We start from the raw sequence: 144179 nt of genomic DNA on the forward strand, positions 1-144179 counted from the left end.
ACAGATATCACTGGATTTAATAAAAGGAGACATGAAATCAGATATAAGCCAATAATCTATACCTGATTTTTTAAGAGATCTGCACTAAACCAAGAATATGAACAAGCATCATAAATCTGTAAGCGTCCAATAGGCATCCAACAAAAATCATTAATAATGGTGTTACCGCTGCGTGATTCTTGTTTTGAAGGAAATCTATACATAAGTCAGGAGCTTCTTTAAAATCTCCTCCGACTATTACTGCAGCAGAGGGATATTTACTTTTTAAATCAAAGATTTTAGAAGAAAGGTCATGAAAAAAACTGCTGTTTTGCTTATGATTGTTAAAACCATAAACATTGGCCAAGATAAACAAGAAATCTCCCAAAAGAATAACAACAATAATCCATCTGCCCTCAGAAGAAGAAAAGGACTGAAGAATAGAGGATCAAACTAAATCAGATCTCCAGCGGAGAGGTTAGTACATGACAGAATAAAATATCACCTCCCCATTGATTGCACCAAAAAGATTCATCTTTGAAAGAAGAATGCGTTTCTCGAAGAAAATAAATCTCTCTTTTCTGTGACATACAAAATAAAAATAAAGCTTTGCGTTTAGATAAATCACGAATCCCCCGTACATTGAGAGAAAAACAAGAAAGTTTAACTGACATACGAACAATACGAGAAAAACTTTTAACCGCTACAGTAATAAAGAATATATCAAATCTAATACAATAAAGTGCAAAACTTAAAACTTATCCAAACCCCTCTTTAACAGCGTAAACTTAATTTAAACCGTCTCCGCTTAACATATTACAACAATACTGCGTATTTATCAGCTGCTTGTCAACTTCCATACTTTGCCAGTTAACAGTTCCGCAGTGAAAATGGCAATAACCATAACTGGCATAAGAGCACCTAACCTCTAATGTCCATTAGAAGTCAGATATGGTCCGCACAAATCCTCTTTCCATCAACAATAGCAAATTACCCTTGAAACCAGCACGAAGACCCTCTTTTCGGGCTTTCTCCACCAACGGCCACAGTTTATTCCGGGCTTCCTTCGTTCTCTGCGTCAGGTCCTCTGTTACGTTGGTATATCATAGAATATAACAAAAAGTAGTAAAAATGTCTGGCTAAAGAAAAGGAAAGTTATTATAGAATATGAATACTCCAAATAGTTTTGTGTGCACTTCATATATAAAACATGTTTTTCAGTTTCAGATCACAATTAATCAACCTTACACACAAAATACAGATGAATCAGCAGATGTCAAGGTCTTTTTGCTTTTGCTTTCAGACAAAGTATTAATAACTGATCCTTTTGTAGTCAAGATGTTTTTAGTTAATTCGTGATTTTGAACACTTTTTCCGCTCTACCCATGCGAACCTTTCAAATTAGCCATGTGCTTTTGCTTCTGGTTGTATGGTTCCTCACTGATTTTAACCCTCGGGCCTGACATGAATTCATAAATCAAATATTCACAGATTATGCACACTAACTCCTATATTGTGTCTGTGAGAGCGCAGGAGGTTATATACAGCAGGTATTAAAGCCAGCCCATCATAGCTGTCACAGAAATTCACTCATTTTATTTTGTACGACACAAAACATCAACAGAATATCAATCACATTTACAATTAAAAACTATAACTCAGAAGAGCCAGAGCCCCGGCCCCCATCATGTGCACCTTCTACAGAGGCACCATCGAGAGCATCCTGACTAGCTGCATCACTGTGTGGTATGGCGCTTGCCACTTCATCCTGCCGCAAGTCACTTCAGCGCATAGTGAGAGCAGCTGAGAAGATCGTTGGTGTCTCTCTCCCCTCCCTCCAGGACATCTACAGCACCCGTCTCACCCGCAAAGCCCTCCGCATTGCAGGCGATCCCACCCACCCGACACACAGCTTCTTCAGTCTGCTGCCATCAGGGAGGAGACTGCGGAGTCTCCAGGCGAGGACCAGCAGACTGAAGGACAGCTTCATACATCAGGCTGTCAGGAAGCTGAACTCCCTCCCGTCCTTGCCCCCCCTCCCCTCTTTCACCCCCATTTAACACAGCAACACACTAGGAACTCTGACTCTGTGACACCCCCCCCAACTGTGACCGGCACCTGTCACTTGTGCAGCATTGGCTGATCACTACCCATCCAACATTGACTGCAAATTACCTCTTCGGATAGTCTGACAAAAACTATCCGAACAGTCACTTCGACTTGTCACTTTAACAGACTGATAAGCTCTTCTTGCACTACACTCATAACAAAACAAAACATCTGCACAGTTTTGTTTTTGTTTTTGTACATTCAACTGGTTTGCACTCCATCTATTCTGCCATGTGCCTTATGCACTTTATCTATCTCTCTTGTTTTTATTTTCTACAATGTCCTCAGACTGATAAGCTCTTTTGCACTACAAATATATCTACACAGTGTTGTTTATTTAACTGGTTTTGCACTCTATCTGCCAGGCGCCTTATGCCACTTATCGATCTAATTATTTTTTTCTACAATATCCTCATTTGTATAATTGTTTAGTTGTATGTACATATGTTTAAACTGTATTTATCTGTATCTGAACGTGTTTAATGTTAACTGTATGCACCAAGGGTCTGAGAGTAATGCAATTTCAATTCTCTGTATGTATGTACTGTACATGTGGAAGAATTGACAATAAAGCTGACTTGAACTTGAACTTGAATAATAAATATAAAAATAATTTCATCAGGTAAACATGGATACAGTGTCACATGCAAGTGAGGACAACATGATATTAAATAGACTAAAACAGACAAACCTGTGCCTTGATGAAAACAAAACAAACACATTGGGGCGCTCTGCATGCAGCCTCTGGTCTATAGTGAGCAGCATGTGTGGATCACTGCAACCATCTACTGGACAATTCATCAAAATGTTTATTTCCCCCAGAATAAAATTACATAAAATGTGTGTTTATTTAAAATTACAAAAGAAGTGCAGAAGTTGTTAATTACTTTAGGTAATTTTCCTGTTCCTCTTTACATATGTTTTCCTGGGGGAGCTCAGAAGTCTCCAATATTGTCAATGTACAATTTTACTCCATTTAATAAATCATAAACATAAAGTCTTTTGTTCAAATACTTGCTGAATGGAAAATTGGTCAAAAATATTAGTAAAAAAAAAGCTTTGTTTGTCATCTTCAGAAAATTCAGTTAATAATCAGGTCTTGATCACTTGATTTATTATTTCAACTTCACATAGTTCCCCTAAAGATCACCGGCGCTGTTGCACCCAATTCTATAACCAAATCTATACCTTTTCCTGGATATCTACTTTACTGCAAAGCTCTCCAACCCTGATGAAACCAGAGGTGGACAAAGTACACAACTCCATTACTCGAGTAAAAGTATAGATACTGCTGGACAAATATTACTCCATTGCTCCATACTTTTAAGTAAAAGTACAAACTTGCTTTTAAAACTACTTGTAAGAACCAAAAGTAAATTTCCTTTTTTGTGTCAACTTTATTGGTGTTGTAATGTATATAATATTTGCAAAGCCTTATGCCTCTGAAGCAACTCATAATACATGACACTTACTGAATACACTGACTAGCTTGTAGTAGGCTATCTTTGGAGTATAGAGCTTTTAGGATGTTAAAAACATATCCACCTTGTTTTTCAATGCGGAATTAAGGCGTTTTCTGTGACCATGTGGGACTTCCGGTTCATTAGCCGCTGTAGAGAAATAACGAGAAGAATAACAACATGCAATAAACGGTAAAATTGTTTGCACTACAAACCAGTGTGTTAATAGTTAAAGGGGTCATTGGATGTTTTGCATGTTGTTTGAACATAAATGTATGTTAGCAGTGTATGAACACAATCACATTGAATAAAATGAAAACTAAAAGACTAAAATTTCAAATCACATGAGCCAATATTTATTCACAATAGAACATAAATAACATAACAAATGTTTAAACCGAGAAATTTTACAATTGTATACACAAAATGAGCTCATTTCAAATTTGATGCCTGCTACAGGTCTCAAGATAGTTGGGACGGCGGCATGTTTACCATGGTGTAGCATCTCCTCTTCTTTTCAAACCAGTTTGAAGACGTCTGGGCATCGAGGTTATAAGTTTCTGGAGTTTTGGTGTTGGAATTTGGTCCCATTCTCGCCTGATATAGATTTCCAGCTGCTGAAGAGTTCGTGGTCATCTTTGATGTATTTTTATGTTTAATGATGCACCAAAAGTTCTCTATAGGTGAAAGATCTGGACTGCAGGCAAGCCAATTCAGCACCCGGACTCTTCTACTACGAAGCCATGCTGTTGTAGTAGCTGCAGTATGTGGTTTTGCATTGTCCTGCTGAAATACACAAGGCCTTCCCTGAAATAGACATCGTCTGGAGGGGTGCATATGTTGCTCTAAAACCTTTATATACCTTTCAGCATTCATAGTGCCTCCCAAAACATGCAAGCTGCCCGTATGCACTTATGGACCCTCATGCCATCAGAGATGCTGGTTTTTGAACTGAACGCTGATAACACGCTGGAAGGTCTCCCTCCTCTTTAGCCGGGAGGACACAGCGTCTGTGATTTCCAACATGAATGTCAAATTTGGACTCGTCTGACCATAGAACACTTTTCCACTTTGAAACAGTCCATTTTAAATGAGCCTTGGCCAACAGGACACGACAGCGCTTCTGGACCATGTTCACATATGGCTTCCTTTTTGCATGATAGAGCTTTAGTTGGCATCTGCAGATGGCACAGCGGATTGTGTTTACCGCCAGTGGTTTCTGGAAGTATTCCTGGGCCCATTTATTAATGTCAATGACAGAATCATGCTGATGAGTGATGCAGTGTCATCTGAGGGCCTGAAGACCACAGGCATTCAACAAAGGTCTTCGGCCTTGTCCCTTACGCACAGAGATTTCTCCAGTTTCTCTGAACCTTTGATGATGTCATGCACTGTAGATGATGAGATTTACAAAGCCTTTGCAATTTGACATTGAGGAACATTGTTTTTAAAGGATTCCACAATCTTTTTACACACTCTTTCACAGATTGGAGAGCCTCTGTCCATCTTTACTTCTGGGAGACTCTGCCTCTCTAAGACATCCCTTTTATAGCTAATACTGTTACAGACCTGATGTCAATTAAATTAATTAGTTGCTAGATGTTCTCCCAGCTGAATCTTTTCAAAATTTCTTTGTTGTCCCTGTGCCAACTTTTTTGAGACCTGTAGCAGGCATCAAATTTGAAATGTGCTTTCCTGTAGCTCAAATAGTAGAGCATGGCGCTAGCAACGCCAAGATCACGGGTTCGATTCCCAGGGAAAGCAAGAGCTGATAAAAATGTAAAAACTGTAACTTGAATGCAATGTAAGTCGCTTTGGATAAAAGCGTCTGCTAAATGCAAATGCAAAAATGAGCTCACTTAGTGGATAAAATTGTAAAATTTCTCTGTTTAAACATTTGTTATGTTCTCCATGTTCTATTGTGAATAAAATATTGGCTCGTGTGATTTGAAAGTCTTAGTTTTCATTTCATTCAAATTTAATATTATAGGATTTTCATTAAGACCCTAATGAAAACTTGTGGAAAATGGGTTTTAACTATTTAGAGGAACAGGAAGAAATAATTAAAAACACTTACATTCTAACATACAGCTCTTAGACTGCACAGAATAGAGAAACATTGCCGATTTTGCAAAAGTTATGAGTAATGAAAGTCATTTTTCTTACAATATCTGACAGCAACAGAAGATAAGATGATATAGTTTAGTCCACAATCCATCTTATCAGTTACTCCTAAACTCCTTATAAGAAAGAAGGGGTTTCTGGTCTAGGTAGAACCAATGGGATACATGTGCTCACATATGATTTTGCTAATTTTTGTAGCCACATGTACCAGAACTGCTGCTCAAAATCCTGTCGGCTGACTGGTTTTCTCATTGCATTACAGACAACATGAGGATGTGCTCCAGATACTTTAGCAAGGACTGTATACTGTAGTTATAAGTAGGTGCTGCATTGAGAGACTATTGAGACTGTATTAAAAATGGTACTGTATTAAAATAAACTTGTTTCTGGTAATTCATTTGGATTGTGTTGTAGTTCAGTGTAAAGTCTGTGTTTTATTGTAAACAGTGTTAGTAGCAGATGGGAATCTGTAAAGAGTAACCAGCAGCCTTTTTACTACACTTAAATCCTGCTTTTTGATAGATTTGATTTATATAACTCTTTGAAAAATTTATGTTTTTATTAACTTATAACCAGATTATTATTGCTTTTATTGCTCCTCACATTACTAAAGAAAATATCTGCATTCTTGACACTGTTAAAATATTCCACTCATATCCTGAAGAGGGAGCAAGAGATGAGGAAGCTGACAGAGAAAGTGAAACTATTACAACTGGATCTGTTTTGTTATATGAGGAAGTGAAGTGCATTGAGAGAGAAAAACAGTGAGTATCACGATTTCACAATTATCTTTGATAGTCAAAATCAATCCAGACTGATTTAAAGTGAAGTACAGCAGCAGGATCAGATATTCTGAAAGTAGTTCAAATGACATTAGGAGATAAAACACAGAGTCTGTAAATCGTCTGATTCCAGCTTTACTTTCATTTTAACACAGTGCTCGTCTGAACTTGTTCTGCAGTTTGTGAATAATGTGATTCTGTTTAAATAATATCCGGATGAAATACGATACGATTCACCTCTATTAAGCCGGGCTGTGCTATTTTCGTCCAGTTTTGAGCCGAATTCTGGCTCGTGCGACTCTTTTTTTTTTTTTTTTGTCGGGCCCTATTTCAGCTTTGTCGTGTGTCGTTTATCGTGCAGTGTTTGCTCGGTGTACAGGGGGAAATGATCGATTAGCCTCTCCCGACAGGCAATCGGATGGTCGGGTGAATTTCTGACATATCACCCCTCGTGAGGGTATCGCACAGCTGAAGCAGAGCTACGAACCACTGTCCTAAACTGCTTTTTCCCTCACTGCGCCTGCGCGGAAATAGAGCCATTTAATCTTTAATGCGGTAAGAAAGAAAACGAAAAAAAAGGAAGATCTTTTGATAAAATTATGTTATTATCACGGGAAATGTGAATCATTGCCCACAGTGGCGTAACTTTGCTTTGAAAAGTGGTGGGGACACCGCACAAAACGTTTTGCTATTTGTTTATTTAATAACCGAATTTACTTGGGGACTGAGTTCAGAGTTGGAAATGCACTTAATTTCCACATGCATCACATTCACAAATATGTCTATAAACATCCAAATAAGCAAAACGTAACATTCACAATGTGAATGTTACGTTTTGCTTATCACAACACATCCAGGGTAGCTAATATCAATCAAAATACGCAAGATAAATATGGTGAACTTACCATTTCATGGTCAGCTCAGCTGCAGCGCATTCATTAATTGCACTATTGTGTGTGTATTACGATTCATTCTACTTTGAATTACTTGCATATGTTCTGACAAATTACTTGCATATGTTCTGGCATAAGCCGGACAACTTGCTAAAAGTAGGTGTGATCAATGCACGCGCTGAACGAAGAATCAACATTACGTCAAGAGTCAAGACAAGCCCACAAAATGTTTCCTCATCCAATCAAATAATTTAACCAATCCTGAACTACGCAAAACCTTGTGTAAAACATGAATGAGAGTTAATTTGTGTTTAAAATGGTTAAACTACCTTTATTAATTAAATAATTAAATAAATGAAATTGTTTTGACGAATGTTTTTTTTTATTACGTTTTTATAAAAGCTCTATTTTTTCCTCCCCCACCCGCATGTAAAGGCTAGTTAACGGTAAATGTTGCTACCTATAGCATAAATGTTAAAACATCAACAAAATGTCCAAAAGAAAGTGTGGAAGTGATATAAGAAGCTTTTTAGTGAAGCAGCCACGCACAGTAAAGGCCATTGCACACTGAGTCCGAATTTTTCGTCCAAAATTTTCGCACGTTGAAAAATAAATACGACCTCACGTTGTCAATCACGTTTGCACACTGCCTCCGAAATTGTCGTCCGTCAAAAAAAAAATTCGGATCGGGTTCGATTTTTTGCGTTTTTCGCATCCGTATAAAGCATTTTGAGATGCTTTGAGAAGGTGTTTTGACAATTCAGAGCCACCGTACAAGCGAAATCCAAAAGTGTCAGACAAATTAATACACTTCCTCTTGCAGCACAGAGCACTTTATGACAAACAAATTGCGGAATACAAAGATACAGAATATAAAGAACTGCTGTAGCCTATTTTTTTATGCCTGGCGCGCACCTTTCCGATGCAGCAGTTCGGGGTGTGTGTGTGTGTGTGTCTGTTGGTGTATCCATACCTCAGACAGTCTCTGTTCAGGATAAATTGGTTCACGGAAATTAGTGGTCTTCTTTTTAATATGTGGATTCAGTATCGCTAGCAAAGTATCAAACTGAGGCACTGACATCCTGAAATAAACTTTGAATCTCTCGGGATAATCCCGCTGCTCTTTGATAAGGAGGTGGAACTCTCCTTCCTCTCTGCGCAATCTAAAGATTGGATGGACCCAATATTTCCTTTTTCTTTTTTTTTAAAAGAGAGAGGCCAACAAAATCATCCTCACTGCTTGAAGACATTTTGTATAGTTTTGCGAATTCTTTCGCAACGGATTACTTAAAACGCATTGGACTCAGTGTGCAAGGTCTCTGTGCGTGACGAATTTTTAAGATTGCGAATGCGAAAAAACGCATGCGAAAATTTCGGACTCAGTGTGCAGAGACCTTAAAACTAAAATACAGTATTAACATTGTAGACTACAAATAATTTTTAAGAGAGGTACAGGATCTGTAGACTAATTAATTATAGGGAAAGGAAACTACATATCCCATGGCGCATATCGCGTATCTCGCGATAGTTTCACAACGAGACTTAATATTCATCTTTGAGGATGTTGAAAAGCTTCTGACCGGCGGAAAAATTTGTTAAATGAATGAATTAGATTACGAAGAGTGACGATTTGTAGATGGTGCTTTTCCTTTAATACATACCTTACGCAATCTATTTTTCAGTTACTTTTTAAAAGTGGTGGGGACAATATCGAGCCTGGTAAAAAGTGGTGGGGACATGTCCCACCCGTCCCACCCGTAAATTACGCCTATGATTGCCCATCATTTTGCAATTAGTAATATAGACAAACAAGTCGCAGCATTACCAGCTTCACTAACAGTACTGTAAGTTACAGTAGGGCCTACTGAAAGTAAAGCTGGCAATGCTATTTATAATTAAAATTCAACTGAAAAGTTGGAAAAACATGTAAAATAACTATATGTTTAAAAGAGAATAAAAAATAACATCAAAAATAGATCGGTCCTGTATTTTGTTTATTAATTCATGCTGTGGTTCTACTATGTTGTCTGTTGACACTGTGGAACATTCTACTAACGTTAAGGAAACTGGGCATTTTTATATTCAAATGTTACAAATCAACATTCCTAGAATGTTACAAATCAACGTTCCTGGAATGTTACAAATCAACATTCCTAGAATGTTGAATTTTAAAACAAAATTAAGTTGAAAGAACGTTTGAGGAACATCATACGTTTTAAAACGTTCCTCTAACGTCAAGAAAACTGGTCATTTTTTTATGTTCCCAAAACCAATAATGAATATTTGTAGAACGTTCTTATAACAAAATTCTGTTAGCTGCGTGATGCTTTTTATTTTTTAATTATTTTTTTAAGCTATCTCTGGCTATCGTCCATATACTGTGTCATCATCTGCGCAACTCGAGTATTTCACACGTATATAAAACAGCTGCAACAAAAATATTCCTTGTGTTTTTCATAAAAACATGAATTACCACGATAGGGGTATATTCTGTTGGGTTCTTCAGAGAAGCACTTGTCTTTTTTAACAAGCAGCACAGTGTTTGACCTAAAATATTTTTGATGGTAATAATAGATGTATGAAACTTACATTTCACTGACTCTGTATAATTGTGTAAGTGAAGATTAAAAATCTTGAATCTTGAATGAAAACATGACGAAGGATTCACATTAAACTCACCCATTTTTTTATGTCCACAGACATACCAGGCCAATAAAAGCACTTGTTTATGGCATCCAGGGTTTTTAATGCCACAGTGAGCACCTATTTATTGGGCTGCTGTGGAGCTCTTCAAAAATTTCTTGGGCACTTTTTTTCGTGCTGACCACTTTTGCCAAAGTACCTTCTTTTTTTATATAATACAAAGCTTCATCTAAAAAGTTAAAAAATCATTATAAACAACCAGTGAAGCCACTAAATCCAGGTGTACATTTTACATTACTTTCAAAAATTTGAAATATAAACTTATCTTGTCTGGAAAGACCCTGAGGTATCTTTCCAAATCTTTTAAAGTCTGTCAGTGCTTTGAATTCAGCCTCATCCATCTTCAACACAACAGTGCAAAATCTAATAAGTGAGTCCTATACAGCAGCAGGATCAGATATTCTGAAAGTAGTTAAAATGACATTAGGAGATAAAACACAGAGTCTGTAAATCGTCTGATTCCAGCTTTACTTTCATTTTAACACAGTGCTCGTCTGAACTTGTTACGCAGTTTGTGAATAATGTGATTCTGTTTAAATAATATCCGGATGAAATAGTTTTTCATGTGTGCAGGTCATTACTGAGGACTGACTGATGAGACAGAGCTGGATTTGAGAAAATTAACTGCTGAGATGATTCATAACTCACTCTGTGTATCAACATCTGTATCTGCTTTTAGATGAAACCATGGCCTCCAGAATGAATCTCTCTGAAGAACATCACACACCGATAAAGACAGTCAAGAGGTGAGAAAACTGAATATGTTTCACATTTTTAATGTTCAGAAACAATAAATGCATGCTACAATAACACGATTTCAACCGTGCCCCTCAGATCTTTGAGTCAAGTGGATTTTGAATGCAGCTTCCAAAAGACACAAATAGCTGATTAATATATTTTTGTCTCTGATAAACGATCACACCGGTGTGATTAGATGTTCGGTGCTAAATTCAAATCTGTGTTTGCTCAACTTCACTGTCTGGCACGGAGCCAGAGACTGCTGTGTTTTTAGCTCCAGCACTGCGCATTATGACCAATCACACATGATTCTGTTGAGCTCATGAGTACAATGACCAATAAGAGGCATTCAGATGAGTGTTTTATTCAGTGTGAGCGCTCCCTGAATGAATTCTGCTCTCATGAGTACAATGACCAGCAGCTCCAGTGGCGCAGATGCTAAATCACTTATGGGAGGATTTTTGACGCGATCGACTAGACTTTATTTCTCCCTTTTCAAATCTCATATCACATCGTAAAGGCATTTATTTTTAATAAAAATGAAAGAAATAACCAAAAAGTTGAAAATACAGTAACGGGTAGGCAGGGTTAGGGTAGGTGTAGGGAGGGCTTTATTGTATCAATAAGGTGGCATCCATTTAATAACCTGAATTAAAATGCTAATTTACACTCAATACGTTATTATTGCATACTGGTTTATAATGTATTACAATACTGAAGTCCATTGCTATTTGAAGGTAAGAAAAATGACTGCAATTTGAACTGAGGAGGGCCTATAATCAGTCCAGGGCACCTCTGCGTCATCATCCGTCCCTGCACCAGTGTCTCTGTATTGCTCTATTTTACTCTGTATTGCTCTATTTTATAATGCATGAATGAAGAGGGCACATGGGCCAGATCCTTTTATTGATAGAAAATAATACTTTAATCTTTTAACTCTCAAGACACAACACAGTCCTCCATGAAAAAAAAATAACATTAAAAAAATATGTACATCGGTTGCAGATATTTCTATGTTCTTTCAACATAATTGATCTCCGTTTATGTTCCCTAACTCCGTGTAGAGCTCAGATCCATCCACAGCGAGAGCCTAAATGGTGATGGGTGCGAATCAGTTCCCTTTCAGTCGCTCACGTTCGACGTAGCGCCCCCGCCCCGCCGCGCGGGTATAAGCAGGAAGCGGGCGCACGCACACATTGTCTTTCGCTTCGGAGCCGAGCTTTCACTTCCGAACTCTACAGTAAGACTGCCTTGAGAACAAGAAGAGGACTCTCCTGGTGTTGGTGTGACGGCGCGATCAGCGGTGGCCGCGAGCATTGCAGCTCACAACTGCTGTGTGTCGGTCCGGTGGGCGTTTCCCTGTGTGTTCATTCACACCGTGGCTACCCCTGGGTGCCTCAGCACTAGAGAGTTATTTTCTATTTTTTGTTTTCACTAAAAGAGCAACACAAGCGTGACCCTGCGTCTTTTTCAAGATGTCATTCCGCTTGTGCGTTTCTGGATGCCGTCATTCCCTGGCGCCAGCAGATGGCCACAGTAGTTGCCTCTCGTGTTTGGGCCTTCAACACGCTGAGGCAGCTTTTGTGGATAGTTCGTGTTCCCATTGCGGGAATATGACTATCTCAGCGCTTAGATCGAGACTCGCTTACCTCAAGGGAGGTGCAGTCCCCTCGCCTATGCCCCGATCTAGTGTTTATTCTGCCCCGAAGTATAGACCTACTTCGGTGCATGACCAGGGTGATCTGAGGATTACCGTGAGGGCTTCCCCGTCGAGTCAACCTCCGCGGGCCCCTCATGCCTCACAAGCGCTGCTGCCACTGGAGTCCCTTGGCGAACGTCTTGGTCCTTCTCCGGAACGACCAGCCGTTTCCTTTGGGGCTCCTCCTGACGACCAGATGTCGATCGCAGCATCGGAGGGGGAGCTTCAGTCCTCTGGAGATGATGACTCGGCTGCGTTACCTCCCTCGGGGCGTGTGGCGTCCGAGCCGGATCCAGAATGGGCGGCTATGCTTTCCCGGGCGCTGAGAAGGTTGGGCTTGTGTGGATCCCTCCACCACGTCCCGAACCTTCTCGGTTGGACGATTGGTTTCTCGGGGCGGGCCGTGCTGGTTCTCAGTGCGCCGCCCCGGTACCTTTCTTTCCGGAGGTGCATAAGGAGCTTTCTAGGACGTGGAAGGCACCGTATAGTGCCCGAAGCCGTTCTACTGGCTCCTCCCCCCTCGCCACCCTCGACGGCGGGGCAGCTGAGGGGTATGTGGATATCCCTCCAGTGGAGCGGGCCGTCGCGATGCAACTGTGTCCGGCGTCCGCTTCCTCTTGGCGGGGTAATCCGCGCCTCCCGTACAGGGCCTGTAGGTTCTCGTCCGGTCTAACGGCGAGGGCTTACAAGGCCTGTGGACAGGCTGCTTCCGCCCTCCATGCCATGGCGCTCTTGCAGGTCCACCAGGCCCAGGCGCTCATGGACATGAACGAGGGTGGTTCTGACCCAGAGCTCCTTCGGGAGCTCCGTGTGGCAACCGACCTCGCCCTCCGGGCGACGAACGAAACTGCACGTTCAGTCGGTCAGGCGATGTCCACCTTGGTGGTCCAGGAGCGCCACCTTTGGCTCAACCTGGCGGATATGAGGGACGCCGATAAATATCGGTTCCTGGATGCCCCTCTTTCCCGGGTTGGGTTGTTCGGCGACGCGGTCGAGAGCTTTGCCCAGCAGTTCTCGGCCGCACAGAAGCAGACGGAGGCCATCCGGCACATCCTGCCCCGGCGGACCGCTGCTGCATTCTCCCGTCCACCGGCCGCAGATCCTTCGTCTACTCGTCGCCGAGGTCGGCCTTCTGCGGCGTCCTCCGCTCCCGCTAAGGATACGTGCCCAAGGTTCCTACCACTCCCTTCCGGGACCAGGTAGTGAACCCTCAAGCGCTGCCTTCGGAGGAGGCAGACCCAGCCCTGGCTTTTCTCTGTCCCGTTCGCGCTCTGCGTCTGTACGTGGACAGAACGCAAAGCCTCAGGACCTCAGATCAGCTCTTCGTCTGTTACGGAGGCCAGCAGAAAGGGAAGGCTGTCTCCAAGCAGAGGATGGCCCACTGGATAGTGGATGCCATCGCCTTGGCTTACGAAGTCCAAGGCGTGCCCTGCCCACCTGGGTTGAAAGCACTCCACTAGGGGTGTCGCTTCTTCCTGGGCGCTGGCACACGGCGCCTCGCTGACAGACATCTGTAGAGCTGCGGGCTGGGCGACACCTAACACGTTCGTAGGTTTTATAGCTTACGTGTTGAGCCGGTTTCTTCCTGTGTACTCGCTTCTTCTAGCCGGTAACATCGAAGCTCCCGCCTTAGTGTCGGCTTGCTGCGCCACTCCCTTCCTAGGAACGGATACGTGCGCTTTGTACTCCAGTCGAGTTCCCCACTTGGCGAAGCCTGTGAGTTCCTCCGCACCCCTTCGGCAGTCGGACGTTGCGGAGCGTCCGACGCCAGGCCTAGTGCTCGTATGCTTGTGTAACTTGTGCTAGGCTGGGTTCCATATGTGTGTTCCCTGCGGCTATCCCATATGTGTATTCTTCCACGACCAGCTTCCTGCGGTGAGCCCGTGTCTTCCCTTGGCAGAGTCTGCTCTGCCGTCACTGTCCGGTGTGTCTCCCCCTTCGGGTGGAGACACCCCAGTGACATTCCATATGTTGCACTGCCCCCTCGGCCAGTCCATATGTGTATTCTCCACATGTTACCCCCCTTCGGGCAGGATGTGGCTCCGCAGCGTCCTTTCCCCTGGGAAGGTACGCTTTCCCAGTGTTATTAAGAGTTCACTGTGTGGGGTGTAATGGAACAGCAGTTGAACTCCCTCTACGCAGGTCTTCCGCCCCAGCAGTTGGGGGGCTGAGAGTCTTGCGTAGGGCGCTGGAAGTGGCAGCAACCGTGGCGTTTTCCATGGGATCCCAATTACGTCGTCACTTCGACGTTACGTCGAATGTGAGCGACTGAAAGGGAACGTCTCGGTTACTAATGTAACCCTCGTTCTCTGAAGGAGGGAACGGGAGACGTAACGTCCCGTCACCACTGTTGCTGACCATCGCTGCATGGCCGTCACAAATCTCGGCTCCTCAGCGAAAAACAATGTGTGCATGCGCCCACTTCCTGTTTATACCCGCGCGGCGGGGCGGGGGCGCGTGACGCGTTCACGCACGCCAACGTTCATTGGCTTGTTCTGTAGATACTCGAAGTTGATAGGGCTCTCTGAAGTGATCCCAATTACGTCGTCACGTCGACGTTACGTCTCCCGTTCCCTCCTTCAGGGAACGAGGGTTACATTAGTAACCGAGACGTTTCCTTCACAAAGGAGCGGGGTTTCTGAAGAACTCATAACTACATTATTTAGCTTCAACATGACTAATTCTATGTGATTGAACATCCTTACAGAATAAATACATGGTACATGATTCAAATATGTTTAGATGAGGAACATAAATTAATCATGTAGGAAATATGAAATGCATATTTAAAAATTCAACAACCTCCCCATCGCCATTTTTCAGTGAAAGATGAACATTAAAGGGAGTGTGAAACAGTAAAGGTGTTTCTGTCAGAGCAGTGTGAGATTTTCAGAAACAGTTTGTATTGCTGTTGTGTTTCAGTCTGTGTGAGAATGACTCTCCTGAACCCAGCTATGTGTCCATCAAGAGTGACGCGTCAATGGGTCATCCAATTCATTTCAGCTCGGGAGAATCATCTGCTGATCTGAGGTGCTGTTTAGTTTACAGTATAATAAATATATATAATATATTCATTCATTTACTGATCTGTATTAAATACTTCCATACATGTTTATATGCATATATTTACATGTTTTTAACTACAGTCAAAAACATGAAGGACCAGAATTACATTCAGCAAAGAAGAACTTAGACTCCATTTTCAAGGTTGGTTTTGTGTGTCTGTGTGTGTATGTGCGTGTCTGTGTGTGTGTGTGTGTGTGTATGTGCGTATGTGTGTGTGTGTGTGTGTGTGTGTGTGAGTGTGTATGTCCATCCCAACACAATAACTCTCTGGGTAAAAGTATTAAGAAATGGGGAAATCTGTGAAATCCTCTCTGTAATAGTCACATTTACTTTCCTATCAATGTAAGATAATTTGTAGGCCACTATAAAGCAGATCAATGATCACTAAAGTAGAGAAGCTGGATCCATATGTAACCTGACTGCTGCACAAAGATGAACATCAATCTAGCAAACAGCCAATCCAGTCAAACTCCCTCTTTTAACCTCAGTATCTGTAGACGCTGATGTCTGAGCAAACAGTGGAAGTTATTAGCAGGTGTGATATAATTCAGTTATGTTTAGTATTCATGCCTTTGACTAAACAAAATAATATTCACTATTTCAGGAGCTTGAGCAGAACATCATCTCTGTGATGAAGAGTGAGCTGAAAGGTTTTAAGAGACTACTGAGTCCAGATTACCCAGAATGCTCTGAAAGAGACCATTATGCTGACGAGGGTCATATCAGAGTCAGAGAGGGGCTTCTGAAGATCACACTGTTCATCCTGAGGAAGATGAACCAGACAGACCTCGCTAACACACTACAGACCAGTAAGAGCTCTGGATCAGCTGATTATAGCCTGTGTTTTTATTATGAACCTTCTGTCTCTGAATCTCATGACACAATCTAATATCTAACATATCAAACCTAAAAATACATTTCTAAAATATTGCTCTGCCAATAACAAGAATTATTTCCTTTGCTCAGAACTGATGCCTGTGTATCAACAAAAACTCAGATCCAGACTACAGGATAAATATCGGAGAATCAATGAAGGACTGTCCAATCATGGAGACTCAACGCGTCTGAATGAGATCTACACAGAGCTCTACATCACAGAGGGAGGCAGTGGAGAGGTCAATAATGAACATGAGGTGAGACAGATTGAGACAGTGTCCAGGAGACCAGAGACACAGGAGACACCAATCAACTGCAATGACATATTTAAACCCTCACCTGGACAAGACAAACCCATCAGAACTGTGCTGACTAAAGGAGTCGCTGGAATTGGAAAAACAGTCTCTGTGCAGAAGTTCATTCTGGACTGGGCTGAAGGAAAAGCCAATCAGGATGTTCATTTCATATTTCCACTTCCTTTCAGGGAGCTGAATCTGATACAGAAAAATCTCAGCCTTAAGCAACTTCTAAACCACCTTCACACAGAAACAAAAGAATTTAAGTCAGCAGATTATGATGACTACAAAGTCATGTTCATTTTTGATGGTCTGGATGAGTGTCGACTGCGTCTAGATTTCCAAAACAATCGGAGCTTGTCTGATGTGACAGAATCAGCCTCAGTGGATGTGCTGCTGACCAACCTCATCAAGGGGAATCTACTTCCTTCTGCTCTCCTCTGGATCACCTCTCGACCAGCAGCAGCCAATCAGATCCCTCCTGAGTGTGTCCACCAGGTCACAGAGGTACGAGGATTCAACGACCCTCAGAAGGAGGAATATTTCAGGAAGAGAATAAATGATCCGAGTCTGGCTGATAGGATCGTCACACAAATCCGATCATCAAGAAGTCTGTTCATCATGTGTCACATCCCAGTCTTCTGCTGGATTTCAGCCGCTGTTCTGGAGAGGATGATGGGTAAAGCAGAGAGAGCAGAGATTCCCAAGACTCTCACACAAATGTTCACACACTTCCTGATCTTTCAGACCAAACTGAAGACTCAGAAGTACGATGGGAAATATGAACTTGATTCTGATCAGGCTAGAAAGACTATTCTGTCTCTAGGAAAACTGGCTTTTGAACAGCTGGAAAAAGGGAACCTGATCTTCTATGAAGAGGACCTGAAAGAGAGCGGCATTGATGTCAGAGAAGTGTCAGTGTACTCAGGAGTTTGTACCCAGATCTTCAGAGAGGAGTCTGGACTGCAGCTGGGGAAGGTGTACAGCTTTGTTCATCTGAGTATTCAGGAGTTTCTTGCTGCTTTATTCAAGCTGCTGTCCTTTTCTGAACAAAACACAGGACTGAGGAATAAGTTCAGATCAACAATGACCAGTTTACTGAAGAGTGAAGTGGACAAGGCCTTACAGAGTGAGAACGGACACTGGGACCTTTTCCTCCGGTTCCTTCTAGGTCTCTCACTAGAGTCTAATCAGACTCTCTTACAAGGCCTCCTGAGAAAGACAGTAAGCAGCTCTCAGATCAATCAGGACACAGCTGAATACATCAAACAGAAGATCAGGAAGAATCCGTCTCCAGAGAAATTCATCAATCTGTTCCACTGTCTGAATGAACTGAATGATCGTTCACTGGAGCAGGAGGTACAAACATACGTCAGCGGAACAGGTGTCTATCGTCTCTCTGGAGTCTATCCGTCTCCTGCTCAGTGGTCGGCTCTGGTGTTTGTGCTGCTGAATTCAGAAGAAGAGCTGGATGAGTTTAATCTGAGTAAATATGATCGATCAGAAGAAGGTCTCCTGAGGCTGCTGCCAGTGATCAAAGCATCTAGAAAGATTGAGTGAGTATTTTACAGTGTCTTTGTTTTATTAACTTTATTGTAAACAGTAGGCCTGTGTTTCTCTACACTGTGTGTGAGTGTGTGAGTGAGTGTGTGCATGAGTGTGCGCGTGAGTGTGTGCATGAGTGAGTGTGTGTGTGTGCGTGTGTGTTAGGTGTGGGCGTAGCCTGATAAGATCGATACTTTAGGTTATTTTTTTCTCCTATACACTTAATAACATTATTTAATACATACCACAAAGTGTAGACATTTCTGTGTGTGTATTAGCCGCTCTTTTCACATCTCGTATGAAACATTGCTGCTCCTCTCCTGCTAAACTGTGTTTGGTTGTCATGCCATCACGTGACTCAGCGGCTCCGAGCTCAGGCTCACACTTAATACTTGGTGTCTCAGGTTGAGTGAGTGTGTGTTTGTATGTGTGTGTGTGTGTGTTCTGGTGTTCATCTCGCTGTGGGGACATGAGTCTGTTTACTCATAAAATATAACTATATAAAAAATAATAATAATAGTGATAATAATATTGCACTTTTAGTTTTTTAAATAATAAACTAAATAATCAAGTGTGATAATATTATTTCCCAGATAGCACGCGTACGTCTGCAAGATGTCTGTTAAAGATCTCTTGATCTGGAAAGCATCTGCTGTCTACAAACATCTGGCAGATGTCTGTAAGATGTCAGTTTTACATGGATTCTAAATCATAAACATCTTAAAGACATCTAATAGACGTCTATTTGACATCTAAAAGGAAACGTCCTATAGACGTATTGCAGATGAGCAAACACCCTAAAAAATATGTCTTGCAGATGTAAATGCAGACATCAAATAGACGTCTCCGAGATGTACGTGTGCTACCAGGGTTAATTTTTAAATAAAAATGGAGTATTACTTACAAATACAATTATTTTATAGTAAACATAAAAACAAAATGCTAACATTTTGGCATATATTATTATTATTTAAATTTATTGTTTTCAAACGTAAAATCAGCAAGCTTTTATTTTGGCGGGTTGCCAGTAAGTAAGTATATGCTCTTCCATATAATTGTCTACAAAAATTCTAAGTCATCTTCATTAGTGTTACGGGGTTGACGAGACGTGCGGATCCATTTGCAAAGCTTTATTACAAAACGTGGTCAAGACAGGCAGGGTCAATAAACAGCAGACAGGTATGGCAGAGGCAAGACACAGAGCAATCCGAAGGGCAGCGTGGGTCGACGATCAGCAAACAGTATCCAGAGGGCTAGGCATAGAGAATAATCCAGGAGAACGAGCAATAATCCAAACGAGCAGTAAACAGTCCAAACAGGGCAAGGCAGAGAGAATAATCCAGGAGAACAGGCAGGAATCAGAACACAGGAAATCAACATGGAAAACAAGGAACGCTTGGTAAGGTAGCTAGGCTAGACAATACTTGGCAGAGAGCAAGAGGAAGTCCCAGGTTAATATAGGCTGTGTCCAAATTCAGGGTCTGCATCCTCCTTAGGATCCTTCCTACCCGGTTGAAGGAGGAGGGATCCTCCGAAGTCCGCAAAACCCGGAAGTCGGTGTTTGTGAATTTGGACAGCCTACCCTTCTTTCAGTTCCCTCCCTTACCGGTTGCTCATATCCTGTCGCCTAGCAACCGTGACAGCGCCAAGCAAGAAGCGGGAAAATGGACAAACAAAGAGTTATTCTCCTCATTTTAATTCTTTTGGAAGAAATAAAGCAATTAAATAAATTAAATACTTTCTTTGCTCGTTGTCGGAGAGTTTTTTATATCAGACTACAAGACAGTCACATCCAGGTAAGCCATTATAGCCTATTTTTATTTGTTTTTAAGTATTCTACTAATTTCTCCTACAAATTCATTGAGCCGAAGCATAAACTTTAGCTTGTTTTGTCAGAGAAACTCCTCTCCCACTCCGCTACCGCTCGCTTCGTCCACCATTACGCTCTGCCGAAAAGAATTATGGGATAGGTAGGACGGGAAAGGATCCACCACACCCATCCTTCCAATTCGGGGAAAAGGAGGACGTATTTGTGGGCCGCATTTGAAGGATCCTACGAATTTGGACAGCCTTCGTCGCGGCGCTGTGACGTAACATCCTTCAAATGAGTACTCCGAAGGATGCAGACCCTGAATTTGGACACAGCCATAGTGTGATTGCGAGATGGTTCTCAGGTGTGGGTGTGATCAGTGTGATGGATGATGGGAAATGGAGTCCAATGTGCTGTGTAGTGTGAAAGTCCATGTTGTGAGCGGGTGACCTCTGGTGGTGAGTGAGTGGAAGTGCATGGCCAGGATTCATAACAATTAGTAAGTAAAGAAGTATTTTCAAAAACTTTACATTATATATCATCAAATGTATTTTAGGAAATTACAAAAAACCTCAAGGCAACATTGTATCGTAATGGAATCACATGAGGCCACGCAGGCCTGCTAGGTTATAATACAAGTATATGATATTTGTAAGGAAAAGAGTTAGAATTATCTAAACGTATTTGCATTTTTGTACAATTTTGTAATGCATTTGTAAAAATAGTAATTCAGATACTATATATGCACATATTATGATTTTTCTGTTGAGAGGAATTGCTTTCACAAGCAGTGAGGTGTCATTAGTGAGGAAGGAGATTTTACATGTGTGTGCGTGTGTGTGTGTGTGTGTGTGTGTGTGTATGTGTGTGTGTGTGTGTGCATATGTGTGTGTGTGTGTGTGTGTGTGTGTGTTCATCTCGTTGTGAGGACATGAGTCTGTTTACACAGTCACGTCATGAGGACCTCTTGCGTTGTAGGGACTAAAAGTCAGGTCCCCATCAGGGAAAGCATATAAACAGAGGTGCTTATAAGTTTTTCAGCCTGGTTCATATGAGAACCTGGAGATTTGGTTTAGTCCTCACACAGGCCACGGCATGTAGTGTGACCCATAAAATATAACTATAAAAAATAAATTAATAATAGTGATAATAATATTGCACTTTATTTAGATTTTTAAAAAATAAAATAATAAACTAAATAATCAAGTGTGATAATATTATTTAATTTTAAAATAAAAATGGAGTATTACTTATAAATACAATTATTTTATAGCTTAAAAATAAAATGCTAATATTTTGGCATATATTATTATTATTAGAATTTTCATCATTTTCAAAGGTGAAATCAGCGAGCTTTTATTTTGGCGGGTTGCCGGCAAGTAAGTATATGCGCTTAGATTGAAGAGCGTTAGTGAATGAAATGTCACAGTTTTGCTTTGAAAACGGCAGCGGCTAGCCTAGATTATGCTTTCAGTTTGAATAGAAATCATATACAGTACAGTTTGAATAGAAGAGCTGTTCTGAAGCTGCTGGGCGGAGTTTCAGCGTTGGCTCATAACACACGTTTATCCGTGAATCCGTGTGAAGCTCGTGCTCAGCTGCGCCCCCAAACATTTCTGAGCGGTACTGCGCGCGCTTCTCCACACACACATTCTCCATATATGGTCACAGCCCCGCCCACTTCCTCTCCTCATTAGCAACCATATCATCAGCGATATGAAACTATGATTATTAAATGAACACTTCACACGGACGAGGACAAGAAGATTGTTTACAGCAGATACCGACTCAAGGAGATTGTTTGCAGGAGATGCTAAAGTTAAAGAAGAAAAAGTCAAACACAAGGTAAGCACATTTTAAACCAATTAGGCTAATTAGATCTAAAGTTGTAGGCTAGCTAGTTAGCATTAGCTCTAATTAACTGTTGAGGCTAAGGCCTAAAGTTAAGTGTGGCCTGAAATATTTCTCTGTTTTTAAGTTGGTGATCGCATAATCATACAATTTAATGTTTAAGAATGATTTTTGACTGGAAAGCTTTATCAAATCATTTTTATTCTCTTTCTTTTTTTTTCAGATTGAAATACCGTCACGAATCAGCCCTCTTAAGGATGCCATGCATCATGTTGTCACAAAGTCAGACAAAGCTAAATTAGAGGAGAAGTACATCAACGCAGTGAAAGGTAAGGTGGTGTCTGGTATGATTTATCAGTTAATAATTACTATAATATGTAACAATAACCTTATAAGTATGTAATGCAAAACTTCTGGGTATGTTAATTAGTAGGGTGAGCAGGATTGCTATATTGCCTAAAATATGCAGGTTTTGTCTGTTTTCACTGTGCAGATGGATCGTTGTATGACATTATTTCAGGCGAGCTATAGAGAGCAGAGCAGACGGCTCCTTATGCTTCAAATCACTCTCGCGGTACTTTGGTGTCGTACAAACAACAAACACGTGCGCGTATTTGATCCCTTTGATCCTTCTCACCTTCTCACGCGCCACAATTAGTCCATTATGTACAATACCTGCATGTTATTGGACACACTACTTTGGATGTTTGAGGCAATATGCAAATCCTGGCCAGGACGTGTCCTGTATAAATGGCACATATGGCCACCCCATTAATTAGGAACCTGGGGGCGTATTACAGAAAGATCCGAACTTTAAAATCTTGTCTTATCTGTTTGGTAACCATGGTAATTTCAGTTAGGACCACATTTAGGACAAAAGCTATTACAAAACATTTCCTAAGTGCGTTATCCTATCTTAACTATAGATAGGAAAGGGGTATTACAGAAACCTCCTAACTTGACAAAAAAACCCTAAAAACTGTCTTAACTTTAGGACAACCCCACAGCTGTCCTAACTTCAAAATTATCTGGAAAGCTAACAGAAAGAAAAAAAAAAACGCTTACAACTGTGCTGTCCGACAATGGTATTACATTTATTAATAGTTGAAAATGAAGAATGAAGATGTTTAATGGTAGAAAGACTCTTGGAGGACCCTGAAGATGTGTTATATTTTGATGACAAAACATTTATAAGTAATTACAGACTGCCGCACAACATATTAAAGTTAGCACAGAAACTGCAACTAGCATTATAGAGACCAACAAAAGTGTCACGGAGCATTACTGGTTGTAGTGCAAGTGACTAATGCCTTACGTTTTTTTGCAAAAGGCGATTTTCCCTTATCAGCAGCTTGAGCAGTGTTGGTTGCTTGGTAACAGACCTGAGAGTGGATTGTCGAGCTTGATTATGCCATTTAAGATTTCCTAACTAGAGATAAGATACTATTTTGTAAGATAGGATAAGAATCCCAAATCAAGTTAAGATTTGCTTCTGTAATACGAATTTAAGAATTAAATTAAATTAAACCCCCCTGGGTTGCAGAATATTTTAAATAAGATACTATTGATGTGTTCTGTGTGCAATTATCATCCTTTATCTGCAAGATTTTTATATATAATTATTTATTTAAAAACATGTCCCTTCATTCTCCCAGTGTCAAACTGGTGTAACAACCCCTCCCAGTGTCCAGAGGTGTCTTACCCGGACATTTACTCGTACCTCATCGAGTCACCAGGTGAGCCAGTGAATGATTTTAGTTCGTATTTGAAAGTAAATCTCTTTAAATGTATATATTATGTCTTTATATTTAGAGTACTGAGAGCACTTTTCTGTCCAGCCATACAACTAGCCTAGCTTAGCTTTCGATAGCATCATCCGTAATTCATGATATTTCCATAACAGCAAGATATGGATTAAGACATAAGACAAGATATGGCCACTGGGTGGGGTTGTTACACCAATTTGACGCTGGGAGAATGAAGGGACATGTTTTTAAATTGACCAAATTAAGTTTGTGGACGTATCTTTCACGCTCTACGGCAGTCAGGGTGGACATATAATTACTTGACATGTTTAATCTCAGTGATTTCTTAAGTTATTCTCACCTGCCGGCTGTGTACGGACGCTGCTTTGTGCCGCTATTTTGTATTGAAGTCTATGGGAAGTCTAGTTTATTTTCCCCTAAAAAGGGGCGGTGACTAAATGGACAGTGAAGTTCCCGGATGTGCCGGTAGTACGTATGGTAGAACCAACAGCAGACTGACATCTGACCAATCAGAGCAGAGTAGAGACTCAGAAAGGAGGTTTTAGTGAGACTGAATCCTTGAACAAACTCTGATGCTGTTTATGAGAAAAATAAAGTCTTTTTTTTTTAACCTTGGACACAGGTAAGCTTATTATATGAGACCTCTAAAGCTAAATTAGACGCTTGAAATAAAGTAGGAGAGCACTTTTTAACATTCAGACCAGATCACTAAATGTTTTTCTCGCTCTTTACCGTTTTGAAATGTTTCTATCAAAACTTTTATGATTTGAACACTTTGCTGCAGAACTGTTGCTGCCAGCATCCATAAATGGTTCTTCTCTACACATGAATTTCAAGATCATAATGCTCAGAAACCCATCTGTAGTTGTCTGTAGGGTAACTTGGTTGATTCTAGAGTCTACTCTGTGCTTTAAGTGGGACTAGTAGTAACTGTAGTTGTTCTAATAATTGAAACATCAGTAACCCCTGGACCGGTTTAATGAGTGGATTGATGCATAGAAATAACTTACAGGGAAGACATTGTTCCTAATTTATCTCTTCCTTTTCACCAATGATCATTTCAGGGCAGCTGACTGAATGTAAAAATTGCTGTTTGATTGACAATGTAATTCTATTTATAGGTAGAGTACAGATAATTTTACTTGCACTATAGACGCTGATTTAAATACTGATTATAGGATCCAGAACTTCAGATTGTAATTCCAGCATACACTCTTAATCATTTCTTTTCTTCTGATCACTTTAAGGTGAAACTACCCAGAAGAAAACTCCCTGGCAACAGGCAGAGGTGCAGGCGGTGGAAAGATACCTGAAGAGATTCATCACATCTGGCACTGGACCATCAAAGAGTGACTGTGAGAAATGCTTGAAAGCTGAACCAGAAGCTCGGAGGAACCGCGATTGGAAGACCATAACATTTAACGTTTATAATCGCATTACAGCTTATAAAAAGAAACTGCAGATAATACTGTGAAGATGCAACTATCTGGCATGGCAGGTTTTGTTTAAAGAAGAAATACAATAACTTTATTGTTAAACCAGTGCACAAAGGCACAAGCTGAAAAGCATTGGTCTAACAAAAGTTGTTCTTAAGTTGTCATTTTTGTTGAAATTCATGTCTGTTAAAGTTGTTTTATATATATATATATATATATATATATATATATATATATATATATATATATATACACATACATACATACATACATACAGGTGCTGGTCATAAAATTAGAATATCATGAAAAAGTTGATTTATTTCAGTAATACCATTGAAAAAGTGAAACTTGTATATTAGATCCATTCATTACACACAGACTGATATATTTCAAACGATTATTTCCTTTAATTTTGACGATTATAACTGACAACTAATGAAAGTCCCAAATTCAGTATCCCAGAAAATTAGAATATTGTGAAAATGTTCAATATTGAAGACCCCTGGTGCCACACTCTAATCAGCTAATTAACTCAAAACACCTGCAAAAGCCTTTAAATGGTCTCTCAGTCTAGTTCTGTAGGCTACACAATCATGGGGAAGACTGCTGACTTAACAGTTGTCCAAAAGATGACCATTGACACCTTGCACAAGGAGGGCAAGACACAAAAGGTCATTGCTAAAGAGGCTGGCTGTTCACAGAGCTCTGTGTCCAAGCACATTAATAGAGAGGCGAAGGGAAGGACAGGATGTGGTAGAAAAAAGTGTACAAGCAATAGGGATAACCGTACCCTGGAGAGGATTGTGAAACAAAACCATTCAAAAATGTGGGGGAGATTCACAAAGAGTGGGCTGCAGCTGGAGTCAGTGCTTCAAGAACCACCACGCACAGACGTATGCAAGACATGAGTTTCAGCTGTCGCATTCCTTGTGTCAAGCCACTCTTGAACAAGAGACAGCGTCAGAAGCGTCTTGACTGGACTGCTGCTGAGTGGTCCAAAGTTATGTTCTCTGATGAAAGTAAATTTTGCATTTCCTTTGGAAATCAAGGTCCCAGAGTCTGGAGGAAGAGAGGAGAGGCACATAATCCACGTTGCTTGAGGTCCAGTGTAAAGTTTGATGGTTTGGGGTGCCATGTCATCTGCTGGTGTTGGTCCATTGTGTTTTCTGAGGTCCAAGGTCAACGCAGCCGTCTACCAGGAAATTTTAGAGCACTTCATGCTTCCTGCTGCTGACCAACTTTATGGAGATGCAGATTTCATTTTCCAACAGGACTTGGCACCTGCACACACTGCCAAAGCTACCAGTACCTGGTTTAAGGACCATGGTATCCCTGTTCTTGATTGGCCAGCAAACTCGCCTGACCTTAACCCCATAGAAAACCTATGGGGTATTGTGAAGAGGAAGATGCAATACGCCAGACCCAACAATTCAGAAGAGCTGAAGGCCACTATCAGAGCAACATGGGCTCTCATAACACCTGAGCAGTGCCACCGACTGATCGACTCCATGCCACACTGCATTGCTGCAGTAATCCAGGCCAAAGGAGCCCCAACTAAATATTGAGTGCTGTACATGCTCATACGTTTCATGTTCATACTTCTCAGTTGGCCAACATTTCTAAAAATATTTTTTTTTGCATTGGTCTTAATTGATATTCAAATTTTCTGGAATACTGAATTTGGGACTTTCATTAGTTGTCAGTTATAATCAAAATTAAAGGAAATAAACATTTGAAATATATCAGTCTGTGTGTAATGAATGGATCTAATATACAAGTTTCACTTTTTGAATGGTATTACTGAAATAAATCAACTTTTTCATGATATTCTAATTTTATGACCAGCACCTGTGTGTGTGTGTACATATATATATATATATATATATATATATATATATATATATATATATTTTTTTTTTTTTTTTTTTTTTATTAATTTTTTTTACTTTTAGTATAACAGGACATTTGAGGTTTTGTTTTGAGGTTTGACTTCATTTGAGTTCTTATGTGAAGTTTAACTCAATAAAAGTTGAATTCAGTCATTTTAATCTGAATGAATGTCTTGAAGTTCAATTAGTAGCAGGTTTATTGTATCGATAAGTATCCGGTGAATGAGTAGTACCTGATACTGTGTGGATGTTCGGGGCTGAACACTATTTATGTATATGTTTTATTACAATTCTAGAAAGAATAGTTTGAAGTGGAAAGGTTTAAATGTTGGACTTGTGGGTATGATATGGGTTGGAATATATCCAGGCAATTATTCACTGCTCCCAATATGATCCTTTGTATGTGAATGAAGAACTTGTTCACTGCAACATCAGTCCACTTCAGTCACGCTGATAATTACAATCAAATGTAGGAGCCATCAATCAGTCAATCAACCAAAACTGTACATGTTGAGGAGATGGATTACATGCTTAAGGCTGGTCCCAGACTAAAAAGCATGTTTGAGTTGTCCTAACTGAAAGTAACTGAAGCATCTTAAAATATGTCAGCCATTGTTTTGTCTCAGGATGCACACCAGTAATGCTTTAGTTTTTACTAAGGCATTTTAATAGAAACTGTTTAAATAGCCTAATTTAACTAAGACCTAGTCCTGGTTTAAGATAATCTCTGTCTGTGAAACTGGTCCTAGGTGTTTTATGCGAGAGTGAAGCTTTGCATCAATAGCACCGTTTCCTGACCTCACTACATCTCCACATAAACTAATCTAAGTTAAATTTCAAAATGTAAACTTTTGTACTACTAATAAACATTTGAATTCTACTTGGTTGTAGATTAAACCCATTTTAAGAGCAAATGAACAAATGCAGTCTGAAGATTTACTTCATATAAATGCCTTTTATTTGTCATTAGTAATACTTATTGTTGTTGCAAGGTCCCCACAAATCATGGGAATGCATGTTTATTATGCAAATGATATGCATATAATATTCAAATTAGGTCCCTGTAAGTCATGTTCATCTGATTTTTCAGAGGTCCCCATTAAGCATGGTCTAGTCATTACTTCATCAGTTCAGGTGTCTGAAGTCGTGTATAGACTTAAAGCTGTGGTTAGTGTCCCTGATTTTTTTTTCAGACCTTTAAACCCTTTAGAAAGGGTCCTCCCCGTGTGTGTGCATGTGTGATTGTGTGTGCATGTGTGAGTGCGTGTGTGAGTGTGTGCATGTGTGATTGTGTGTGTGTGTGATAGTGTGTGTGTGCGCGCGCCTGATAGTGTGTGTGTGCGTGCGTGTGTGCGTGTGTGCGTGTGCGAGTGTGTGTGTGTGTGTGTGTGCGCATGCGTGTGTGTGTGCGTGTTTGAGTGTGTGTGTGTGTGTGCGCGCGCTTGTGTGTGTTTGAGTGTGTGTGTGTGCGTGTGTGATAGTGTGATAGTGCGTGTGTGCATGAGTGTGTGCGTGTGTGTGTGTGTGTGTGTGTGTTAGAAGGTGACAGTTGAGATTCAAATTCATGAACATTCCGTCATTGTAAGTCTATGGGATTTTTTTTGTCTGCTTTTTCGTCCGCTGTGTGAACATCGTAGGTCCGATCACTTAGAAAAGATACAGCACTCCTCTCCTCAATGATCCGGTCGATTTGAGACCTCATTCATGGGTCTGTGACAAACAGTGAATGAACTTAACTCATCTTTATTTTTTCTGTATTTTCTCTGCAGTCTTTCCAACTGTTATATTGGAGAGAAAGGCTGTGCTGCTCTGAGTTCAGCTCTGAGATCAAACCCCTCACACCTGACTGAACTGAATCTGAACAATAATAAACCAGGAGACTCAGGAGTGAAGCTGCTTTCTGCTCTACTGGAGGATCCACACTGTAAACTACAGAAACTACAGTAAGTGTTATTATATTATTAAACACAAAAACTGTGTGAAAATACTGCCAAACAAAAAAAACATTTTGTCACTTTAATTATCTTCAAGTCATTTCCAAACAGTGTGACTTTATTCTGTGAAACATAAAAGAAGATATTTTGAGAAATGTTTTTGTCCACACAATAGAAAGCATTGATACCAAAACTTTAGTCGTCAACAACATTCAAAATATGATCTATTGTGTTTGACAGAAGAAAGAAGGTCATACAGGTCAGGAACGACATGCAGGGAAGTACATTATGACACTTTATATTTTGAGTGAGCGATTCCCTTAAGAATCAAAATGTAAATGATCAAACACAATGATTATACTGAATATAATTCTATGAATTCAAGACTAATGTATGTTTGTATAAACCAGGGGTGCCCAACAGGTCGATCGTGAAGGCAATGCTGGTAGATCACGCTTTAGGTCACTGGTTCTCAGCCGGGGGGCGCGAGATAACTTAAAACTAAAATATAATATATTCACTAATGTTATGACTAATATATTAAATAATGTAAATATATAAATAAAAGCACCACCTCTCTAGGTATTCTGTGATATTCTGTGTTTCGGAGCAGCAGACCGTTTCTCATCTGTGTGAAATACAGACTGAACGGCTCAAAACCTCTGGATGAGCAGATGATACACAATACAGCTCTCGGCTGGATAAAAGAAGCCAGGGTCACACTAGTAGTCTAAAGTTTTGATGGATGATGATTGTCATCAAGGTAAAGATGATTACAGTGACATACAGGATGGTGCATTAGGTGTGTGTTGTGTCTGTTATTTGATGCACAAACGAACCGTGTGTATTTGTGCTCTCGGTGCACTGATCACTATAATATCATATTTCTGCTTGAACACAGCTCAGGATATTCACCTAGTTGAATACACAGAGTTTTATAGTGGATGCTCGTGTGTTTTGGAGAAGTTTGTGAGGATCAGTGGTGCTCATGTACATACGGGCATCAGACGCTCCAAACAGCTTGTTCTGACAGAGGAAATATTCACTGATGGTGTCGAGCTGCCTTCAGATCGCTGAGTTCAGAGATACATACTTTTACATACTTTGTAGATATTCTATGCAACTTAAGTGACATTGGAATGCTTAAATCTTTCTTGAATTTGCTTTGTTTAAATTTACATGAAAGTACAAAGGTTTTAGTGAATAGAAAAGTTTGGGCTTGCAGTATTGATTTAGAGAAGAGGGGGTCTTGGAGTAAAAAAAAGGTTGAGAACCACTGCTTTAGGTAAATGCAGGCACAGTTTTATGGGGTACTAAGAATTGAACATTATTATTTTTTTTTTATAAAAATTTTACTTAATGCAATATAAAGATACATCCCAACCAGCTTTTTTATTTAGGCCTATTTATTTTACATGCATTGTATTATTTATTTATTTATTTTCCACTTGGTAGATCTCGGTAAATTTCTCATTTGAAAAGTAGATGCCCACTCAAAAAAGTGTGGGCACCCCTGGTATATACACGTATTGTGCCTTCACGCGCTATCGGAGTAATCGTGAATACGAGTTTCCTAATCGGAAATTGGACGTGAACGCCCTTTCAAGTCATATTTCCTACTGGGAAATTCAGAAATAATTTTGATACCAGAGTTTCTGAATTGGGCGGGTCATAAACTTTAAACATGGTGGAGGGGACATCCATTGCTGCTGTCTGTTCTCACAACAACTACATCCCTTTGTCTTGTCGCTTAAGTAGTGTATTTATAGGCTAGATATGAACGATCATTCAAAGCATATTTTATGTTTTATAAGCAGTGAAATAAGCATGTATTTGACTGAAATTCCAGGATTGTCAGAAAACTGCATGTATAGCGTGGTGAATGTTTATATGTTTGTCAACCAATGGGAGCCTACATTTTATTATTTCCGACATTGAAGCACTTGAATACAACAAGCTCGTAATCATGACTTCATAAGTGGGAAATCGGAAATTTATGATAGCACGTGAAGGCAGCATTATAGACCAATGAACAACAAAGTACATAAGTGTCAGCCAAAATGAAACATACAGATACATTTTAATCTGTTTGAAGAGTATCTATATCAGAGTAAACAGCACTCATAAATGCTACTTTTTCCTCTGTCAGGTTTGCACCTCTCTCTCTTAGATTCATCTTTGAGCAGTTGATGTTATGTATTTATTATCTCTGACTCTGAATTGGATTCTTATTCTTTAATTATGTAATTAACATGATACATTCTTACCTGACAAATAAACTGTTATTTATTCTTCGCTCTTCTGAAATCATAATGACTAGTAGATCATGTGGAGGCTGATGTTTCCTCAAATCTGTGTCCAGGACAGAACAGACTAAAGGCTCATGGATGAATGGAGCAGTAGCACGTCATCAGAGACCTTTTGATTTCTGTCTATCACTGATTAGCAAGTTGTACTTGTAGCATATATAAGTGCTATAATTATAAATAAAAATAGTGCACCAATATCAGAAAATCTTAGTTTGGCTCAAGGAGGAAAAGGTGAAATTCAATGATACACAGAGTCAAGGCTGCAGTGCAATTGTGAATTGTATTACATATAAGACAACAAACATTTACAATATTTACAAGTGCACATAGGAAGTATTCAGTTCAAAGTTATTAATGAACATACAGCAATCTCAGAATTCAAAATTCTCTCAATCATAAACAGTGCTTGAAGCCGCAGCAGTTCACAACACATAGTCCTCAAGACAGGCAGAGTCCATGGAGTCCAGGATGGAACAGTTCATAAGCTCAGTACCAATATGTAAATGTATGAAAATGTGTCTGAATGATTGGCCGGGACTCTTCAACGTCAGGTAAGTGGGTTTCAAGTGAGGTCACAATTGAAGATCTTGTTGCAGAGCTTTGTGGAAAAGGTGCAACAGAATCATTGTCACTTGGGGCTGTCGGTAAGGCGGACCCCACAATGTCACCGGCCGTTGGATCTTGTTCACCTCCACTCACTCTTTCCACACTGAACTTCATTGGAAACTGGGGAAAATTCCCAAGGGTGGCAAGTTCAGCATCCTCATCCTCAAAGATATCAACTTGGTCAGTACAGTTTCTACTCTGGCTGCGAGTATGGGGTTTTTGAATAGTAAGATCTTCTAGGAAGTCCTCTGTAACAGAAGCCGATAGGAAGCCACAGGGCAAGAGCAAATCACGATGGAGCGTGCGGTTAGGTCCCTCCCTGGTCTCTGGTTTCACAATATAAACAAAGTTCCCCAGCACGGTTCACAACCACATACACCTCTTGTTCCCACTTGTCTTCGAGCTTGTGTTTTCCTCGGATTCTGACGTTCCGAACAAGGACTCTGTCCCCAACATCCAAGCTTGCAGGTTTTACACATTGATCGAAACTATTTCTGTTCCTTTTAGCTGACTTCTGAGCATACTGGCATGTAAGCTTATAGCTCTCCTCGAGACGTGATCTTAAGTCCTTCACATACTGAGAGTGAGAGGAAGATGGAGAGTCACGGACTGGCAACCCGAAAGCTAAGTCAACCGGGAGCCGTGGCAATCGTCCAAATAGGAGTTCATAAGATGTGAATCCTGTTACCTCATTCCGCGTGCAATTATACGCATGGACAAGAGGTTTAACGTACTCCCTCCACTTAGCCTTCTGTTTGCTCTCAAGAGTTCCCAGCATGTTTAACAGCGTCCGGTTGAAGCGCTCAACAGGGTTACCCATGTGGTGGTATGGAGTGGTGCGAGTTTTCTTAATGCCAGCTACATCGCAGAGCTCCTTAATCAGCTTAGATTCAAATTCTGGCCCTTGGTCAGAATGTAGGCGCTCTGGAATGCCATAGCAAACCATGAAGTCATTCCACAGACATTTTGCCACAGTTTTAGCCTTCTGGGGCCGGATTCACGAAAATCTTCTTAAGAAATAAGTTAAGAAATTTCTTAAGATAAATTATAAGAAGTTCGTAAGAATGTTCTTAAGTGCAATTCTTGAAAAATTCTTAATAAGTTCTCAAATATATTCTTAAGAACATCTTAATTTTTTTCTTAAGAAGAAAATGACAGTCTAAACTCTTTATTGTCTTTTTGCGCTTCCTGCAGATTACCCTAATAATCATTTTTTTTGTCGCGATTTTGACTGGCGCTCAGCTTTACATTTTTAATGCGGCATGTTTTTGAACAGCCTGTCTCAAGCCGCAGTGATCTGTTGATTCAGTTTTGTAGTGCTGTGTTTTTGCTCTCATCCGAGTGAACGCTTCCGGTATGTGTGACCGTTACACAGTCATATGCGCTGCATACTGCCAAAGATTATGTCGTATTTATAAGCTAAAATAATAGCGTCCAGTTAAAGTTACCTATCTTACTCGTTTTTGTAGAGTTGCTACTGAGTTTTGAAGTTAGCAAACAGTAGTGTCACACACAGGCTAATCATGACCGATCATTGTTTACATTATCAGTCATCGCTGTCGCTTCAGAAAACTCGCGCACATCGCTATTAATAGTCATATGTATTAGGCTATATGTAGCTAACGTTATTGTAATGCTTAAATATAACAATTATTTTGAAATAACCCAATAAATTCATTAAATAATTCTTACTGTTTTGGATTTAAGACAAGTCTGGGGCTGTCCTACATTTAAGAAGTTATTTACGATGATTTTTAAGAAGATTCTTTTCAAGAATTTGAATTCTTCTTCATTTTTGTCTTAAGAACAATCTTAAGAAAAAAGATAAGAATATTCTTAAGAAGAATGTTTGGGAATACAAAATATTCTTAACTTTTTTCTTAAGTTAAAAAATAAGAAGAAAATGGCAGTTAAGAAGAAATTTCTTCTTAAGAATGTTTCGTGAATCCGGCCCCTGGTTCGCAGTTGGAATAGCGACGGCAAATTTGGTGAAATGATCAGTAAGCACCAAAATATTATTTATGTTGCTGCTATCCGGTTCAAGTGTTAGAAAATCCATACATACTAGTTCCAAAGGACGACTGGTTTGAATATTTACGAGAGGAGCTGCCTTCTCTGGAAGAGTCTTGCTCCTTACACACCGACCACAGGTTTTGATGAAGTTCTCAACGTTAACGGCCATTTTTGGCCAGAAGAAGCGCTGCCGCACCAAATCCAGGGTTCGCTCTATACCCATGTGCCCCATGTCACTATGGAGACTCTTCAGCACGGTAGAACGCAACACTGGGGGCAGAACAAGCTGAAGGACAAGTTTATCTTCATCCTGTCTTCTCCTGTATAAAACTCCATTTTCCAGCTCCAATCGATTCTACTCCCGTAACAACAATGGGAGCTCTGGAAGTTCCTCTCTAACAGTGGAAGAAACCTTTTCCCCCGTCTCAAGCTGGAAGATGACTTCTCGAATTGCTGGGTCGGCACGCTGCTCTTCTTTCAGGTCAGCGTGGGTCAAAGGAGAAATGACAGGAAGGCCATGTGACTCTTCCTCAGCAAAACAGTCAGGAATAATATTAGTGTAGGATATCAGAGACTGAATCAGACAATTTTAAGATGCATCAGAACACTGAAACCTGAGGAGCTGGAATGCAGAGAGGCCTTAAGGAACAGGACGTCATAAATCTAGTTTGAAGCAAGCAATCCCAACTAGCAAGCCTCTTTCACAAAACAACTTGCAACACTGAGGAAAAAGAAACACTTATTGATAATTCCAATTCAAGAAGGAGAATGTCAAATTTGTTGCAAGTAATCAAGACTGATGTTCACATGTAAACCTGTGATAGGAAATCACTAGCTACAGACTCTCTCGGGCGAGTCTCCACACATAGAAGACAGTCCAAACCAACATTCCTTTGTCTAAAGAACATGCCTTCGTTCTCCTTAGAACTATACAAAGACTTTCTTCTCCATATGCACATAAAATCATCCTAAAAGGACATTTTTATGTTGTACCCACATATCATGTTTTAACCGGTTACCGTTCACCAGAGCAACGCTCTTTGTTTGCATGTGTCATTGTTTTCTAATAGAATAAATGAAACGGGACAAAGTTAATCTTGACAAACTATATATCATTCTGAGGGTCTAAGCCTCAAGCATCGACGACAGATCGCTGTTTTTCGATGGAAAGCTTATAAGGAATGTATTTGCTACATTTGTTTAAGCAGTACACATCCAAACACGCAGAGTAAAAAAGCCGTACGTACCTTTATCTCTGTAATAACGAGCCACAAACGCGTCCACTGCTGAAATCCTAGTTTAGTTAGAGAGGTAAGGGTCCACAGAACAACATCCAGCGAGCACTTTTAGTCCAGCGAAACAATAACGTTGTAATAAGGATGAATAGTCCTTTGTTTACGTTTCATTTCTTCAGAGAGTTATTGTTCGCGTCCGTTATGGAATAAATTACGCTCAAAAACAGCGTCTTGGTGGTAAAAAAACAACACGGTGTTGCAGCATACGGTTTTACAAACATAATGAGACCGTCCACGGAAAAAAAAGTCTCAGAAAAGCGGAATATAGTTTATTTGAATTTGGCGCTCCCTCCAGTCAGCCATGACGCGGGCTGTGACGCTGTCATCTGAGCGGGGCGTAACTTAGCGATCTGCTTTATCCATAAAAAACTGTTTGTTTTTTTTCTTCTACATTTTTTATATGTGTGTGTGTGTATTGTGTGGGGAATGTGGCCGTATCTGCATGATTATAATCTGTATGGACGGACATCAGCGTGTTTATTAGCGACTCTATGACGGCTATCATTGTGATTCATTGATCAGCTATTATTGATTATATGGCCCATCTGTATGATTATCATCTGAATGGAAGCACATCAGCGTGTGTTTACTGACTCTATGACCATGTCTGGCAATATCACTTCATGTCTGGCAATCAGAATACTTCAGTATACATACTATATACAAAGCATTTTTTTTCTATTTTTCTTTTCCTTTTTTATTACTATAATTAATTATTATATACTAAAATACTAAAAATAATTATTTTTGTATTTTTTAGTGCTCAAATAAATCTGTCTATTTTATAGTTGAAAAACTATGCAGGAATATGTATAATGACTAAAATAGTTTGTATAATTCTGAAATCCATTTGGTGGTTATTTTTCCTCAAACAGGGGGGTGGGGGGACTATAAATAGTTTCTGAAAAAATATTGCAGGAATCTCATTTTTCATGGTATCTTCTTCAAATTTGAAATATGAACTCATGAGACACATGGCTTTCGATCCATTACTTTTCTGGATTGCTCCAGGACTTATTTCATGTATTTGTATATGAAATAAGTTTCAGTGAAATGAAATAACATTCAGTGTGGAAAAATCAAACAGGGGGGTGGGGGGACTATAAATAGTTTCTGAAAAAATATTGCAGGAATCTCATTTTTCATGGTATCTTCTTCAAATTTGAAATATGAACTCATGAGACACATGGCTTTCGATCCATTACTTTTCTGGATTGCTCCAGGACTTATTTCATGTATTTGTATATGAAATAAGTTTCAGTGAAATGAAATAACATTCAGTGTGGAAAAATATTTTTCAAGGCACGTCAGTGCCTATAACTTTTTATCTTTTTGAGCATTATCAACTCTGGATGATAGATAGTAAAGCCCAGAGTCTCTTCTTTCCAAAGATACCAAATTTGTTTGTGTAAGCACACTTTGTCACAAACTGTTACCATTTTAATTTAGGTAGGTTATTTTCACCTGCGAGGCCCCAAATGGGGGTGAAGGTTAACAGGTTAATCAAATAATATGTATGTCTTTTTAATCATTATTGAATAGCTCAAGCCTTAAAGATAAATATTGCATATTTAGTATGTATGAGCTTGAAAATCCATGCTTTAAATGTTTCTCCCAATCAATTCTTTGTCAAATGTATCATAGTCTTGTTATAAAAATCAATGTTGAAAAGGTATACTTTGCACGAGCCTGTAAAGTTTGGACCTCTGACTGAACAGATAACAAGTTGATTTATGATTTGGTGGAGGAACAGACCAACACCCCAAGCAAGGACAGTATCTAATTGGTCAAGACATCCAGATGGGATGTGTCCAGAAGCGAGTTTAAAACTGTTGTCCCTCCTTCTTTCTTTTCTCTTTTTACACTCTTTTGTTCTCTCTTTTACGCCTCTCGTCCTCTCGTCCCTCTCACCGCGTGCTGCTCTTTGAGCGTGCTCTGGCCCACGTGCCATAATGAGAAGGAAAACAACTTAGTCTCGTTACATCCTTTTAATTTTATTCTTTTACTTTAGTTTCTTTTCTTTCCGTGGAGTTTCGTGTGTTAATGTAAGTTTGATACAAAGTCCAGCTTCGACTGCACTCCTTCAAACTTCCAGCAAGCCAACGCCCAAAGACCTCACTACAAAGACTACTGAACCTCCAGCCAATCAGCCACTTCGGGGGAACCGCCTTTCTGCAAGGAGACACAAAGGAAACCCCTAACAAGGCAAAGCACGCAAGCTACACCTCCAAATTCTAACTGAATCAGGTGCAGTTAATATAAATCTTAGCCTCATTGAGAAACTCAAAACGAGGGTTAAATAAGTGATTGATGGTTGTTCAGGTCTATGCAATAGCACATATTGCTGTGAACTTGGGATTTCACATTTTCATTCTCTTAAACTCATCCTTTCCTCACTTTCTCTCTTTCTGCAACGCGTGAATGCTTGTGTTCATATGTTAGATTAGTTTATATAAATAAATTCTAATTTATATTGAAAAGAGAAGTATCTTGTGTTTTCTGCTCACAAGTTAATGTCTTAATCTGTCGATTTCGTTACTGTGCTATTTAATAGTGTTTTCACTATATTTGGGATTTTAATATCCAGTGCAGAGTTTGTCGTTCTCGTTCAGTGAATCGCCGTAACACTGATTCTGTTCAAATCCCTATAAAATCATAAATGATTCCCTTTGAGCTAAATTAAACTATTTCTTTAAAGTACGTATTAATATTATATGTAATACCCTTACAATTAGCATGGGCAGAAAGAGACTCAACTAAGGTCACATCAAGTTGAGTGTAGTCAGCAGGACAGCATGATCTGACAAGACTGCTCTGACATATAGCAACCAATGTCTGGGGAGATTTCTGCAACTTCACCGGGGTCACACAATTGCTCCGCTAAGCGGTTCACCAGTTCCCATTCTTCACAGCTTGTAGCCTTATCCGGCACTTTATGGTAACATCTAGAAAGAGCATCGGCATCAAAGTTGTGTTTGCCAGCACGGTACTGCATCTTGAAGGAATACGTTGACAACGCAGCTAGCCACCGGTGGCCTGTGGCGTCCAATTTTGCTGAGGTCAAAACGTATGTAAGAGGATTATTGTCTGTAATAACTGTGAAGTTAGCACCATAAAGATAATCATGGAATTTCTCTGTGACACTCCATTTTATGGCCAGAAACTCAAGTTTGTGTGCCGGATATCGAGACTCACTCTGTGATAGGCCTCGGCTGGCATAGGCAATTACCCGAAGTTGATCATCCTGTTCTTGGTATAGAACGGCTCCCAAACCAATTATGCTGGCATCTGTGCGAAGGATGTAAGGCAACTTCGGATTGGCGAACCCAAGGACAGGAGCAGATGTTAGCTTAGAAATTGCTGTGTCAAAAGCAACTTGACAATCGGACGTCCATCTCTCCCCAAAAGACTGCTTCGGGTCCAGGAACTTTCCAGCAGGACTTTTATCTTTAATAGACTGACGGATGGGTGCATAGCCTCTAGTAAGGACATTGAGAGGTTTTACTATGGTGGCGTAATTGATGAACCTCCGATAGTACCCTGAAAACCCTAGGAAGGACCGTAGCTCTTTAAGATTTCGGGGGACTGGCCAGGATTTGAGAGCAGATATTTTTTCAGGGTCTGTTTCAACACCCTTTTCGGACACGACATGTCCAAGATAACGTACACTGGACTGGAAAATTTGCATTTTTCAGGGGACAGCTTCAAGCCGAATTCCTTCAGGCGGGTAAGTACTCGGAGTAAGCGCTTCTCATGTTCCTCTAAAGTGTCAGAGAAGATAATGATGTCATCTAGAAATACAAGGACTTCCCTGAGATTTAAATCCCCCATACACTTCTCCATAAGTCTTTGGAACATACTTGGAGCATTCGTAACACCTTGCGGCATCCGATTCCATTCCCAGAACCCCAGCGGTGTGACAAATGCAGTTTTAGCCTTATCAGCTTCACTCATTTGAATCTGATAATATCCAGACTTTAGATCTAGAACCGTGAACCATCTGGAGCCTGTTAATGCTGAAAACAACTCTTCAAGGTTCGGCGGGGATGGATAGGCCTGGCTCGAAGCTTGAAAGAGGTTTCATCGTGGAGCTTGATATGGTGTTTTACCTGATCCGTACAACCAAAATCAAGGTCGTGGTAAGAAAACACTTAAGGCATTTGCTTGAGCTTGGATGTTACTCGCTCCATCCATTCAGGTGGAATAGATGATTCTCCAAAATTTAACTCCAAAGTACTTCTTTGGGAACCTTCTTGGACTGGAGAAGTATTTAAGGTGTGATGGGCCAGGATGGTAGGTGATATACCAATATCAGCAATTACTGTCATCGGTGGAATGAGAACATCTTGCTCAGACTCGTTCCTAACGAGAACAGGAACTTTGTAGGGAGCATGAGTTGGAAGTGTAATGACACAACTCTGGACGCATAGGCCGCCAGGAAGAGGTGATATGGGGTGTTCAATCACAGCCCATTGAACTGTAGTTGGACTGTCTATTCTGGCAGAGCCTTCTAGAACAATGGTCTGACCAGAAGGGATCAGAACTGGTGTCTGAATCAACAACTTCACGGATCCTGCTCGACCCAGCTGGCTTAGTTGGCGCTTCAGTTGTAAGAGCTTTAGGACTGCACAGTACCCTTGGGCCGTAGGCTGAAAATTTGAGATGTCACTACTGGTGTATCACTCATATAAAGGCTCCAGAGTATTCATGCCAATAAGCACAATGGATGAACCCTCAGGATGACCATCGGGTACAACCAAGGCAAGAGTCGGTACATCAAATTCCTCTCCCAAGAACTCTTTGTGAAAACCTATGGTCATCTCTACATACCCCAGGTATGGCACTGACTGACCGGCAGCACCCTATACCTGGAGTAAATTATAAAGTGGCTTCACAGGGTGATCGCTGAGACTCTGGTTGTAAAAAGAAACTGGAATCGTGGTGACCTGCGAGCCAGTATCCAAAAGGCAGTGGTAGTTCTGTCCAGCAATCTGAACGACTGCAGAACAAATTTGAGCCCACCAGGCCCTTTGGAAGTTGTATGGTTGCATTCTTTATCTTGGACTGTGACATTTCTGCATACTTGACAATCTTCTTTTTTTCCTTGGGACGGATTTGGTCCCCTCTGGCCCCTGTCTGTCCCACAACAGGAACCGGACTCAGTTTAAATGAACGGAGTTGGAAGCGTTTTGTTGATTGCTAGTGAACTGTTTCTTTTTACGAGCAACCAGAGTAGGATTGGGTTCATTCTCACACTGAGGACGGATGTGGCCATCCTCACCACACCGAAAACAATAACCAGGTTTAGCCGGCGTAGGTGTGGATCAACTAGGCTGCTGATTGGTGGCCCTGGCATGTGGTTTACTGTAAGTGGAAGTTTTGGGGATAGAACTGGTCTTTGACTGGCTGGCCGTTAGCATAGCTAACTGTCGCTGGACATCAGCTAGTTGTTGAGCCCGTTGCTGGGTAATATTATCCAAAGCAGTAACTGCGGCCCCATCTTCAGGGTTAACACGAGCAAACTGGGCATGGGATGTAGCTTTCTGCCGTGTAGACCCCAAATATTGCTTCATTCAATGTGCTTTTGCTGCCTCTCGGTCCTCTTCAGTGCGCAAGAGGAGCAACAGCTCAGGAAAAGTGGGTGGACAAGTATTCTTTTGTTTTAGCTGGAGCTCAGCAATCAAAGAATTGTCCCAGCATCCACGACAGAACTGGTTCAGCAAATGCCGATTTACTTCAGACTCTATGACTCCTCCACTTTTCATGTCAGAATTCAGGACAACCTGGAGCCGTTGGAGGTAGGCAGATGGTTTCTCACCGGTATCCTGAAATGTATCCATGAATCTAGCAAACAGTTCGTCCCCATCTTGAACAATAGCATATGCAGAGTCAAGAGTGTCTAAATACACCGTAGGCAGCGTGCTGGAACTCAATTGCTTGACCAAGTCTGCTGCTGGAGGAAGGAGGCTCTCCTCTATCCTCCTAGAACGATGGAGGTCGGACACAGATGGATCCTTCAACAGCAGTTCTACTCCTGACCGCCAGGTGTCATAGTCAGCCTCATGAGTGGGTCTGGGAAGCTGACCTGAAAAAACCTGATCCTCTGGTGATGTACTGCACTCTCCTCATTCTTCACAATGTGCTCCACTACATAGTGCTGGACCTCAGGTGGATGGACGTCAATGCTGGAAGTTGAATGTCTCATCCCCGGCTGTGTAAAATTAGATGGATCAATACTGGGCTCAGTGACTGACCTGGGAGCAGCAGTGTCAATGAGGGGAACAGTAATAGCTGGTGGAAACTGAATTGATGGCTTCACCGATGGCTTTGACAGCACAGGCAACTCTGTGATTGATGACTCTTCCACATGAGGTGCAGAGCTGAGCTCGGAGACCGAAAGTCCAATCTGAGACATCGTTGTTTTGAGCACTTCTGTGTAATCCACTCCAGTTAATTTGGCTAAATTCTGCAAATCAGACAAATACAACATAGTTTTAGCTTTAGCAAAGTGCTCTGTGCAAACAGTAGATAGCTCCAAAATGCAACATGTATGTGTCCTTTTAGCTGAGACCCATGTGTGCGGCAAAATGGGACGCTGCGCTTCCAAAGCTGCACCGCAAGTGAATTTAACAACAAGCACACCATCATACACCGATTTGGTCTCAGAAATTTCCTCAATCTTATTGACTGAACCATATTGGCTGAACCAACTCAATAACTTCATTACTTCCTGCTTCTGTTATGCCCTCGCCCTCCAACAGCACAGCATTTGATAATTTGATACCACGTTTCAAAAACACATCCATTATTGTTATCGAACTAAAATAAACCCAAATCAATAACTCAAATGCACATTAAACTCACCAATTCCTCCTGGCTGGCTCGCCAAAGTAATGTAGCATTTATAAGTGCTATAATTATAAATAAAAATAGTGGACCAATATCAGAAAATCTTAGTTTGGCTCAAGGAGGAAAAGGTGAAATTCAATGATACACAGAGTCAAGGCTGCAGTGCAATTGTGAATTGTATTACATATAAGACAACAAACATTTACAATATTTACACGTGCACATAGGAAGTATTCAGTTCTTAAGTTATTAATGAACATGCAGCAATCTCAGAATTCAAAATTCTCTCAATCATAAGCAGTGCTTGAAGCCGCAGCAGTTCACAACACACAGTCCTCAAGACAGGCAGAGTCCAAGGAGTCCAGGATGGAACAGTTCATAAACTCAGTACCAATATGTAGATGTGTGAAAATGTGTCTGAGGGTGTGTGCGCAGGTGTATCAACTTAACAGCTGCAGCGCCTCCTACCACATTGGTAGATGCATGCACTCCGAATCATCAGCTTTGGGCCTAGTGGCTCACCATTAAAGCACAGAACCTGGCCTGTACAAAACAGGACCCATTAATACATCACTCTGGTTCCAAGCATCACAACTATCTCACCACAATCATAATATCATAAGGTCATCATATTATCATAATCTCAGTTCATTCGTTTCATCATGATTCAATATAAATACTGCACTTAGCAATATAAATAATTTAACAATCAGCAAGAGTACTCTTATAAATGGACAATATAAATAATAGCTTCAAAATACATTTCAGAATAGAGTAGTTGTCAACATATTTCAACAACAATATTAAGATTAAGGTTAATCATTAATGCATTGCTCATTTAAATAGGCACTATATATATATATATATATATATATATATATATATATATATATATATATATACAGTCAGACTCAGTATGATTAAAGTACAGCCAGCTCCAGCACCGGCTAACAGATCCACATACACTCACCTAAAGGGTTATTAGGAAAACCATACTAATACTGTGTTTGACCATCATTTCGCCTTCAGAACTGCCTTAATTCTGCCGCATACTGGGTGTTTCTCCCTTTTCACACCATTCTTTATAAACCCTAGAAATGGTTGTGCGTGAAAATCCCAGTAACTGAGCAGATTGTGAAATACTCAGACCGGCCCGTCTGGCACCAACAACCATGCCACGCTCAAAATTGCTTAAATCACCTTTCTTTCCCATTCTGACATTCAGTTTGGAGTTCAGGAGATTGTCTTGACCAGGACCACACCCCTAAATGCATTGAAGCAACTGCCATGTGATTGGCTGATTAGATAATTGCATTAATGAGAAATTGAACAGGTGTTCCTAATATTCCTTTAGGTGAGTGTACACATACAATACACTATTAGCACCATATAACAAACAATGACAACTCACCAGCTCCCATATCATTAAGTCACTCAACAGCAGTCAATTGAAAGGTAGAGGCAATCTAAAAGGCATAATAGTTAAACCAACAGTTTAGCTTAACAGTAAAATGTTTTACAGGGCTAAACGCCTACCTGCAGCAGCTCAACACACCGACTCCCGCACACACACACCAAACAACAGTGCGCTGCCGTATTTAAAGGAAAGTGACGCAACACTATGTCAAGTCTCGCGATACTTTACGAAGTCTCGCGACAACGCGAACACAGAGGGGAGCCGCGAATAAGGAGAATAAGGCAAAAACACCTGGGTTACATACTGAAGTGACCAAAACTACACTTTCTGTTCTGAGCAAGCAGTTGGCGGCCGACTTAAAGGTGCAGTGTGTAGATTTTAATTGCAAGCAACGGCTCAGTCCCCCGCTCACCGCTCCCTTTAGAGAAGCCACGGAGGCCGATAAAGGGCTAAGATGTCGTAGTCTGAGACAGCAGAGAATAGCCAGCAATGAGGTTTCTTTACAAAGGTAAATTAAGGAAGTATATTTACTTAATTATTCAACAAATCGATATGTTATTGCAAATATTATTGTTATTGTACATCATTGTGTGGGAGTTTTATTCTCAAGAACTAGATTAGCAGTAGGCAGCCACTTATAGAATAGGTTATCCTTGCATCCTCTGACTAATGGCTCTTTTCCACTGCGTGGTACGGCTCGGCACGGTTCAGAACGGCACGACACGGCTCAGTTCGGCTCGTTTTGTCTTTGCACTGCAGTTTAGTACCGCTTTAGAGAGGACGGGATTATTCACGTGTCGTTATAGTTGCACCGCCTCTACTGCCGTGACTCCTGAAAAACATTTTAATTCTGCATCGCTCCATCATGCTCTCGCTGGATCCACATCTGTACTTCCTCAACAGACAACGAAACAGCCATTTTTTGGTTGTTTAAAAAAGGTGCGCTCATTCAAAAGTTGCGTTTGATCCTTCGCTGGCTGTGCTGATTTAAATCAGTGACAATTTTCTCTGGCCAATCAGTGATCAGCAGAGTTTAAACGTAATGATTTGGTAAGGGTATGGCTCGCTTGGAACCTCGGCCGAGGTGGTACTAAAAATAGTTCCAGGTACTGTTCCCAGTGGATAACCAGCCAAAAGTGAGCTGTACTGAACCGTGCCGTACTATGCAGTGGAAAAGCTCCATAAGTTCAGACTGGAGAGTTTGTGATCGTAAGATTCATGTGTGTGAGTCTGCACGTGTGTGTGTGTGTGTGTGTATGTGTGTGTGTGTGCGTGTGTGAGTGAGAGTGCGTGTGCGTGCGTGTGAGTGTGAGTGTGTGTGTTTGCGTGTGTGTGTGATTGTGAGTGCGTGTATGGGGTGTGATAACTGCAGTTTTTCTACTCTCTAAGCAAACTGACAGGAGAATTAACGTGCATACGCTCACCAGCCGTTTGGCAAAAATCCCATAGTATTCAGGCGTTTGGTTTTTTTTAATGAATGCAATGCAAAAATACAGAGTTGACATTTAAAGAATGATTGTGAATAATATACAAAGTATCATGAATATACATTTTCAACTGAAATTAAATACTAAAGATTACAAGAGAAAAAGTAAGGGGAAAAAAATTAAGATTCAGGCATCAGATGTAATATTTGACACGTTAGACGTCACGGTCACGTCTCGGAGCTGCGCTCAAACTGCGCGGTGGTGACGTAGCAAAGAAAGGATTTTTTTACTTTGCGTCTAGAAAGTACTTGTGGATTAACGCCTGGATAACATACGTGTGAATAAGTACATTGATAATCATTTGTCTTTCTCCTATTTTGCCCCAAGGAAGGCTTTAAGATGGTAATGATCATGATAACAGTACCTGAATTACATATCTTTTTAATGATCATATTAAATTTTACTAATCAAAGTATGTCTAATTAATTAAAATCATGAAACTTAAACAATTTGACATCAATTTATTTAACAAAAAAATACATGTTTAGGGCCCAATTAAATGTTTTATTTTTTTCAACCTTATGTTTTATTACCAAATTCTGTTTTAGCATGTTTAATTATTTGAAAGTATAAAAACAAGTTTCATTTATTTTAAACTTTATATTTTTTTCCTCAGAAACTCTGTTGTGTATTTACATTTATTAAGGCATAAAACATTCATTTAATCTTTTAATTAATGAAAATTAAAATAAAATCTTAGTTTTTAAAGGGGATTTAATATTAAAATTAAAACATTGAAGAAATATTGTATGATTATTCCTTAAAAATAAGGTTTTAATAATTTTAGTAGTAGTAGCCTATTACTGAACAATAGTGATATATTTCTGCCGCAATGTCTTCAAGTGAAACCAAACTTTTATTTTGACGGGTTGCCATGAATACTTTTACATTTCTGTGTGTATATGATATGAGGTAGAACATTTTTAAATTATTATTTATTTTGTTTATTTTCCTTCTCTTTCTTTAAGTTGAGATATAGGCTATTCTAATAATACTAATAGTAAGATGATATGAGGTAGGGGTGGAACGGTTCACGGAAAAAAATCTAACTGTACGGTTCTCCACACACGGTTCAGCACGCGCTAGGACCACGGTTCAACTTAAATCTGACAACGCATCTGTAATATGGTTTGTTATAAATAACACGTAAAACAAACAGGGTTCGGCTAATGTATGCTTCTGTTGATGGATGCGCATTCTAGCTTCCCAGCGATTGGAGAAAAAAAAAACCCTGGACAAACCATTCACTCTTGTTCAATGCGAATGCCGTATGCTGGATAATGAGCAGTCATTTATTCCGTCATCACCCGGGTGCTGATAGCAAGCGCACGGGTGAGACCTGAACAGCACACGTTAATATCTGTGTTTAAACTAAACTCATGTAAACTTTGCCAGTTTAAACATTTAAGAGACGGAGGACGCGAGCTCACGCACGCAGTGAGAAGATTCAAAACCCGCGCCTCAGAACGAGCGCAAATATTAAGCTCTCTCTGAAGTAATGTGTTTAAATGGACAAATTCACACAAAAATTATCAAAATGCCCGTCTTGGTAAGTATCCCATAGCAGACATAGCCGGCTGAACCTCCAGTATCAGTGCACTGGATCAGTGCATTCTCTTAAAGTGACAGCACTTTCTTAATATTAATCAAACACCAACAACAAAGAAATCACTCACTGCTCTTGACTGAATAGCTTTTGTAACTTTAATAAAGCTTAATATTTAATTTATACAGTCAAATATGCAATGCCTACCTAAAGACCGACCTAAAAAACCTGAAAATCACTGTTTATTGTGTTTGTATCTTTACTCTATTGTATTTATTTGTGCTGTTGCTTGTAGTTAGATTATTCTTATTTTCTTTATTTTTATTTGTCAGTATAGTTTTTCCCTAAACACACCGCACCGTGACTCTAAAACCGTGATACAAACCGAACCGTGAGTAAGTTGAACCGTTCCACCCCTAATATGAGGATATCAAATGAAGCGGTTTTTTGTAAAGTAGAAATGCACAGTCTCCTGTGAGGCTAAGTTTAGGTGTAGGGCAATAGCACATACAGTTTGTACAGTAGGGCTGTGCGATTTGGGGAAAATATCTAATATCGATTTTTTTTTTTTACATATTGCGATTTTTAAATTTGCAAAGTCAAGCTTCGTGTGTGTCTGTGTGTGTGTGTGTCTGTGCTTGTTTGTGTGTGTCTGTGTGTGAGAAAGAGAGTTTGTGTGTGAATGTGTCTGCGCACTTCATGAACATTCCGTCATTGTAAGTCTATGGGATTTTTTTGCCTGCTTTTTCATCCGCTGTGTGAACATTGTAGGTCCGATCACTTAGAAAAGATACAGCACTCCTCTCCTCAATGAGCCGGTCGATTTGACACCGCATTCATGGGTCTGTGACAAACAGTGAATGAACTTAACTCATCTTTAGTTTTTCTCTTTCTCTCTGCAGGCTGAGTAACTGCAGTATTGGAGAGGAAGGCTGTGCTGCTCTGAGTTCAGCTCTGAGATTAAACCCCTCACACCTGACTGAACTGGATCTGAGCTGTAATAAACCAGGAGACTCAGGAGTGAAGCTGCTCTCTGCTCTACTGGAGGATCCACACTGTAAACTACAGAAACTACAGTAAGTGTTATTATATTATTAAACACAAAAACTGTGTGAAAATACTGCCAAACAAAAACATTTCATGTTAAAGCGACAGTTCACCCAAAAATTAAAACTCTGTCGTCACTTTAATTATCTTAATGTCATTTGAATACAGTGTAACTTTCTTCTGTGGAAAATAAGAAAAGATATATAAATGAATAAATAGTTATAGCAGAAATGTATTCCTTGTTTCTCATACATTTCATATATTCATCATAAAGTGAGATAAAAATAATTTAGTTCAATAAATAGTAACTTTAAGTAACTGAGACATAGAGGTGTGTGATATTGACAAAATTATATCTAAATATTTTCTGGGATTTTATCGATAATGAGCAGAGGTGTCAAGTAACGAAGTACAAATACTTTGTTACCTTACTTAAGTAGAAATTTTGGGTATCTATACTTTACTGGAGTAATTATTTTTCAGCCGACTTTTTACTTCTACTCCTTACATTTTCACACAATTATCTGTAGTTTCTACTCCTTACATTTTAAAAATAGCCTCGTTACTCCTATTTCATTTCGGCTCGTTTTCATTCCGGCTTGTCATCGTCATGGGCATTGCTAGGTCATTTTTAGGGAGGCTTTAGCACCCCTAAATTTCCCCCTAAAAATCTTGCGATTCTTCCCCTTTAAATTTGAAACGGCAGCAGACTTCGGCTCCTCCCCATCTTTCTGCGCGTTCTTCAATCCACAGACTGCGGTGGCGCAGAGGAGAGGACAAGGTGTGTGTTTATCGATAGATTGTTATAATATCTACATCTGTGCAGTTCTTTGTCTTAAATACAGTTTACAAAATGTCATGGGAGAGCAATCGGTTTCCAATCTTCTGTAAAGTTTTCGCTGCATTCACCACTCATCACACCACAGCTGTTTCCTTCAGCGAAAGCCCTTAACACATTATACGCGTACTTTATAAAACGATCACGTTATTGCTATTTTCATTTGAAAATTTAGCTTTCAATATAGAACTTAATATTACAGTGCATGTGGCATTAACTACCATACAGTTATGCATAGAAGTGATTAAAGACAGTGACAGACAGCACTCGGTCAGTGCACTCATTTTAATTGCATATCAGAGTGATTGACAGAGATTGAAACATTGTGTGTCCTTCTCACAGACTGCTTCAGTTTTGCGTTTTTTTTTTATTTTTTTTACTTTTAAAAGTTAATCACAGCACCCATAGTTTTAATCCATTGTCCAGCCTTATAGCTGTGTTGTTTATATTGCTAATATGGATAGTCAGTGTAAGTTTAAAGTGATATGATGTTTTATGTTTACAATTTTCTGTTTGTACTTGAGCATAGAAAAAGATTTGTACTAGTAATGCAAACAGTAACATTTTTGGTTTGTACAGTAAACAGGTGTGTATGTGTGTGTGTGTGAGATCAGGTAGACTTGTATTTGGCTTGTACTCGGATGTTATACCCATCTATGCAATACAGTGGACTGCAATACAATACAGTATACCATCCTACCCTATTAATACATTTTTTTGTAAATATTTTTTTATTTTTTATTATTATACCATCATTGGGGGCTGAGCCCCCCTAAAATGAAAATCCTAGCATCGCCCTTGGTCATCGCTCAAACAAACAAAAATAAAAAATAAAATAAAAACCTATCCAGATAAATGGCGCCATCCGGATAGAGTGAATTGTGGTTGGATGAGAATATAAACCTATACCATTCCGAAACCCTATTGGTTTGTACGCGATCCATCGCACCTGCACATGACACAAATCACGTCACACTCAAAAAAGATTATTTCTTAAAAGTTATTATTTCTCCACTACTGGCTCATTTATCAAACGGGTGCTTTCTCTTCGTCCGTTGCCTCACAAATTCCTGCAGCTAAGCTTGGATGTACATTTACATTCCAATAAAGGTTATTGATGACATACCTCTGAAGTTTGACTTTTTGCACCATTACAATACTTACAGGCAACTAGTCATCATATCTTCCGCTCCATGAAACACGTTAATGCTCAGTAGTACACATATATGGTTTTTTAATGTATTTGCATTGTACTAAAATGCGTTCATTTTCAGTGGGCACATATCCGGCTGAAACAGGTAGCCTAGTGCATCCCACATTTTTCAACATTAACATTTTAATATAACATTATAGTCATTATGGCCTTTAGAAAAAATTTTTTTTGAGGAGGTGGGGTAGTGCACAATAGGCCCCTGTGCCGCGGCCTAAGCTTTTGACCTTAATGGCATTTTTTTTTTTCTTCCATTACTTTTACTTTTATACTTTAAGTAGTTTTGAAACCAGTACTTTTACACTTTTACTTGAGTAAAAAACTTGAGTTGATACTTCAACTTCTACAGAAGTCTTTTTAAACCCTAGTATCTATACTTCTACTTGAGTAATGAATGTGAATTCTTTTGACACCACTGATAATGAGACAATATTTTTCTGAGTGTGTTATTGTGCTGGTATATTAAGGACTACCGTGGACAGCTGACTCATAAATGTTTTTGATATTCTTCATATTCTGTGAGGTTAGTTCACAGCAGTGATAGAAATTAATCTTTTCCAATAAGTTTAAATAGATTTTTACCTTTTATGGGTATTTTTATCTTTGTAAAACCATTTTTGTCTAAAAGTGTTTTAAACATAAAACGTTGAATACTGATATTTACAAGTATTTTAAAATGAAAAGATAATTTAAATGTGAAATTAAAACCGCCAGTAGGTGGCAGCAAGTCATTGTTAATAAGTGAGTCGTTGTGATTGAACCGAATCATCACATCGTTAAAACAACAATTACAATATTATCACAGACGATATATATCACACACTCCTACCGAGAGATCAGTACGAGCTAAACTAGGTTATAAACGCCAGCATGACACAGTAAAGGAGTGAATTCACTGTTACTCTGAAAAATACAATGTAGTACATGAAACATGACTTAATAAATACAAAACTCAGTATACGTACCATAACTTCAATGATAGAAAATCCGTCTGTAAATGATGTTCTGTCGTCCTTCAGCATCGGCTCCGCTCTCTCGCTCTCCCGCGCACAGGAAGTTGAATTCACTACAGTAACGGTTTCTCTCAGGCGCATGTGTGCACGTGTTTTCTGCTGCAAAGCTTGTTCAGCCAACACAGATTTTCTGCTTGATAGATTGGCTGAGCACAATTTAATATGTTCGGTGAATGTATATTTTTAATTTTAACTTCAGACCTTCAGCTAAAATTACTACAGTGCATTTTTTTGTTTTGGGACAATTATTGGGAAGCAATCTGTTGAGCCAATATTCATTTGTCAGTTTCCACAAGTTTTCAAAATGTAAATTTTTTTTACAGTGTAGCAACAATATTCAAAATATCATCTATTGTGTTTCACAGAAGAAAAAAGGTCATACAGGTTAGGAACGACATGCAGGGAAGTACATTATAACAATTTATATTTTTGGGTGAACGATTCCTGTAAGAATCAAAATGTAAATGATCAAATACAGTGATTATACTGAATGTGCTCAAGACTAATGTATGTTAGTATATACACTTATAAACCATTAAACAACAAAGTATGTAAGTGTAAGCCAAAATTAAATGTACAGATCAATAATTACAAAAATTACTTTCTCAAGTCTTTCTCCAATCCATGAATAACAGATTTACATGTACTCCGTGGCACCAAGTCTTGTGTAATTTAATCAGTTGAAGAGTATTAAACTGTCCCAACACAGCCATAATCTCTCCTGTGTATGTTTTCAACATGACTCTAGTGTCCTCCAGTGGCTCTGTTGAGAACGCAGTTTGGAATTAATTTCCCTCCTAATTTCCATTTTGCATCTTTGAAATGTCATACCTAAGCGCTGTAATTGTTTCCATGACATCTATAGCACTTCTTCCCTCTTTGGCTGGAACGTCCACTTTATGCACAACAGCCGAGTGAGAGTCATGTCCTCTTAACTGCTGCGTGTCTTTCTCAGCCGTCTCCATGCTCAGTGTGATCTCAAACACACGTGCAAACATCAGATTCGATTCTGACAACAGCCGTTGCTGGCAGGCTTCGTTGTGGCTTCCACTCACGAATCGGTCACACAATGCCTCGTCAAGCGTTCCCTGAACTCACAACTCGCTGCATATTCTGTCACTGTCTCATCAGCTCTTTGATCGCAGAGATTAAAACTGAATCTTTCCACAATCAGTAACGCTTTGGTTCAAAATAACTCTTTAAAGTGTCCATGATGTCTTTGTAAGACTTATCCTTTGGCTTGTCTGGTTGTACCAAGTTCCTCAGTAAACCACAGGTAGCTGCTTCCATTACGCTCAAGAGTGTTGTGACCTGCGTCTCCTGACTTACGTCGTTCCCCACAAAGAACTGTTCCAGCCGTTCAATGTAAGCTGAACAAGATTCTGCTTTCAGAGCAAATTCACCTATACTTCCAATGAGTGCCATTATCAGAGCATAACTTTATCCTCATCACCAATTTTTCTGTTGTGCATCTTAACTGAAAGAATACGCTTGAGACGGAGGATCTGTATTAAGCAACAGCTTTACTTTTCTGCGTCTGCAAAACTGTGCACCAGAACAATCCCAGCATTCCTCAGCACTTCTGAGCTACGGAGGCCCTATTGATTCAAATGCAAAAATTACACACATGCTTATGTTAAGAAATGCATTAAAATACCAAGGTTACATGTGAACTTCATGATTGGTTCAATTCATACCTTTACTAATCATCCATCCCTCTGTTACTGAACAGATAGATTCCTCTTTATTAATCACTTCCCAAGTCTAGAATTAAATCATAAGACAGACTCAGGGCTGGATTGGTAATTGGGCATACCGGGCATTTTTCCGGTGGGCCGACGCACTGAAGGGGCCGACAGAATTGTCGGCGAGATGAAGTATTTTCCTCTGCCTATATAAATATCGCTTCACCCCCAACTTCTTCCTCATTGGCTTTTCCCACGTTTTCCCAGCAGCTTTATCAAGAACAGGCTTGCTCTGCGGTGAGAGATGCGGCCAAAGAGCCAGGCAGAGGAGGAGAGGAGAGGAGTTGAATCGGTAAAGTGCTTGATAGGGACTCGCAACGGAGGCAGGCATCTAACCTATCCTAATGTGTGCGCGTGCTACGAGTGTAGAATACGTAAACACTTTTCAATAAAACTTAAATTCATCCTCCACGGTCAAGTCAAGTGTGTTCATAGAGGTTTCTATGGGCCAATGCGAATAAGTCTAGTTTTAAATAAAAAAAGACACGATATTGTCGGACCTGACGTTTTATTCTCATCCAAAACAACTAGAAGCAATGATATATAGCCTATCTACATTACCAGTAAAAAGTTTTTGAACAGTAAGATTTTTAATGTTTTTTTTAAGAATTCTCTTCTGTTCACCAAGCCTGCATTTATTTGAACCGAAATACAGCAAAAGCAGTAATATTGTGAAATATTTTTACTATTTAAAATAACTGCTTTCTATTTGAATATATTTGAATGTAATTTATTTCTGTGATCAAATCTAAATTTTCAGCATCACACCAGTCTTCTGTCAGAGAATCACAGTCACCTGCACCCACGTTACCCAGATCACAGTCACCTGAGTTCTGATTCCTCACACCTGCCACCTGCTAATTGCCAGCACTATATCCACTCACCGCCAGCACTCCATCCTCGTCCGGTCTACCGTTCACTACCCGAACCTAGCCAGACGACTTAACCTCGTGTTGCTTCCCCACAGAACTCCTGTTCTCCATCGCTCCTGTTCTCCACCGATCCTGATCTCTACCGCTCCTGCTCTCCACCATTCCTGGAACCTCCAAGCCCCACTCCTCCCCGCGGCTGTGCACACCGCTGTTCTCACCTCCTGGATCCTGCCCCGCTTCACCTCTCAGTATTCTCACTTGCACCTGTTCCAATAAACCCTTGTACTGACTATACTCCTCCGTGTCTCCTAGCCTGTGTGTGACAGAAGACCGGACCCACCAACTACATCGCGTGTCATGGAGTCCCGGCCGCCCACGGCCGTCGACACGCTGGAGGAGTTGGTCAGTACTCTCAGGGCTTCCCTTCTTCCGCCACCTGTCCCACCACCTGCCTCTGAGAGTCCCGTGGCCATTCCATCGAAGTACGCGGGTGATGCGGCGGGGTGTGGCGGATTCCTTCTGCAAGTGTCCCTGTACATCGAGGCACAACCCCGTAAGTTCACCACCGAGAGATCGAAGGTGGCCTTTCTTACCTCCCTCCTGTCCGGCAAGGCGTTGCTATGGGCGCAGGCTATCTGGGACGCGCAGAGCACCATCATCAACTCCTACGAAGCGTTCACCAACCATTTCAAGGAGGTCTTCGGAGTCGCCGCGGGACGCATCTCTGTGCAGGATCGTCTTCTTCGCCTGCGCCAAGGAGAGGCGTCCGTGGATGACTACACCTTGGAGTTTCGCACTCTAGCGGCCACAAGCGGCTGGAACGAAGCCGCTTTACTGAGTGCCTACCGCCTCGGCTTGAATTCCCGCCTGCGCGCCCAGATGGCCATCTACGATGACAGCGTTGGACTAGAAACCTTCATGCAACGCGCCTCTCGCATCTCTCAACGCCTCACCGCCTGCCTCGAGGATGAGTCCGCCCCCCCGTCAGCCTCACCCGCTGCAAGCTCCCCAGTACCAGAACCCATGCTTGTAGACACCGCCCGCCTCTCCCGCACGGAGCGTGCGCGCCGCCTCGCGGCCAACCTATGCCTCTACTGTGCGAAACCAGGACACTTCATCCGGGAATGCCCCGTTCGACCTCCACGCCCCGCTGTGAGTACCCTTCAAATTGAACCCGACATTTCCTCACTATCACTGATGCCAGTACAACTCCTCACCCCAGATTCCTCTGTTTCAGTCTCCGCCCTGGTCGACTCGGGTTCCTCGGGGAACTTCATTTCCCTAGCCCTCCTAACCCACCTCAATCTCCCCCGGAGGCGGCAACCCCGGGAGCTCCGAGTCGAGACCATCCAGGGAAAGCCGCTGGGGTTTGGCAAGGTGAAGTATCGCTCTCCCCCCTTGACACTCCGGGTCGGCTGTCTACATGAGGAGTCCATCACCTTTCTGGTACTGGAGGGGCCAACGGTGGATATCATCCTGGGACGCCCCTGGCTCAATCTCCACTCTCCCGTAGTCAGATGGGATCCCTGCGAAGTCACTCGCTGGAGCGAGTTCTGTGCCCATTCCTGCCTACAGTCAGTGCAGAAGATTCCCACGAACCCCACACACCTGCAAGTCTGTTCCACTCTGGTAGAAAGTCCGGAACCCCAGGTGAAGTGTACTGTCCCATCTGACTACCAGGCGTTCCAGGATGTCTTCAGCAAGCAGGCAGCCACTCGCCTACCACCGCACCGGCCATGGGACTGTGCCATCGACCTGCTGCCTGGAGCTAAACTGCCAAAGGGTAAGATCTACCCTCTGTCCATCCCGGAGCGCAAGGCAATGGAGGAGTACATCAAGGAGGCTCTTCAACAAGGCTTTATCCGGCAGTCAACATCCCCCGCCGCCTCGAGCTTCTTCGTGGGCAAGAAGGACGGAGGCTTGAGGCCCTGCATAGATTACCGCACACTCAACGGTCAGACAGTCAAGCTCCCGTACCCGCTTCCCCTGGTTCCAGCCGCCCTCGAGGAACTCCGTGGGGCCCGCATCTTCTCCAAGTTGGACCTGCGAAGCGCGTACAACCTCGTGAGGATAAGGGCGGGCGATGAGTGGAAGACGGCATTCCACACTCCATCTGGGCACTACGAGTACCGGGTTATGCCGTACGGCCTCTCTAACTCACCGTCCGTCTTTCAAGGCTTCATGAACGAGGTGTTCCGGGAGTTCCTCCACCAGTTCGTGATCGTCTACATAGACGATATCCTGATTTACTCCCGGAACCTGGCCGAACATCGCCACCACGTTTCGCAGGTCCTTCAGCGGCTCAGGGAACACCAGCTCTACCTGAAACTGGAGAAGTGCGAGTTCCATCGCCCCATGGTACAGTTCCTCGGCTATACCATCAGCCCCGAAGGGATCCAGATGGACCAGGGGAAGGTCCAGGCCATCCTGGACTGGCCCTTACCGCAAACTGTCAAGGAACTACAACGCTTCCTGGGCTTCTCCAACTTTTACAGACGGTTCATCCACCAATTCAGTCGACTGTCGTCACCCCTCACCTCCATGCTCCGCGGTAAGCCCAAGTCTCTGTCCTGGAACCCCGAAGCCCACGAAGCGTTCCACCAGCTCAAGGAAGCCTTCAGCACGACCCCCATTCTTCGCCACCCAGACCCCCAGATCCCGTTTGTCGTGGAAGTCGACGCCTCCACCACGGGAGTCGGGGCCGTGCTGTCCCAACACCACGACGAGCCTCCCCGCCTCCATCCTTGCGCGTTCTTCTCACGGAAGCTGTCCCCTGCGGAGGTAAACTATGACATCGGCAATCGAGAGCTACTGGCCATCAAACTAACCCTGGAGGAGTGGCGTCACTGGCTGGAGGGAGCCGCCTGCCCCTTCACTGTCATCACGGACCATAAAAACCTCCAATATCTCAGAGATGCCAAACGCTTGAATCCCCGCCAGGCACGCTGGGCCCTCTTCTTTACTCGGTTCTCCTTCACTATCACCTACCGCCCCGGAATCCACAACACCAAGGCCGATGCACTCTCCCGCCTTCATGCACCAGAAACACCCACAGACCCCGAACCCGTTCTCCCTCCAGCCCTCATCGTCAGTCCCATCCAGTGGGAGCTCAACGACACCATCCGTGACGCCACTCTCACCGAACCCGCTCTGCAGGGAGGCCCAGAAGGGAAAACTTATGTGCCCCGCTCCCAGCGCCTCCCCCTTCTGGGCTCAGCACATGAAGTACCGGGCTCTGGACATCCAGGCAGCCAGCGAACCCTCTCACTTCTCCAAGCTCGGTACTGGTGGCCCGGTATGGCCGCGGATGTCATCAGGTACGTCCGAGGCTGCTCAGTCTGTGCCATGTCCCAGTCTCCTCGCCATCTGCCCGCAGGCAAACTGGTTCCCCTACCCGTTCCCCAGAGGCCCTGGTCCCATCTCGGTGTGGATTTCGTCACCGACCTCCCGGAGTCTGAGGGTCACACCTGTGTCCTAGTTGTGGTGGACCGTTTTTCCAAAGCCTGCAAACTCATCCCCCTCAGAGGCTTGCCCACGGCGTTGGAAACAGCCGAATGCCTATTCCACCATGTGTTTCGCAACTTCGGCCTCCCAGAGGACATTGTGTCGGACCGTGGCCCTCAGTTTGTGTCCAGGGTCTGGAGATCCTTCTTCCGCCTCTTGGGAATCACTGTCAGCCTGTCCTCGGGCTATCACCCCCAAACCAACGGCCAGACTGAGCATAAGATCCAGGAGCTCGGGCGCTACCTCCGGTCATACTGCTCCCCCGATCAGCACAGCTGGAGCCGTTTTCTCCCATGGGCCGAGTATGCACAGAACTCCCTTCGTCAATCCACCACCGGCCTCACCCCGTTCCAGTGCATGCTCGGCTACCAACCCCCTCTATTCCCCTGGACAGAGGAACCAGCTGAGGCTCCAGCTGTGGACCACTGGTTCCGAGAAAGTGAGAGGGTTTGGGACTCAGCCCATATCCACCTCCAGCGGGCAGTGCGGAGACATAAGCGCTTCGCAGACGCCCGGAGATCCGAACCCCCCCAATACCAGCCAGGAGATCGGGTCTGGCTGTCGACCAGGGATCTCCGTCTCCGCCTGCCCTGCAAAAAGCTGAGTCCCCGCTTCGTTGGTCCTTTTAAGATTCAGAGGCAGGTGAACGACGTCACCTACGAACTGCAACTTCCCCCTAGGTATCGCATCCACCCCACCTTCCACGTCTCACTACTCAAACCCTTCTCCCCCTCTACCACAGAACCCACGGGACCGGACGCGCCCCCTCCTCCGGAGATGATCGATGGAGCTGAGGTCTACCGAGTCCGCAACATCCTGGACTCGCGGCGACGGGGCGCCCGGCTCGAGTACCTGGTGGACTGGGAGGGGTATGGTCCAGAGGAAAGATCCTGGGTGGTCAGGGACGACATCCTCGACCCCTTGCTCCTCGAAGAGTTCCATCGCAACCATCCTAGTCGTCCCGCACCCAGAGGCCGAGGCCGCCCCCGTCGCCGTGGTAGGGCGTCAGGAGCCGCCCCTGGAGGAGGGGGTAATGTCAGAGAATCACAGTCACCTGCACCCACGTTACCCAGATCACAGTCACCTGAGTTCTGATTCCTCACACCTGCCACCTGCTAATTGCCAGCACTATATCCACTCACCGCCAGCACTCCATCCTTGTCCGGTCTACCGTTCACTACCCGAACCTAGCCAGACGACTTAACCTTGTGTTGCTTCCCCACAGAACTCCTGTTCTCCATCGCTCCTGTTCTCCACCGATCCTGATCTCCATCGCTCCTGTTCTCCACCGATCCTGATCTCCACCGCTCCTGCTCTCCACCGTTCCTGGAACCTCCAAGCCCCACTCCTCCCCGCGGCTGTGCACACCGCTGTTCTCACCTCCTGGATCCTGCCCCGCTTCACCTCTCAGTATTCTCACTTGCACCTGTTCCAATAAACCCTTGTACTGACTATACTCCTCCGTGTCTCCTAGCCTGTGTGTGACATCTTCAGTGTCACATGATCCTCCAGAAATCATTCTAATCTGCTGACTTGCTGCTCAAGAAACATTTATTATTATTATTATTATTATTATCAATATTTAAAACCGTTGAGTGCTTTTTTCTAGATTCTTTGAATAGAAATATCCAAAGATCAGCATTTATCTGAAATAAAATAAAATCTTTTGTAACATTATACAATATACCATTCAAAATACTGGAGTCAGTATATTTTTGTTTTTTGGGAAAGAAATTATAGAAATGAATACTTTATTTAGCAAGGATGCTTCAAATTGATCAAAAATGATGATACAGACATTTATCATTTTGCAAAAGATTTCCATTTCAGATAAATGCTGTTCTTCTGAACTTTCTATTCATCAAAAAAAAAACTGAAAACAAAATTCTACTCGGCTGTTTTCATAATAATAATAATAATAAATGTATTTTGAGCAGCAAATCAGAATATTTTAATGATTTCTGAACGATCGTGTGACTGGAGTAATGATGATAAATTCAGCTTTGATCACAGGAATAAATTACATTTGAAAATATATTCAAATAGAGAAGTTATTTTAAATAATTAAAATATTTCACAATATTTCTGCTTTTACTGTATTTTGGATCCAATAAAAGCAGGCTTGGTGAGCAGAAGAGACTTCTTTAAAGGTGCTGTATGTAGGATTGAACTAGGTATTGCTGTCCAAATTAAAAATATTGGAGACGGTTTTTTCACCCGGCCTCAAAAGATGATGTACACTTTTAGAAAAAATGGCTTAAAGGTAAAAATGGCCATAAAACTTATTGGAAAAGATTTCTATCACTGCTGTGAACTTACCTCACAGAACATGAAGAATATCAAAATAATTTATGAGTCAGCTGTCCACAGTAATCTTTAAGAGACCAGCACAATAACACACTCAGAAAAATATCATCTAATAATAAAATTCCAGAAAATATCAAGATGTCATTTTTTGTCAGTATCACACACCCATTATTCATGTTATATAATTTATATAATACTTTATTGATAATAATTGTTTTAATCAATAAAATAATTAAAATTTTTGACTTATCTATTTTCTTAAAAATGGTTTAACACTAGAAGCGCCAGGGGTCGCTGTATACCTAAAACCGCCAGCGGGTGAATTTTACGCGCACATATTACAACTGTTTTTATATGGCTAAAGAACATATTGTTCACTGCATTATATGCCACTGTCTTCACAAAGAAGTGTCTAGAATGAAATGATTGTCTAGTCATCAAATATATTTTTGTCCTGTTTTATGTTCAAGGTTTTTTTATGCAGGCCACTAATCATAGCGGTCAATATAAACAAGGCTGAACTGACGGCGAGAGTTAGAAGAAGTAAATACATATTTGGGTGCTGTAATATTATACTACAATGTCATTAACTAATATATTGATAATATAATCATATTAGATAATATATTAACCTATGCTATTTAAATTACAAAAATAGCCAATAGATAATGATGAGCAATAGATCTCCACACTGCATTATTTGATGACAAATTCAAGCACAGCTTCACAATTAATAATTAATTTTAGTTGTATCATTTGAATAAGAGAACAACACCAATAAACTTCGGGTGATATAAAAAAAATGGTTTTGTTCATTACATCATAGATTGGATTTTTTTCTTCAGGAAACGGGCAGAATAAAAATCAGCACAGAAGTGCACAATGAACGATAGAAATGGCAAAACAAAAATTTGATTTGTTAAATCAAAATTTTGAACAATTCTGAGTAACATTAGGCTACATAAATAGGATATCATGAGTAACATTAGGCTACATAAATAGGATATCATGAGTAACATTAGGCTACATAAATATGATATTATGAGTAACATTAGGCTACATAAATATGATATTCTGAGTAACATTAGGCTACATAAATATGATATTATGAGTAACATTTGGCTACATAAATATGATATTCTGAGTAACATTAGGCTACATAAATATGATATCATGAGTAACAGGCTACATAAATATGATATCATGAGTAACATTAGGCTACATAAATATGATATCATGAGTAACATTAGGCTACATAAATATGATATTCTGAGTAACATTAGGCTACATAAATATGATATTATGAGTAACATTAGGCTACATAAATATGATATTCTGAGTAACATTAGGCTACAGAAATATGATATTCTGAGTAACATCTGGCTACATAAATATGATATTCTGAGTAACATTAGGCTACATAAATATGATATTCTGAGTAACATTAGGCTACAGAAATATGATATTCTGAGTAACATTAGGCTACAGAAATATGATATCATGAGTAACATTAGGCTACATAAATATGATATCATGAGTAACATTAGGCTACATAAATATGATATCATGAGTAACATTAGGCTACATAAATATGATATCATGAGTAACATTAGGCTACATAAATATGATATTATGAGTAACATTAGGCTACATAAATATGATATTCTGAGTAACATTAGGCTACATAAATATGATATTCTGAGTAACGTTAGGCTACATAAATATGATATTATGAGTAACGTTAGGCTACATAAATGTGATATCGTGAGTAACATTAGGCTACATAAATATGATATTATGAGTAACATTAGGGAACATAAATATGATATTATGAGTAACATTAGGCTACGTAAATATGATATTATGAGTAACATTAGGCTACATCAATATGATATTCTGAGTAACGTTAGGCTACATAAATATGATTGTATGAGTAACATTAGGCTACATCAATATGATATTCTGAGTAACGTTAGGCTACATAAATATGATTGTATGAGTAACATTAGGCTACATCAATATGATATTCTGAGTAACGTTAGGCTACATAAATATGATATTATGAGTAACGTTAGGCTACATAAATATGATATCATGAGTAACATTAGGCTACATAAATATGATATTATGAGTAACATTAGGGAACATAAATATGATATTCTGAGTAACATTAGGCTACATAAATATGATATTCTGAGTAACATTAGGCTACATAAATATGATATCATGAGTAACATTAGGCTACATAAATATGATATTCTGAGTAACATTAGGCTACATAAATATGATATTCTGAGTAACATTAGGCTACATAAATATGATATTACGAGTAACATTAGGCTACATAAATATGATATTCTGAGTAACATTAGGCCATATAAATATATTATGAGTAACATTAGGCTACATAAATATGATATTCTGAGTAACATTAGGCTACATAAATATGATATTACGAGTAACATTAGGCTACATAAATATGATATTATGAGTAACATTAGGCTACATAAATATGATATTCTGAGTAACATTAGGCTACAAAAATATGATATTATGAGTAACATTAGGCTACATAAATATGATATTCTGAGTAACATTAGGCTACATAAATATGATATTATGAGTAACATTAGGCTACATAAATATGATATTCTGAGTAACATTAGGCCATATAAATATATTATGAGTAACATTAGGCACCAAATCTTGATGGCTGTCAGATGAGCCGTCAGGCACTGAGCTGACCAGGACGCTTCCTCTCCCCACCATCAGACTCTCCATCGCTCATGGTATTAGTGCTTCTTATACCCTTTCAGCATCCATAAATCGCCTTCTTTTACTCTTTTTGTCTTCATTTATGAAACTGATAACCTCTAATTCAGTGAGTGAATGCGTTGCCTAGCAATGTACAATGTTAAAACATACGCGGCAAGAAAATGACAGTGAAAATACAGGCATTATATAGTGGATAAATTTGACCCGCGTGGCTCTTATAGGTATAAATGCCCTGTTTTTTTATCTGGTTTTATCTAAACAGTTTTTAACAACAGGGGATTGTAAATCACACAATTTTAGTAAAAGTCAATGACTGGGAGACTTGAATGTTTCATTGAAAATCTGTTATGTACATTTGAAGAACAGTCACGGGTAAAATTTACCCCGGTTCTAGTGTTAAAGGCTGAAATATAAAGTTGATAATTTTATAAAACTTCTTGTTTTTGTGAAAACTTGTATCTGAATTGTAAATTATGCTTTTTACAGTCATTTTACAGTTTAATATGGTACTATAGACATTGCCCCGCTCATTTGGTATTGATTTTAATTGTGCAGGTCTTAAAAAAAGGTCTTAAAGTCTTAAATTTGAGCTTAAAAATCCTGCAGAAACCCTGTTCACAGAAGAAAGAAGGTCATACAGGTCAGGAACGACATGCAGGGAAGTAAATTATGACTGTTTTTCTTTTTGAAAAAAAAATCAGTTTTTTAACCTGCAATATGCTCTTTAAGGGCTACTGTACAAACATGGTGGAGACTTCCATGTAAAGGGACCCACGGTGTGTGTAGATATAAATTACTCATTCTAAGTTAATAAAACATAAAGGTTCATTATGTGAGGTCTTTATACACCTCTGAAAACATAGTTATGTATATTATATTGTATTTCTGTCAGTAGTCCCTCCTAAATATTACACACTGCACCTTTAAAGTATAGGTTAACCTTGCACCCTCTGAGTAAGTTCAGACTGGAGAGTTTGTGATCCTGAGATTCATGACCTCCGGTCGGAGTGAGACTCAAATGTTACTCTGTTTGTGTGTGTGTGTGTGTGTGTGTGTGTGACTGACTGTGTGTGTGTGTGTGTGTGTGTGTGCGTGTGTGTGCCTGTGTGACTGACTGTGTGTGTGTGTGTGTGTGTGTGTGTGTGTGCCTGTGTGACTGACTGTGTGTGTGTGTGTGTGTGTGTGTGTGCGTGTGTGAAAGTGACAGTTGAGATTCAAATTCATGAACATTCCGTCATTGTAAGTCTATGGGATTTTTTTGTCTGTTTTTTCGTTCGCTGTGTGAACATCGTAGGTCCGATCACTTAGAAAAGATACAGCACTCCTCTCCTCAATTATCCGGTCGATTTGACACCTCAATCATGAACTGAACAGACAGATTCCTCTTTATTAATCACTTCCCAAGTCTAGAGAACTAAATCATAAGACAAACTAGTGTTAGCATAAATCTGTTGCATTTTCCTCTTGTTACGGTTTGCTGCAGGAGTTATAGCAATGTGTTGTGAATCTAAAGGAACAAAAATTAATATGTTATTAGACACAAGCTAATAAACAGGCTATTAAACACAGAATATATATTTTGTGGTTATCCTTGCACCGTCTGAGTAAGTTGAGACTGGAGAGTTTGTGATCGTGAGATTCATGACCTCCGGTCGGAGTCAGACTCAAACACAACATCAAGTCCCTGATGAATGAATAATTGAAAATATAGGATGTACAGAATAATCAAATATCTCAATTTAAACTAACCAATATTTGTGATTTAGTTACTAATTAGAAACACATTCTAAATTGAATGATCACTTGAAAATTGGGTTAGATTAAAGCACGAGTAGTAGTCCTTCACACATTATACCTTCATCCACGCCGCCGGATTTCATCATTGAGCCGATTAGTGATCCTTACAAGACTTATATATCATAGTTACACTATAATGTTACTCTTATTTTAACATTATCACCTGTATAGTACTACAAACGGTTTGAGGCGTGAAAACGATGAACTAGTTCAGCATCACAATCAGGAATCATGTAGAGTGCAGTTAAATTAATGTCTCAGCTGCTGGCAAGATAAAATCTCTATAGCACCGATCCTGGTGTGAGAGAGAAAAGCAGAGCTCATACAAACACACTCTCACCCTAAAGCTGAAACACAATCTCAGAGATCATTCATGTTCTTCACTCTCTGCAGGCTGTATAACTGCAGTATTGGAGAGGAAGGCTGTGCTGCTCTGAGTTCAGCTCTGAGATCAAACCCCTCACACCTGACTGAACTGGATCTGAGATATAATAAACCAGGAGACTCAGGAGTGAAGCTGCTCTCTGCTCTACTGGAGGATCCACTCTGTAAACTACAGAAACTACAGTAAGTTATTGATTCAATGATGTAATTTATTATCTTGTATTAAAGCAGATCTTAGTGTATTTTATCTTTCTCTCTATTGTACAGTATTTGACAGAGGAAACTCCACAAGCTCCAAACAAGTGAATCAAAACAACACGTCCTGAACAAGACTGTCACCTGGACATTAATACTGATACTGATCCAGCAGTTTCATATGAGAAGGATTTTGTTATTAATTTTTATTCAGCCTACATTTTCTTCCAGTCTCATGGGAACATTTTTTTTAAATAATTAGATTGGACATACTAACTGCACTGTAAAAATTTAGTGTTAAATTACAGTATATTGCAGGTTAACCCTCTGAGCCCAACAAATGCGAATACGCGTTTTGGGGCAGATTTTCCTGATAAGGCAGAAATGAGCTTGAATTACTCTGCCATTTTTGATCGTTCAGATAAGAGCAATACACCATTCGAAACTGTAAGGGGTCTTCTTTTATTTGTATACACTCATAATAACAACTAAACTTTTTGCTTTTGAAGAATAAAGAAAACAAACAGGGTGCGCTCTCTGTCTTCTCCGTCTCCGCGAACTGTTTTCAGAAATGCGTCACTAAAATGAAGTGTGACTCAGCGAATACTCAACACAGAGACATGAGAGTTATATCTATAGAAAGCTTGAAGTGTCTTCTTTCAAATGAAGTAATATTGAAACAAATATTCTGTGATGAAGTAATCCGTATGAAACCAACACGATGTTCAGTCTGTCCAGTCTAACTCATTATTTTTAATGAGATCCCGCCCCCTCGCGTTCACATGTAAATCACCACGTGATCCGCGCGCGCTTGGAGACGCCCAACAACATAAACACAGCGTCAGGAGACTGTTCATCGCTGCTATACTGTTCGTTTCTGGAAGAAGAACGCGCTGAGTAAAGGCTGGATTTCGCTCAGAATAACAGCAAGTTCAGAAGATCGATCTGATGAGTAAGTAATGTTTATTTTCTGCATTAGTTAGCGTGTTATTGTGACATAAACTTGAACACATTACTAGATGGGTTGTTCCCAAACTACAACACGATGAATGCTATGCATCTAAGAATGTTTAGACCATGTTTATTATTAATAATCTGTTCACAAATATATTTTAATAGCGTGCTAAACAATAACAATTAGTTCTCAGATATAAAATATATTTTTATAGTGCAAAGTTCATCCTCTTATAGTAAAAAGCATGCGTGAGTCTATGACTGCAGAATCATATCCTCTATACTATAAAATAATACATGATGTTCAGGATGGCTATATGACTACAAAATCATAGTTGGGTTTTCCCCAAACTATAATTCCAGACTAAAATGTTTGAAATCCAGTAAAACATTTTGAATATGATGGGCAATTCATTGTATTTAAATTTCTTACGGCGCGAGTATGTTTTCATGCTCTTTATAAAACAATAAAAGTAATATGAGAGTACATTGTAACATGATGAATGCTACGAGTCTAAGGATGTTTAGAACATGTTTATGATTAATAGCCTACTCTGTTCAAAAATAATTTTAATAACGTGCTTATTAGTTACTCAAAAATAAAATCTTTTTTTTTTTACCATAATACAAAACATGCATGAGTCTATGACTACAAAACCTATATAAATAAATATATATATATATATATATATATATGCTCCTGATATAAACATGCTCACAAATGTTTTTTCTCTTTTTTTGGTTGTTTGTATTTTATTGAATCAGACACCTGCACCACTGATGATGAATCCTGCTGACTTTCAGTCTCTTCCAACTGTTTTCCCCTGAGAGCGCTGCACCAACATCAGAAGTTCAACAGTTTCTTCTTGAATCCATAGAAAGTAGCAGAAACACTTAAATAACACGTAAATATCAGGTATGATTTATCTGTTTCACTTGTTGAACAGAATCTGTTGCAGGAACGAGTCAAAGTCTGTTCACATCTCTGTGGTTAGATCAGTGTGCACAATAATGTGTCTTTGACCATTATATGTTTCATTATGTATGTTTTGATTTATACTGTGTTGTAAATAAAAAACAAATAATTTGAAAACCCCATTTTTTTCAATGTCTTACCTGCCTCAGTCACAGTCACACTGATGGGCCATTAGCAGCTTTAGGGGAGGGCCCTTTGTCTCTCAGGTGAAAATCACTTAGTATTCAAGCCCATTACCACTCCCTCGCATATTGGCTTTCAATCACAAAACATGTCTTTAAAATTTTATATAAATGTATTTTTGTTTTCTGTGAACACATAAACAAGATTATTTTCACATAACTTTGAAGCAAAAATTCTAGGCTACAAGAGGCAGTTCTCAAAAGTCTTGTGAACAATTGTTCTGTATGTGTTTTATGGTCTTATTTGAGTGACTTCAAAATTTTAGTTTTTCACTAACCACGCATAAATGTTGATTTCTCAAAAACACAATCATGTACATAAATGCTACTAATATATTATTGTAGCCCAGTTTGTGCTGTTTACAGTGTTATTAGACTTTAGTCATTTATATTTTTATAAGCAACTGAAAACAGCACAAATGTCAGGGCATGTCGAAAGTTCTCCAGGCCCCCAAAACACCCTCAGGGCCCAGAGGGTTAATAACTGCATTACTTTCACAGTAATTTCACAGTGGGACTTCTCTTGTATTGAACTGCACTCTCAGTAATTTCTTGTAAACAAACAGCGTCATACTGTGTTTTGTGTTGAGCATATGTATGACGGTTCCCAGCATGTAATGCAGCAGCATGAATAAATCATGCTGTAGAGTTTTTTGGTTTTATGTTTTAAGTCAGAAATTTGAATATGAATATGAAAGGTCAAAGACAACAGTTCAAGACAACTTTATAAATTGAATTCACAGTAAAACAAGAACAGTAAATTACTGTGATGTTAGCATCATTCTGCTGTTCATTCAGTCATTTGTAAGAAAATTACCCAGCATGCTTTGATTTCACAATACATTTCTGAATACAGTAATATATTGTAAAATACTACTCTTTAATCCTGTAAATTCCTGGCAATTTTTTACAGTGTAGATAGATAGATAGATAGATAGATAGATAGATAGATAGATAGATAGATAGATAGATAGATAGATAGATAGATTATAATAGAAGTACATAGATAGTACATCTCACAATAGAACATACTGTAATAAACTAAATCAATTAAATATGTAAAACATCAATTATTTATAAATAGATCTCTATTTTAACAGATCTAACTATCACCCCTCTGGGATTCACAAATCTTAGCAAATCTTTGCTTTGAATATTTTTTGCCAAGCTTTCTTCCAATGTATATTATTCAATAAACTCATTATTCAGTTTCTCTTTTGTGGTAACTTTTTTGTCATAGAAATAAAATAAGATAAAAAAAATACTGTTTAATATACTTATTAAGAACTTTATCTCAGAAATGTATTGTAAACAGACAGCGTCATACTGTGTTTTGTGCTGTGCATATGTATGAAGGTTCCCAGCAAGTAATGCAGCATGAATAAACTGGGTCAAATATATCTTTACCCCTGAAAAGCACATAGTATTTTTTTTCTCCTGTGTTAAATAGATTTGGTGTCTTAAAGTAAGCCCAGAAGATTACACTTACAAAATAAATATTAATAAGAAATACTTCAGTTGTTTCAAGCTATCAGGCAAAATTAAAGACTGCAACAATTTATCCCCTGGTCATCCACATCCCTAGAAAAATACATGTGCTGTTTATGTAATCAGTTTATTGCCAAAGCATGGCATTTCAGGACACAATGAAAACAAGCAACAGTGTCCAGCAATATCCTGTCTTATTCTTATTTGAAGGGACATGTCTTCCTTTTTTATTCTTCACCTGTTCAGCTGTCATGTTATAAACAAACAAACAAACACAAACATGTTTGGTGTCTACTGAGAAGCATCACAGATCAGAATCTTTGTGAAAATAATGACTTACAACTGTGACTCAGTCCTATTACTATAAAGACAGCATTAGCATCTCTGGGAATGCAGTGATAAGATTACAAGTCAGTTTGTGGAAAATAACATTTCAAATTGAATAGAATTGGACAAATCAGTTGATTAAAATAGCTGTCTTTCATCACTCACCTTAGACTGAGTTTGATGTCTTTGGACTTCAGCTCTTCTGCCCTCGGTTGAGTGTGTGGCTACTCAGCCTATGCAGTGAGCTAAACACTCAACCGAGGGCAGAAGAGTAAAAAGATTATCTACTTATCAAGCACCCAAGATGTCTCAGCCTGAAGCTACACCGCCTATGTCCCAGATGGTGGCCCGGTCGGAGTGCTACTCACGTTCTTCACGCTGTTCGTCTACCAGCCAAGCTGCAGCACGAGCCCGAGCAGACGCAGAAGCCGCCCGCACCAGAGCACAGTATGCCAAACGCCAGATCGACATGGAGGTTGAGAAGGCACGCATCGAGGCAACGCTAAACGCTCTGAAAAAGGAGGGTGAGGCTGAAGCAGCGCTTGCTGCAGCTCATGTCCTGGAAGCGGCAGCCGACGAGGAGCACCACGCCATCGACCTCACTGAGCAAGGCATCTCCCCTAGGACGCCTCCTTCCATCAGACGTGCTCGAGACTACGTGAATGCTGAATTCACCAACTTCAGTTCGGAAGTGAAAGAAGAAAAGCCTGACACAGGACAACTGGTCAGTCATAACGACTCTCACTATCTACAACAGAGCCAAAAACCAGTCGCTTCCTCTCCAGGTGAACATCTCACTGATTTTGTAGACAGGGAGCAGCTGAAGTCCCCTCCTACATACATAAAAATGGACATTTCACCCCAGCCTAGACCTTCAGCGACTCCTCAGACGGAACTGTCGCATCTAGCAGCCTACCTAGCACGCCGTGATCTGCTGACAACGGGATTCAAGGTTTTCGACAATCGTCCTGAGTCCTACTTGTCCTGGAAGTCCATCTTCTGCAACGCCATAGACGGCCTCAACCTCAAGCCCAGCGAAGAGCTTGACCTTCTAACCAAGTGGCTCAGCGGGGAGTCACTTCAACATGCTCTGAGGATCAGGGCGGTCCATGTGAACAACCCACAAGCAGGCCTCCAACGTTTGTGGCAGCGTCTAGACAAGAGTTACGGCTCTCCAGAGGTAGTCGAGGCATCACTCTTCCAACGCTTACAGACTTTTCCAAGGATATCCAATAAGGACGCTCACCTGCTGCAGGAGCTTGCAGATCTTCTGCTAGAGTTAGAGTATGCTCAAAGTGAAAATTATCTGCCAGGCCTTAGCTTTCTCGATACCCCAAGGGGGATAAACCCGATAGTTGAAAAGCTCCCTTACGGACTCCAGGAGTCATGGGTGAAACAAGGGACAAAATATAAACGAGACAATGGTGCAGTTTACCCACCTTTCTCATATTTTGTTCAGTTTGTAAATGACTATGCTGAAATGAAAACAGACCCTAGCTTTATGTTACAAAGTTCAAACATAGTAGCTCCAAGAGTTGACAAAACTCTAGTAAAACCTACCAGATACAGAGTTCCTGTTGCAGTGAACAAAATAGATATCAGTCAAACAAACAGCACAGCTCAAACATCCGTTCTCAATCCGGACAAGCAGTGTCCTATTCACCACAAGCCCCATTCACTCGCTAAATGCAGGGGATTTAGGGCTAAAACACTGGACGAAAGAAAAGGTATCCTCAAAGAACACGCTATTTGTTATAAGTGTTGTTCTTCCACAAGTCACAGAGCTAGAGACTGTAAAGCCATTATCCAATGCTCAGAATGTAATAGTGATGTGCACGTGTCCGCCATGCATGCTGGTCCACCTCCGTGGACACCTAAAGACTCTAACCCTCTGCCTCAGAGCCACGGCGGGGAGTCCGATTCCCCAAGCACTGTAACTACAACCAGTTGCACAGAAGTGTGTGGCCAAGGCCTCAAAGGTAAATCCTGCTCTAAGATTTGCTTAGTCAACGTGTATCCCCGCACATTCCCCGAAAAGAAAAGGAGGATGTACGCCATGTTAGATGACCAAAGCAATTCGTCCTTAGCCAGGTCTGCCTTCTTTGACATGTTTAATGTAAAAGGTACCATACTCCCATACACCATGAAAACATGCGCTGGCTTATCAGAGATCGGAGGGCGCAGAGCTAGTGACTTTGTGATTGAGGATGTAAATGGAAAAGTGTCCATGCTGCTGCCCATACTAACAGAATGTGATCAGATTCCAGATAACAGGGACGAGATTCCCACCTCTGAGGCTGCATCGGCTCACCCTCATCTACAGACAATCGCTTCGCAGATTCCTCCTCTGGACCCATCAGCAAAAATCCTCCTCCTCTTAGGCAGGGACATCATCGAAGCTCACAAGGTCCGCAGTCAGGTGAATGGCCCAAACAGTGCCCCTTATGCTCAACGCCTTGATCTGGGATGGGTAGTTATAGGCGATGTCTGCCTCTCAGGTGCCCACAAACCCACAGTGAACACTTATAAGACAAACATTCTTGACAACGGCCGCCCTACCTTCCTCAGGCCCTGTGAGAACAAAATCCATATCAAAGACAAATACACAGAAAGCTGTCATACACTTAAGACACAAGCTGAATTGGGCAGACACATTTTCCAGCAAACAGCAGACGATGACAAAGTGGCACTTTCAGCAGATGATGCTTTGTTCTTGGACATTATGCACAAAGACTTTGCAAAGGATGATGCGAACAATTGGGTAGCTCCTCTCCCGTTCCGCACCCCCAGGCAGCGTTTGCCCAACAACAGGGACCAGGCCCTCAGTCGCTTAATGTCGCTCCGCAAAACGTTGAAAAGGAAACCTAAAATGAGGGAGCATTATGTTGAGTTTTTGGATAAAATCTTCAGTAAGGGCCACGCCGAACCAGCTCCTGCTCTTACTCCAGACCAAGAATGCTGGTATCTCCCAAGTTTTGGAGTTTACCACCATCAAAAGCCAGAGAAAATTAGGGTAGTCTTCGATTCGAGTGCTCAATGTAGTAATGTTTCTCTCAATGACGTGCTACTAAAAGGGCCGGATCTCAATAACACTCTTGTGGGAGTTTTGATGCGTTTCAGGTCTGACCCATACGCAGTCATGGCAGACGTGGAGCAAATGTTCCACAACTTTCTGGTCAGAGAGGACCACCGCAACTACCTTCGCTTCTTGTGGTTCAAAAACCATGATCTGGATGGGGAAGTGCAGGAATTTAGGATGAGAGTACATGTATTTGGGAACTGCCCCTCCCCTTCAGTGGCTATCTATGGACTGAAACGGTCAGCTATGGAGGGAGAGGGGGAATACGGCAGTGATGCAAGGGAGTTCATTGAGCGTCACTTTTATGTAGACGATGGACTGAAATCATTCTCTTCCGCAGATGAGGCCATCGACATTCTCTGTAGAGCTCAGAAGATGCTGGCTCAGTGTAATATACGCTTGCACAAAATCTCGTCCAACTGTCCTATCATCACAAGTGCTTTCCCAAGTGAGGACCTTGCAACGGACATGCAGGGCCTTGACCTCTGGCAGACTACCCCACCTATGCAGCGCAGCTTAGGCTTGGGCTGGGATCTGTCCTCAGACCTGTTCAAGTTTCAGGTAACAGTCAATGAAAAGCCCTTCACTAAACGAGGAGTGCTGTCAGTCATTAATAGTGTGTACGACCCGCTTGGCTTTGCTGTCCCAGTCATTGTAGAAGGCAGGGCCATAATGAGAGGCATTTCCACTGACATTTGTAAATGGGATACCGAACTGCCTAAAGACAAATTACAACAGTGGCAACAATGGAAAGACTCCCTCAAATATCTACAACAACTTGAAATCCCCAGAATGTACACCTCAATACCACTATCTGCAGCTCTAACTAAGGAGATCCATGTTTTTTGTGATGCCTCCACTAAGGCAGTGGGCGCTGTCGCTTACCTCAAACTCACAGATAGAGATGGACACAGTGAAGTGGGTTTCCTTCTCGGCAAAGCACGGCTTTCCCCTAAACCAGACATCACCGTACCTAGGCTTGAACTTTGCGCAGCAGTCCTGGCTGTGGAGGTGGCCGAGTTAGTCCTGGAGGAGCTGGACATCGCTGTCGAGCAGGTGAACTTCTACTCAGACTCCAAGGTAGTGCTCGGTTACATCTTTAACAAAAAGAGACGCTTTCATGTTTATGTGCATAACCGAGTGGAACGTATTAGGCGCTTCACACAAGCTCACCAATGGCATTACGTGCCCACTCATTTAAATCCTGCTGATCACGCCACACGAGCACTACCCGCTGAGCAGCTCTCTAACTCCACATGGATCAGTGGACCCGCTTTCCTTTCCAATTCAGGAGAAAGTCAAGCACAGGCAGAGTTGTTTGATCTTGTAGACCCAGAGACTGACAATGAACTGCGACCGGAGGTCACTACTTGTGCCACCTCTCTCTCAGAGGATAGACTCAGTAGTGTCAGATTTGAAAGGTTTTCGAGTTGGAATGTACTACTTAAAGCTATATCCAAACTCCAACACATTGCCCTGTCATTTAAGCCGAACATAGAGGGCTCCTGTCATGGCTGGCACAGCTGTAATGAACATCTAGCTGAAAAACAACTCAACCAAGCCAAGAACACCATCATCCACACTGTTCAAAGAGAAGTTTACGCTGAGGACATAAGACAAGTTGAGAAAGGTGTCCCCCTAAAAAACTCAAGCCCACTCAGTAAACTGAGCCCTATTGTCGACAAAAATGGAATCCTCAGAGTGGGCGGGAGACTAAAACGTGCACAGTTGACATCGGACGAAACAAATCCCATACTCATCCCTGGAAAGCACCACCTCGCCCAGCTCATTATAGAACACTTCCATAAGAAAGTATGCCACCAGGGCAGACATTTTACTGAAGGGGCAGTCAGGACTGCAGGTTTTTGGATTGTGGGTGGTAAAAGAGCAATAAGCAGAGTGATATTCAACTGCGTCACTTGCCGCAAACTAAGGGGCAGACAACAGGAACAGATCATGGCTGAGCTACCTGAAGACAGGTTGTCCACGGACCCTCCTTTTACACATGTAGGCCTTGATGTGTTCGGCCCCTGGCCTGTCACAGTCAGAAAAACGCGTGGTGGACAATCGGATGCTAAGCGATGGGGAGTCATATTCTCATGTATGAGCACACGCGCCATCCACATTGAGATTATAGAATCGATGGACACGTCGTCGTTCATCAATGCCCTGCGTCGTTTCTTCGCCATCAGGGGTACAGTCAAACTTCTTAGATCCGATTGTGGGACAAATTTTGTGAGCGCCTGTAAAGAACTGCAAATAGACAAACAGGGCTGTCACAACAGCAAACTTCACAGCTTTCTCAAAGACTCTGGCTGCAAATGGCATTTTAACCCCCCACATGCATCACATATGGGTGGCTCCTGGGAGCGCATGATTGGGGTCACACGCAAAATCCTCGATGCAATGCTCCTAGAACATAGAAATGCAAAACTTACCCATGAGATATTAGTGACATTAATGGCTGAAGTCACTGCAATAGTAAATGCTCGTCCGCTCACGGCAGTTTCTACAGATCCAGAAAATCCAGCCATTCTTACCCCTGCCATGCTACTCACACAAAAAGTTGCAACCCCACCAGTCCCACCAGGTCAGTTTGAGAGCAGGGATCTTTTCAGAGCGCAATGGAGGCGCGTGCAATACCTTGCAAATGTTTTCTGGAGCCGATGGAAAAAGGAATTCATCTCAGGACTTCAGAACCGCCGCAAATGGAAAACAGTTAAACCAAATTTGCAAACAGGAGATGTTGTTCTGCTAAAGGAGGCACTTGAACATAGGAACAACTGGCCACTTGGACTCATCACCAAAGTCTTTCCGAGTGAGGATGGACTTGTCAGGAAAATAGAGGTTAAGATTTTCCGCAAGGGGGAACTCAGATACTACACAAGACCTATAAGTGAGGTTGTGTTATTGGTGTCTAAAGACAGTACTTAGAATCAGGTACTTGTTTCATTGTATTTTGTCTGTAGTTGCATGCTAGTTATGGATGACATTCTACTGATGTCAGGCGGGGAGTATTCTGTCCCTCTATGTCCTATAGTATTGTATTAGTTCGCTGGTGCATTTCTTTATTTTCCCACTTGGGGTCAGTATTCCCTTTTAGTGTTTCTTTTGGGTTCTTCTTCATGGATTATAACGCGTGTTCTTCTCGGCGCTCGGTGGTGATGTGCTGACGCTGCAGGAAAAGTTAGTTACACGCGGTGTGAGAAAATGTCCGGAGGTCAGGTGTTGACATTCTTCCCTCTTCTCAGTCCCCTTATCTTTGGGAAGCTTTGACATACCATAATCTGTAAGTTATTAGCTGCTAATTTTGTTTTTCTTTATGTTTAGTAATTTTTTGGTACTTAAGAGGTCATTTTAACTCTTTCAAGCAAAAGGTTGTTTGTTATCTAAGTCAAGCTAATGTTGCTAGCTTCTGTTTAGTATGTGGTTGTACAATATCTTATAAGTCAATGTGAACACTACTTTTACTCAACTTAGGTCGTCAGGTTGTACATACAGGTCGTAAAAAGTAAAACTAGTAGCTTTCGTTTACTGTGTAGCTTTGATTAAGGCTTGCTGAGTTCATGTTCTGCTAAATCTAGAGGAAAAGAGTCGAGCTGTTATATTCCTACTGATATGTTGAATAGTATTTTGAATTGCCTGTGAATCTGTGCTCTGAAAAACTGCAGTATATTCTGCAACCACATGGTGGCAAACTGTATCATTTAAAGATGTAATGTTGTGATTCTTATATCTTGAACTCTGGTAACTTCCAGTATTTAAATTCACAGCTATGAGTCTTGGTTCGTTAAATAATGTATTTTTAATTACATTTGCTTGTATGTTCACAGTTTTACAATCAAAAAAGAGAGGTCTTCAGTAAAGACACTAAGAAGAAAACTGTGTCCTGTTATTCCTGGAACCACCTTCTCTTACTGTTTAGCTCACTGCATAGGCTGAGTAGCCACACACTCAACCGAGGGCAGAAGATCAGCTGTTGAGGTGTCTCAGGCTTTAGATAAGGAAGACATCCAAGATGTGCAATTTAATGAATGGGCTCCCAATACTAGGTTTGTGGACAGTCAAAAAGTGAGATTAGATGCAGATTGATGCATGTGACTCAGAAGGAGCAGTAGAGCATCCTACAATATGAGTTGACCTTAATTAACCTGTTGTTACTCTGTACACAAATCAACTTATTTTGCTCTATTGTATAAAATGACCAACTTATTGCACAGGCTGTGTGACAGAGCAGCACTGGTTTACATACATCCTTATTGTTTCAGTTTTCTTACCTGCTAAGGAGCTGTGGGTGCACACACACCGTTGGCGCTCAAACACACCACACTTAACCCATCGTTTACATCCCTACCATCTGTTACAGACCAAACACACACATGCACATGATAAGGGGCCTATGAGAGGGCCTTGGGTTTACCCATCACTTTACCACATGATGGTCATAAATACAGCGTATGAGTGAAAGAGTCACATGTCTGAAAAACATGAATACATAAAATTAGTGATATTAATATATCTACAAATATCACTGGTTCCCACAATCCTGCTACAGTTTCTTCAGTATGTGAATATTAACAGTAAAATAACATTCTGCAGCATTAATATGCAGGTAATGGACAAGTAATTTGTCTGGGAGTCAAAGCTTAAGCAATAATTTACAGCTCATTACTTTTCTCTTTGAACTAAACGATATGTGATGCATCTCACTTTGTCACAAACATGTGCTGAAAGTATAAATTCAAGTTCAAGTTCAAGTAGGCTTTATTGTCACTTCAACCATATATAGTTAGTACACAGTGAAATGAAACAACGTTCCTCCAGAACCAAAGTGCTACATACAACATAAAATAACAACGTAGATTTACAACAAACAACATAAAGTGTACGTGAAATGAGGTAGTGCAAAACCAGTATACATTTTAGAATTTAGGAGAATTTAACACTTTAGTGCAAAGTGTAGTCCTAGTAATAAATATTGTGCAGAAAGAGCCTTTACAAGTTGATGTGTAAGTTGATGTGTTGATGTAATAGTTTGGTAGTGTATGTCAGTGTGTTTGCACTTATGTTAATCAGTCAGTCCAGTCTCAATGTTTTGAGATAGTTGAGTTTAAGCTAAGTGATAATGTTTGTGCGTGTGTGCGTGCATGTTTATCAGTCCAGTCCCTTTTTTGTTGAGAAGACGGATGGCTTGTGGAAAAAAACTATTGCACAATCTGGATGTGCGTGCCCGAGTGCTTCGGTACCTTTTTCCAGATGGCAGGAGTGTGAAGTATGTGTGAGAGGGGTGTGTCCGATCAGCCACAATGCTGGTGGCTTTGCGGATACAATGTGTAGTGTAGATGTCTTCAATAGAGGGGAGAGAGACCCCGATGATCTTCTCCGCTGTCCTCACTATCCGCTGTAGGGTCTTTCGGTCCGATATGGCACAATTCCCAAACCAGGTAGTGATGCAGCCACTCAGGATACTCTCGATAGTCCCTCTATAGAAGGTGGTCAAGATCGGTGGTGGAAGCTGGGCCTTTCTCAGTTTTCTCAAAAAGAAGAGGCGCTGTTGGGCTTTCTTGTGCAGGGAGCTGGTGTTGAGAGACCAGCTAAGGTCATTCTCCAGGTGAACGCCCAGGAATTTGGTACTTTCGACGATCTCCACAGAGGAGCCATCGATGCTCAGCGGAGAATGGACGCCTTGTGTCCTCCTAAAGTCAACAACCATCTCTTTTGTCTTATCAACATTCAGAGACAGGTTGTTGTCTTAACACCAGTCCGTTAGCCTCTGCACTTCCTCTCTGTACGCTGACTCGTCGTTCTTGCTAATGAGACCCACCACGGTCGTATCATCAGCGAACTTAATGATGTAATTCGAACTGTGTGTTGCTACACAGTCATGAGTCAGCAGTGTGAACAGCAGGGGACTAAGCACACAGCCTTGTGGGGCCCCAGTGTTCAGTATGATGGTGCTGGAGGTACAGTTTCCGATCCGTACTGACTGAGGCCGTCCGGTCAGAAAGTCCAGGATCCAGTTGCAGAGGGAGGTGTTCAGACCCAACAGGTTCAGCTTCCCGATCAGTTGTTGGGGGATGATAGTGTTAAATGCTGAGCTAAAATCCATGCACAGCATTCGAATTATGCCACATTACACATGAATTTACACATAATCAAATTATGCCACTTTACACATGAATTTACACATAACCAAATTATGCCATAACCAATGAATTTACACATAACCAAATTATGCCACTTTACAAATGACTTTACACATAAACAAATTATGCCACTTTACACATGACTTTACACATAACCAAATTATGCCACTTTACACATAACTTTACACATAACCAAATTATGCCACTTTACACATGAATTTACACATAATCAAATTATGCCACTTTACACATAACTTTACACATAACCAAATTATGCCACTTTTGATCTTGAACCCATTAGACCACAGAGAAGGCAAATGTTGCATTGTTTATGGTAATAAGTTCAAGCATGTGGCTGACCCTACAGGTTTATTCCTAAACAGATGTTCTCTCTTATAAACAATACAGTACTGTACGAACGGTTCGCGAATCGGTTCGACTGAATCACTCAAAAGAACGACTCGTTAGCGAGTGGCTACTGAACCCGTGATTTAGCGCCGCCTGTCGACCGACCGCAGATCGCATCTGCTCCACATTTTCTTCTGAAGCGAAGCTCCGCCTCTGACCATCGCAAATCTGTGTATGTGAGAGATGAGCCGCAGCAGAAAGCTGTCCGGACTGTGTGCATGAGCAGTGAGGTCCTCGACCATCGCAGTCCAGCTTGAGCTTCGGTTCAGTGATGGGCCGCGGCTGTGGAGAGAGGAGGGGTCCGGGCCGCCTTCATGAACCCGGGGCTCGGTGCACCCGTTCCCGCACCCGCCACCGCTGCGCCCGGAGGGTTTGGGTCCCATCATGCCTGTGCCTATGAATTTATTCGCAACGTGGGAGATTGACCGCTCATCTCCGAGCTGTGTTACGAGGTACATCAAACCTAATGCTATTGTTCATGTGTGTAAATAAGCTTCAGGACACTGATGCATTTCGTATGTTTCATAAAGCGGGTCACAACAAATCAGATTCATGCAATGTTGTGATGCTGAAAAATGAAATATTTGGAAACATATGTCAGAGAGCTTTATATAGGTGCATTTCTTGTGTGTTTAGTTTGGTTTATATACACATAAAATCAGAAGTAATCAGCATGTTTTGGGTGTCATATAAACACACCCACTAAAGTTAAAGCATTGCAAAGACAGGACAGTGTGTTTGGATCATGCTTAGTTTAGATGACCTGAAAATGTTCAAATTGACTTTCAGAGCCTGTGATCAACAACTTTATATTCAGAAAGGGTTGTTTTAGTGCCTCATTTCAATATCTTTCTTCTGACATGCCATTTTGTCTCATCATAGTGCATTAATATCATTTAAGTGTAACTTTGCATATATCTAATGAAAATGTGCCTTGTTTTGGTTTTAAAATAAGGATGGAGCATGTTTTTTAAAAAGCCTGTGTTAATTGCATGGAAGCTTTTTAAGTCTGTAGCAATCAGTGGTCTCAAAAGCCCTTTTGTATTCATTACAGTCAAATCAATGCACATTTGAGCTTGTTGTAATGACCATGAGTGTCATGTGTTTATAAAAAAGATAGATATTCAGGATTTTGAATGAAGTTAGTCACAGTTATTTATACATAACTCCTTCAAAAACAGCCAGAAACCTTGGAGTTATGATTGATGATCAGATGACTTTCTCAGACAACACTGCTAAAACTGCCTGGTCCTGCAGATTTGCTTTATTCAACATCAAGAAGATCAGGCCCTTTCTTTCAGAACATGCTTCGCAACTCCTTGTTCAGGCTCATGTTCTGTCCAGACTGGACTATTGCAATGCACTCTTGTCAGGTCATCCAGCCAGTTCTATCAAACCTTTACAATTAATCCAGAATGCGTCAGCAAGATACATTTTTAATGAGGCAAAAAGAACGCACGTCACACCTCTGTTTATTAATTTGCACTGCTACCAATAGCTGCTCGCAGAATATTCAAGGCATTAATGTTTGCCTACAAAACCACCACTAGCTCTGCACCCCATACCTAAATTCATTACTTCAGACTTATGTGCCCTCTAGAAGCTTGCGTTCTTCAAGTGAACGTCGCTTTATTGTTCATCCCAAAGAGGCACAAAATCACTTTCACAAACTTTTAAATTAAATGTTCCCTCCTGGTGGAATGACCTGCCCAACTCAATCCGAGCAGCTGAATCCTTAGCCATCTTCAAGAATCGGCTAAAAACACATCTCTTCCATCTTTATTTGACCCTCTAACTATAGCACTCTCTATTATAATTCTATTCTTAAAAAAAAACACTAGCTTTTACACTAACACTAGCTTTTCTAATCTTTTTGTTTTCTTTTTATATATTATACAATTAATAAAAGCAAAAAAGGCCTCTAACACTAGCTTTCTCTATTCTTTTTCTATTCTATCTGTTTTCTTTTTATTATATAATTAAAAAAACAAACAAACCTTGCTACGTGTACTGTGTTAAGCTAACTGATATGGAAGCAGAATAATGGCAATAGTTTTTGAAACAAAGCATGCTGAATTCCACAAATCGAAAAAAAAAGATGCATTGCCAATTAACAGTGCTTGCATTTTAATGCCTTGTGTTTCCGGTGCTTGCATTTTTAAGTCCTGAAATTTAACAATTGTTTATTTAAGCTGTGAATATTTCAATTCTAAATATTTCACACACATTTTCATAATTAAAAGTTCAATAATTCATATTCACCTTACAGAATTCACTTCCAAAATATTCAGTCTGTTTAAAAATGCGATGTATAATATTCGACAGGCAAATTTCGGTCATTTTATTTCACTTTCCGAATTCGCTGCCACAAATTCAGTGGTTAAAATTCGGCAGAAAATTCGGCGTTGCACATCCGGGACCCGCAGGAATAGCAGTAGAGCACCGATGCATGATCTCCAGCTGATGTCAACCGCTCACCAGCAGGTGGCGCAAGCGGCTGTTGATGAAGGCTTTTCATTCACAAAAACTGATTTGCAGAAATGGAGCAAGCGCTAAGTAGAAGTTTTGATGATTTTTTCATCTTTATTTCGGTTGCTTAGTTTCTGTAACTTTGTATCATGGCTTGTGTGACTGCTGTAATACTGGGGTTCCCCGTCACACTCCAGGATTGCGTAACCGCCTCAGTGATATAACTAATACAGTGATACAAGACCTCAGATCTCAGAACACACTTTACTGATGATTATGCCAACTATATACAGGCAAGCAAATGAGGTCAGAAGAACGCAACGCACTGCATTTTCGTTGCTTTCCCTTACCACTGATCTATAGAGTCAATAGTCCTACAAATATATCAATACCATGATTAGTTTTAATAGTAAGCAACCACTTTATATCGACATAAAAAAGGGAGTTCAAAACCGCCTAGGTGTGTTGTAATTTAGAAATATTCACAGTTTAAATAAACAACTTTGTTCAATTTCAGGACCTAAAAATGCAAGCCCCGGAAATACAAGGGATTAAAAATGCAAGCACTGTTAAATGCAATGCATCTTTTTTTTCAATTTGTGGAATTCAGCATGCTTTATGTTTCAAAAACTATTGTCATTATTCTGCTTCCATAAACTGAGATTTGTTATAGCACTTGCATATCATTGCTCTTCTGTTGATTTTGATTGCATCCATTGTCCTCGTTTGTAAGTCGCTTTGGATAAAAGCGTCTGCTAAATGACTAAATGTAATGTAATGTAAATGTCTAATATCTATGTAGTAAATGTGCATTTTGCCTAAAAACATCCTTTGGTTGTTACTATATTTGCAATGTATCACAACCTTTTTTATTTATTAATGTAGCAAGTGTGGATGTGTGCCACCTCTCTGTTGTTTTTCTGTTATTTTGGATGATGGTTCAGTACAGCGAGTAATTGTCTGACTAAAAGCAAACCTGGTGGCACATTAAGCTCCACGGAGATATGAGGTAGTTGTTCTCATGGAGAGCAGGCACACAGATGTTTGGAGCAGACACAGCGGCAGCCAGATTGTCCCGCACACGTTCTCCTGCTCTTGTTCAAGATTGTGTGGACTCCATGTCCCTTTCCCATCCATGATCAGATTCAGTCTGACTGCAGCAGTGAGAGACATGATGGACAGCAGAGACTGGTGAAGGTGGGCTCGATGATCAGCTGCTTCATCAGAATAAAGCTGCAGAACTGGCCCAGCTGTGTTGAGATGACTGTAGGATGTGGGTTCACCGACTGTAAATACATGATTGATAGAACAATATGTTTGAATAAAGCTTTGTTTCATGTGTTGTTGACTTGTGTTTATTTATTGTCATGGTTACTTTTATTTACATTTTACTCATTTATTCATGTTTCCTGTTGTTGTCAGTAAATAAAATATAATTGTTTTTTTAACACATGCATTAATTCATTACTTGACTGAAAATTGAGATGTATTCACCTTGGCTGCATTTGTCTCGTGTGTAGTCATGCATAGCTATGGCATATGAAGAAGCTAATTACATTTAGCTTGTTTTACTAAAAACATATAATTATTGGTCAGCATTTATCATTATTATTGTTCATAAGTGTTGGGCTACCAATGCTTTCTAAATAAATCTTAATTTCTAAGTAGTAATGCTTTCATTTTTGGAGTGAAATCAACAGTCTTCTCCAAAGACGAGATCTTTGAGCAGCTGATCAGCGTCTCCTTTGAGCAGATATTACAAACATTGCAAACATGGAAGAAAACGTACTATGTAGGGTTGTGGATTTATTAATGCTTTGAGGTGTTTGTGCGCCTGTCGCTCTTATTTCCCTAATTTTATTATTATTACTGAAGAACATACAAGCTCAGGGAAATATGGTACAATGAACATCATAATGAAAAAAAAAAACAGAAAACATAACGATAATGGGTTTGCGTACATCATATTATGATATTACTGTATATACACAGGGAAAAAAAGATTAAATATATTTGAATGATCATATAATCATAATGCATTAAAATTGCATTTGTTTTTGTTATTTATGAGCCTCAGAGACATTCAACAAGATAAAGAGGAAAGCGAGATTTAAGCCAGTTTTGCGTGTTGGTGAACAATTCTGAACATAAAATGAAGAAATTAATCACATATTCAAGAGTTTCGTAATACAAAAATTGTATCTTTAAGGATTAAACTGATGTTAGTAGAGTTAAAAATATAAAAAGCTAAATCAACCCAAAATGTATTGGTTATACTACAATCATAAGGGCAGCTGTTTCTTCAACAAGAACAAAAATGAGCACATTTCATCAATATCAATATTTACAGACAGATGAATGAAGTCTCTTTTAAGTTTGTTTTTGCGCTTGTCATAAATCCCATGATAAAGTAAACATGGCGGATCTCATTCATACTCAGCGAGATTTGGCTGTAGAGTAGTACTCTTTTAGCGCTCGTTAAGTAAGTACTTATTGAAATGAAGTACCTCTCCCTGAGCAGAAGAGTAAACACACACAGATACAGCGCTGGGAGCGGATGATGCTCATCAGATCCTTTAAATATGACTGAGCAGGGCTCCAATTTAACTTTTTTACTTTGTAGCACTGGTGCTCCCAACTTCAACACAACGGCCAATCGAGCGGAAGGACTGGCAACAGGTTCCAGAAAAAATATTAAGCAGCACAATTGTTTCCAACACTGACAATAACCAAATATCAAATCAGCACATGAGAATGATCTCTGAAGGATCATGTGACACTTAAGACTGGAGTAAAGGCTGATCAAAATCCAGCTTTGCAACACAGAAATAAATATAAAGAATATTAAAACAGAAAAGCATTATTTTAAGTTGTAATATTTCACAATATTACTGATTTTGTTCATTTCTGATCAAATAAAGGGAGGCTTGATGAGCATAAGAAACATAAAAATAGTAATGTGTCCAGAAATGTGACCAGTACTGCATATAAACACAAGACAGAGACTGTTTCCAGCAAATTTATTAACGTGATCAATATCAAAAGCAGCAGGCTGACCATGAGCAGCTTTGAGTACTACATTGCATTTCATCCTCAAGTTGTCAAACACATCTGGATGATCATATGGTCACGTGTGGTTTATCACTGTCCTGTCTCTCTGTAGCACTCACTGTCTGAGCTGTCTTACATTACAGATGATGGCTTTCCTAAAGACAGAAGTAGAAAAACTATTATTTCATGCACAATATTTACTAATAATACTATTATTGTTTAATACATCAGTACATGTTGGAATTAACATTAGACAAGCATAAGTGATGCAAAATGTTCTCCGTTAGCTTTTGTAAACTACTGCAGTTAACTGTTACACTATTCAACATTCAAGTTTACAGATACATTTCTATAACGTGTTCCTCACTGCATTTATCTGCTGACAAGATAGCTAGATAACTAATGAGAACTCATTTAATTATAGCCCACATAACGCTTGCAATAAAAGGGAAATAACAGCTTGGTCTGTTTCAGGAAACAAGAATCCAGACGCTAGGCACATATGTAAACAATGAAGGTGTTCTGGATCAACTGGGGACATGCGCGTGCACGCTAATAGTTCACCTGAGTTTCCAGCAGATGTTGGACCTCCACAGATTCATCACAGGGGATTTACAACGGAGCAGATTTCAAAGCTTTCCACGTTATTTGTGAATGTTTGCAGTGGCGGCTGGAGAAAATCATTTGAGGTGGAGCTGTGGCACAGCAAACAATTCACTATAAATCAAAGCAATATGATTTACTGCAATGCAGACAAAGTTAACGAACATCTGGTTACCTGTTTATTCATTAAATCATCTCCAATCAGTTATTTGACCAGTCTCAGTTCAATTTTGGATACTTCCATGACTGATACAAATCTGAGGATAACATGTACAAGAAAATCAATGTGCTGAAAAAAACCAGCATGTTTTTTTTTACTTATTTGTACAGGAATCTTGCTCTTCTCTCCTTCTGATTGACAAACTTCTCAACTAAGACATGGTCTTCAAATTGCTATGAAACCAGGACAGATCTGGACACAATCTGCAAAAGTTTGATCACAATTTCAGACAAGACAGAATATCTGGAAGGCCAGGCAAGACGGCAAAATATTGTTGTGGAAGGCATTAAGGAGTCTGTAAGAGAAAAGGTGTCTGAATCTGAAGAACAAGTGAGAAAACTCTTCAGTGAAAAATTACAGCTGGATCATGGGAAAATAGAGTTGGATTGGGCTCATAGAGTTGGGAAGTCAGTGGTATCATCAGAGAAACCCCGACCTATTGTTGTCAGATTTTTGCGATTGAAGGATAAACTTGCAGTTTTGGATAAAGCAAAGAACTTAAAGGGCTCTGGCATTTTTATTAACGAGGACTTCCCTGAAACCATCCGGCAAAGAAGGAGAGAATTACTTCCAGCAATGAAGGCATCCCGAGAAAGAGGTGACATTGCATATCTGAAATACGACAAACTTATTGTTCATCCGCCTATCCAAAATCCACCAAAACAAAGGAAGGCAAGTTCTAAAATAGATTTATTATTAGTTATTTGTTGTATTTTGATAAGTTAATCACATCTATTGTATATTTCTTTATATACATTATTGATTCTAACAATTTGTTTTTGAATCTGAGACCTTTAAGCCATTTGATCTTTCTACAGTTGATTCTTATAACTTGGATGTTGACCCAGATTTAAACTATTTTTCATCATTGAATGCTTCAAACTCTTGTAGTTTTTATACTGAAAATCAGTTTAATGATTTATGTAGATCTTTGCCTTCTCATGTTTTTTCTACTTTTCATTTGAACATAAGAAGTTTGTGTAGGAATTATGATCATTTTATTCATTATTTATCTTAAACATCAGTTTTCTATTATTGCTTTATCTGAAACATGGTTAAATGAAAACTGTAGAGAAATGTTTAAACTATAACTGTGTTCATTATGTTAGAAAGAACAGGTTGGGAGGTGGAGTATCTTTGTTTATTCATGAAGATTATACATTTAAAATTAGCCTTAAATTCAGACAGAATTAATGTGGATCATTTATTTGTTGAGCTCTAAATTGGTCATGGAGGAAGAAATATTATTGTTGGTTTTATTTACCGAGCACCTGATTCCAATATTCAATATTTTAATGATACTTTTGCCAACTTACTTGATTTGTTAAACAATGAGCATAAATATTGATACATTTTGGGTGATTTTAACATAAATCTCCTAAAAAAGAAATGTGATACCCCTACTACAGATTTCTTAAATATTCTTTATTCTAGTTATTATTTTCTTCTTATTCATAAACCTACAAGAGTTAAAGACAATTCTGCAACTTTAATTGATAACATTTGAACACATTCTCTAAGTCCAGGAATTAAATCTGGTGTGTTATGTTCAGACTTGTCTGATCATTTTCCTATATTGCACTGTTCTGATATTAGGGTTAACAGAGTTGGAAAGAACAGGCGGATTACGTGAGCAGAAAAATACATAAATCTACTGCTATAATAAGGAGGGTTAGGCATCTGGTTACTACAGAGTGTCTTCTTATGCTTTATTATAGTTTAATTTCTCCGTATCTTTCATATTGTAATATTGTTTGGGCGAGTACTTTTCCTACTACTCTTCGAACTATTTTTGTTCTTCAGAAGCATTTTGTTAGGATTGCAACCCGATCAAACAAATATACTTCATCTGCTTCTTTATTTCATAAACTTCAGGTTCTTACCATTTATGATATTAATATTCTTCAAATATGTGTTTTTATGTATAAGATATATTCAAGTGAGGGTTACATTCCAGAGCAATTTAAAATGTATTTTAAAGTAAATTCACAGGTTCATTGTTATGAAACGAAATATAATAGGCTAAATAATAATAATAATGAATAACTTTTCCATTACATGCAAAACTGAACTATTTTAATAGCTGAAATAGCAGTAGGCTATAAACTGTACCATTTTGTTGAGGTTAAATGGTGTGGCAAACCCCCGCCCCGCAACGCCCCACCCCGCCCCGCCGGCGCCTCCGCCTCCTGCAGGTACCTCTGCTCTTCTAGACACGAGCGTTGTGTTTGTATATGTGCTTCATAACCGTGCAGCTCATGGGCCCCTGCTCTTCTAGACACGAGCGGTGTCTTTGTATACGTGCTTCATAACCGTGCAGCTCAGGGGCCCCTGCTCTTCTAGACACGAGTCTTGTGTTTGTATATGTGCTTCATAACCGTGCAGCTCAGGGGCCCCTGCTCTTCTAGACACAAGCGCTGTGTTTGTATATGTGCTTCATAACCGTGCAGCTCAGGGGCCCCTGCTCTTCTAGACACGAGCGGTGTGTTTGTATATGTGCTTCATAACCGTGCAGCTCAGGGCCCCCTGCTCTTCTAGACACGAGCGCTGTGTTTGTATATGTGCTTCATAACCGTGCAGCTCATGGGCCCCTGCTCTTCTAGACACGAGCGGTGTCTTTGTATACGTGCTTCATAACCGTGCAGCTCAGGGGCCCCTGCTCTTCTAGACACGAGCCTTGTGTTTGTATATGTGCTTCATAAACGTGCAGATCAGGGGCCCCTGCTCTTCTAGACACGAGCATTGTGTTTGTATATGTGCTTCATAACCGTGCAGTTCAGGGGCACCTGCTCTTCTAGACACGAGCGCTGTGTTTGTATATGTGCTTCATAACCGTGCAGCTCAGGGGCCCCTGCTCTTCTAGACACGAGCACTGTGTTTGTATATGTGCTTCATAACCGTGCAGCTCATGGGCCCCTGCTCTTCTAGACACGAGCGGTGTCTTTGTATACGTGCTTCATAACCGTGCAGCTCAGGGGCCCCTGCTCTTCTAGACACGAGCCTTGTGTTTGTATATGTGCTTCATAACCGTGCAGATCAGGGGCCCCTGCTCTTCTAGACACGAGCCTTGTGTTTGTATATGTGCTTCATAACCGTGCAGCTCAGGGGCCCCTGCTCTTCTAGACACGAGCGCTGTGTTTGTATATGTGCTTCATAACCGTGCAGCTCATGGGCCCCTGCTCTTCTAGACACGAGCAGTGTCTTTGTATACGTGCTTCATAACCGTGCAGCTCAGGGGCCCCTGCTCTTCTAGACACGAGCCTTGTGTTTGTATATGTGCTTCATAACCGTGCAGATCAGGGCCCCCTGCTCTTCTAGACACGAGCCTTGTGTTTGTATATGTGCTTCATAACCGTGCAGATCAGGGGCCCCTGCTCTTCTAGACACGAGCCTTGTGTTTGTATATGTGCTTCATAACCGTGCAGCTCAGGGGCCCCTGCTCTTCTAGACACGAGCATTGTGTTTGTATATGTGCTTCATAACCGTGCAGCTCAGGGGCCCCTGCTCTTCTAGACACGAGCGCTGTGTTTGTATGTGTGCTTCATAACCGTGCAGCTCAGGGGCCCCTGCTCTTCTAGACACGAGCGTTGTGTTTGTATGTGTGCTTCATAACCGTGCAGCTCAGGGGCCCCTGGTCTTCTAGACACGAGCGGTGTGTTTGTATACGTGCTTCATAACCGTGCAGCTCAGGGGCCCCTGCTCTTCTAGACACGAGCATTGTGTTTGTATACGTGCTTCATAACCGTGCAGCTCAGGGGCCCCTGCTCTTCTAGACACGAGTGCTGTTTGTATATGTGCTTCATAACCGTGCAGCTCAGGGGCCCCTGCTCTTCTAGACACGAGCGTTGTTTGTATATGTGCTTCATAACCGTGCAGCTCATGGGCCCCTGCTCTTATAGACACGAGCGGTGTCTTTGTATACGTGCTTCATAACCTTGCAGCTCAGGGGCCCCTGCTCTTCTAGACACGAGCCTTGTGTTTGTATATGTGCTTCATAACCGTGCAGATCAGGGGCCGCTGCTCTTCTAGACACGAGCCTTGTGTTTGTATATGTGCTTCATAACCGTGCAGCTCAGGGGCCCCTGCTCTTTTAGACACGAGCATTGTGTTTGTATACGTGCTTCATAACCGTGCAGCTCAGGGGCCCCTGCTCTTCTAGACACGAGCGGTGTGTTTGTATATGTGCTTCATAACCGTGCAGCTCAGGGGCCCCTGCTCTTCTAGACACGAGCCTTGTGTTTGTATATGTGCTTCATAACCGTGCAGATCAGGGGCCCCTGCTCTTCTAGACACGAGCCTTGTGTTTGTATATGTGCTTCATAACCGTGCAGCTCAGGGGCCCCTGCTCTTTTAGACACGAGCGGTGTGTTTGTATATGTGCTTCATAACCGTGCAGCTCAGGGGCCCCTGCTCTTCTAGACACGAGCGGTGTGTTTGTATATGTGCTTCATAACCGTGCAGCTCAGGGGCCCCTGCTCTTCTAGACACGAGCGGTGTGTTTGTATATGTGCTTCATAACCGTGCAGCTCAGGGGCCCCTGCTCTTCTAGACACGAGCATTGTGTTTGTATACGTGCTTCATAACCGTGCAGCTCAGGGGCCCCTGCTCTTCTAGACACGAGCGGTGTGTTTGTATATGTGCTTCATAACCGTGCAGCTCAGGGGCCCCTGCTCTTCTAGACACGAGCCTTGTGTTTGTATATGTGCTTCATAACCGTGCAGATCAGGGGCCCCTGCTCTTCTAGACACGAGCCTTGTGTTTGTATATGTGCTTCATAACCGTGCAGCTCAGGGGCCCCTGCTCTTTTAGACACGAGCGGTGTGTTTGTATATGTGCTTCATAACCGTGCAGCTCAGGGGCCCCTGCTCTTCTAGACACGAGCGGTGTGTTTGTATATGTGCTTCATAACCGTGCAGCTCAGGGGCCCCTGCTCTTCTAGACACGAGCGCTGTGTTTGTATATGTGCTTCATAACCGTGCAGCTCATGGGCCCCTGCTCTTCTAGACACGAGCAGTGTCTTTGTATACGTGCTTCATAACCGTGCAGCTCAGGGGCCCCTGCTCTTCTAGACACGAGCAGTGTCTTTGTATACGTGCTTCATAACCGTGCAGCTCAGGGGCCCCTGCTCTTCTAGACATGAGCCTTGTGTTTGTGTATGTGCTTCATAACCGTGCAGATCAGGGCCCCCTGCTCTTCTAGACACGAGCCTTGTGTTTGTATATGTGCTTCATAACCGTGCAGATCAGGGGCCCCTGCTCTTCTAGACACGAGCGTTGTGTTTGTATATGTGCTTCATAACCGTGCAGCTCAGGGGCCCCTGCTCTTCTAGACACGAGCATTGTGTTTGTATACGTGCTTCATAACCGTGCAGCTCAGGGGCCCCTGCTCTTCTAGACACGAGCGCTGTGTTTGTATGTGTGCTTCATAACCGTGCAGCTCAGGGGCCCCTGCTCTTCTAGACACGAGCGGTGTCTTTGTATACGTGCTTCATAACCGTGCAGCTCAGGGGCCCCTGCTCTTCTAGACACGAGCCTTGTGTTTGTATATGTGCTTCATAACCGTGCAGATCAGGGGCCCCTGCTCTTCTAGACACGAGCCTTGTGTTTTTATATGTGCTTCATAACCGTGCAGCTCAGGGGCCCCTGCTCTTCTAGACACGAGCATTGTGTTTGTATACGTGCTTCATAACCGTGCAGCTCAGGGGCCCCTGCTCTTCTAGACACGAGCGTTGTGTTTGTATACGTGCTTCATAACCGTGCAGCTCAGGGGCCCCTGCTCTTCTAGACACGAGCGGTGTGTTTGTATACGTGCTTCATAACCGTGCAGCTCAGGGGCCCCTGCTCTTCTAGACACGAGCGGTCTGTTTGTATACGTGCTTCATAACCGTGCAGCTCAGGGGCCCCTGCTCTTCTAGACACGAGCGGTGTGTTTGTATATGTGCTTCATAACCGTGCAGCTCAGGGGCCCCTGCTCTTCTAGACACGAGCGGTGTCTTTGTATACGTGCTTCATAACCGTGCAGCTCAGGGGCCCCTGCTCTTCTAGACACGAGCCTTGTGTTTGTATATGTGCTTCATAACCGTGCAGATCAGGGGCCCCTGCTCTTCTAGACACGAGCCTTGTGTTTGTATATGTGCTTCATAACCATGCAGATCAAGGGCCCCTGCTCTTCTAGACACGAGCCTTGTGTTTGTATATGTGCTTCATAACCGTGCAGCTCAGGGGCCCCTGCTCTTCTAGACACGAGCGGTGTGTTTGTATATGTGCTTCATAAACGTGCAGCTCAGGGGCCCCTGCTCTTCTAGACACGAGCCTTGTGTTTGTATATGTGCTTCATAACCGTGCAGATCAGGGGCCCCTGCTCTTCTAGACACGAGCCTTGTGTTTGTATACGTGCTTCATAACCGTGCAGCTCAGGGGCCCCTGCTCTTCTAGACACGAGCGCTGTGTTTGTATGTGTGCTTCATAACCGTGCAGCTCAGGGACCCCTGCTCTTCTAGACACGAGCGTTGTTTGTATATGTGCTTCATAACCGTGCAGCTCAGGGGGCCCGGCGTTATCGCCTGCATGGGGCCCGTCGTGTTTAAATGTATGTTGGCTTTCTCAAGTAAATTGTCATTATTTTTAAAAGTAATGTAAATTATTTATAACAGCTGTAGGTTTTTGGAGTAACCTGGATGACTGTGAGACTCCCGGCATCTGAAATGTTGTCCCAGCATTAAATAATTTGTGAATATTTCTATATTAGTAAATACTTGTGGAAAATGAAAAGTGTACTGCAGTTCTGCGCTGGAGAAACTTCAATGACTGTAATCAGTGTGAGAAATATCCCAATGCTCCTCCTATTAATTATACACACACCTAATGTCTTTTAATATAAATAAAGGACAAGAGTGGGAAATGGCACGGACACATTTTATACTATTCAGCCCAATATTGATTTTTATTTGCACTTCACTTTTATCCAAATGAACAGAACTTTTTGCACAGCATTTATCAATGGGACATGCGAATATCATGCAATGCTATATAAGCAAGAAATAATGTATTAGCATACTATAGCCTATATAGGCTAGCTCACATGATTATATTTCTGCTTCAAATGTTATGCGTAGGTAACAGTGAGTGCTGGTTTCAGACAATGTGTTATTAAAGTGCGTTATTCTGCGCCACATTCATAGGGACTTTTATTCTGCCTGACAGCATTTAAACCTGTACTGAAGGAGGAGCAAGAGATGAGGAAGCTGACAGAGAGCCATTAGTTTGATATTTTACAGAGAGCTGCTTTATATATTCAGTTCAACAACACTCCTGTGAGGAAAATACATCCAGGGGTTATAACTTTAAATAATAAAGAATAAAAATCATTATTAAGAGACTCAAACTCCTCCTTGTCAGGTGACAGAGAAAGTGAAACTATTCCAGCAGGATCTGTTTTGTTATATGAGGAAGTAAACTACATGAAGAGAGAAAAACACAGTGAGTATCACGAGTTCACAATTATCTTTGATAGCCAAACTCAATCCAGACTGATTTAAAGTGAAGTACAGCAGCAGGATCAGATATTCTGAAAGTAGTTAAAATGACATTAGGAGATAAAACACAGAGTCTGTAAATCGTCTGATTCCAGCTTTACTTTCATTTTAACACAGTGCTCGTCTGAACTTGTTCTGCAGTTTGTGAATAATGCGATTCTGTGTAAATAATATCAGGATGAAATAGTTTTTCATGTGTGCAGGTCATTACTGAGGACTGACTGATGAGACAGAGCTGGATTTGAGAAAATTAACTGCTGAGATGATTCATAACTCACTCTGTGGATCAACATCTGTATCTGCTTTTAGATGAAACCATGGCCTCCAGAATGAATCTCTCTGAAGAACATCACACACAGATAAAGATAGTCAAGAGGTGAGAAAACTGAATATGTTTCACATTTTTACTGTTCAGAAACAATAAATGCATTCTACAATAACACGATTTCAACCGTGCCCCTCAGATCTTTGAGTCAAGTGGATTTTGAATGCAGCTTCCAAAAGACACAAATAGCTGATTAATATATGTTTGTCTCTGATAAACGATCACACCGGTGTGATTAGATGTTCGGTGCTAAATTCAAATCTGTGTTTGCTCAACTTCACTGTCTGGCACGGAGCCAGAGACTGCTGTGTTTTTAGCTCCAGCACTGCGCATTATAACCAATCACACATGATTCTGTTGAGCTCATGAGTACAACGACCAATAAGAGGCATTCAGATGAGTGTTTTATTCAGTGTGAGCGCTCCCTGAATGAATTCTGCTCTCTGACCATTTCTCTCATCAGAAACAACAAAGTGCAGATGTGCGTAAGATGTGAGCAAGATATTCATTTCACAATGTAAGCAACTTCAGTGATTAATGGGAGTTTTTGAGAGTGCTTGAATTAGACTAAAGTCAATGATAATGTTCTTTGATAATGTAAACGGAGAGTCTATTTACACTAATTCTCCAGCATCGTGTGATTGGCTCTGTGAAGATTATAAAAAGCTGCTATGGGGTTGAACCCGTCTTTTGCTATGGACCAGCAGCTCCAGTGGCGCAGATGCTAAATCACTTATGGGAGGATTTTTGACGCGATCGACTAGACTTTTCTCCCTTTTCAAATCTCATATCACATCGTAAAGGCATTTATTTTTAATAAAAATGAAAGAAATAACCAAAAAGTTGAAAATACAGTAACGGGTAGGTGTAGGGAGGGCTTTATTGTATCAATAAGGTGGCATCCATTTAATAACCTGAATTAAAATGATAATTTACACTCAATACGTTATTATTGCATACTGGTTTATAATGTAATACAATACTGAAGTGCAGATAATTGCCACTATTTTGCAACAAGTAGTATAAATAGCAGAAAATCCTGCTATTGTAACATAGTGTAAATATAATCTATAGCTATTTAGTGTAGATAAAATCCATTGCTATTTGAAGGTAAGAAAAATGACTGCAATTTGAACTGAGGAGGGCCTATAATCAGTCCAGGGCACCTCTGCGTCATCATCCGTCCCTGCACCAGTGTCTCTGTATTGCTCTATTTTATTCTATAATGCATGAATGAAGAGGGCACATGGGCCAGATCCTTTTATTGATAGAAAATAATACTTTAATCTTTTAACTCTCAAGACACAACACAGTCCTCCATGAAACAAATATGTACATCGGTTGCAGATATTTCTATGTTCTTTCAACATAATTGATCTGCGTTTATGTTCCCTAACTCCGTGTAGAGCTCAGATCCATCCACAGCGAGAGACTAAATGGTGATGGGTGCGAATCAGTTTCCTTCACAAAGGAGCGGGGTTTCTGAAGAACTCATAACTACTTTATTTAGCTTCAACATGACTAATTCTATATGATTGAACATCCTTACAGAATAAATACATGCTACATGATTCAAATATGTTTAGATGAGGAACATAAATTAATCATGTAGGAAATATGAAATGCATATTTAAAAATTCAACAACCTCCCCATCGACATTTTTCAGTGAAAGATGAACCTTAAAGGGAGTTTGAAACAGTAAAGGTGTTTCTGTCAGAGCAGTGTGAGATTTTCAGAAACAGTTTGTATTGCTGTTGTGTTTCAGTCTGTGTGAGAATGACTCTCCTGAACCCAGCTGTGTGTCCATCAAGAGTGACGCGTCAATGGATCATCCTCCAATGAAATTCAGCTCGGGAGAATCATCTGCTGATCTGAGGTGCTGTTTAGTTTACAGTATCAGAAATATATATAAGATATTCATTCATTTACTGATCTGTATTAAATACTTCCATACATATTTACAAAAACATTCAATATTTGTTTAACTACAGTCAAAAACATGAAGGACCAGAATCACATTCAGCAAAGAAGAACTTAGACTCAATTTTCAAGGTTGGTTTTGTTTGTTTGTTTGTTTGTTTGTGTGTGTGTGTGAGTGTGTGTGTGTGTGTGTCTGCGTGTGCATGTATATGTGGTTTATGAGGACACACATTTGTATAATGACATGGGTATGACAGAGGTATTACAATATGAAGGTGGTTTATGAGGACACTGCCTATGTCCCCGTAATTCAAAAGGCTTAAAAAACATACTAAATGGTGTTTTTTTTGAAAATGTAAAAATGCACAAAGTCTCCTGTGAGGGCTAAGTTTAGGTGTAGGGTTGGTGTAGGGCAATAGCACACACAGTTTGTTCAGTATAAAAACCATTACGCCTATGGAGAGTCCCCATAAACCACAAAAACCAACATGTGTGTGTGTGTGTGCGTGCGTGCGTGTGTGTGTGAGTGTGCATGTGTGTGTGCATGTGTCAACACGATGGGCCTCATTTACGAAACGAACCTAAGACGGAGAATTGGGCGTACGGTGGTTTCTACGCAACACTTGTAATTGATCAATAAGGGCGCGAGCGGTGGCTACGATCAAATCTGACGTCAGGTCTGAGCTCGTGTTTTTGAGTTAGCCTGAACTTGCGTGCAGCATAGACAATTTCGGAGAATTGATTAATGACAGCATTTTGATTATTTTCCTAAACCGACAAACAAAGCTTTTCTTTTTTTTCCCCTCTTTCAGGGCTTTAGCTATATGCTCAAATAGCAGAATAAATAGACCATGAGGAATCACACACCTGCAGTGCTTCTGTGAATGGAGAAAAAAAAGAAATTAAAATAAAATAAATAGGGCTACACAAAATATATGTATCTTAATTAACAGATAAAAAAAAAAAAAAAAAAAACACTTTCGTTTTTGTGACACTCTTAATGCATTTTATTTGTTTTCTTCATATCTTTATTTTATTTAATGTAACTGATTGGTGATCACGCAGGTGCCTCACACGCAACATTTCAGCGTTACTAACTTGACATTTCAGCCATTAATCAAACTAAAATGCAGTCAACCAAACATAAAGTTACACTGCACAATTTACAAGGTCCACTGTAAAATCAGCGTTCAGCGCTGAAACAAACATTTATTGCGCATGTGAAGGGTCATATTTTACATGGATACTGGAACAAAACCCAGATAGCAAAATTTGTCTGGCCCACCTCTGGGCCACAACCTTGCTTCACTTCTGGCCCAATTCTGGCTGGGTCCCCGGCCCAAAACTGGCCCACACACTGAAAACAGACACAAACAATTTCCTCTGGCCCAGATGTGGCCCATGCCCTGTAAAATGACTCTTATTTACTGACGTGACCCTGATCTGGCCCAGACACTTCAAGCCAGATCCGGCTGAGACTCGGCTTGGTCCCCGGGCCAAATGTGTTAAGATGTGAGAGACCGTTTAAAGATGTGTTAATGTGGCCCAGAACCTGCTAAATGTAATTCAGCAGTGAAACACAAAAACAACCATTTAAAAACATTAAAAAGGCTTTATTATAAAATTACCAAATACTTTAATATATATATATTAACAATGAACAAATGCACTACAGTATAAACATTAACACACTTTTTAAACCACAAAGTAACAAGTAAATTATATTTACTATATATATATAAACATTATGTCATAATTCAGTTCAGTTATTATCAAATGGTGTCAGTGCAGTCAAGGGAATAATATTGCTGAATATTAAGTGTCTGCAACTAAGCAAGACAAAAGGCATCAGTGACAAGGAACTCAAACAAGACCAGGCTCAGTCAGGAAACAGTCTCCTCTGACCAAACCAATGAACATGGTGTGATTATTCCAGGCTGCATCACAAGTCAGATTGTGGATTGATACCATTAAGAATATTTCATACAACTTAAATATTCATAATTAAATATTCAAATATTCATAATTTTAACAAAAATTGACCCTGCTCTTATGCAGCTGACAGATTAGGCCTCCATTCAAGAACTAAACATGATACACATTTTACGGCTTTCTCTTATCTAAAGTGTTTTTCTGTGTCAGAGCTTCCTAAACAGCAGAGTTACCACAAAATAAATATTATTAATAATTCAGATTGCACATATTGAATTGTCTTAGCAGGTGCTATAACAGCGTGCTCAGTTTGATTCACACACAAATGATTCATTTGAATGGTTAAGTGAATCAAATCAGAGAGTCACTCGTATAGATATCTATGGCGCCAGCAGCGGAGTCGACTCCTATGATTCACTAGCAATCACTCGTTGAAAAAGACGATCGAATTAATTCTAGAAAACAAAATGGAATTTAACTCATTAATTTAATTAGCTAACATTATCGTGCACAGGATACAGCTCATCAGTTTTTTATATTTAAAAAACACCCCGTTTTTCTAAAGAGAGCGCGCTTAACAGTTAGGCCTGTACTCATCAACACTCAATATATTCGGGACCGAACGGTTTTCTGACGCTATGTTATCATCGCAAACCTCCTAATAGAAACCATCTAAAAACTATACTCTTCCGTGGCATTTAAAACATCAAACAACACGCGACTGAATATTAAATAACTTACCTTTTGCAGCTGAAGTGTTCCTCTTGAGATCTGTGTCCGCCGAAATCTCCTCAGGATTAACCTCCAGATCTTTCTCTCAGGCGCGGATCTGCTTCATTCTAGCAGCGGCCCGTCAGAGCCCGAGTCGGGCGAAGGAGATACACACAACTACACCGAGTGTAGACCTGCCGCGCGATCGGCCCAGATAGAAGAAGCCGTCTGTCAGCCAGAAGTGTTTTGTAGAGTCGGCGTGGCTCTGGTCCATTATCTTCTCACCGATGCCGAGACTGAGCCGACAGTGCCGCATTTCAGACAGAATCGGCCCGAGTGCGCTTGCTATCTGCGAAGTGAAGTACAAAGCCTTGTTTACATCACAGATAATAGTTTAGCAACCAAATGTTACATGGCAAAAAATGGAAACATTTGGATGTTGAATGAGAGAGGCTTGTGAGCCCAATGCCGTTTAGTTTCGCTTTAATTCATTCATTTCAGCTTGACGTTGTATTATAATGAATGCCACTATAGCCTCATTTGTGTTTTACTTCATAGTTTAATATAACATTTTATAGCTACTATTTTTTTCATTCTTGTTTTGTAATAGCGTTAAATTTAAATGGTTTCTTGTGGATTAAGGAGAACTAAATAATCTATATAGTGTTTATAATGTTTATGAATGTTTCGTTCAATTTACTGGTATTTAATATACATATAAATGAATGCTATTGTTTGCAATTATAAGGTTAAATGAGTTATAAGGTTTTTATTTTTGGAGTAAAATCAATTTCTCTTTCATGAGATCACTTCCTCTTTTTGGCGGGTTATGTTTCTCCGTGTCGTAAACTCTAGGGGCCAGGTTTCTAAACCGGGGTGTTTTTAGGGGCGTGATATTCAAACGAAGATTGTTTTCTGCCGCCACATTTATCAATGTACATCTTTCTATGATGGGATTGACGGCATACGACTGTTTCATAAATCTGTGCAATCCTCTCTGTAAATAATATTCTCTATTTCAGGAGCTTGAGCAGAAAATCATCTCTGTGATGAAGAGTGAGCTGAAAGGTTTTAAGAGACTACTGAGTCCAGATTACCCAGAATGCTCTGAAAGAGACCATTATGCTGACGAGGGTCATAGCAGAGTCAGAGAGGGGCTTCTGAAGATCACACTGATCATCCTGAGGAAGATGAACCAGACAGACCTCGCTAACACACTACAGACCAGTAAGAGCTCTGGATCAGCTGATTATAGCCTGTGTTTTTATTATGAACCTTCTGTCTCTGAATCTCATGACACAATCTAATATCTAACATATCAAACCTAAAAATACACTTCTAAAATATTGCTCTGCCAATAACAAGAATAACTTCCTTTGCTCAGAACTGATGCCTGTGTATCAACAAAAACTCAGATCCAGACTACAGGATAAATATCAGAGAATCAATGAAGGACTGTCCAATCATGGAGACTCAACACGTCTGAATGAGATCTACACAGAGCTCTACATCACAGAGGGAGGCAGTGGAGAGGTCAATAATGAACATGAGGTGAGACAGATTGAGACAGTGTCCAGGAGACCAGAGACACAGGAGCCACCAATCAACTGCAATGACATATTTAAACCCTCACCTGGACAAGACAAACCCATCAGAACTGTGCTGACTAAAGGAGTCGCTGGAATTGGAAAAACAGTCTCTGTGCAGAAGTTCATTCTGGACTGGGCTGAAGGAAAAGCCAATCAGGATGTTCATTTCATATTTCCACTTCCTTTCAGGGAGCTGAATCTGATACAGAAACATCTCAGTCTTGTGGATCTTCTAAACCAGCTTCACACAGAAACCAGAGAATTTAAATCAGCAGATTATGAAGACTACAAAGTCATGTTCATATTTGATGGTCTGGATGAGTGTCGACTGCGTCTAGATTTCCAAAACAATCGGAGCTTGTCTGATGTGACAGAATCAGCCTCAGTGGATGTGCTGCTGACCAACCTCATCAAGGGGAATCTACTTCCTTCTGCTCTCCTCTGGATCACCTCTCGACCAGCAGCAGCCAATCAGATCCCTCCTGAGTGTGTCCACCAGGTCACAGAGGTACGAGGATTCAACGACCCTCAGAAGGAGCAATATTTCAGGAAGAGAATAAATGATCCGAGTCTGGCTGATAGGATCGTCACACACATCCGATCATCAAGAAGTCTGTTCATCATGTGTCACATCCCAGTCTTCTGCTGGATTTCAGCCGCTGTTCTGGAGAGGATGATGGGTAAAGCAGAGAGAGCAGAGATTCCCAAGACTCTCACACAAATGTTCACACACTTCCTGATCTTTCAGACCAAACTGAAGACGCAGAAGTATGATGGGAAATATGAACTTGATTCTGATCAGGCTAGAAAGACTATTCTGTCTCTAGGAAAACTGGCTTTTGAACAGCTGGAAAAAGGGAACCTGATCTTCTATGAAGAGGACCTGAAAGAGAGCGGCATTGATGTCAGAGAAGTGTCAGTGTACTCAGGAGTTTGTACCCAGATCTTCAGAGAGGAGTCTGGACTGCAGCTGGGGAAGGTGTACAGCTTTGTTCATCTGAGTATTCAGGAGTTTCTTGCTGCTTTATTCAAGCTGCTGTCCTTTTCTGAACAAAACACAGGACTGAGGAATGAGTTCAGATCAACAATGACCAGTTTACTGAAGAGAGAAGTGGACAAGGCCTTACAGAGTGAGAACGGACACTGGGACCTTTTCCTCCGGTTCCTTCTAGGTCTCTCACTAAAGTCTAATCAGACTCTCTTACAAGGCCTCCTGAGAAAGACAGTAAGCAGCTCTCAGATCAATCAGGAAACAGCTGAATACATCAAACAGAAGATCAGGGAGAATCGCTCTCCAGAGAAATCCATCAATCTGTTCCAGTGTCTGAATGAACTGAATGATCGTTCACTGGAGCAGGAGGTACAAACATACCTGAGAAGAACAGGTGCCCGTCGTCTCTCTGGAGTCTCTCTGTCTGCTGCTCAGTGGTCGGCTCTGGTGTTTGTGCTGCTGAACTCAGAAGAAGAGCTGGATGAGTTTAATCTGAGTAAATATGATCCATCAGAAGAATGTCTCCTGAGGCTGCTGCCAGTGATCAAAGCATCTAGAAAGATTGAGTGAGTATTTTACAGTGTCTTTGTTTTATTGACTTTATTGTGAACAGTAGGCCTGTGTTTCTCTACACTGTTTCTGTATATTTTGAGGTCTTTCTTATTTGACACATTCAGCTAACATCACAGAGCGCTCTACTAATGACCTGAAGTGTTGAATCAAGTGTGTTTGATAAGAGAGATTCATCCAAACTGAGCAAAGATGAGCTGCCTCCAGGAACAGGGTTGTTACTCTCTGATATTACAAATACTGGATTAGAATTAAAAAAAGTTTGTGTGAGAGTGTGTGTGTTTGTGTGAGAGTGTGTGTGTGTGTGTGAGAGTGTGTGTGTGTGTGTGTGTGTGGAAAGCCATATAAACAGAGGAGCTCATAAGTTTTTCAGCCTGGTTCATATGAGAACCTGGAGATTTGGTTTGGTCGTCACACAGGCCACGGCATGCAGTGTGACCCATAAAATATAACTATAAAAAATAAATTAATATTAGTGATAATAATATTGCACTTTATTTAAATTAAATAATAAACTAAATAATCAAGTGTGATAATACTATTTTATTTTAAAAAGGGAGTATTACATACACACACAATTATTTTATATTAAAGTTACAAATAAAATGCTAATATTTTGACACATTATTATTTTTTTAATTGTAATTTTCATCATTTTCAAAGGTGAATCAGCGAGCTTTTATTTTGTCGGGTTGCCTGCAAGTAAGTTTATGCGCTTCCGGGTTTAGAGCCGCTGATTGAAGAGCGTCAGTGAATGAAATGTCAGTTTTGCTTTGAAAACGGCAGCGGCTAGATTATGCTTTCATGAACATTCCGTCATTGTAAGTCTATGGGATTTTTTTGTCTGTTTTTTCGTCCGCTGTGTGAACATCGTAGGTCCGATCACTTAGAAAAGATACAGCACTCCTCTCCTCAATGATCCGGTTGATTTAACACCTCATTCATGGGTCTGTGACAAACAGTGAATTAACTTAATCTTTATTTTTCCTGTATTTTCTCTGCAGTCTTTCCGGCTGTTATATTACAGAGAAAGGCTGGTCTGCTCTGAGTTCAGCTCTGGAGGATCCACACTGTAAACTACAGAAACTACAGTAAGTGTTATTATATTATTAAACACAGAAACTGTGTGAAAATACTGCCAAACAAAAACATTTCATGTTAAAGCGATAATTCACCCAAAAATTAAAACTCTGTCTTCACTTTAATTATCTTCAAGTCATTTCCAAACAGCATGATCAAACACAATGATTATACTGAATGTGCTCAAGACTAATGTATGTTTATCTCGGCTGGATAAAAGAAGCCAGGGTCACACTAGTAGCCTAAAGTTTTGATGGATGATGATTGTCATCAAGGTAAAGATGATTACAGTCACATACAGGATGGTGCATTAGGTGTGTGTTGTGTCTGTTATTTGATGCACAAACAAACCGTGTGTATTTGTGCTCTCGGTGCACTGATCACTATAATATCATATTTCTGCTTGAACACAGCTCAGGATATTCACCTAGTTGAATACACAGAGTTTAATAACGGATGCTCGTGTGTTTTGGAGAAGTTTGTGAGGATCAGTGGTGTTCATGTACATACGGGCATCAGACGCTCAAACAGCTTGTTCTGACAGAGGAAATATTCACTGATGCTGTCGAGCTGCCTTCAGATCGCTGAGTTCAGAGATACATACTTTTACATACTTTGTAGATATTCTATACAACTTTAGTGACATTTTTGTGAAATATGTTCATGGGATGCTTAAATCTTTCTTGAATTTGCTTTGTTTAAAATAATTACATGAAAATACAAAGGTTTTAGTGAATAGAAAAGTTTGGGCTTGCAGTATTGATTTGGAGAAGAGGGGGTCTTGGAGTAAAAAAGGTTGAGGACCACTGCTTTAGGGAAATGCAGGCACGGTTTTATGGGGGTACGAATAATTGAACATTATTTTATTTATTTTTTTTAAATAAATATTTAACTTAATGCAATATAAAGATACATCCCAACCAGCTTTTTTATTTAGGCCTATTTATTTTTTGTTTGATATGCATTGTATTATTTATTTATTTTCCACTTGGTAGATCTCGGTAAGTTTGTCATTTGAAAAGTAGATCCCCGCTCAAGAAAGTGTGGGCACCCCTGGTATATACACTTATTGTGCCTTCACATGCTATCGGAGTAATCAGGAGATTGGATGTGAACGGCCTTTCAAGTCATATTTACTGGGAAATTCAGAAATAATTTTGATTCCAGAGTTTCTGAGTTGGGCGGGTCATAATCTTTAAACATGGTGGAGGGGACAACCATTGCTGCTGTCTGTTCTCACAACAACTACATCCCTTTGTCTGGTCGCTTAAGTACTGTATTTATAGGCTAGATATGAACGATCATTCAAAGCATATTTTATGTTTTATTAGCAGAGAAATAAACATGTATTTGACTGAAATCCCAGGATTGTCAGAAAACTGCATGTATAGCGCGGTGAATGTTTATATGATTGTCAACCAATGGGATGCTACATTTTATTATTTCCGACATTAAAGCACTTGAACACAACAAGCTCGTAATCATGACTTCATAAGTGGGAAATAGGACATTTCCGATAGCACGAGAAGGCAGCATTATAGACCAATGAACAACAAAGTACATAAGTATCAGCCAAAATGAAACATACAGATACAGATTTTAATCTGTTTGAAGAGTATTTCTATCAGAGTAAACGGCACTCATAAATGCTACTGTTTCCTCTGTCAGGTTTGCACCTCTCTCTCTTAGATTCATCTTTCAGCAGTTGATGTTATGTATTTATTATCTCTGAGTCTGAATTGGATTCTTATTCTTTAATTATGTAATTAACATGATACATTCTTAGCTGACAAATAAACTGTTATTTATTCTTCGCTCTTCTGAAATCATAATGACTAGTAGATCATGTGGAGGCTGATGTTTCCTCAAATCTGTGTCCAGGACAGAACAGACTAAAGGCTCATGGATGAATGGAGCAGTAGCACGTCATCAGAGACCTTTTGATTACTCTGTGTTGTGTATTTATATTTATTAAGGCATAAAACATTCATTTTATCTTTTAATTAATGAAAATGAAAATAAAATCTTATTTTTTGGAAAATAAAGGGGATTTAATATTAAAATTAATATTAATTATAATAGGCCCAAGCCCTTATTTATTTGTGGGCCCCTCGGTGTTCCCCTGCCCCTTCAGGGTTAGGAAACACTCGACTACATGTCTAAGTGAGGTTCAGAAAGAGTTTTGTGACAAGACCAAGAAAATGTTTCTTCTTTTTAGAAGGTGAAACATGATACATTTACAGTACATTCAAACACAGTGTTGTACATTGCCCTGCAGGCTGCATATTTATTCCAGGCTATATATGCTTGTTGTTTTACCTAGGCAGCAATATTACCTTAAAACACACACATAAATAAATATATAAATGAATAAATATATAAACATATATAAATGAGATATGCATTACTAATAGTAGACACTGTTGTACAACCCACAAAAGCATGAAAACAGTGTGTTATGATCATATCCCAAGTTAAAAAAGTACAATAGTAAAGATAATAGAATTTAGCCTAAGTATTAAGCTAATATCCAGGCGTTTATCCACATGTACGTTATCCACACGTTCATCCACACGTACGTTATCCAGACGCAAAGTAAAAAAAATCCTTTCTCAGCTCCGTCGCCGCCACGTCGCCGCGGCACTTTGAGCGCAGCTCCAAAACGTGACCGTGACGTCTAACGTCTCATATCTTATGTCTGACGCCTGATTACTATGGGATTTTGGCCAGACGACTGGCGAGCGTATACACGTTAGTTCACCTCTCAGTTTGCTTCGCGATCGCTAAAAAATGCACAAAGCACACCTCATAAGTGTGTGCGTGTGTGTGTGTGTCTGCCCGTGTGTGTGTGTGTGTGTGTCTGTGAGAGAGAGAGAGAGTGCGCGTGTGTGTGTGTCTGTGAGAGTGTGTGCGTGTGTGTGTGTGTCTGCCCGTGTGTGTGTGTCTGTGAGAGTGTGTGTGTGTGTGTGTGTGTGTGTGTGTCTGCCCGTGTGTGTGTGTGTGTCTGTGAGAGTGTGTGCGTGTGTGTGTGTGTGTCTGCCCGTGTGTGTGTGTGTGTGAGAAAGTGACAGTTGAGATTCAAATTCATGAACATTCCTCCATTGTAAGTCTATGGGATTTTTTTTGTCTGTTTTTTCGTCCGCTGTGTGAACATCGTAGGTCCGATCACTTAGAAAAGATACAACACTCCTCTCCTCAATGAGCCGGTTGATTTGACACCTCATTCATGGGTCTGTGACAAACAGTGAATGAACTTAACTCATCTTTAGTTTTTCTCTTTCTCTCTGCAGGCTGTATAACTGCAGTATTGGAGAGGAAGGCTGTGCTGCTCTGATTTCAGCTCTGAGATCAAACCCCTCACACCTGACAGAACTGAATCTGAGCTGTAATAATCCAGGAGACTCAGGAGTGAAGCTGCTCTCTGCTCTACTGGAGGATCCACACTGTAAACTACAGAAACTACAGTAAGTGTTATTATATTATTAAACACAAAAACTGTGTGAAAATACTGCCAAACAAAAACATTTCATGTTAAAGCGATAGTTCACCCAAAAATTAAAACTCTGTCGTCACTTTAATTATCTTCAAATAATTTCAAAACAGCATGACTGTCTTCTGTGAACATAAGAGAAGATATTTAGAGAATTGTTTTTTATCCACACAATGGAAAGCAATAATACCCAAACTTTGGTTACACTGTAAAAATGTCAGACCTCCTCAACTCTCCAACAAATTTTCTAGTGACTGATTACATCTACATTTTTCCATTGAACCAATTGTATTTCTGCTAACTGAATTTGATCAATTGTGGCAACAGTCTGTTATCTGTTGAAATTAAACAACTGCTAACTGTCCAAAAATTAAACGTACAGATCCAAAGTTATCCAATCCATGATTTACATGTTCTCTGTGGCACCAAGTCTTGTGTAATTGAATCAGTTGAAGAGTATTAAACTGTCCCAACACAGGCATAATCTCTCCTGTGTATGTTTTCAACATGACTCTAGTGTCCTCCAGTGGCTCTGCTGAGAACGCAGCCTGGAAATGTTTCTCAGATACAGTTTCTTACAATCATGTTTGCACTAATAATAGAACCCTCATGTCATTTTTCAAAACTCTAGACACAAAACTCAAAACAGTCATTATTTGTAACACAGGCTATCCAATGTTCAAAACTCTGCATGTTGCATTCATATCTTTAAAGAAGCCTTGCATTTGCAGAAGCATTGGTTCAAAATACAAATTTATGAAATATCATAAGAACATTACTTTAGATCCCCCACTCACAAGACACCCATAGTTTCACTGTTTAGTTGTTAGTACAATCATTAAATATAGTTGTTCAAAACACATGATGCAACTTTCATTATGATTCTACACATTCATACATCATTGAGAAAAGTACAGACACTGGAAACATTACAATTTGAAAATTATTGATGAAATAATCAACACAACAGGTTTTTCAAAAAACTTTCAATAAGAAAAAAAAGATAAGAAAAAACGACTTTAAGCCTACAGTAAAATGTCAACTGGAGTGTCCCTCACTGCACTTCTATGTTTTTATCAACCCTGTCTTGTGAGTTTGGCCACAGGTTCTCATCCACATCATAATGGATGTTTTCATCTTGGAAAAAATCTTCTGGTATGGCAAATACAGGCCTGACATCGGTCTCCTTTGATATCATTGCACATATCATCTTTGGCTTGGAGAAGAGGGACTTGTTTGTGAGGTCTATTGTGAACCTTTGACCTCCATGTGGAGAAAAACTCCTCAGTCGGGTTACAGTAAGGAAAGGGGAATATGGGGTAAATACAAGCTGATAAACTGTGCATGGGCCTGAAACCATGATTGCTCTCAGTGCCGCCGCTAGGAGTTTTGGGCCCATTGCACTGATTTTGCTTTGGGTCCCCTCAAAATCACATTCAGTGTGGGGTGGTTAGGCCCCCAGCGAACATCGGTCTGGGCCCGTCTCAACCGCTGGGCTCTCAACCTTTCATCCATGTCATGGCCTGCCTCATCCAAAAATATGAATGGTTTTCATCAGCTTCCAGCTCTATCAACCTCTAAAAAGACTAGGAAAAATAAATACTGATAACAATGATATAGATTTTTTGGGGATTTCTTTTCTCCCAACAACAGGCATTTTGAAACTGATCATACCTGAACATACTCAGTCCTCAGTTGCTTCTCTTTCGTAATGTTGTTCATAATTGCACTTTGAGCAGCTGTATCAGTTGATGGTTAGATCATTGCAATGAAATGAATAAACTCTCAATTCAGATGTAATGTGCGAGTTGTACTATGCGAGAAATAGTAATACTTTAATGTTAAGTTGTGTCAATTTGAACCTGTGATTCTAGTTCAATGAACAAAAGATCTTTGGCTCGTGTATTTTATCCAAGCATTTGTAAAAAGTGTTGTGTTTTGAAAAATGTGCATTTTGATCATCGGTTGTGAATTGTGTCTAGAGTTTTGAAAAATGACATGAAGGTTCTGTTATTAGTGCAAAAATTATTGTAAAAAACTGTAAGATACTCACGGCTGCGCCGGCATTCATTTCCATCATAATTTCCTTGCCATTTACATTAAATGTCTCTGTGAATTACTTTTTGCTGTTTTAATATGCGGCTTAATATTTACAAATACTAGTGTGTGTGTGTGTGTGTGTGTGCGCGCCTGTGCCTGTGTGTGTGTGTGAGAGAGAGTGTGTGAGAGAGAGTGTGTGTGACTGAGAGAGAGTGTGTGAGTGTGTCTGTGTGTGTGTGTGCGTGAGTGTGGGAAAGTGACAGTTGAGATTCAAATTCATGAACATTCCGTCATTGTAACTCTATGGGATTTTTTTGCCTGATTTTTTTTCGTCCGCTGTGTGAACATCGTAGGTCCAGTCGCTTAGAAAAGATACAGCACTCCTCTCCTCAATGATCCGGTTGATTTAACACCTCAATCATGAACTGAACAGATAGATTCCTCTTTATTAATCACTTCCCAAGTCTAGAGAAATAAATCATAAGACAAACTAGCGTTAGCATAAATCTGTTGTATTTTCCTCTTGTTACGGTTTGCTGCAGGAGTTATAGCAATGTGTTGTGAATCTAAAGGAACAAAACAAAAATTTATATGTTATTAGACACAGGCTAATAAACAGGCTATTAAGCACAATATATATATATATATATATATATATATATATATTGTGGTTAACCTTGCATCCTCTGAGTAAGTTGAGACTGGAGAGTTTGTGAGATTCATGACCTCCGGTCGGAGTGAGACTCAAACACAACATTGAGTCCCTGATGAATGAATAATTGAAAATATAGGATGTACAGAATAATCAAATATCTCCATTTAAACTAACCAATATCTGTGATTAGTTACTAATTAGAAACACATTCTAAATTTAATGATCACTTGAGAATTGGAGTTAGATTAAAGCACGAGTAGTAGACCTTCACACATTATGCCTTCATCCACGCCGCTGCATTTCATCATTGAGCCGATTAGTGATCCTTACAAGACTTATATATCATAGTTACACTATAATGTTACTCTTATTTTAACATTATCACCTGTATAGTACTACAAATGGTTTGAGGAGTGAAAACGATGAACTAGTTCAGCATCACAATCAGGAATCATGTAGAGTGCAGTTAAATTAATGTCTCAGCTGCTGGCAAGATAAAATCTCTATAGCACCGATCCTGGTGTGAGAGAGAAAAGCAGAGCTCATACAAACACTCTCACCCTAAAGCTGAAACACAATCCCAGAGATCATTCATGTTCTTCACTCTCTGCAGGCTGATGAACTGCAGTATTGGAGAGGAAGGCTGTGCTGCTCTGAGTTCAGCTCTGAGATCAAACCCCTCACACCTGACAGAACTGGATCTGAGATTTAATAAACCAGGAGATTCAGGAGTGAAGCTGCTCTCTGCTCTACTGGAGGATCCACGCTGTAAACTACAGAAACTACAGTAAGTTATTGATTCAATTATGTAATTTATTATCTTGTATTAAAGCAGATCTTAGTGTATTTGATCTTTCTCTCTATTGTACAGTATTTGACAGAGGAAACTCCACAAGCTCCAAACAAGTGAATCAAAACAACACGTCCTGAACAAGACTGTCACCTGGACATTAATACTGATACTGATCCAGCAGTTTCATACGTGAAGGATTTTATTATTAATTTTTATTCTGCCTACATTTTTTTTCCAGTCTCATGGGAACATTTGTTTAAATAATTAGATTGGACATACTAACTGCACTGTAATAATGTAGTGTGAAAGTACAGTATATTCCAGGTTAATAACTGCATTGCTTTCACAGTAATTTCACAGTGGGGCTTCTCTTGTATTGAACTGCACTCTCAGTAATTTCTTGTAAACAAACAGCGTCATACTGTGTTTTGTGCTGTGCATATGTATGAAGGTCCCCAGCATGTAATGCAGCATGAATAAATCATGCTGTAGAGTTTTATTTTTTATAATTCTTGTTGGTTTTGTGTTTTAAGTCAGAAATTTGAATATGAATATGCTAGGTCAAAGACAACAGTATAGTATATGACAGTCATGATCACAGTTTACCAGCAGAGTGCTCCAGTCTCAAGGAGAGAGTTTGACATAAAACATACTGTAATAAACTAAATCAATTAAATATGTAAAACATCAATTATTTATAAATAGATCTCTATTTTAACAGATCTAACTATGACCCCTCTGGGATTCACAAATCTTGGTAAATCTTTGCTTTGAATATTTTTTGCCAAGCTTTCTTCCAATGTGTATTATTCAATAATTACTCTTTTGTGGTAACTTTGTTGTCATGGAAATAAAATAAAATAAAAAAATACTGTTTAATATATTTATTAAGACATATTGGGTCAAATATATCTTTACCCCTGAAAAGCACACTGTAGTTTTTTTTCCCTGTGTTAAATAGTTTTGGTGTCTTAAAGTAAGCCCAGAGGATTACACTTACAAAATAAATATTAATAAGAAATACTTCAGTTGTTTCAAGCTATCAGGCTAAATTAACGACTGCAACAATTTATCCCCTGGTCATGCCACATCCCTAGAAAAATACATGTGTTGTTTATGATAATCAGTTTATTGCCAAAGCATGGCATTTCAGGACACAATGAAAACAAGCAACAGTATCCAGCAATATCCTGTCTTATTCTTATTTGAAGGGACATGTCTTCCTTTTTTATTCTTCACCTGTTCAGCTGTCATGTTATAAACAAACAAACACAAACATGTTTGGTGTCTACTGAGAAGCATCACAGATCAGAATCTTTGTGAAAATAATGACTTACAACTGTGACTCAGTCCTATTACTATAAAGACAGCATTAGCATCTCTGGGAATGCAGTGATAAGATTACAAGTCAGGTTTTGGAAAATAACATTTCAAATGGAATAGAATGGGACAAATTAGTTGATTAAAATAGCCGTCTTTCATCACTCACCTTAGACGGAGTTTGATGTCTTTGGACTTCAGCTGTTGAGGTGTCTCAGGCTTTAGATCAGGAAGACATCCAAGATGTGCAATTTAATGAATGGGCTCCCAATACTAGGTTTGTGGACAGTCAGAAAGTGAGATTAGATGCAGATTGATGCATGTGACTCAGAAGGAGCAGTAGAGCATCCTACAATATGAGTTGACCTTAATTAACCTGTTGTTACTCTGTACACAAATCAACTTATTTTGCTCTATTGCATAAAATGACCAACTTATAGCACAGGCTGTGTGACAGAGCAGCACTGGTTTACATACATCCTTATTGTTTCAGTTTTCTTACCTGCTAAGGAGCTGTGGGTGCACACACACCGTTAGCGCTCAAACACACCACACTTAACCCATCGTTTACATCCCTACCATCTGTTACAGACTAAACACACACATGCACATGATAAGGGGCCTATGAGAGGGCCTTGGGTTTACCCATCACTTTACCCCATGATGGTCATAAATACTGCGTATGAGTGAAAAAGAACATTTTGCTTATAATTTTCATTTTTTTATATTAAAAAAAATAAAATATATATATATATATATATTCTATTTATATTTATCTGGTTACACTACTTTTAGCATTATGTTTCAACTTTTATAAATTAGTATGTTGTGTGTTTTTCAGAATGTATGCTAATGTATGTTTTACCGTTTGATTCCATCACTGATCTAATATTGTCTGAGAGTCTAATTGTGTTTTTCCTTATAAATGCTACAGCGTCCATATTTTCTTCAGAAGTCAGAAAGAGCTTTATTATCAACTATGTTTACACACACAAGGAATTAGACGACAGCTTCCAGTGCAGAAGAAATAACTGATTTATTCTTGATAGGCCTATTATATTGTCAAATGTTGCATTGTTGATGGTAATAAGTTCAAGCATGTGGCTGACCCTACAGGTTTATTCCTAAACAGATGTTCTCTCTTATAAACAATACAGTACTGTACGAACGGTTCGCGAATCGGTTCGACTGAATCACTCAAAAGAACGACTCGTTAGCGAGTGGCCTCCTGAACACGTGATTTAGCGCCGCCTGTCGACCGACCGCAGATCGCATCTGCTCCACATTTTCTTCTGAAGCGAAGCTCCGCCTCTGAACATCGCAAATCTGTGTATGTGAGAGATGAAAGCCGTCCGGACCGTGTGCATGAGCAGTGAGGTCCTCGACCATCGCAGTTAGTGGTGGAAATTTTGATTCTTTCCAGAGACTCGTTCATTTTTCGTTCGTTCACCAAAATGATTCGTTCAGATTCGTTCACTAATTCGTTCAGTGACCATTTTTCCATATTACACAAATACGTCAGCATGTGCGGCAAAATGTGTTGTTCAACTAACGTATTTACTTGTTACAAAATAAAAACTGATTTGGCTTCATTAAAAAGTGTGCCCTTCTCATTAAATGAATAAAATAAGTCTAAATAAGTGATCAAAGTCATTACTCTTTTTATCTTTTAAATTACACTCTTTTCGGATGACCAAAGCACAAGTGTTTTTTTATTTGTTTGCATACTAGGCTAGTTAACATTTAATTGTTTAGGCAGAGATTTACACGTTCAAATCTGAGATTATGTTAAACGAGGAGTTATGTTCTGTATGTAAAATATGAATATAAACAAGCGTGCACAGTACGGATACCTGTGCTTTGCATCCGCTTTCTGCTGATTGATGAACTAGATTGACAGAATGGCCGACCTACCCGGTCAACGAACTGGGTATAGCTACCAGTTCGTTCAATTCGTTCACGAACGGGAGATCTCTCTCTCGTTCAGACTCAAAACAGAGCCATCTCGGTCAATGATGCTATTATATTCGTTCGTTCGATCCAACCAATTACATGCCCCTTCTAAACCCGAGCTGAAATGCTATTTGCTGACGTGAGTCACGTGACGCAAATGAGATGGGATGACGTGACGCAAATAATCAATACTGCCATATTTTTTTATGTTTCACAGTTTTTAAACAAACAAAAGTGCATGACATGACTAACATAATGAAATATTTTTTTATTTAAAAGTATGTAACTGTTCAAACGTAAAACAACAATAATATAAATAAATAAAACGAAATGATAAATAAAAAAAATAAAACAATAATATAAAAAAATAAAACAAAGAACCAGTTGTTCGAACGACGAACGTAATAATGAGACGAGATGTATGTATGTAACAGTTCATTTGACTCTTTCAAACTCAAAGCAACTCAATGAAGGGCGTATTCGTTCACTAGATTCAACAAATCACATGCTCCGTCCTCGTATCATACTCGAAGGCTATTGGCTCGAGGTTTAGTCATTCTTTGACAGATGAAACGGTCCAGAGCTACGCATGCGCGCAATAGCGGCGCGCTGCGGTGGAGGGAGGAATTTCAGTGAACGAGAAATATGAGTCAATGGATTACGTGAACGAGAATGATTCGTTCACCTAAAAGATTCGTTCAAAAAGAACGATTCGTTCACGAACGTAACATCACTAATCGTAGTCCAGCTTGAGCTTCGGTTCGGTGATGGCCGCGGCTGTGGAGAGAGGAGGGGTCCGGGCCGCCTTCATGAACCCGGGGCTCGGTGCACCCGCTCCCGCACCCGCCCCCGCTGCGCCCGGAGGATCAGCCATGTCCGGAGCTGGGGGCTCGGGCTCGGGTGCGGCGGGTTTGGGTCCCATCATGCCTGTGCCTATGAATTTATTCGCAACGTGGGAGATTGACCGCTCATCTCCGAGCTGTGTTCCGAGGTACATCAAACCTAATGCTATTGTTCATGTGTGTAAATAAAGCTTCAGGACACTAATGCATTTCGTTGCTTGCATGCTCTTCTGTGCAACATGGGCTTTAACTTGAGCATGTTATGCTGAAGGAGGTCAAAACAAAACTTGTGCATTCAGTGTTGCGATGGTGCTGTGTTATGACACATGGAAACATTAATATGTTCATTGTGTGGACAATTATGTTGGCAAGTGTCTGTTTGAACACAGAAAACATCAATAGTTGACCGGATTAATGTGCATGTTTCGTAAAGCGGGTCACAACAAATCAGATTCATGCAATGTTGTGATGCTGAAAAACGAAATATTTGGAAACATATGTCAGAGAGCTTTATATAGGTGCATTTCTTGTGTGTTTAGTTTGGTTTATATACACATAAAATCACAAGTAATCAGCATGTTTTGGGTGTCATATAAACAGAGGTGGGTAGTAACGAGTTACATTTACTTCGTTACATTTACTTGAGTACATTTTTTGGGTAACTAATACTTTTAGAGTATATTTTAAAATGGGTACTTTTACTCTTACTCATGTATATTTTTAGAGAAAAAACGGTACTTTTACTTCGTTACTGTGGGCGACTCTCCTCTCGTTACTGTATCTTAATGCAATACAAGTTAAAAATGCTTCAGTTTATTCCAAACGCGCCGTCTACTTTTCTCTGGGCAATGAACGATGCCCATTCGCGAATGATTCATTCTTTTGAGTCGATTCTGTTTAAAGGCTTTATCAAACCAGATGGCAAACCAGTGAATCGGTTCGCGAATCAGTTTGAATGATTCGTTCAGTTCCCTGCCGCACGCGCTGAGTCTCTGAAGCGGTTCTCACTCAGATAACAGAGAGTTTAAGAACATCATCAAGAGCGCTGAAGACGTGGCTTTGGATCTACAGTCAGTTGAAAGAAAATCTGCAAAGGCTTGTTTGCTAGAGCTATATGAAGATCTTTTATTAGATGAACACCGCGTGTGCGGTCTACTGTTCCACTCCACAGGTAACTTATAGGCCACGATACCACTATGACATTACCAGTTTGTTGTACATGTACCTTACATTAAATACAATGTATAATCTATACATTAAATAAGCTGTCACCGAGTATGAAATGAACACCCGCGTTAGCTCTGCGCAGCGGCGCGCGGCCTGTTCTAGACACAATTAATATTCATATTTTTACAATATTTACGCTTGCAAAAATATAGGCTACATTTGTTTACATTTTGCAGAACAGAAGATCCGTCAATATGCATTTGTTTCGTTATGTTCAGAGCAGTCATGTGAGGCGTTTTCAGAGGTTTCAGTGTCAGAGGTTATAGGATAATACATAATTAATTTACTTTAAAATATTATTTAATTCAGTGATGCAAATCTGAATTTTCATCAGCTGTTACTCCAGTTTTCGGAGTCATATGATCCTTCAGAAATCATTATAATATATCGGTTTATTACCAGTGTTGGAAACAGTTTTGCTGCTTAATATTTTTTGGAACCTGTGACATTTTGTTCAGTATTCTTTGATGAATAGAAAGCAGCACTGATAATAAATCAACATGATTTCTGAAGGATTATGTGACTCTGAAGACTGGGGTAAAGGCTGATGAAAATTCAGATTTGCATCACTGAAATAAATTACATTAAAATATATATATATATATATATATATTTTGAACGGCAGTGTGTGTGTGTGTGTGTGTGTGTGTGTACATGTACACATTACATAAATGTAATCTATATATCTAAATAAAAATAGACTATATTCAGTACCTATATGATCCAAAGTAACTAGTAACTAACTACTTGAGTAGTTTTTTTATCCGATACTTTTTTACTCTTACTCAAGTAACTATTCAGACTATTACTTTTACTTGAGTAAATATTTCTAGAAGTACTTTTACTTTTACTTGAGTACAGTTTTTGGCTACTCTACCCACCTCTGCATATAAACACACCCACTAAAGTTAAAGCATTGCAAAGACAGGACAGTGTGTTTGGATCATGCTTAGTTTAGATGACCTGAAAATGTTCAAATTGACTTTCAGAGCCTGTGATCAACAACTTTATATTTAGGAAGGGTTGTTTTAGTGCCTCATTTCAATATCTTTCTTCCAGATTGGATTTTGTAGTTGTCAAACATTATAAAGTTAAAGCAAGCACATCCTCTGTTTGTTGTTTTCAAGGGCAGGGTGTTTTCTGCTGTCTTCAGATGCAGTCTTAGCACAATAAGGGATCTTAAAGACAGCAAGATTAAACAAACAGTCGAAGGTGGGCTCGGTGATCAGCTGCTTCATCAGAATAAAGCTGCAGAACTGGCCCAGCTGTGTTGAGATGACTGTAGGATGTGGGTTCACCGACTGTAAATACATGATTGATAGAACAATATGTTTGAATAAAGCTTTGTTTCATGTGTTGCTGACTTGTGTTTATTTATTGTACTTTTATTTACATTTTACTCATTTATTCATGTTTCCTGTTGTTGTCAGTAAATAAAATCTAATTGTTTTTTTTAACACATGCATTAATTCATTACTTGACTGAAAATTGAGATGTATTCACCTTGGCTGCATTTGTCTCGTGTATGAAAAAACAAATAACATTTAGCTTGTTTTACTAAAAACATATAATTATTGGTCAGCATTTATCATTATTATTGTTCATAAGTGTTGGGCTACCAATGCTTTCTGAGGTAATCTTAATTTCTAAGTAGTAATGATTTCATTTTTGGAGTAAAATCAACAGTCTTCTCCAAAGACGAGATCTTTGAGCAGCTGATCAGCGTCTCCTTTGAGCAGATATTACAAACATTGCAAACATGGAAGAAAACGTACTAGGTAGGGTTGTGGATTTATTGATGCTATGAGGTGTTTGTGCACCTGTCGCTCTTATTTTCCTAATTGTATTATTATTTATTATTACTGAAGAACATACAAGCTCAGGGAAATATGGCACAATGAACATCATAATGAAAAAAACAGAAAACATAACCATAATGCAGGGGTGTCCAAACTACGGCCCGCTATCACTCCTGTGTACTGGCCCAAGTCAGGACCAGTTATGGCCCATGTGTGGCCCTTGTCTGCAAACCAGACCTGGTCCACACTAGGACCGTAAGTCATTGCGGTATGTGGGCTAAGTGAAAGATGATTTTGTGGGCCGGAGCTGGGCCAGAGAAAAATCGCTATGTGGGCCTATTCTGGTCCTATATGCTGGACCAGATGGGTTCCATATGTCATCCTCAACAAAACCATAACCAAGCCACTTGATACACACCCCTCCCAGATGAACAGTCACAACAACGACAATATTCTGAACAAATATTTAATCATGTTTAATCAGCAAACAAAGTTGAATGAATCTCACACCTAACAGACAGCATTATGGTCAGTTCACACTTCCACAAAAACTATATATAAAAAAAAAAAAACATGCTTATTTGTTTTGCTTGGTCAGTGTGTTCACCCTGTTGAGGTATGGCAGTGTGAATTGGCTTTTAGGTGCTTTGGAAAAAAATAAAATAAATATATATATATATATATATATATATATATATATATATATTAATGCTGTCAAATGATTAATCACATTCAAAATAAACGTTTTTGTTTACACAATATATCGGTGTACTGTGTATATTAATTTTGTATATATACATACAAACACATGCACATATGTATTTTGAAAATATTTACATGTATATACATTTATATTATACATAAATATATTTAATATATAAACAACATATTTTTCTAAAATATATACATAAATGTGTTTATATTTATATATACAAAATTAATATACACCGTACAGACACATATATTATGTAAACAAAAACTTATTTGAATGGGATTAATCGCGATTAATCATTTGACAGCACTAATATATATATACAGTATATATATATATAATGTTTACTCAGTTAACATAAAATTCTTAAATAAGGTACTTTCTCTATTTTTGCAATATTCAAGTGTTCATGTCCCTGAATAATATCTGCATGCACCGAACTCTGAAGAGTACACATAATATCTAGTAGACAGCAATCCTTGTGAGTGAGAAGTCTGGTGTGGAGGCTGGATCTGGAACTGATATCTGTCCAGGTTATCTGTCTTCACGAACTGTCCTGAAATACAATTGAAACAAACAATGTAGGCTCTTGTGAATGCTCATTTTGGCATCAATGGTGAAGAGTACAGAAAATTCTGCCGGACTGAAATTTAGTCTTTGGTGAATAGTCTTCAAGAGTGCAAATAAGATTTTCAGTTTTTAGTACTTTTAAGGCTCATGTAAGGTTTCCACAAGCAACAAAGTTTGCTTGAACAAAAACTTCACAACATTTAAAGTTTGGAAAATAATATACATGCAGACCGTTACAGTTTAAAGTGAGGTACGTTCACAGTCCAGACAGCAACATAGTGTGCGGGCCGGATTTGGGCCGACACTGCTTGCTGTCTGGGCTCTGGTTCTGTCTTACCGTTATTAATTTTAATTTCAAATAACTTTTTTATTATCATCTGTCTTTTTTCGAAATTATGATGGACCCCTCTATAGGTTGTGGTGTATGTAGTGTCCTCAGTGCAGAGTTAAACGAGATGGCCTTGTAGGACATACAGGAACTATCTGATATTTATTTGATATTTATTGTATTTATATTTTTTTGAATGTTTGATAAACTTTTGAATGTTTGAGGTTTTACTTACTAGTCAGATGGTTCATGGCGCTTTGGAGATGTTCTTCGACAAGAGACCCGTCCCAGCTCTGCAGCACGTCATTAGCATGGAAGAATATAGGAACAATATGTCACATAGCCAACAAAATGTAGTATACAATGTCAGGTTTATTAGACATAAACAAACTACAGCAAAACTGAAATGCAGAAAAGAGAAATAATAATAATAATAATATATAACAAATGTTAAGATACCATTATTCATATTTTTAGGTTTTACGGATGCATGATGATATAGTTACTATATTGTGAAATATGTTATTTAATAAGATTTCTCAGATCACCTGTGTTTCCTGTATCTCATGCCAGCAGATCCCATTACAAATCTTCTTGTAACTTCCCGTTTTAGGGGTTTCTTTTCTGACGCTCCTGAAATCACAGTACAATTTATCAATATTTGTTTGCAATTAAAGTTAAAAACGTGTTTGAAATAGTTTCAGCCCATGTAAATGACGTCATCGAGTGAGCCCACAGTGCAGACTTTTAGTTGAAATTAATTAGCTTAGTGACTTCCTTTTATCTAGACAAAGTACCATCAAAACATTTACAAAACTATCAAAGCCGCTCATCTACACATAAAATGTGCTTAAAATCTCAAACGTTCATTAAAAAGAGCTCAAATCTATAGTTAGCTTACCTCTAATAGTTAGCCTCTATAGCCTCTATAACTAGCCTCGCTAGTTAACAGTTGTGATGCTAACGGTCTTTTTGAAGACACTAAACCACTCCTGTAAATAAAGATTTGACAAAAACGTGTCAGTTACATGTAAGAAAGCGTCAGGAATGGTTGTATGTATTATTTGTGAAACTTTAGGGACTAAACTTACCTGAAAACAGCAGAGAGACAGTCTCTTGCTACTTGTCAGGTAGTGAGTTGACGCCGTTACCATGGTAACCTCCTCCACTCCAGTTTAAATACATTTGAATGTTCAACACGCGCGCCCATTGGCGGTCCGTGTACGTTTTGATAGTTTGTTTTCCAATTTGAAACGAAATAAGCAGAAACGAGAAAACAGCACCTTTATTCGTTTTTTCGTTTTTTTGAAAAAAACGAAAAAACGAGATTTCGGCTTGATTTTTCGTTTTTTAGTTCAGAGGCATAAAACGAATAAATGACTTCAAAATTCGTTTTCCACATGTGGGCGGACCTTAGACGCCCCCTTCCGCCGATTGGTCAAGCAAATCTGAGCATGTGACGTCATCAGTAGTCGCTCAGGTCTGTTCAACAAAATAATAGTCCTCTAACGTTACTATGGCTACCGATTCTTAAACTGTACAGGGCAGGTCCTGTTGGGCTTTCTTCTGTGCAACTTTACGCGTTTCACAGAAATCTTTACATCAGAAATATTAAATATTAGTCTGCCACCAGCCCGTTTTATTTAGCTGTGCAGAGTTAAATCTGTGTGGTGAAGCTGCGCTAGACAGCGCCGAGCGAGAGAGGATCACTGACCAGTGTTCAGTCAGCAGTCAGAACTTGGGTATACATTTGTACTGAAAATTACCCGCGAGTATGATTGACAGGACGATAGCGGAGGCAATTAAAAGCACAACATAACTTCTGTTAACAAAAACATAATTTTTTTATATATATATATAAGTGGCTTTGTCTTTGTTTTAATCAAATAATTGTGAACCACAAACCGAGCCTTCGTTTTAAAGGGCGATTTCCAAATATATTTTTATTTATTTGTTATAATATGGGTATTTTATGTCACCCGTCTTATTAGTTTGATTATAGTAGGCTATACGCGAGTTTTTTTATTGTACTATTTTACTGTTGTTTTTTTAATTAACAATATATCATAACAACTTATAAAGATCAAAATCTACAGAAGAGATTAACAAATAACATTGGTGTTGTCATAAGTTAACTAATCAATGAGAAAATTTCCTCACCGGCACAACCCTATTCTTAATGTTGGCTACATGTTACAGATTTAATGTTGAGCACATAATGTTAAAGGCTTCTTAAATACCATTACACTCGGTTGAAGAGTCAAGAAGGATGTGTTAATTTACTGTAGATTTCAATCTGTCATTAGTTGGTGACCCGGTGTAATTATAATAGCATAAATAAAAACAAATACACGCTATGTATGCCAATAGGCGAAACACATCTGCTTTTCCTCTAGATCACTTTACTATGGAAGCCCGTTTCCGCCAATGAATAAAAAATAAAACAAGGTAATTGCGACTTTTTATCTCACAATTCGGACTTTTTTTCCTCGCAATTCTGACTTTATAACTCGCAATTCTGACTTTATAACTCGCAATTCTGAGATATAAACTCGCAATTCTGGCTTTATAACTCGCAATTCTGACTTTATAACTCGCAATTCTGACTTTATAACTCGCAATTCTGACTTTATAACTCGCAATTCTGAGATATAAACTCGCAATTCTGACTTTATAACTCGCAATTCTGACTTTATAACTCGCAATTCTGACTTTATAACTCGCAATTCTGACTTTATAACTCGCAATTCTGACTTTATAACTCGCAATTCTGAGATATAAACTCGCAATTCTGGCTTTATAACTCGCAATTCTGACTTTATAACTCGCAATTCTGACTTTATAACTCGCAATTCTGACTTTATAACTCGCAATTCTGACTTTATAACTCGCAATTCTGAGATATAAACTCGCAATTCTGACTTTATAACTCGCAATTCTGACTTTATAACTCGCAATTCTGACTTTATAACTCGCAATTCTGAGATATAAACTCGCAATTCTGACTTTATAACTCGCAATTCTGACTTTATAACTCACAATTCTGACTTTATAACTCGCAATTCTGAGATATAAACTCGCAATTCTGAGATATAAACTCGCAATTCTGACTTTATAACTCGCAATTCTGACTTTATAACTCGCAATTCTGAGATATAAACTCGCAATTCTGACTTTATAACTCGCAATTCTGAGATATAAACTCGCAATTCTGACTTTATAACTCGCAATTCTGACTTTATAACTCACAATTCTGACTTTATAACTCACAATTCTGACTTTATAACTCGCAATTCTGAGATATAAACTCGCAATTCTGACTTTATAACTCGCAATTCTGACTTTATAACTCACAATTCTGACTTTATAACTCGCAATTCTGAGATATAAACTCGCAATTCTGACTTTATAACTCGCAATTCTGACTTTATAACTCGCAATTCTGACTTTATAACTCGCAATTCTGAGATATAAACTCGCAATTCTGACTTTATAACTCGCAATTCTGACTTTATAACTCGCAATTCTGACTTTATAACTCGCAATTCTGAGATATAAACTCGCAATTCTGACTTTATAACTCGCAATTCTGACTTTATAACTCGCAATTCTGAGATATAAACTCGCAATTCTGACTTTATAACTCGCAATTCTGACTTTATAACTCGCAATTCTGAGATATAAACTCGCAATTCTGACTTTATAACTCGCAATTCTGACTTTATAACTCACAATTCTGACTTTATAACTCACAATTCTGACTTTATAACTCGCAATTCTGACTTTATAACTCGCAATTCTGACTTTATAACTCGCAATTCTGAGATATAAACTCGCAATTCTGACTTTATAACTCGCAATTCTGACTTTATAACTCACAATTCTGACTTTATAACTCGCAATTCTGACTTTATAACTCGCAATTCTGACTTTATAACTCGCAATTCTGAGATATAAACTCGCAATTCTGACTTTATAACTCGCAATTCTGACTTTATAACTCACAATTCTGACTTTATAACTCGCAATTCTGACTTTATAACTCGCAATTCTGACTTTATAACTCGCAATTCTGACTTTATAACTCGCAATTCTGACTTTATAACTCGCAATTCTGAGATATAAACTCGCAATTCTGACTTTATAACTCGCAATTCTGACTTTATAACTCACAATTCTGACTTTATAACTCGCAATTCTGAGATATAAACTCGCAATTCTGACTTTATAACTCGCAATTCTGACTTTATAACTCACAATTCTGACTTTATAACTCGCAATTCTGAGATATAAACTCGCAATTCTGACTTTATAACTCGCAATTCTGACTTTATAACTCACAATTCTGACTTTATAACTTTTCTCAGAATTCTGACTTTTTTTCTCACAATTGCGATTTTATATCTCACAACTATGACTTTCTCGCACCATAGCAAACCACTCTCCGTGTAAGGCTTTGCAGTACTTTGTTCAATTAGCTGAACTATGTATTGAACTAGATGAATGTTGCGTCCGAATATGATTTTTGAACAAACATAAAAATTACTCATTATTCTTTATTTCTGTGTTTTGCGCTCGCGGTTGGACACTACCGCCGGGCTTTCAGACACAACATTCTTCATTTCTTTATAGTTCTGAGTTTGAGGCAGCTTCTATCGCGTTATTTTAATAACAGCTGTCAAGTAAAGCGCGTATTATTGTAACACGAGAGTGGATATATATGAATGCACGCAGGTGGATTTCCTTCACTCTTGCATAAAGCGCGCTTTCATCTCTATGTTCTTGCTATAGAATTATCTTATCTCCTGTATTTAATGTTGTAAGATATCGACCAAGCAAGACATCCCCAATGAAAATTATAAATAAATTATAAATAAATGAAAATTATTTAGTCAATTATATATGAAGAGTTCAGATGCAAAAGCGTAAATGCCATCTGCAATTTTCTTCTAAAATTAGTATTTTTCGTTTATATTCAGTTATTTTACTTTAATGACAATGAAAAGAACCTGTACCTGAGAAAAATGCTCATTTTAGAAGAACATTTCAGATGGCACTTAGAGGCTTTTGCATCTGAACTCTTCAGACTACAGGCCTATAATATTATCGTTGCTATAGACAATAATAATATAAGTTGGTCTCGTCAGTTCTGGCTGTAAACTAGTGTAAAATCTTAGAAGCATATTCAGGAAAACGTTTATGAAAATGTCCAAACATAGGAAGCCTATATTCCAGATAAATGCAATCTAATTCAGGGGTGCAAAATTCAGTTGCTTGAGGACCACAGCCCTGCAGAATTTAGTTCCAACCCTGCTCAAAAACACTGTTTTTTATTTTTTTTATTCAGATTTATAGCTGAACTGTGTGTATTTGGGTTGATGCTTAACTTTGCAGTAGCTATAAATGAAGTATGAATGAAGTATTATGCTCTCGAAGGACAGTCGGATTCTGCTGTACCAGCACATAAAGGGATTTCTGGAAATAAAGCTGCCGATGAGCTATCAATAATAGTGTTACAATAATACGTTTTTGACTTGACAGCTGTTATTAAAATAACGGCGGCGGTAGTGTCCATCCGCGAGCGCAAAACACAGAAATAAAGAATAATGAGTCATTTTTATGTTTGTTCAAAAATCATATTCGGACGCAACATTCATCTAGTTCAATATATAGTTCAGCTAATTGAACAAAGTACTGCAAAGCCTTACACGGAGAGTGGTTTGCTATGGTGCGAGAAAGTCAGAGTTGTGAGATATAAAGTCAGAATTGCGAGTTATAAAGTCAGAATTGCGAGTTATAAAGTCAGAATTGCGAGTTTATATCTCAGAATTGCGAGTTATAAAGTCAGAATTGCGAGTTATAAAGTCAGAATTGCGAGTTATAAAGTCAGAATTGCGAGTTATAAAGTCAGAATTGCGAGTTATAAAGTCAGAATTGCGAGTTATAAAGTCAGAATTGCGAGTTATAAAGTCAGAATTGCGAGTTATAAAGCCAGAATTGCGAGTTTATATCTCAGAATTGCGAGTTATAAAGTCAGAATTGCGAGTTATAAAGTCAGAATTGCGAGTTATAAAGTCAGAATTGCGAGTTATAAAGTCAGAATTGCGAGTTATAAAGTCAGAATTGCGAGTTTATATCTCAGAATTGCGAGTTATAAAGTCAGAATTGCGAGTTATAAAGTCAGAATTGCGAGTTTATATCTCAGAATTGCGAGTTTATATCTCAGAATTGCGAGTTATAAAGTCAGAATTGCGAGTTATAAAGTCAGAATTGTGAGTTATAAAGTCAGAATTGCGAGTTATAAAGTCAGAATTGCGAGTTTATATCTCAGAATTGCGAGTTATAAAGTCAGAATTGCGAGTTATAAAGTCAGAATTGTGAGTTATAAAGTCAGAATTGCGAGTTATAAAGTCAGAATTGCGAGTTATAAAGTCAGAATTGCGAGTTATAAAGTCAGAATTGCGAGTTATAAAGTCAGAATTGCGAGTTATAAAGCCAGAATTGCGAGTTTATATCTCAGAATTGCGAGTTATAAAGTCAGAATTGCGAGTTATAAAGTCAGAATTGCGAGTTATAAAGTCAGAATTGCGAGTTATAAAGTCAGAATTGCGAGTTATAAAGTCAGAATTGCGAGTTTATATCTCAGAATTGCGAGTTATAAAGTCAGAATTGCGAGTTATAAAGTCAGAATTGCGAGTTATAAAGTCAGAATTGCGAGTTATAAAGCCAGAATTGCGAGTTTATATCTCAGAATTGCGAGTTATAAAGTCAGAATTGCGAGTTATAAAGTCAGAATTGCGAGGAAAAAAAGTCCGAATTGTGAGATAAAAAGTCGCAATTACCTTGTTTTATTTTTTATTCATTGGCGGAAACGGGCTTCCATAGTAAAGTGATCTAGAGGAAAAGCAGATGTGTTTCGCCTATTGGCATACATAGCGTGTATTTGTTTTTATTTATGCTATTATAATTACACCGGGTCACCAACTAATGACAGATTGAAATCTACAGTAAATTAACACATCCTTCTTGACTCTTCAACCGAGTGTAATGGTATTTAAGAAGCCTTTAACATTATGTGCTCAACATTAAATCTGTAACATGTAGCCAACATTAAGAATAGGGTTGTGCCGGTGAGGAAATTTTCTCATTGATTAGTTAACTTATGACAACACCAATGTTATTTGTTAATCTCTTCTGTAGATTTTGATCTTTATAAGTTGTTATGATATATTGTTAATTAAAAAAACAACAGTAAAATAGTACAATAAAAAAACTCGCGTATAGCCTACTATAATCAAACTAATAAGACGGGTGACATAAAATACCCATATTATAACAAATAAATAAAAATATATTTGGAAATCGCCCTTTAAAACGAAGGCTCGGTTTGTGGTTCACAATTATTTGATTAAAACAAAGACAAAGCCACTTATATATATATATAAAAAAATTATGTTTTTGTTAACAGAAGTTATGTTGTGCTTTTAATTGCCTCCGCTATCGTCCTGTCAATCATACTCGCGGGTAATTTTCAGTACAAATGTATACCCAAGTTCTGACTGCTGACTGAACACTGGTCAGTGATCCTCTCTCGCTCGGCGCTGTCTAGCGCAGCTTCACCACACAGATTTAACTCTGCACAGCTAAATAAAACGGGCTGGTGGCAGACTAATATTTAATATTTCTGATGTAAAGATTTCTGTGAAACGCGTAAAGTTGCACAGAAGAAAGCCCAACAGGACCTGCCCTGTACAGTTTAAGAATCGGTAGCCATAGTAATGTTAGAGGACTATTATTTTGTTGAACAGACCTGAGCGACTACTGATGACGTCACATGCTCAGATTTGCTTGACCAATCGGCGGAAGGGGGCGTCTAAGGACCGCCCACATGTGGAAAACGAATTTTGAAGTCATTTATTCGTTTTATGCCTCTGAACTAAAAAACGAAAAATCAAGCCGAAATCTCGTTTTTTCGTTTTTTAAAAAAAAACGAAAAAACGAATAAAGGTGCTGTTTTCTCGTTTCTGCTTATTTCGTTTCAAATTGGAAAACAAACTATCAAAACGTACACGGACCATTGGCCCTGTCCACACGAACGCGGTTATTTTCAAAACTGCAGGTTTTTACTCGGGGTTTGGCCGTTCGTCCTCACGCAAACCCTGCACCAGGTCACTGATACACAACATTTTGAAAGCTCCTGCCAGGGTGAAGATTGTTTTGGCTTGTGATGTCGGAGCCTGTGCTGTTATCTCCGCCTACTGGAAACGTTTTCATGCTTCTGATTGACCAGCATGGCCTAAAACACAAAGTTACGTATTTACATAAATAGTACATAAAAGTCAGATAAAATGTCCTGAAACTTCATCATGTGTTGTTTAAGTGGATATAATAGGCCTACATCTAACTGTAAATTGAATGAGAATTTGAAAGCAGTGAATGCAAAACATTGTTTGAAGTCATTTGTATAAAACAACAGGATATACTATTCCATAATATAAGATATAATGAGGCATGAATATAATTTCACATGTAAACACATAATTAATCTCACAATATGAGCTTCATGTTATGCATTTTAAAAATATATTTTCAATATGTAGTTCAATATATTTAACAGTGTTTCACATGTGAATATATTACCTTTCTTTATGGGAAAACAATAGGATTTTAGTCAAAAATATTTAAAATGGATTTTATATGTGGGTCAAGATCAGCCATACTTATGTGGCCCACATATCTATATTTGACATCTGGGCCAAATACTACATCTGGCTCATGTCTTGTGTGCCGTCTTAAACCCGGTACCACCTCTGCCAAACCCGGGCCATGTTTGGCCCACATACTGTATGCCAGTGCCGGATGAATGCCAGCCGTGCCAGATGCAGGCCGAATCTGGGCCAAGTTTGTTTGCTGACTGGGAAGAAGGCATCCTGTCTCTGTGTGTGTCTGTGTGTGTGTGTGCAGTGGTGTCTAAGTACTTGAAAGCCATACTCAAGTAAAAGTACAGGTATCTTACCAAAAAATTACCTTTAACGACTTTTAAACGTACTTAAGTATTGAAAGTAAAAGTAAATGCAAAATGGAAAAGAAGCACATAAATATATATATATATACAAAAATACTCATACAGCTTTAGTAGCAAGATTGTGTTCCGTTTAAACTCTTTCTTCCATTTTTTTATTTTTGGGTAAGAATAAGAAGCACTTCATCCGGTACTTGGTGTCTTTCATTCCAACATAAGAAAACATTTCTGGAATCTGCATCTGAAATAGCATTAAGATGCCAGTACTCCAGTACTCTGAACCCCCAACTGCTCCCCGGGCGCCGCAGCATAAATGGCTGCCCACTGCTCCGGGTGTGTGTTCACAGTGTGTGTGTGTTCACGGTGTGTGTGTGTGTGTTCACTGCTGTGTGTGTGAGAACGGTGTGTGTGTGTTCACTGCTGTGTGTGTTCACAGTGTGTGTGTGTTCACTGCTGTGTGTGTGTGTGTTCACTGCTGTGTGTGTGTGTGTGTGTGTGTGTGTGTGTGTGTGTGTGTGTGTGTGTGTGTGTGTGTGAACGGTGTGTGTGTGTTCACTGCTGTGTGTGTGTGTGTTCACTGCTGTGTGTGTGTGTGTGTGAACGGTGTGTGTGCGCACGTTGGATGGGTTAAATGCAGAGCACGAATTCCGAGTATGGGTCACCATACTTGGCTGAATGTCACTTCACTTCACTTCACTTCACTTCACTTCACTTCACTCTAGCAAAGTTTAGTAAAAAATGAAGTTTGCTTAATGTAAATGACTAATAACTGAATCTACAAAACATACATACAATAATGAACATATCACTTATTACTCATTTATAAATGCATAGTCATGTTTCCTAAATAATTAGTTAATCATTTACTAATCACTTGTAAACTTGGGGAAGTCGTGGCCTAATGGTTAGAGAGTCGGACTAGTAATCGAAAGGTTGCGAGTTCGAGCCCCCCGGCAGGCAGGGATTGTAGGTGGGGGGAGGGAATGTCCAGCGCTCTCTCCACCCTCAATACCACGACTGAGGTGCCCTTGAGCAAGGCACCGAACCCCCAATTGCTCCCCGGGCGCTGCAGCATGGCTGCCCACTGCTCCGGTGTGTGTGTGTGTGTGTGTGTGTGTGTGTGTGTGTGTGTGTGTGTGTGTGTGTGTGTGCATTTGTTCACTACTCACTGCTGTGTGTGTGCACTTGGATGGGTTAAACGCAGAGCACCAATTTCGAGTATGGGTCACCATACTTGACAATACGTCACGACGACTTTTTTTAAATTACTTGTAACTGAATTTACAAAACATACATAAAATGTTATTATATCACTTGCTAATCATTTATGCAGGTTTTGTAAATGATTAGTTCATCATTAACTAACCACTTATACATGACTTACAACTGAACGTTATAATAACTGGGAAATGGCAATAATGTATACACACTGTTTTTGATAATTTGGGACTATTTTATATGTTCTCTGTCCTCTTTAAGTACGGAAGATATATTGGACTTCCTTGAACATCAAGTTGACACAACAACAGAATTGAAGTTGTGTGTGGACAGAGAAGACCTTCCAGACAGGGGCATTCTGCAGTGGAAAAGAAAGAAAGCTGCATCTCCTGCCAGTACTCTGAAGGTGGTGTATATAGGAGAGGCAGGTATTGATACAGGAGCCCTTAGGAAAGAGTTTTTAACTGGTAAGTTGGTCATTTAATTGTTGTGTTCTAATATGAAACAAAAGCAATCAATCAATCAGCTAAAACTGGGTATTGCTGTTTTGTCTAAGATGTGGTTTCAGGTATTGAAAACAGATTCTTTGAAGGAGCTGGAAACCAGGGTAAAAATCCCAAGTACTCCTTGACAGACCTTGATAACGAGAACTTCAGGTTTGTCCATACTTTTTTTCACATTACTGCATGTACTGGATGTAAGGATTTTATAACTGAGATGTTTTCTACCTTGCACACAGAACTATTGGTGAAATAATGGCAGTCAGCCTGGCACAAGGTTGCCCACCTCCTGCTTTTTTGAGAGGGTGGTGCTACAGCTTCCTCTGCACAGGAGAAGTGGACTTAAATTCTCTGTCTAAGGAAGATGTGGCCGATCTAGAATCCTCTCAACTCATCAGCAGGGTGAGCACTCTGTTTAAGAGTTTTCAGATATAAATTAGATAAAGATTAGTTTTAACATTTATTTTATTCGCTGCTTTATTTAAAAAATACTTATTTTCTTTTTTCTCAGGTTGAAGATTCTGCAGATGCTCAGTGTCTGATGTTGAACACTGATGAAATTATAAGCTGCGGATACACGAGCCAGATCAACCTAGACAGCAAAGAAAGCATCATTCGGTAAGAGTTTTAAATGAATATTACATTTCAAATCATGTTTTTTTTCTCCAAAGAGCAATTGTCCTACATTCAACTACAAGACTAATTCCAATGCTGCAGCAAACTGGAAAGGGCTTGGAACTGTATGGCCTGGTGGACCAGATGGCTACAAACCCTGAAGCTTGCCGCTCCCTGTTTGTTCCTGGGAGCATTGTCAAGGTATCAATTTTAACTGCCACTTAATCCTTTACATTTGCCTAGTAATATATTGGAATTTCCATTTTGTATAACCTTTACAAGCCTATATTTCAACCAAATATGCATTCATTATATTTAACCAAATATGCATTCACTATTTCTTTATAGCCTGATGGTGATTTCATAATGACGTGCGTCCAGCCCAATTTCAGTGAAAAGGGGACTTCTAAGGAGAGAACTGAGAGGAAGATCATCAACTTTCTGCAAGATTTCTTGCAGGAGGTTGAAATTTCAGGTACTATATACTTTATAGTATGCATACACAATTACACATAACAATTTGAATGTACTGAGCACATACTTGAATAATTTATTTTATCAGTAAATTTGAATAGCTTCTCATGTTATTTGAAATATACATCAGTCACAGATGGGGAGACAGAGAGTGCAGCTGGTGACGCAGAGCCTGTTGCAGTGCCACACGTGCTCCAGTGGATGACGGGGCAGTCCCACATCCCTATACTCCCTGATGAAAAGAGAAATTTCAAAATAACATGCAACTTTGACCACAACTGCAGGGAACGACTAGGAGATCACTCAGTTTGCTACCCAATTGTGAGTGCATGCACTCAGACTGTGACTTTTCCAGTACAGCATCTTAGCACTTACATTGACTTTAGGAGAATCATGAGTGAAGCAGTAAAATATGGTGGTGGATTCCACAGAGTTTAACACAACAAGATCTACTCAAATCAAAGCAATAACTAAGCAATCATTGTTTACTGATTTTGATTAGAATATTGTACATACAGAGGTGGCAAAAGTAAAAAGTACTCTTCTGGGTGCTGCTGAGTTTACATGTTTTGGGAAGTTCCTAATTCAGACAAAAGACTGGTAAAAATAGTTCATAAAAAAAATCAGTGAGCTATGAAATTAATACAAATTGTAAACCAATTAATTTAGTTAATTTAGGTTTTATTTTGGGACTTCCCAAAATGGGTGAACTCAGCACTTTTACTTTTGCCACCTCTAATTGTATAACATCTTTAGTATTTCTTTGATTAGAGCTAGATAGAACTCATAACAGTTGTTGCTACTGTTAGTTAACATCCCAAAGGGTGCCACTCCTTAAGTGCATTTTTTTTGCTGGTTCATTAATAAACATAATGGGATGTTTTTGCCAAGTGCAATATTAACCAGCTAAGAATTCCAGGTTTAAATGTCATTGTTGGTTGGATACTAGTTGCAAGTATCGTGTGTACAAGTCACGACCATGTGACTGAGAATGTTCCATAGGATCAAGAGTTCTCTGAAGTTCTTTCAGGGCTTCATCATCCAGTGGGCACACAATTTCGGGAACCACAACTGCACCGTTGGTGTCTCCTTGCAGCATTGCACTCTCCCATTCAATGCCTGGATCTTGAAGTTCCTACAGAGCCAGAAAACAATTAAAATAAATTAAGACTTTGAACCTTAAAACGTTTTTCTGATGTTTTCTGTCTATTTAGATTGTAGATACTCTAAAGTCCAATTGACATTTTTGTCATGAAACAAGACATATCTGTCTGCCAAATTTTTGCAACTTAACTTTTTTTATATATATATACATTTTGTGAACTGTCCTTTTTATATTTGTGTACCTCAATACTAGATCTTGTTGATGTCCCATATACCACAGCTGTTCAGGACTGAGACCTCCCTCTGTCCGTAGAGGATGATTATTCCATCCTCCAGTGAAGGTATCAAGGTCTGCTCGGAGTCGAGGGACAAAGATGTAGTGGACACCAAAGAGAGAAACCTCATCAGAGATATCAAGCAGACCGTCTTCCTCCAGAGAGTGAAGAACATCGTGGTACTTGCTAGTGACCGCAACCCAGACATCCCGCCAAAGTCGCTCTATTCTAGAATGACATTTTAATTGGTTGACTTGGATTTATAAAGCAATTTGTACTTTATTTAAACAATTAAACTGCAAGTATTTATGCAGTCAAAAATATCAAGACTGAAAACACAACTTACCTCTGATTGTGGACACTCTTTCCCGAGATAAAGCTGGCTCTTCCTGTTCCCCGTGTGGCGAACATAAAGTGTGCGATGTCCACGTTCTCAACACCCTGATCCCCACTTACTCTAAGATAAAAAACAAATTTAAATGACATTCAGCAAGGTTTACTTTTACTTTAGAATATGAAGTTATAATTTCTGGTATACAATTATAAATTAATAAAAAATCTGAAATATAAAAAACTGCCACTTCTCCAGATGTGTGTTTTGTCATGGCGAAAATACCTTGATGGTAAGCCATGAAGCTGGGTTGATCTCAGGAAGAATGAGAATGCAGTTGATGCTTTGTTATTTGTTGCAGCATCCAAGTACAAGATCTAATAAAACCACATGAAAAATTATAATCTTCTTGCAGCTATGAAGTTACATCCTAATAGCTGGCTTTGAGCTTTTAGTTTTGTTTAGTGAACATTCTACGGGTTTTGGTACCTAAATTATTATGTGTTCATATATTTAAAAAAATAACTTACCTTGCATCTTAGAATACTACATATATTGCACATGTACTGTTGCAACTTACTCTTGCATGTCTATCAATTTTGGTTGAAGTATTCAAACAGACTCACTCATACTGTACATATGTTGATTAGAAATACATAGTATTCTATAAATCGAGCTTCATTTTAATGTTAGCCTTGGTAAGAAAGGAAAGCAGAAGAAAAGGACTACTACCTAGAATGCCAATTTGAGAAAAAGTAGTGCTTCAACATGAAATTCTATAACTTTTTCTGTACTTTCTGCAAGAAATATGTAAGGTTAATGTTTAAGCATTGTGGTTTCTGAGCACTCAGAATAGTGGCAGTTGATGATAAAATTATGATCAACCATCATTACACTCTAGCTGAAGATAAAATATACACTAATTGTTCGAACCTACAATAATAATGAATGTTATGTCTTAAGCAGCTGATTACAATTGGATGCTTTTGTCAAGTCGAATGTTATATACCCCATAATCACAATTTGTGTCAGGAGGCTTTAATCTGTACACCCTCTGTCCTTAGACCCTCAATTTGAAAAGGAATTAGTAACAATTTATGGTAAGGGTACATCAACTATCATGGCTTCGTGCAAAAACAAAATGTATTTGTTGTACTTCAACTTTGAGGAATATGAAAAAATGAACAGTATCTCATGCACGCCTTAATGCAAGAACAATATTATAATGCAACAAATAGGTATTTCAATCATGATGTTGATGTTATTAATGATGTTCATCTGTTATTCTGATGTTATTTATCAGTGTTAGAGATGGACTGTTCATGACTTTCTTGAATAGCCACAATCATGATGTAATAAAAAAGTAATGCTAAGTTAATCATGATTACAACACTTGGCATTCATCAATGTGCACACTGTGACTGGTCAGTTTTTTTTGGCTGTCCTTAACAGCAGACCTACCTATGAAGAAGACATGATCATTAATAACTCAGAAATTAAGCCATGCATGAGATACTGTTAATTATTGTACATTACTGTTAGTTCATGAATGAATTCATTCTGTTTTATGCACAAAGTATTGATGAATTATTGTAAACCCCCCCCAAAAAAAGAAAAACCCCTTCATACAATATGTATTTTATGGTCCATTTTGAAAAAAACAAAAAACCAATGTATATTAGGCTGATAACATTAATAATAAAAAGAAACAAGAACACATAAATTACCTTCCTTGAGTAGCCGCCCACTCCTCCAAAGAGGACAATGTTGTATCTGTTCAAGAGGGAAAAAAGTTACAGTATAACTAAAAGCTGTTTGTATGGGATTTGAATGACATGCCTCCTACACCACAACATTCTGTTTAAATAATTAGATCAACATTATATTTGAATCTACCTGATCAGTTTGTGATTTGTGTCAATCTGGGCCAAGGACAGAGGTCCTCGCACAGAATAACTTCTCCGCACAACACAACCTAGTTCTGTGAGCCGTAAGAAGATCCCTGCAGCATCAACCCGATGCATAGAGGCCATCATTCTCCACCACTGAATGCGGAGACCCATTGACACCAAATGGCCTTGAACCATTCGATAACCAGCATTTGGCATCTGACCATCTTTTGATGGCTGAAATCATGTTGTCAAGCTCTTGGTCAGTCATTGTGCTGTATGATCCTCTTACAGATAAGCCAAATTCTTGCATTCTTCTGTAAATTGTTCTCCTTGAAACACACAATGTTTTGCAATGCAGGAGACTGGCAGATGTGTGTCCAGCAAATTCTTTAGTTTTTCTTTCTCTATTACAATTTTGGGGTGACCAGAACCTGGACCAACCTCTGTTTCCTGTTCAACAATGGGCATAGATCTGGCATTAATTTCCCTTTTGATAACATCATAGAGGTTTTGTAGTGCTTCTGTAATGTTTGATTCATCTGCTCAGAGAACGATTCAAACAGAATAAGCTCATGGCGTGTCAGAAACTCCAAATAATCCAAATTTAGTGGTAGTTGGTTTATGGCAGATTGCAGTTCGGTAAGAAGTCTCTCCATCAACTGCTGTCTCAGCAAGTCCTGTTAGACAGAAAGCGCTCAGATTAGCAAAGAAGAGGGATTCATAGTTAGACATATACGTTTGAGAAGAAACTACCGGTACATGACTGAGATAAGATAACGTGTGATGGAAGATAGTAATAAATGTATCCCTTATAGCATCCTAGCCATAGCCAAATAGGAATTTGTATTTAAACTTTAGAATAAGATGTAGAACATGCTGTCTAAAAACATGTTTTTTAGATTATAACTAAATTTCTCCGATGATAGTTTACTTTGGCTATGTATGTGTAGATTATCAGCACGGTTGTGAAGGGTAACTTTTACTTCAATACCAAATATGCAATTAAAGACAAGGGAAAAAATGTATATGAATTTTATTTCAGTTTATTCTATAAGACAACATACCAATGTAACAGAAGAAAATAAAATATTTTTCATGAAGTAGATCTAAATTCATGCATTTTCAAATCTGGAAAACTTTAGTGAGATGTCTACCTAGTGAAAACTTTCTTTCCAATAGAGGCCATGATAATAAAGATGAACTATGGTTTTACTGGAGACCAGAGGTGTTGTGAGACTCGTGTAATGTGTTTGACTGCGCATTTGCATGGCAGTACTGTATATATACATGTTTCTTTTTAAATGAATTACTATTTTAATTCTGCTAATGATCCAAAATGTTACTAAATGTAACTATTAACATATCTATTCCTGCTCCTGTAATGGAATACATGTACTTTGTATCCTGATTGCGTAACTCCCATACATCCTCCCCAAGCCTCAAGTCCAATTTCAATTTAACATCTGACATTTCTGGCAGCAACGTGCATTCTAGCTAACGTTATAAGTGAGATAAGTTTAAATCATTATGGAGAACAAAGATGCCTCTATTGTTCTCTTAGTTTGCCAACTAAAGTTATCTTGGGAGTTAGCCTACTGCTTTTTTATATAAATTAGTTAACGTAAGCAACGAAATGTAGTTTGCAAGCTAAGAATGCAGACAAACAAAATAAAGGTAATAAACACAGTAACTATGTAACTAAAATATTACAAACTACTCACATGTGGCTGTGGTGTGACATTTAGGTGTTGCTGTTCTGATGACATTGTCTGCGGCTGTGCTAGCATTAGAATGCTTGAAAAGGATAAGTCAAACTAACTTTAGTCACAATAGGAGATATAATATTGTAAGTTAAACAACACAACAGCATTATAATACACAAAACTTTGTTGGCGTGAGAACTGGTCATCTCATGCTGCTTTTGTGAAAATGCGGTGGATATACATAATTTGTGAATAAAAACATCATATTTTTGTTGTTGCTGTTTCTTGCGTACACAAGGCATCTGTTAAAAATATCTTCATTTGTGTTCTGCACAAAAGGGTCTTATGGGTTTGCAGCGACATGAGGTTAAGTAATTAATGACAGAATTTACATTTTTGTGTGAAATATGTTCACATGTGGTTATAATTGGTCATTGTTCTGTTTTACAAACATTTTCAATATTTTAAAGATTTATTATTTCGAAAAATGATGTTTATACAGTCTACTTTAAGTACTTTTGTTAATATTTATACATCTGTGATTATGGTATCTTTCCTTAATTATCTGAATTGTCTGCTAGCAAATATTATGCTATAGCATATCTGTTTATAATGATGCTGAGCACGGAACCTCCTGAATGCTTTCATTCATATTTCGCTGTGTATCCTATGTTTTTATTAATAATTTGGGTGTATTTTACTGTTCATATTTGTGTGTTTTTCCAAAATAAATAAATTAAATTCGTTTTACATTAGTTTGGGCATACGAGGACATAAATTAGGTTAAACTACTGCATGTCCGCCCACAGAAAATAAATAATTATAAAAAATTGCCAACTGATTACCAGCACACAACTATTGATCCGTAACGTTGCCACGACGTCGCAGTTATGAACTAGCAACGTCACAAAGTTACGTCGTGGCGACGCATACGCAGCTTTCACTTTTCCGGTTGCCACAACGAAACGTATTTGTGTTAGCTAGGCAGTCTTTATTTTGAACAATTTTAACAATGAAAACAGTGAACCAAAACAGATTTGATAATTTTTTTTAACTAATGAAAACACAAAACATGCAAAAGACATTGTTTTTACATGACAGAGGTTTAGTAAACATATCGCTGACTCCCTGTCTGTTCCGGGTTATAACAGCGCCTGTGATTGAAGGAGAGAGACGAGGGAGGGCTATTCTTACTCGGAAGAGACGATTCTGCTGGAAATAGATGGCGTTTCAAAGCTGGAATATGAATTAGAATCGATATTTGTTGGAAAATGGACGCTATCGATAACTATAACTCGAATCGCTCATGTAAACAAATGAGGATCTGTCGTGTTTCCCCCTATTTTGTCGTTGTTTTGGATTAAAAAGTGGGATGCATTTTGAAGACTGGACCCTTCTCTTGAAATGTATGCTGGTGTTTCTTAGAATAGTCCGAGCTGACCAGAGCTATAGGCGATGAAACGTAAGTACTGCCGTTCACTTTGTACATGTTTAAATAAGTCCTTCAGCATTTATTTTAACCCTTTCCTCTCCTTATGTGCGCGGATTTATCGGTTTCACTTTCACTTTCAAAATCCATGTGTTCAGCAAGGAGGAGAGAGGATGGCATGTGGGGGGCACAGTAACTCGTTTGGGGGTTACATCTGCATGTTCTTGCAGAACTGGCAAAAAAGAGAGAGAGAACAGTAATGCATCCATTAAACAAATGAATTTGTGGCTTCACATCTCTCTGTAAAACTACTGCTTGTCATACTGTTTTATAAACACACCCAGGTGATTGATGGATATATTTATGTTAGAGGTATCCATGACAGTCTTGTGTTTATTATAGTTCTGAGGCCATAGTTTCATCACATCACAGTTAGTTTCCTGTCTGTTTTATATAATAAGAAATACAACGTATTCGGATACATGCAGCTCGCAGACGCCTCACACACATTTCTAAACAATCGGTAAGATCTTTATTATTACTTTAATATTGTTTCTACTTAAATATATTAGGCTACTTCTTACGTACATATCCAAATCAAGACCGATATTTGATAGCAGAGGAATTATGAATTTGTTTCTGCTGTTGTTGTTTGAATAAAGATCCAACGAGCTGCATATCATTATCATCACAGTGACTTTATAGAGATTATATCATGAAATAACATGCTTTTATATCATGCATATAAATTATTTTATTCAATTGTATATCATACAACATATTTTTATACATTATATAATTTACATAATAAATTGATAAATAATGACAATATCTCAATAATTAGAAAATTCTTTATTATGCTTTTACAGCAAGTAGAAACCAAAATATTGCTGTGAGTTAGTGGCATAACTTTGTCAACATGGGAGTCGAAGGACTGAGGACCTTCATTGAGAGCAGCAACAGAAATGATTTAAGAAGCTGGGCTTTTAGAGACAGTCGACTAATAATCGATGGATGTAGCTTATACTACACCCTGTACTTTGACTGCAATTTGGATCAGATGCATGGAGGAGACTATGATGATTTTGAGGAGTTGATCATACGGTTCTTTGAGAACCTCAGAGACTGTGACATTCACCCTTATGTTGTACTTGATGGCGGCGCTGACCACACTGACAAAAAATGGGACACTCTTAGGAAACGAAAACAGGAGAAAACAAATGCAGCCTTTACCCTGTCAGCAGGGAAAAGAGCCAAGGTCCTTCCTATTCTCGTCAAAAATGTGTTCAGACAGCTCCTTCATAAGCTCAAGGTACCACTGATTCAGTGTCTTGAAGAGGCTGATTGGGAAATCGCTGCTTTGGCCAAAGAATGGGATTGTCCAGTTTTGTCCAACGACAGTGACTTCTATGTATTCAACCTCAGGGCGGGATTCCTGCCAATCACACATTTCCAGTGGAAAAACGTGGAAGTGAACAGACACACAAACAAAAAATTCATCCAAGCCAAACACTTTACAGTGGGAAAATTCTGTGAATCCTTCAGAATGAACCCTGAGCTTCTCCCAGTCTTTGCTACCATCTTAGGTACTGATTATGTGGACCTGCAAAATATCAAAAGCCTGGGTTGGGAGAAATACTCAACGCCTGACACGGAGCATGCCCGGATTGATGGTTTAATTAACTGGTTATCCCACTTTCCAGGGACAGATGCAGCTGTAAGTGCTTTGCTGAAACTAACACGCAACAAAGAAAAACCCCTCGTCCAAGAAGCCCTTTCCAAGGGAATCCAAGAGTACAAGCTCATCTCTGGCTATCTTGCCCAGTTCTTCCACTCAGAGACGATTCCCCAGACAGCTTCTACAGGTCCACTGCAAGTTCTGCCGACATGGACCTTGAGTCTCCTACTTGAGGGAAAGATGAGCTCCTCCATTATTGATGCACTGGTACATCAAAGGGTTTCCTTGACAATCCAGGTTGAAGACTTTAAACTGCCCTGTTGCAGTGAAACCTCTCGTCCCATACGCCAAGTGATTTACGGGTTACTGTTGCTGGGAGAACAACAGACTGCAGATAAACTAGAGTCAGCCATTAAAACATTCACTGGCACAAGCAAGCATTATGTAGAGGAATATGGCAGACAACAATCAAAGCTAAGCAGTCAGAAGGTTGAAGCCATAAAGACCAGGGTGATGGAAGGACTTCAACTGGAAACATTATGGAAGGTAAAGAAGATGTCTTAGCTCTCTTTTGAAGTGAAATTCAATTGTTTGTTCTACAGTATTTGTCATTCTAATGTTTCTAGGAACCACACAACGTGCGACTTCAGGTGCTCCTGGACACTTTGGGTGTGTCGTCGGAGACGGTAAGAGAGATCCAACCTGCTCTACAGCTGCAACTTTTCGTGACAAGTTACTGGCTAGTAAATGCACAGCCTCCACCGTCCAAAGTGCATCTTTGGGGACTGCTGCTGGGAATGGTCTATGGACAGTTCAGCAGTACACCTCAAACACAAAGAGGTATTGAAATTATCAATCATTATCTTGTTAGAAGACGACTTCCTTAGAGCATGCAATAAATAATAAAGCAAACTCAGGCACATGCAGTGTATGCCATTGTCACCATTGTCACGTAATTGTGAGCAAATGATGACCTAAATGGCATGGGGAAAATAGCAGAAATACTGCTGAGGTTCTTGAAATGTGTGTTAAGCCAGTATGTACTGTAACATAAAAAAGTGTGAATACATGTTATTTTTTGGTTTGGGGATTTAGACATGCTGTTGAAACTTAAGAAGCTACAAAGTGGTCGAAGAGGGATCTCTCTGGAGCATAAAACGGCTCATCTATACAGCCAATGGCAGTCCTGCCTGAAGTGGAGTCTCTGTCTCAATCGTTTACTGTGTTTTCCTGTATCTGAACCAGAGGTCGCACGGTACAACATCCATTTATTACTCATAAACCATCCTGAAAGCTTGCACTGATTATTTGATAATAATTATCATTTTGATTTGCATTGTTAACAATCCTGCTTCCTGGTTGTGACTTCCTAAATGTAATTTAAAATGCTTGAAAAAATAAATAATGTAATGTTTTATACACACACACACATTAATATTCAAATGACAAGACTTTTAAATTCACAAATATAAGTTCTTTTTAACTTTCTATTAATCAAAGAATCACCAAAACATTTATCACAGCACAACTTTTTCCAACATTGATAATAATATTAGAAAGTTTCCTAAATTGAGATGTTAAAAGTGTCCACTGTTGTTGTTGCTCATGAATACTAAAGGTGTTATTGTGGTGTTGTGTTTAGTTTGTACCGGGGAAGACTGGTGCACGATGTTGTGGAAGAGCTCAGGAGAGGCATCACGCTGCACTCTTTGCTGGTGAGGGGCTCAAACACCGAGCGGCTCTTCAAACAGCTGAAGGATGCAGTTGTCAGCTCGGTGGGTGAAGACTTCATCAAGAAAATGAGAAGCGGGCTCATGCACAGAGCTGCTGGGAAAACACAGAGAGACTTCAACGGCCAGAATCAGCCTGTAGATGAACTGAGCAGTAGCTTTGAACATCTGGTGTGTGAGGATATTGATAACTGTGAAGATGATGATGATGATGACAACGATGAAGATCTCAAAGGGAAAAGCAGGAAGAGTAAAGCCAAGGATCACAAGACTGAAAATCCTGATGTTTCCTACACCACCCGCACCAGACATAAGGCTAAAGCTCGCAATGCTGATCATTCCTCTAAAGAATACGACGGAGATGCTTCGAGTAGCCTTTAAGTAATTTTACCTAACTGGAGAAATCAGGTTACATCTACTGACAGTTATGCTTCAGTAAAACTAGTTTTTTCAGGCTGGTTGAATTCAGTTATAATCTTAAATCATTTATTTCAATTCAACAAAACCAGTTATTGTAGATGTTACCACATGATGTACTTAATTGTTTTCAGTGTATATACTGTTGTTTAAATAGGTGTTGATATTTTATTTATAAATTATGGATAAAATATTAATAATGTATTATACTATGGAATATTTTTTTTTGTTTTTGTTTGGTGGAGCATTGTTTCTTGTTCATCTATATAAAAAGCTGTGAATAAGGATGATGCAACTGACATATGATTCATGTTCAATAAAGTAATGGCACTGTTTAACAGAAACCTGCCGACTCGTGTAGTTAATCGGTGACGAGCGCTACATGGTGTCAGAAGTAGAAAACGGAGTAAAAGACTGAACTTGAATTCAAACGTACTTCCCGACCGTTAAAAAAGTACGCTCTATATAGCATGAATGTGGGTAGTATGAATGAAACTAGTATGTACTACATCCGCCATGTTGATATTATCACGTGACATTCGTCGTCAAGGCAGCGCAAAAATGTAAAGTGCCCACTCTCCTGAACAAACATCAGCGATGTGTTTTTGTTTGCTATTCTTACCGCTTTCGTCTGCGTTTTTGCGTCGGTCAGCTGCTCGTAGATTACCCCTTCGTCGACAGCATTTACCAAATATATAGCAAGTACAATTTACCTCAGAATAAGAGTAGCCACAGCTGTGAACCTGCTGATTTTGAGTAATTTATTGTATTAAATGAATGCAAATAAAAATAAATGATAAATAATTATATACACACACCAATTCACTATATATATATAAACAATACATAAACAAAACACAATAGAAGTATCATCACCTATTTATCTAGTAAATTTGACCTCAGAATAAAAACCCCACAGTAAGAAGTAGTGAAGTGAACTGATTACATTTGATAATTTTCTAATATTTTCAACTGTTAATCAGTTTCAATCATATAAACCAGACAGGGTTCATTTCACAGTACTCCACACTGATTAGTCCTTCATCACTTGAATTAAGATTAATAATAAGTCATTTAATTTAAAAGCACAGCTACCAGAAAATACTTTGAGATCATTCTGAGGTTAAATACAATATAATAACATTTTCATAAGTAACTAATTTAATTACACATTTTTTCTCAGTAATTGTAACTGATTACAATTACATTTATTTTGTAATTAAATTACGTCATTTAGTTACATGTAACTAGTTACTCCACAACACTGTACATATACATAAATACATACATAATATATACATTATAGACAATATGCACACACAGCAGCATCATAATGCTGGGTGCTGTCACTGGCCTTCGACATCCCCAACTCCTCTGTGCATGACATTGTGCCCAGAATGAGCAGGGCAGTCTCAGGATTGTGAGAAGGCTGATTGCTTTCCCCACCGCAGATGACCTGGAGACAGTGGGAGCAGCTGGCAGGGTCTCCAACTTTCCATGTGGTGGCTGCAACAATATATGGCTGTCACATCCGAAGTGAACCACCAGCAAATGAACTGAGCCCTGCCTTTGTGCCAGATGTTGCTGCGTGCTGTGCTCCACAACCTCTGTCGTCAGAACAGGGACATTGTTGATCCAGAATTTGTGAGGATCATGACGATGACCAACCTGAATCCCGAAACACAAAGCCAGTGCAGGAGAGAATGTGTGGGACAATCTGGCCACAGGTGTGTCTGCACCAGACAACTGTGTGCCTGCTGTTCAAGTGCATGATTACCTGTAAGACCATTTAACAGGTTAGGACTGCAAATCAGTTCATGATTGGTGATATGAAAAAAAAAATATATATATATATATATAATACACATGTAAATATTTAAATGTACACATGTGTTTGTATTTAAATATACATATAAATATTCACAATACACACATTATATAAACACAAACTTTTATTTTTGGATGCAATTAATTAGACGGCACTACTTAAGACATTTTAAGAAATTTTTAGACCTGCAGAAACCAGGAATTCATATCACAGTTCTTTGAAATTCTAGCAATATCACAAATGTCACTTGGGGGTTATATTATTTGGGCTTAATTTTACAAATTTATTACTTTATTCCTGGGGTCAATTTTGAATTTCCACTTTTTTCCCCCACTCATTTTTGTTCCTCGTCTTATACAGGGGAAGAAAAATATTTTGATATTGTTTTGAAGTTATATTTATAAGATATTGCTTTAAAATAGTTTCTCAATGTCACATCAACATTAGTGATAATTATTGATCAATCCTACAATGGCAAGCTAAGGCACTTATTAACAGTATTTTTCTGTTTCCAACAAATTTCTCTCAAAATATCAGCACTGGTAAAAGAGAAATAAAATCTCTTTAATTCCCCTAAGTTTTGTAACTTAATCTCATTAAACTACTAAACGAACCGTCTGTTCAAGGAAAGAAGTGTTAACAAGCTGATGTACTGCATTGATTAAACATCTTTTAACAGCAATTGACAAAATCGTCTCATCTGTTTACATTGTTTGAACCTTCAACAAGTAAGCCGTTTACTTGGATGATTTTAAACAAGTACAATTTAACCACAATGAACAACGTTTTTCCTTGAGGTACTTACACTTGAAAACAGCCTCCTTCCGCCATTTTTTGAATATGACGCTTCTTCTCCCGAGGCCTCATGGGATAGTAAAGTGTCCATCGTTTGCCTACTACAGAATTTGGTCGGAAGTAGTAGGTCATGCGGGTACTTCTCGCCTACTGTTTTTCGAATACTATGAATTCGGACATACTACCCGCCTCGCCTACTGTTTTTCGAATACTATGAATTCGGACATATTACCCACCTCGCCTACTGTTTTTCGAATACTATGAATTCGGACATATTACCCACCTCGCCTACTGTTTTTCGAATACTATGAATTCGGACATATTACCCGCCTCGCCTACTGTTTTTCGAATACTATGAATTCGGACATATTATCCACCTCGCCTACTGTTTTTCGAATACTATGAATTCGGACATATTACCCGCCTCGCATACTGTTTTTCGAATACTATGAATTCGGACATATTACCCGCCTCGCCTACTGTTTTTCGAATACTATGAATTCGGACATATTACCCGCCTCGCCTACTGTTTTTCGAATACTATGAATTCGGACATATTACCCGCCTCGCCTACTGTTTTTCGAATACTATGAATTCGGACATATTACCCAGCTCGCCTACTGTTTTTCGAATACTATGAATTCGGACATATTACCCGCCTCGCCTACTGTTTTTCGAATACTATGAATTCGGACATATTACCCGCCTCGCCTACTGTTTTTCGAATACTATGAATTCGGACATATTACCCGCCTCGCATACTGTTTTTCGAATACTATGAATTCGGACATATTACCCGCCTCGCCTACTGTTTTTCGAATACTATGAATTCGGACATATTACCCGCCTCGCCTACTGTTTTTCGAATACTATGAATTCGGACATATTACCCGCCTCGCCTACTGTTTTTCGAATACTATGAATTCGGACATATTACCCAGCTCGCCTACTGTTTTTCGAATACTATGAATTCGGACATATTACCCGCCTCGCCTACTGTTTTTCGAATACTATGAATTCGGACATATTACCCAGCTCGCCTACTGTTTTTCGAATACTATGAATTCGGACATATTACCCGCCTCGCCTACTGTTTTTCGAATACTATGAATTCGGACATATTACCCGCCTCGCCTACTGTTTTTCGAATACTATGAATTCGGACATATTACCCGCCTCGCCTACTGTTTTTCCCATACTATATAGTAGGGAAGTATGTGATTTCGAACGCACCCACAACAGATACAGTGCTGGGAGCGGCTATTTTTTTTTATTAATTTTTTTTTATTGAATACTTGAAAAAGAACAATAACAATTGTCAACATTAACTCACAATAACATAATAATCCAGGGTCTCTCAGTCCTCAGCAAAGCCACCGTTCTCATTGCTTTTAAATTCCTGGAAAACTCAATGGAATCAAAATACATTTTCAGTTCAACTTTGAATCTCAAAAAAAGAGGTTTGCCCCCAGAAAATGTACACTTATGAATATGATATTTAGCCAAAAGGAAAACAAAGTTTACAAAATAAGCATAATTTCTCTTTTCACAATCATGAAAGCCAAAAATAACATTTCTATAAGTAAACTTAAAATTAGGATTCACATAACATTTGATAAAGTCAAAAATGTCACACCAAAATGATGTTGTGTAAGAGCAATTCCAGAATGAATATAAAGACGTTTCATTGTTTTCTAAACAGAAAGAACAGTTGGTGTTAATATCATTCTTAAGTCTTTTAAGAGAGCACTTATCCTCGTAAACTCTATGAATCAACTTAAATGCAATTTCTCTCATTTTGTTAGTAATTAAATATTTGTGAGGTAATGAAGTCGGAAAGTCGTGGCCTAATGGTTAGAGAGTCGGACACGTAATCCAAAGTGGTGAAATCAAGAAAGTTTAAACCCCCTTTCTCAATGGTGATAATAAGTACAGTTTTTCTAATAAAATGAGTTTCATTCTTCCAAACAAAGTTGAGCAGAGTCAACATTCAAAGAGAGAGCAGCATATGTTAACCTTGACAAACCTTCAGATTTAGCTAGTAAGATTCTTCCCTTCAATGAGAGATCATCACGCTGGAGCCACATATTCAGTTTCTGAGTACTCTCAATTAATGAATTAAAATTTAAGGAGCATCTTTCTAATTCGTTTTTTTTTTTGTTATAATAACACCTAAATAAGATACTTGATCTTTGATTTGAATATTACAAATTTCTGACAAATGACATTATTTGATGGACATCAGTTCACATTTTGAGAGGTTCAAGAACAGGCCTGATGCTTTGGAGAATTGCTGGATATACTTTAATGCTAAAGGAACGTGGTTAGCATCTTGCAACAAAAGAGTGGTATCATCAGCAGCTGACTGATGAGTATCTGTTTGTCAGCAATAGAGATACCATGAAGACCACTATTAGAAATATAAGAAGCCAATATCTGGGAAACTAGTAAAAATAAATAAGGGGATAATGGACACCCTTGCCTAATACCACATGACAAGTAAAATCTAGGAGAAGTACCATATTTTAATTTAATTGTGCTACTACAGTTGTAATATAGAGTTATTACCGCCTTACATTCACCAATTATTACGCCTTATATTCACCAAAACCGAATTTTTCCACTGATTTAAATATAAATATATGTTCAACTGAATCAAAAGCTTTATAAAAATCCAGGAAAACAATAAAACTATTATGTTCCAGCAAATCACTATAA

The 144179-nt window shown here is 39.5% G+C and overlaps 2 protein-coding genes and 1 pseudogene across 5 annotated transcripts; all 3 read left to right on the top strand.

Moving 5' to 3' along the window:
• The first annotated feature begins 6362 nt into the window (after positions 1-6362).
• On the top strand, positions 6363-66187 carry LOC306874663 (NLR family CARD domain-containing protein 3-like). Of its 2 annotated transcripts, none has more exons than XM_079424866.1 (11): positions 6363-6436; positions 10624-10796; positions 15410-15517; positions 15634-15694; positions 16158-16362; positions 16520-18281; positions 28792-28965; positions 47381-47554; positions 63980-64153; positions 64238-65117; positions 65885-66187. In XM_079424866.1, the coding sequence occupies exons 2-10, from the start codon at positions 10738-10740 to the stop codon at positions 64242-64244; spliced, it is 2724 nt and encodes a 907-aa protein (XP_079280992.1). In that variant the 5' UTR covers positions 6363-6436; positions 10624-10737; the 3' UTR covers positions 64245-65117; positions 65885-66187. The 2 variants fall into 2 exon arrangements, with proteins under 2 accessions (XP_079280992.1, XP_079280991.1); XM_079424865.1 differs by having other exon boundaries at positions 10730-10796.
• Positions 66188-91281: 25094 nt separating this feature from the next.
• Positions 91282-108958, top strand: LOC306874664 (NLR family CARD domain-containing protein 3-like). Of its 2 annotated transcripts, none has more exons than XM_079424868.1 (10): positions 91282-91546; positions 91806-91978; positions 93694-93804; positions 93920-93980; positions 97514-97718; positions 97876-99637; positions 100646-100732; positions 104012-104185; positions 107520-107693; positions 107778-108958. In XM_079424868.1, the coding sequence occupies exons 2-10, from the start codon at positions 91920-91922 to the stop codon at positions 107782-107784; spliced, it is 2640 nt and encodes an 879-aa protein (XP_079280994.1). In that variant the 5' UTR covers positions 91282-91546; positions 91806-91919; the 3' UTR covers positions 107785-108958. The 2 variants fall into 2 exon arrangements, with proteins under 2 accessions (XP_079280994.1, XP_079280993.1); XM_079424867.1 differs by having other exon boundaries at positions 91474-91546; positions 91912-91978.
• Positions 108959-134929: 25971 nt separating this feature from the next.
• On the top strand, positions 134930-138922 carry LOC306874673 (single-strand DNA endonuclease ASTE1-like; annotated as a pseudogene). Its single transcript, XR_013785845.1, has 5 exons — positions 134930-135046; positions 135883-137237; positions 137318-137531; positions 137787-137946; positions 138334-138922. The product of XR_013785845.1 is annotated as a single-strand DNA endonuclease ASTE1-like (transcript).
• The last annotated feature ends 5257 nt before the right edge of the window (positions 138923-144179 follow it).

This window comes from Barbus barbus (genome assembly GCF_936440315.1).
Source record: "Barbus barbus genome assembly, chromosome: 9".
NCBI classification, from domain to species: Eukaryota; Metazoa; Chordata; class Actinopteri; order Cypriniformes; family Cyprinidae; genus Barbus; species Barbus barbus.

Coding starts and splice junctions, on each gene's coding strand:
- LOC306874663 (XM_079424866.1), top strand. CDS start 10,738: ATGGCCTCCAGAATGAATCTCTCTGAAGAACATCACACACCGATAAAG. Junction 10,797..15,409: donor CCGATAAAGACAGTCAAGAG/GTGAGAAAACTG, acceptor GTTGTGTTTCAG/TCTGTGTGAGAATGACTCTC. Junction 28,966..47,380: donor TGTAAACTACAGAAACTACA/GTAAGTGTTATT, acceptor TTCTCTCTGCAG/GCTGAGTAACTGCAGTATTG.
- LOC306874664 (XM_079424867.1), top strand. Junction 99,638..100,645: donor AAAGCATCTAGAAAGATTGA/GTGAGTATTTTA, acceptor TTTTCTCTGCAG/TCTTTCCGGCTGTTATATTA. Junction 100,733..104,011: donor TGTAAACTACAGAAACTACA/GTAAGTGTTATT, acceptor TTCTCTCTGCAG/GCTGTATAACTGCAGTATTG.